Source organism: Amborella trichopoda, chromosome 12 (assembly GCF_054954075.1).
Source record: "Amborella trichopoda isolate Santa Cruz 75 chromosome 12, AtrichopodaSantaCruz75HAP2 v2.0, whole genome shotgun sequence".
Lineage (NCBI taxonomy): Eukaryota > Viridiplantae > Streptophyta > Magnoliopsida > Amborellales > Amborellaceae > Amborella > Amborella trichopoda.
In genome coordinates this window covers 42,201,631-42,345,809 of record NC_142347.1, presented here as the reverse complement: position 1 = coordinate 42,345,809, position 144,179 = coordinate 42,201,631, and the positions used below count along the sequence as shown (strand labels likewise).

The window sequence follows — 144,179 nt, the reverse complement described above, 5'->3', positions numbered from 1 at the left end:
AAATCTAAGATTTAGGGTTTACCCAATCGATTAAGGCTTTAGGATGCAATCTTTTCTTCTTGGATAAAATTTGCACAGTTATTATTCGGTTTTTCATAAGTTTATATTAAGGGAGGGCCTTCTATGGGACATCACCCACATATATGCTACATGTTGGCATGGTCTCAGCCATCAGATCTGAATAGATGGTTGTGATGGCTTGAGTCACAATATCACAAGCTAGTACTTAACCGTCAAAAACTCATAATTTTTTATTTTTTATTTTTATTTTATATATTATTTGAAGTAGGATTTGGGGGATCCATAGATCTAACAAGGGGTACACATGATAAAAATATTAAAAAAATATTTTTGGTGATAAAAAATTACAGAAATACCCCTGAAAATTGTAGGGGTAGTTTAGTCATTTATTTTAACATAAAAATTTTTTATATTTTTTTTAGGTTCGACCTAATGTTCTGATGGGAGGCCCAAAATTTTATCAAAAACATGATGTGAAAAAGAATTAAAAACACAATAGTGTTTGATGTGACATTGTGGTATTAATAGTCATAACCGTTCAATTTGATCGAACGGCCGAGAAGTGGGGTCGCATACTTATATGTTGTTGAGGTCACATAGAATCATTTTCCTTATGTTAATACTACAAAGTGAGAGAGGGCGCTTAAATATTTTCTACCAAAAAATAAGAACCCAATTTTTCTTTTGATGTAAATTTATGAAATCTACATAAACAATTTTCGGAAACTCATGGAAAAATCCTATATAAATATCAAAATTCTATAAAAAATTGATTTAAAGGTAGGCAGCATCCTAAGACTTTAGAGGATCCAAGAATCACTTAATTCTAAAATACAATTTGAAAGTTATGGTCAAAACATTTTTTTTTTTTTGACAATTTTTGCTTTAATCCCTTCTGCTGTACAAACCACGTCATGCAATATTGTTTAGGGATTGTATACAATGAGATCATTTACCTTTAGTACAAGGTAGTCACAATTATTTATAACCATTCGATGTGAAATTTGATAGCTTAGGTGTTTCACAAAATTCGAGAAAAATTCTTCTGATGTTTGAGTTTGGTGAATGGAATAAAGGTAACCACCCAATTTCACATCCAATGATCAATATTAATTGTCACCACCTTGTACTAAAAGTAAATGGTCTCATTCTATACTTTTCCTATTGTTTGTGCATTGTGGATTGCATCACAAGCCCAAAAGCACCATGAAATGCCCTCGAGACATCCACAATTAAGTGCGAGACGAAATCCCCCACCCCCTAAAATTAAAACAAAAAATTAAGGCAAGGTTGAGTTATCTCAAGTTGTATGTACATAGAAAAATTTAAAAATCTAAAAATTGTACAAAGTATGAGTGTGTTCTATAGTGTTGTATAGATTATTTGTATATGATTTGGATGTTTTTGGCACATATTGGTGAGTGTTTTTTTGCCCTAACTCCCAGTTTTAAATTATCATTTTTAAGATTTTTTATAACATGTTCCTATCTATAAATCTGGTTTTTAATCCATTTTTCATCCCGTTTTGAAATATATTTTGACTTTTTCATGTTAGTTTTATTTTTTTTTTAATCTAAAATACTATTTTATTTCTATATAATTTTTTAATTTTTCTAATACATTTTGGCTCAGTACAAGACTCAGTCGAGTTCTCAACCGAGTAACTTACTTCGTCCAAGGGCTGGGTCCCCTCACCTTGGTGATCTTCTGGCACTGATACAGGCTAACAACCTTTAAATGCAGGATGCCTTACATGAGGTTAGAAATAATAAATGAAAAACTTTTATATGGGTTCGGAACTCCCATACTCATATAAATAACCTCTTGTGTCTGGGGAACAATAGTTGCTTAATATCAGATGGTTGGGAGCCAAGAGGAAATTAACCCAAAGTAATACACCTTAACCAATAATGATCCTTGTTCTAGAACTTGACTCGGGCCCCCGACTGAACTTGTGGCCAGAGCAGAGTTACTCGGCTGAGTCCACTCGGACTCGGCTTGCAACTCCAAAATTGGCCAAAATTTGAAAAATAATTACAAAATATTATTTAAAAATTAAAATGAGCAAAAATATAAAATAAATAATACAAATTAGAGCGTAATACTTATTACATTTTTAAATAATCTTAATAATTAATTTTTCCTTTACCTCAAAAAAAGGAAACCAAATTCCTTTGTTTAATATGAATTTTTAGAATTTTAAATCTGAAAGTACAAATTTTATGCTTTAAAAATATTTTATAACTAATTTCTAAAATTAAATGTCTGAATTTTGTATCATTCTTGACTCATTTTACTGTTATTTTTAATAGGCTTTGAAATATAAAGAAAAAATGAAATTTACCATGAAATTTTCATGATTAAAGTTTATTGACAACTCAATTTCCTAATTTTAAAGAACATTTAAATATAAATGGTAATATTTTTATTTATAAAAAATTAAATCATTTAAAATACCTTATGACCGGTTATCAAATTTAAAGCTGCGCCTTTAAAGATGGGCTTTAAGGAGGACGGGACGCTACCGATATTCAAAATCTCTAACAAATAAATAAATATCTCTTTAGAAAAAAATCTCCAATAAATAAATAAATAATAGATCTCCATGCGTTAAGGCCCTAAAAGCGAAAAACAATTTGTATAGAGTTGAGGTTCAGATAAAGAAAATGTGGCAAGGACTATTAACGCCTTGAACAAGTTGCGATATAATAGTATAGATAGTTATATATTTATAGATTATCATTTATATTTGCTACCACCCTCAAGTAGGAAGGCAGTTTTTATAAGACTAAATACCCTCATGTATAAATTTTGAAATTTGAGATATTTTTATTTTTAAAAATTAAAAAATTAAGATAGTCTCTCTCTCTAAAAATTTTGAGATGGTTCCTATGTTTAAAATTGTTGAAATAGTTTCCCTATAGGACTTAAAATTTGATTTAGTTCTCTCTCTAAATTTTTTTAATAATTTTTCTCTCTAAAGATTATTTTCTCTATAAATAATTCAATTATTTTCTGATTGTTTCTCTATTTGAAATTTTTGAGAAACCTCTATCTAAAAGTTGAAGTTTGATATAGTTTCTTTCTCTAAAAGTTCTGAGATAGCTTCTCGCTCTAAAAATTATGAGATAATTCTCTATATAAAACTTGAAATTTTATACAATTTTATACAATTTCTCTCTTGAAAATCATCCAAATTTAACATGCACCAACAAAAACATGAATTAATTGAGAAGCCACGAATTACAATTTAACTAAACCCAATTAATCTGAGACTTTAGATGCGGATATTTGTTTTTTATTTTGAAAAAGATTTGTACAACTTTTATTCCTTGTTTAAACTTCATATTGATACTTCAAAGTTTAAAGAGCACGAGAGAGTAAGTATTGCCCATATAAAAATAAATAAATAAAGGAATCGAAATTTTCTTTTGATTGGAAATGTACAGGCTAATGAAAACTTTAAAATCTACTTAAATTTTTCTCTTTTGAAATTTATGGAATAATCTTTTATGAATATCAAATTCATAAAATATTTTTTTGTTTTTTTATTTTCCATTAGAAAATACGGAAAAATATAAAAATAAAAGAAAGGAAGCAACACAAAATAAAACTAAAATTAACTTTAAAAGGTCTAAATATGCTTAAAGGGCTAAAAAAAAAAAAAGATCTAAAATTAACTTTTTCTCCAGTGGTGGATAAGTGCCTTTTGCGGAAAAATCAATAAAAAATAAGGTGACGTGGTAACGAGATGAGAATCAAATTTCACACATTCTCAACAAAGAGACATGGCATCGTATAGTTCAATAGGATTTGAAAAATATACAATCTTGATTTTCTTGAGTCCAATATCTATTAGGATATAACTAATCTTGTATAAAAGCTTGATTTTCTTGATGCCCAGCTGTCATAAGATTTCCGCCTTCTCTCTTTTAACTTAATCTTGTATAAAATATCTTTATTGTACGTCTTTTTCTTGATTTTGCAACCTTCCTTCTCTCCTTTTTTTGCTTACTCATCTTTCTTTTTCTCTTTCTCTTTCTCGAGTCTTTATTTCTCTCTCCACAGTCTTCATAACCTTCAGGAGAAAAGATCGTCTTCAATGGATGGTCCTTTCAACATAACAAGATTTTCGAGTTCGAGGAGGCCCTAACAGTCTCTTTCCTGATGATCGCAAAAAAAATAGCCCAAAAAATGGCTGGAAAAAGTCCGATGGATGTTTATATGCATTATGAGGCTCTTCTGAAAGATTTAAAAGAAATAGATTCCGGCAAAGTGGAGCTTCTCTCGTATAGGGATGAGACTGAAAGTTCGCCTGAAAAAGTTTTCGGTGGTTCATGTGAAATATCGTTTGGGTCGAGAGTCGAGTCGAGACCAGTTCTGGTCAGGTGTGAGACGGAGAGGAAAAAAGGGTCTTCTCGAGCAAAGGTAAGTTTTACTCTACTCTCCTATTATTAAAAAAGTTTAGATTTACATCTTTTTTTTTTCTTTTCAAAGACATACTTCTTGTTAGATCTCCTCCTGTAAACTAGAGTTCTTGATTTTTCTAATTTTCCATAATTTTCTTTGTTTTACCTCTTTTTATCTAATTTTCTTGATATTTTTTTCAATTTTGTTTTACCACTTTTTATCTAATTTTGTTTATGTTTTTGTCAATTTTTTTATTTAGTATACCCCTTTGATCGGTAAACTGATCTGCTTCAACCAATCCAATTAGACCAATGTCCTCATTGGTTCGGTCACTTGTTCTACCCTAATAACACTAGTTCAAAAAAACTCATCTCGGCCAAGTTATTTGGCCGTTGGCCAAGGCGAGTAACTTGGCGAGTCTGAGTAGACTAAGTCACGTCACTTACAACCAAAAATAGGTTAAAAAAATATATATATCTCTTTATTCTCTATTTTTAATTTCTATATCTTATGAAATCCAAAAATTGAAAATATTACTTGTAAGCAAAAGGTCTATACAACCCTCTAAACCCCTTTGACCATAAATATTTTACCCAAACAAACACTAAAATGACACCCTATTGAAACTCCATCTCTCCATCTCTCTAAAACTCCATCTCTCTCTTCGTTTCTCGATGAGTTTACCAGCCAAGGGGTTTAGCTTGAGCTCGAACACGAGCATCCCTTCATATAGTAACATATTTTCATATCTGTACAGATTTGTTGTAATCACATTACATGAGTACATAACTATTACAAATAAAACACACATCCCTCTCTATAGGTGTGGATAATTTTACACAAATATCGTTCTTTAAATTTCTTCACTCATGTTACACAATCCCCTTGTTTTTTTCCCCTTCTTCTATTCAAGTTTTTAACTTGCTTTTGTGGCAGGCTATTTCTAATAGGTCTGCAAAAATGTGGCAAGGGGAATTGGAAGCGTCTCTTGGCTCATTGTCAAGAGTTGAACCCCGGATCAAGTAGCAAGCCACGCTCAAAAGTATTTTAGACGATAAAAGGCGCTGGTGTATAAGAAAGATAAGAAGTACGTAAGCATCCACGACGTGAGCGTAGATGATCTTGATACAAGCTACAGAGGAATTGAGTTAGTCTCTGATATGATACACAAGACTCCGAGACCATAAGTGGGGTCTATACAATGCTATGGGCCCAACCACTCACCTATGGGATGCCAACTCCCAAAGTTAGAGCAGCCATTGAAAGTTATACCTTGTACCCAATTTCATCCAGAACTAGGAAGACTGAGGCTGCCTATGCTCACATGTCAAGTAAGGCATCCTGGGTATAACATGGAAGGGACCATTTTGATATAAGCCCCAAGAATTGTCTTGGGGCATTTTTGGTAGGATTAGCCCATAATTTTTTGTTTTTGTTTTTTGGGGTTGTTTATCCATAGGAATCTAATAATAATGTTAATGTCAATTGTCCATTGCTCAGGTTCAAAGCCCAATTTTTATCTATAATAGGAGTCGAGTTCTAAGAGATTTACAAATGTATGCCAAGTCTGTTGTGTTAGGGATATTTTGTACGACCCTATTTATTCATGGAAAATAATTTGCATATTATGAAGATTATGCAATCTCCATAATGTGCAGATTATTTTCCTTGGATAAATAGGGCCGTACAATGGACAGTCGACATTAACATTATTATTGGATTCATATTGCTAAACAACTCAAAAAACCAAAACAAAAAATTATAGGTTAATCTTACCAAAATGCACCTAGACAATTTTTTCAGCTTATATTTAAATTGGCCCTCCCATGTTATGGCCACGATGCTTTGCTTGATATGTAGGCATAGCCAACCTTAGTATTCCTAGCTCTGGATGAAATTGGGTGAAAGTATAACATTTAATGTTGGCTCTTGCATTGGGAGTTGACTGACTCTGTTGAGCTCAATTCCTCAGTGGCTTGTGTATCAAGATCATCCACACTCATGTCTTGGATGCTTGCGTGCTTTTTCTCTTCCTTCTGCGCCAACGTATTTTGTCATATATAATACGTTTGAGCATAGCTCGCTGCCTGAGCCAGGGTTTGGGTCTTGACAACGAGCCTGGAGATGCTTTTCCAATTCCCCTTGCCATATTTTGTAAACCTATTAGAAATAGCCTGCCACAAAAGCAAGTTACAAACTTACAAACTTGAATAGAAGAAGGGTGAAAACCAGGGGATTGTGTACTATGAGTGAAGAAATTTGAAAAACGATATTTGTGTAAAATTGTCCACACTTATAGAGAAGTATGTAGGTTTTATTTATAATAGTTATTTATTCATCCTTGATTGACTCAATCAAGGATGTGATTACAACAAATCTGTACAGATACGGAAAAATGTTACTATATGAAGGGATTACAATATATCATGTTAATCTTTATCAAGTTAAATCTTTAACATGAACGGATCTTTCTAGAACAAGATAGTTATCATTCTTATCATGATAGCGATCATTCTAATTACTCCCCCACAAACTATTGTCAATATAAAATATGGACAACTTGTTTGTTATCGAACGATGCTGTGAAGTAGGAAGACCTTTTGTAAAGATATGGAATGAGGTTACTATATGAAGGGATTACAACAAATCTATATAGATATGGAAAGAGGTTACTAGTTGAAGGGATTACAATATATCATATTAATTCTTATCATGATCATTTCTTTTTAGATCATGAAAGTTATCACTCTTATTACTCCCACTCAAATTATTGTCAATGTGAAACATTGACAAATTGTTTGCTATCGAACGATGTTGTGATGTAGGAAGACCTTTTGTGAAAATATCAGCAAGTTGTTATGTGCTTAAAACATAATCAAGGGTAATCTCTCCACTTTCAACCTTCTCTCAAATGAAATGATAATCTAGTTCAATATATTTGGTCTGTGCATGAAGAACTTGATTAAATGTAAGCGTTATTACAATCTTATTATCGCAACGAAGATTTGCTTATTGAATTCTTATAACCAATTCTGATATAATGTGGCGGTACCAAGTGATTCAGCAGTTGTTGAAGACATTGTTCGTTATTATGCTTATGAACTTGAGCGTGAGACAGTCATTTGCTTTTTACTACAAAATACTATAGATCTTGCCAAGAAAATACAAAATTCTGACACTAACCTTCTTGTATCGAGATCTCATGCTCAGTCTGCATCAGAATAGGCGGTAAGGTTAACCTGTCTTCCACCAATGGCAAGAAAAGACCATCACCCGATGTACCTTTACATGTCAGCGAATCGTTTTAGCTGCTATGAGGTGCATCTTATGAGGAACATGCATAAATTGACAAACTTGATTGACAGCATAAGTGATATCTAGTCAAGTGAATGTAAGGTACTGTAGACCACCAACAAGACTTCTATATTTTTTTGAATCTTGAACATGATCAGCATCTTTAGCAGATAAGTTTTTTGGTGTAACCATTAGCGTTAGTGATGGTTTACAGTTACTCATTCCAAATTTTTCTAGCAGATCTAATGCATACTTGTGTTGTGTCAATTTCATACTTTGTCCTGTACGCTCAACTTCCACACCTAGGAAATACTTTAGATTTCCAAGATCTTTCATAGCAAATCGTACACCGAGCATTATCTTTAGTTGCTTGATTTCATCATCATTCCTTGTTACAATGATATCATCAACATAGAGAAGCAACATCACTAGCTTTTGCCTCTCTCTTTTTGAGAAATAAAGAGTTATCTGCAACACTTCAAGAATAACCCATTGTAAAAAGAGTTTTGCGTATAAGAATTGTGAAAGGTAGACTAGATATCTTTTGCGGTGGCAATATCAAGAACTTGTGTCAGAATATCAGGAGATAATGTAGAGTTGATCCATGCTATACTGAATTGATCACGGGCATACCATTGTCCATATTCTGGATTAAGAGCATCTTTATCAAAGAGGAGGAGGATAAACTTAGGGGGCTCTGGGTAGAATCATCGAGATGTCCCATGATTCCTTGGCCACTAGCAATATGAATAATTTGACCATTTTACAGTAGAAAATTGTCATTAGAGAGCTTGATTATCACAAGTTAAATAAGAAGGTTCGGAAATTGGATAGATGAAAAAAAAGTTAGTGAGAAAGAAAGGTATGAAGGGCTTTGAAATTTTTATTGAAATTAGAGAGAGAGACTTCCTTGCAAGTCGATCCCAAGAAATTAATCCAGATTTGTAGAGAGAGAGACTTCTTTGCAGCAAAGAGAAATACCCTTACGTACAGCTTGAGAGAGAGAGAGAGATCGATATGATTATCTTGTGGTGGAAGGGAGTTGGAGTAGTACGGGACTTTAGAGATAGAAAAGTTTGGGACTTCCTTAGCGTTTAGCCAACAGTGGTCCTGATGGGAGCAGAGAGTCTAGAGCGAAAGATACATGATATTCTTTTTATTATAAGCAAAGCATATACAGAGGCGTGGGTGAGCAAAGCATATGAGGATTTTTTTATTATGAGCAAAGCATATGAAAGGGAGGCGTGAGTGAGCATAACTATAGGATAGTTTTTGAGACAGAGGAATGGAAAAAAAAAAGATACGTTGAAGACAAAGGCGTTGGTGAGCAAGAGCCGATGACTTTTTTTTTTTTTTTGAGAGAGAGAATGAAAATGATATACTCGAAGGAATAACCAGCTCTGTTACCATGAAAAAATTTAAAAAATGATAGTTGTGTAAAATTCTTCATACCTATTGAGAAGGATGTTGGTTCTATTTATTATAGTTATGTACTCATTTTTTATTGACTCAATCAAGGATGTGATTACAACAAATCTGTACAAATTAATGTTCGAACCGGAACTGTTATCCAAACATGGACCCGAAAGTGGTTTAACTGGCCCAACCGGTAAATTAGCCAATTCAAATCGTTCTAACCGGACAAGTCCTAGGCGGTAAAAAAAGTGTTAAAAAATAAAAAAGATGCAAAAAAAGAAAATCTACTAAAATATGAAAATCATATAAAGAATGATTAAAACAAAACACATTCAAATAGAGTTAAAAATTAATAATAAAAAATAGATTTTAACGAATCGATTTTTGAAGTAAAGGGAGTATTAATGACAAAAACAATTTTTAATCTTTATCATAATGTAAAGAATATTAAAAAAATACATTACAAACCAAATTTCATATATATATATATATATATATATATATATATATGAGATTAGCCCACTAGCTCATATCAACTTATGAGCCCAACAGCCCAGATTGAATCTGGACCGATCTGACAGTCACGATCTCATTTTGTATTTAAATTTGAATTTTTTTTCTACAAACCCAAATAACTTGAAATTTTAGGCGTTTGTTCTTCTCATCAATGAGCACCTAACAAAAATATTTTAAAAATAATTCGCAAAAAATAAATTGATCAAAATACTCCCGAAATGTTTCAAGAGTATTTTGGTCAATTTATTTCTTGCAAATTATTTTTTTGATATTTTTATTAGATTATTCTATTTTTTAAGAATACACATCTAAAATTTTAAATTATTTGGATTCATAAATAAATTAAAATTAAAATATGAAATGAGGTTGTGACTGTTAGATCAGCCCAGATTCAATTTGGGCCGTTGGGCTCATATGAATACATATGTTCATATGAGCTAGTGGGCTAATCCCAACATTTTCCATCTTTATATATATATATAATAAGAAAAGTTTATATAAGGTCGCAACCTTCAAATGTAGAATCACATATGCCCCTCAAAAATCTATCAAAAATGTTGTTTTAATGTTGAGAAAACCCTCGAATCGATCATCTCGACATCGAGATCCGTGAATATGAAAAAAAAAAAATTTGAGTCCCAAAGATAATGCATCTTGCAACACATTATCTAAACCGTCTATTTTCAAGATTTTCATATATTTATAGATCTACTTGATTTTAACCATTTTTGGAATTTAAAATTTTCTAATTTGGTATGAAAATAGATTTTAAGATAATACTAAGTATTTTTTACAATAAAATTACATGTTATAATAAAATTTTAAGGAGCACCTTAATTGGATTGTTTAAGGTTGTAACCTTATAGAAACCACACCCATATATAATTCACAATATAATCTATAATTCACATCCTTTTAAATTACAAAGGTTAATGATAGAATGAGTTGTGAATGATGGATTTACTAATTGTGTACTTTATATTTTAAAAAAAATAGTTTTTTTTATATTTTACTCATCAAGTAAGGGTGTTTTTGTAAATATCATTAAAAAGACAACTTTACTCTACAAATAAAGTTCAGGAAAAATAACTTCTAAAATACCATTGTACTTTTGTAAAATTTCATATTTGTCTTTACTTAATGATTAAATTACTATTAAAATAAATTTTTAAGCAAAGTAATATTTTTTTATAGGTGTGGTTTCTATAAGGTTGCAACCTTAAACTATCTAATTAAGTCACACCTCCAAATTTTATCATAACATGTAATTTTGGGGAAAACAATTCTTAGGATTATCTCAAAATCTATTTTTATATCTAATTATACAATTTTAAACTCCAAAAATGGATAAAATCAAGTAGATCTATAAACATTTGGAAATCTTTAAAATGGACGGTTTAGATAATGTATTGCAAGATGCACTATTTCTAGAACTCAAAATCTTTTTCTTTTTTTTTTTTCATATTCATACATCTCATTATCTCGATGTCGAGATAATTAAAGGTTTTTTCAACGTCAAAACAACATTTTTCGATGGATTTTTGAGGTGCATCTGTAATTCTACATTTTAAGGTTAAAACCTTATATAAAACCCTTTCCTTTTTTATAAATACACCGATCACAACCCCTTCAAATATTAACTTTTGTATTTTGAGGGGTTCTTAATTCTAAACAGACTTTCAAAAACTATGTTAATGTCATTTGTTTTATCCAAAATTTTCAATTTGCACTCTTTTTATTCTATTAAACAATCACATAAAAATAAAATTTGAAAATGCACCTTGGAAAGTGTTATTTTAGCCCAATAAATAGAAGTCGTCCATTTTGTTAAGGTGCTCATATTTAGGCCTTAGAAGGATTTTTCTATTTTCAAAACTTTTAGATAGCTTTATTATCATTAGATGAACAATGTTGAAGAATAAAAAAAATGGTTTTGAGTTCGTAAAGACCTAGATCTTGAAAATTGACTATTGGGATGAAGAGGGGTTATGTGCAATTTTTGGGTGATACAAATGCTACATACATAGTTTTCTAAAAGTGTGGCTGCATTATATTACCAGACAATTATTGCTTGAAATCATTCACCCTCTATCTATATATATATATATATATATATATATATATATATATATATATTAGTCTAAGGTATTAACATTATAATTATTTTATCATGGTTTGATGGGATCTTTCATGTAGGGAATCAGCCTTCCGATTTTTTTGACATGGTCATGGCTAAAAGGTTGTGCAATGGTATTTTTAAGGCCCAATAACCGTTATAAATTTGTATGTGTGGGGGTGTGTCATTAACCATATCCCTAGTTGCCAAATTTTACATCCAGCAGCTAACCCGTCTTATCATATGTAATATCTTTTTCACTTGGTACAATGGGTTGAGAATGGAGCCCTTGAAAATTCTAAATGTTAAGATCTAAGAAAAAGAGCAAAGAGAACAACATGTTAGTTTTGTTTTGTTTATTTTTTTCTATTAATTTGAGGCATGAGGTGCAACTTAGAGAAACATAACTTTTCATTTTCCAAGGAAAATTATTTTTTCAAGTAGATCAATGGGTATTACAGGCCCCTACTTGTTGTAGAAATAGCCAATGGTTTTTTAATGTTTCAATGGGAATGAAAGCCTGGGTCGAGATTATTACGATACTAACTGAGTTTGTGTTTAGCCTTGAGGGCTTCAAGCATAACCCCTTTCCACAGAAGATAGTTTTCTCCAATGAGTTGTTGGGAAACCAACGTCATCTTTGGATTATCCGAGTGATGAAGATAGAAAGGAGAGGAAGAGGAGATCGTATCTTCATGGCTTCCTTTAGAACTGGTTTTGTATTAACTTTCCATCGATGTGATTTTGATATAATATGGTCCCTATGGACTAAACTTTCCACCGACATGATTTTGATATAATATGGTCCCTATGGACTATCTCTTTTCCTTGTTGCAAAAATACCCTTTTTGGGAGGCTTCGTGTTTTAGGCTCTCTCTCTATGGGGCCCGCTCTTACACACGCTCTACCTCTGCTGAGGGTCATTCGCAGTCATGGCTCTCGTGCTTGATCTCGCTTGAAAAAAATTGCAGAGGTGATCGAAAAATTGAAGATCTGAAGGCCCCCAGCTTTTACAACCTGCCGGAAAAGCAGGTCGTGTCGTCGGAAGATCGTTTGGTCTCTTTCTTAATCAAAGAGAGAAACTATGAAACCTCGCTCTAATACCATGTGAAATCTTGTTGAAGCTTTTAACTATTCATTCATACCCCATGAACAAATACACGTAGAGTATATATAGATTCACATAAGAGTCAATGGTCGAGTTAGTCGATCCTAGTAAAAAGGAAAAAATTGTTACAACGTAATGAAGATTCATTCAAAATACAATAGAATAAAAACTCACTCAAAATACAATAGAACGAAGAATGAGTCATAATAGAGTTTCATGTGGTTGACCGCGACCCAGATCCCGACCCCACTCGCGCTAGGACGTTGGCCGGTCAATTTGACTTCTTTATTGTTTTTTGAGTCACAGTAGTCATTGAAAGTGAAAGTGAAGTGCAAATGTTGCTGAATACGCAATGGACACGGTTTCTAGGAGTCCACGGACTCGGACTCGCATGTATGCTCTTTAATAATTTATTTTTGAAATAGAATTTGGTCATAATTTTTAAGAAATATATGATAAAATTTAAAAACTAAAAATAGCATTTTTTGAAAAAAATATTTGAAGTGTTGATTTTATTTTATTTTTTTTAGAGGATTATTATTTATGGGACCTAGTTTTGGTAGGTGGTGTAGATCTCCAAGCCCGCATAGTAACAATTGCGGGCTTGGACGCACCAAACACTTTCCCCATAAAAAAAAAGGCGAGTGTGAGTGTAGTGGGAAATGGGCATTTCGCAGATCCAACGTGGATAGCACCACCACTATGTCACTTTAAAGATCGATTGCGACAAATTAACGACACGCGTGCGAATCTAGTAGCAGAGGCCACAAAGTGAAAACTCGGCCTATGACGGAAAACATCCGTTTCTTTCCCATATTGACAATCGTATCCCAAGTCTTTTCAACATAAACTTTTCTGTTTTCAAATCGGGTGCGGTTTGTATAGAGCCGAGGCTCTAAACAATCAAATTTGAGCCCACCTCTTAATAGTGTCGACGACAAATATGAATTTAATATTGAAAAGTTTTGTGATAGCCTTAAATTATATTTTCATCGTCATTTATAAAATTTAAAGTTTCAAAAGTAATGTCGATCGAGCAGATATATGAAAACTTGAAAATCTTGACTATTGACGGTCAAAAATGTGTTATAGGATGCAATATTTCCAAAAATATTGAAAAGTTTTGTGATAGCCTTAAATTATATTTTTGTATTTATTTATAAAATTTAAAGCTTCAAAAATAGTGTCGATCGAGCAGATATATGAAAACTTGAAAATCTTGACAATTGACGGTCAAAAAATACGTTACAGGATACAATATTTCCAAAACTTGAAATCCATTTTTTTTTCTCATGTTTATGCATCTTGATATTGAGATGATCAATTTGATGATATTTGGGAATCAAAACAACCTCTTCATGAAAGTTCTGAGGTAGGTTCTAATTTGATTGTTTAGATCTTAGGCTCTATAAAAACTTTTCCCTTGTCAAATAGCCAAACCATTTCTTGTCGCGACATTCTCAACGCCCTTTATGGGTTCACATGAATTTGGTCCCCTTTTCTTTTTTTTTTCCAAGTCAGAGGTTCTACGTATACATAGTATGGAAAATTACTCGGTGAGCTCACCCACCCATGTGTCTGCTCTTATTTTGAGGGGTTTGGGACTCAAACCATATAAGAAGTCCAAGAAAATCCATTTTCGACTTAGATCGAACCTTAAGAATAAAATAAATATCAAAGTTATCATGATTTGACTGGCAATTGTATCGATGAGGGGTCTCATCTAGTTAAAATTAATTTAAGTGTCACTTGAACTAAATTGACTATATTTTAAAATATTAAAAAATAATATAATTAGTTATTTAAAAATGAGTAATGATCATATAGGACCCTCCCCCACCTATGTATGTAGGACCCCAGATGATCACCATTAAAGTTAGCATGGATCTCTAGAAAAGTTATTACATAGATGCGGGACGTGACTTGTCTATAAATCTGTGCCAAATTTAATGGTGATCCTTTAGGGTCTTACAAACATGGGTGGAAAAAGATCCTATAGGATCATTTCTCTTTAAAAATATATAATATATGAGTAATGATCCTATGAGACCCTCCCACACCCATGTGTGTAGGACCTTAAAGGATAACTATTAAATGTAGCACAGATCTCTATAAAAGTTAAGTCTCACACCAATGTGATAATTTTTCTAGAGATCTGTATCATATTTAATGGTGATCTTTTGAGGTTCTATACACATGGGTGTGGGAGGGTCTCATAAGATCATTACTCATAATATATTATTAGAAAAGTTGTCCACTTTCTTTGACTAGCCGATTAAACTGGCCTAAGCGATCCAACATTAGTTTTGATTATTTTTTATCAAATCCAATTTTTACTCTCAAGATAGGATAAAAAATCTGATAACGGACTACCAACCCAGTCAGATCTTGATAACTGTTGTAAATATAACGGTACTTGGAGAATTATAATGAACGATCCATATACAGTATGGGTTCCTGAAGTTTTGACTTGCGGTAAGTACCTCTTAGAGCACACCTAAACCTTGTTGGATTTAGTGAAGAAATTAAGGTTATTTGATTGTAGATTTTTTGGGCGGCAAGGTGGAGCTTTTTATATAACGCTTTTTATGCAGGGATTACATACAACGAGGCCATTTACCTTTGATACAAAGTTACAATCATTCTTATATATTAAATTTCAAAAAGAAAATTGTTTCATGCGAGCTTGGCGGCATGACTACTATGCGGTCCAAAAAGTGTAAAGCATCCATCTTAAAGATGGATGCAAATGGGTGTTCCATCTAAAAACAATAGAAACTAATGGTCCAAATGTTTTCTTAGTAGAATTATTATTTCTAGTTTTTAACATTTATTTATTTTTTCATATTCGTGATATCTATGTTAGAGATTACATATCTTTAAAAATTAAGTCCAAAATCCATTTTAAAAAAAAATTTATTAATAAACCCGCATTTCTATATATGCGGGCTTGGCCGGCCATATGAAACCGAATCTATTTCAAAGTGGATGGTTGTAAGAATGTCATTAAAGAAACACAAATATCTAAAAAAAATAAATTTTTTTTTTGAAAAGCTATCTAATTTGGCATCTGATGGGGTGGGACTGATTATGATCTCCAAAAGATCTTTGGAGACATTCCATTAAAATATATAGGAGCGTTTTGTCATTCTTATAAAGATAACAGTGACATGGTTATTTTGATAAAAGAATGGGGTATTCTAGTCATCTTCTCCATATACAAAATACCTCAAATTCAATTGTTCAACAGTGTCAGTTACTTTCATACGGGGAAGAGTGGTTCCCGCTTTTGCGCGCTCTTAACTTCAGTGAGTGGGAAGAGAGAGAGAGAGAGATGGGTTTCCTCTATTTCATATGTCCGCAGTCGCCAGAGGTAAGCTTCGAATGCTATGTTTTTAGTTTCTTTTCTCTTCGCTCTGTAATTCTTTGCTATTTTTGGAAGTTCACATATGCTTTCATGGATAATGGTTCAATATTGCTCTTTAAAGCATTAGTTTTTTATTAGTTTTTTTTTTTTGGGTGTGTATCCATAAGAATTCACTCGCTTTTGTACGTGACTATGTATGAATAAATGAGGGCATTTCATTTTCAGACTTCCAGTATGTACATAGAAATGATGTACGCACATGAAGAAATTCTTATGCATTATGGAGAGGTTAAAAATCGTAGGTCTCTCTTCTGTACTGTTGGTATTTCTCATTTTCAGTGGGCACATGTGTTTTTATTGAGAACGGTTCATTTTATCGCGAATGCAATATTTTTCTTTTTCTGCAACTCCTGCAACCTGTGTGTATATGTATGTATGTATATGTATACGGATGTATGCATGTATGCGTATATTTATGGATCAATGTATGTGTCTATGTATAAGAATATAGGGTTCTTTGTATGTTTGTATGCACAAGGAGTATGTTTCATTTTCACATTTTTCACCTTGTTTTCTTGTTCCTTTTCTAGATTAGTGTGTTAATTATGCATATTTTCATTGGTAATTTCTCATTGTAGATCTGTTTTTTAACAGATATGGGATGATCTTGGTTACTCAGAATGCTTCAAGAACATATATCCTTTGCGACAACATATAATTCTTCGTTGTAAACTCTTGTATTTTTTTTTCAATGCCAACAAATTTTGAAATTTTTTCCTTGACATTGATCACGATATTTGGATTTGGAGCAAATATGTGGACCATAATGTTGATTGCTTTTCTGGGATTGACACAAGAAAATTCAAGAATTTGTGTGAGTGCCATTTCCTTTTCTTTCAATTTTACCCCTTAATTTATCATGATACGCATCTAGCCTGCTTTTTAGAATATACCATCCATTATCAAACAAAGTGATTGTCAAGTATTGTGTATGCATTAGCTATTATGCACATGTTTCTGTTGTGAAAATAATTTAGCCGCATGCTTGTCTTACTTAAATAGTTGATTTATATATGATGTTTATCATGTTATATATGTATTCTAACATTGTCGGATTCCAGTATTAACAATTTCCATCTTGGAGAAAACCTATTTTACTCATTTTCTCATCAATGTGCTACATTACAAACAATTTCTTGAAATATATAGAAAGTCATTTGCATTGGCTCTTGAATTTTTTATCTCAATCCTCAACAAAAATTCTAGAAAGATAGATGTGGTGTAAAAGAATTTTGTGCTGAGGCAAAGTATAAGATAAGAGACATTTTCTCATGTGCAATTCTTTTAATAGAAAGCTAGGAATATAAAGTAGATATTGCAATTTATCAAATTACACCAGTTATTATACTTACATATTACATTTGTAACAATATTCTTTTAGAAATATAATTAATAAAAAATATTATACAAGCTTTTCAATATATAATAAAACAAGATATGTAATATCAATATACAATAAAACAAGATATATAATATCAATGAACTGAGTCTTATATCGCAATATAAAACTTGAATTGCGAACCCCCAAGTCTGGGCAACTCAAAACTTGGTGATCAACATAACTTTATTTAACTATGATGCTTTGAATAAATTCTACATAGCAGTTTAGGGAAAAGTATAAACAGGCATTGAGGATTTGTATCTACAAAGCAACCAAACAGTTTCTATTAGTAAGTGTAGAAAGTTAATCAACTAAGGGACTAAGACATATATTTTAAGCTTATTTCCTTTTACTACTAGTGAATGCTGCATTTGATCATTATGAACATGCTATCAAATATGTGAGGGGATCAACATTTATGTATTCTGAATTTCTGATGGATTTGTGATTATTCAAAACCAAGTGGTAGAGCTCTTTGGTGCAAACTTTCTGAACCAAATTGAACCAGAGGACAACTGATGTTGTTTAATTGGGGAGATCATTTGGCTAAAAGCTACATTCATATATAAAAGCACGCATTTGGATCTCAACTTGGTGAATGGTAAGCAATAGTTTTTTGGTCATATCCTAGCTATGAGTTCAGCCATGATATAGCACAATCCAAGCACTAATATGAATGCCTTGCAGTTCATTAGTCATCATTTAGAAGCCCATGGAACACATATTAAATATGTTGAATTTCCTAATGTTATTCTTAGCATTAGTTTATGATGTACTTTCTCCCTTACTACTCCCTCTTCTTCCGTTGTTACTAACCATTGGGAAGTAGCACTTTCGTAGACGTATATCACTACAATTTGGAATTTTTCAAGTATCACATTTCCTCTTTTTTTTTCGTGCACCAAACATAATTCATGCATATGGTTTCCTGCTAATTGCCTTTATGCATTTAATGAGGGTTCTGATATATGCTCATATAAACCATAAGTAATCCAAAGTCTATGTAGTTCTTATTGTTGTAGAAATAAAATTTATTGCTTATGGCATTCGTATCTCTTTTTTCAGGTGCAACAGATGTCAATTTGGAGAACAGGCCTAACACTGCTGCACATAGTACCTGCTTTTGAAATATGCATATCATTATGGGATATATGTAGCCTTTTAAACAAAGATTTTCATGGAAAAACTTCATCACATCATGAATGGATTTTCAGATGTTCTCAGTTTGTGGCATGGGTAAGTTCTCCAAAAATTATTGTGGCCTTCATCAACTTCAATTTCACAATCACATGCCTCTCTGAACTTATTAGCATGTTATGTTGTCGTTATCTTTGATTTGCAGATGGCCATAATGCTGATTTTGAATTGTAAAAGTTGGTGGTATCTTTCTTGCAACTGGTTTCTTTCCGTTTGGTGGATTATTTGGCCTCTAATGGAAGTACCTCATCTGCAAAGAGTATTTTCATTATCAGAGGTACTACAGAGAGTACTTGCATTATGACTTGTAATGAGTTTAAATATTGTACTATCAATTTTTTGATAAATTCATAATTGTTGATACTTTTGTAGCTTAGCCCTGTAAAAGTGAATTATTTAAATTGTTTTGACAGGTTGCACAATGTTTGAAGGAGAGTTGCTATTTTCTAGGGGGGATCATGTTTGGCCTTATCATCAACATTGTTAAAATGAAACTATCATCTACCTCAGAAGGCACATGGTGATGGCAACTTTCCATGTTCTTGAATTAATTTGTTTTGGATAACGCACCTATTTGCTGAGAAACCAACTAGCTCTTCTTTTAGACTTAAATGAGGTGGCCATTTTATGGAACAAAAGCGCTTCATACTTGATTTACTGAAAATATTGTAATCTTCTGATGAAGTGTTGGATCCTGATAGTTTAGATGATACTTGGTATATCTTCTTCAGTTCTCTGTATGCAAATCTTCCTCATGTTTCCAATTTACTAAAGCTTAGGCATACTGCTTTGCACATGGATGTTTCGTTTTTAACAAGACTCCCAATTTTACTCAAGCTCCAAGTTTGTTAGAGAGCTATCACCAAAAAAAATAATAATCCAGAAGAACTTAATCTCTGCTAATCAAGTAACAGAAGCATGCCAACGCTTTAAGACATGCCCCGTAGTGCTTTTATATAGCTTAGACAGGTTTTAGATGTTCTAAGCTATGTGTTGTGTACAGGTTAGTTTGACACTTCTTGTATGGCTATGTTCAATTTAGGGGACCTGTTGACCTTTTGGTCTTTTGGGTATAAGACTTTGAGACTTTCTTATGTTTGAGATGTGCCAAAAGATTGTATGTTATTCCCTTTAACATTGTCCCTCATAGGGTTAAATGTCTTCATGGTGCTGTAGTTGGCTTCCCCTTCTCTAGGGTGCTTCTGTAATTAATGCGTTCTGATGTTTGTCTTGGTGTTCTAATATCCTATGGGAGAAGGATTGTCACTTTGGCTTGGGTGACGGGGGAGGGCAAACCCGGGGTTTACTTTACAAAGCATCTGCTAAACTACCATCCAAATTTAGGGTGTTTACAGCCCTCTTAGCCAGCTCCGCACTAGAATCAGATGAGTAGAGCATCAAAACCAAGGAAGCTGTGGATTAGGGCAGAAACTGTCTACAATTTGAGATTATTTTGTTTTCACATGGGATTTTCTTCTGTGTAATGTCCATAAATAACTTTGTTTTTTTGTTCTTTGTTCTTTTATTGTGTTTCTTAGGTTTGCTGCATTGTCTTTTTCATACGTGGGAACCATATGTATATCAAATCAATTGTTTTTAGAATTTTCACATGGCATTGGAACGTGAAATTTTATTTAGTTTCAGATGTCAGGATCGCTCACTGTCTCTCTCAATTTCATAAGCTCTTTTCATTTTTCTTGTCCTTTGTAAGTCCAGCTTGTTTTGCCAAGTTACTTTGAAGCCAATATTTAGATGTTTTTTGGTGGCCAGCTTGATCTTAGACATGGGTATTGCTTAGCTTTATTAAGTCGTGCATTTTCTGTTGATGAAAATTAAGGGGAGATGATGTTAATTTTGATGAAACACTATTTTTGGACAACATTGTCATTCTCTTATACGAAAACGATGATTTGTATTATCTTATAAATGCATGGAGTATAGGATGAAAGAACCTATTACTTGAGGGTAAGTGCTTGAGTAGCTTCAAGGCTTCATATTCCAATCATTCTTTGGGAGTGATGCAAATACATGGTCCTAGGATCCTCTTCATGTTGACACTACTGCTTATGTAAAGAATTCTATGCTTTTTATGATTTTAACAATCTAAGAATATCACTTGTGCAATGAGCTTTACATTCGTCCATGTTTCTTCTCCAAGTTCTCTGGCATACAATGTATAATTTCTTTATACTTGTGCACCACATTACATTTATTTATTCATACTTACCAAAATTCTGTATATCGTTGTTTACTTGTTCTATTTTGCAGCAATCATTCGTTAGAAGAAGCACTCATCTCATCTGAAGTTGATTTGGAGGGAAATTGCAAGAATGGCCCGGTATATCTCTTGCAGTAAATTTATTAACCCCTTAATTGGCTGCAACATAATCCTGAATGTTTACTCTATACAAATGGTTGGGTTACTATATGAATGAAGGATCCAGGTGCTTCAGAGGCTATGTCTTGAGTCTTTGTTTGTGTAGATGAAGGAACCCCGCCTTTTCTATAAGTGAGGGGTATATATAATTGCATCAGATATGAGGCTAAACACACACTACAGCATTACTATATTACAATGGCAATAATAGATGGCATAATATTAAGTGAATGTTTATGTTTGAATATCTTTAGTAATAAAAGTTAACGATGGGAAGTTATTGAGAGAGCTTTTTTTTTTACAGCCTCTTTTATTAATTTCATTGCACTTCCCTGAAGAGGCTGAATGATTTGATTTGTTCCCAAAGCAACGCTAAAGAAGTTTACTTTTGACAAAATGGCCTGCTTTAGCCTTCCTTAGGTAGAGTGAGAATGTAATTGAAGAATTTTATGGGCATTGATACTTCATTCTACACTTTTAAACAAAACATGTGCAGTAAGAAACCATTAACCTTACCTTTCTTGTTTTCTTTGCTGTTAGTCTTTTTTAAGAGATGCTCAGTTTCAAAGTCTCTTTTGTTTCCTTGTTTTTTAGTCTTCTCCCTCTAAACCTAGTGACCCTGCATGATCATGTGTTAAAGTGGTGTTCAAGGTTCAAATGGTATAGAGAACTTTAGCAAAGGGAGTGATGAACTGATGATAGCCTCGTGAAACTAGAGGGTGTTGATGGTACTGAGTGGTTTGAAGAGACCTCAAAGTGGAAGACCTAACATTTCAGGAGGGGAGCAGGCATAAGAGTAGGATGGCTATGAGTTGGCATCTCAATGTGGTGGTGAGTTTGAGGGTGCCAATGATGAACAACAAGACCCAATGGATGATGTTGATAAAATACGAAATTAGGGAAGGGCAATGTTTTTTGTTTTTAGCTCTTCTTTTGCAGTTATTTCTCATTTCACATATGCTAATGGAAATGCAGAGTCATCCTTTTCTGGCCAAATAACCTATAATGTATGATCATCAATGTTGTATGCATTTAAATTTTCTATGTTTTGATGATCATGAATATGGATAATTTAGCTATTCAACCTTTGGTCCAATATTTTCCTAACATCCTCAATATTTCTTTAGTAATTTTTATGCATTTTTAAATTATAAATTAAAGTATCAAATTCATCTCCTGAATCATCCAAGTGACTGAAGCACTTCTCTTTCCTTGGTCAAATTGAAGAGGTTAATGAAGCATACAGCACAGGCGCACATTAGTGCTTACAATAGTCATTTTCTACAGGCTTCTTAAGCCTCATTAGAGGCAGACTGTTGGTTTTTGAAGAAATCACTTGTGTGATCTTTGTCAGATTAGTGCCAATGTGGTTGAAACCTTAGTAGTTGTCTAGCATTATTGGATATCCCAATGGGACAAGACTCCGTAAGAAATATGATAAAGTTATCAGGTTTTGGTAATGTTTCATTGATCTGCAAGCAGAGAACAGATTGTGATCCCTATTGAAGAATATATGAAACCACTGAGTAGCTTAGAAAACTGTATGACGAGAGGTAAGATTGAGCCAAAGAATAGTCTCGTAGTCATTTTGTCTCATTTTCAGATAATGGTGCGAAGGGGAATCCCAAGTCAGCCCCATCGTATGGAACACAGTGCACAAAGCTATTGGTTGACATTTCAGTCTCCATGTCCATTTCCTTTACGCTGGAGTGGTAGAAAGTAGTTTGAAGGCTTCTCAACTGTGAACTAGCATGTTCTATGATGGTGCATAAAGAGCATAGAGATTCCGAACAATTACGCAAGGGAACTAGGAAAAGCTATGCAAGATATGAAAACCAGAATTTATAAGCTCAGAAGAGTTCAATACGATGAGTTAAGTTGGAAGGCATTTTCCTGGAGGCTTTCGTGTCTTGCCCTTCAATGTTTGTTATGGCTGAGATGTGTAGTTTGTAAATAGCAATGCAAACATTTTCTCTTTTCTGTTGATTATATATGAACAATGAACATGTATTGAAGAAGACGACTGCAATGAATATATAAATATAGCCACACTTCTTTGCAACTTTGTCCCACTATTTCTTTGCTTCAGCTTCAATTTGTCTGCTTTTTTAGTAATTACTATTTACCTTACATAGAGACTTCTTTTGTCATTCCTAATGTAGGATGTGAACGGCATCAAATTTTGGCGACTTATAACCTTCAGCTTTGTTAATCCAATTATGAAACAAGGTGCAATTAAGCAACTTGACTTTGAGGATTTGATGCATTTGCCCAATGAGTTGGATCCTTTATTGTGCCATACTATGCTGCGGAAATGCTGGTCTTTGGAACAAAGAAAACATCTCAATCAGGCATCACTTTTCAGAGCTATTTGTTATGCATATGGTTGGCCATACTTGCTGCTGGGCCTCCTGAAGGTGAGGAATATGAATGCTAATTTTCTCATGATTCTGTTGCATGTCTTTGATGTCGTTTAAGTGATCTGTATTAGTCTAAGACTCATGATTTATCTCTTTTGCTTTGCAGTGAAACAAGACTAGGAATGTCTTTTATGTTATAACAAAAAAAACACCTCTTCTAGTTATGAATTCCAGCATTTAATGATAAGATGTTTTCTTTTGCAGGTTGTAAATGATTGTCTTGGTTTTGCCGGACCATTGCTACTTAATAAACTTATAGGGTTTCTTCAGAAAGGTGTAAATTTTGACATTAACTCTTTATTTATTGGGATGTGCAAAGAAAGATTGAAATTCCAGCTGCACGTGTTTCATGTCTGACTAGTTGAAAACAAATAATAAACCCTGGTTCTTCTATCTTTCACTGAACAAATTTTTTCATTTATGGATGCATGTTGGAATTTGAAAACAAGGTATCACTTGCATCTATGAGCTTTAGTAGTTTGCAGCTGTTCTTCAGCTCTTGGAAAATTATACCTGCTAGAATGTGAGGTGTATGTGTTGACTAATTGTATTGTGATCTTATATATGTTCTATTGGTATGATGATCTTACCTTTTTTACTTGTATTTATTTGTTATTTAATTGTTAATTTCAGGTTCTGAGCAATGGGATGGTTACTCCCTTTCTCTTTGTTTGGGTTTGACATCCATCCTCAAGTAATAACTTCTTAATTCAAATTGGATATCATTTATATTAAACTACTACTTCTTGATGCATTGGTGGAGAGAAAATAGTGGGGCTGTATGAAACTAGAGTTAGCAGCATCACTAGACCTTAGATTCCTTAGAAATGTAACCTAGCAAATAAAGGCAGTTTTGCTTTGATATCTAACAGGAAACACTGTTTACGTAATAGTGAATGAGGGTAAGTGTGCTTCTGGGGCATAACATATTGGTATAGGGATGATAGTGGTTGAGAAATGGCAATATTAGATAAAAGTGCTAGCGAGGAAATTGCATTATGGGAAGTTAACTGCCAAGAGAAAATATTTCTAAATTTGAAAGCTCCAGTTGAAATATGGCAGGATTACATTGTCTATATTGTATCATGAAATATTGACCTACTATTTTTATTTTGGGCCTTAGGAATGTTGAAAACATGCATCTCTGTATGAGGATCAAATATAGTTCCTGCTATATGTCATTATAACTTTAAGCTACTGTTACGTTTTGCCTATTCCTCCCAAAAAAAGAAAAAAAAAAAATTAGTTACTGTTACTATATTTTATCGAACGATGATTGGTCATTGGTGTCAACATTCTTGTTGCTTAGGTCATTTCTTGATACACAATATACCTATCATCTTTCAAAGCTGAAGTTGAAACTGCGTGCCAGTATAATGACTCTTGTTTATCAGAAGGTAATTGGGTTTCTTCTGCAGGTTTTATGGATTTTGTTCAAAATTATTGTATAGTTGTATATTCCACTCTCCTGAATAGACGTTTTATTTGAATTATTCTCAGGAAATTTTGTTCCACCAACATTTCATTTTTATCTTTTACTTCTTTCAGTGCTACAACAGGAATAATCTATTTGAGACTTCTTTCAGTGCTACAACAGGAATAATCTATTTGAGAATCATTACATAACCTGAATGGCTTGCTTAATTTCCATTCAGTGTTTGTTAAGTAGCTGATCATCTCTCCAGGTGAACAATAGGCCTTTGGATTGTTCAAAATCCCATTAAACAAGATTTTTTTTTTTTTTTGGTGGCTTTTCTTTCTGCACTTGTAAATGGTTTAGTAAATGGACTTGTTGTTAAGAAAATGGTCTGTCCAAACAGGCGCTAAAGTATTTTTTCTCTGTTTGGACTGCCCTTACATAAAATGATTGTTTAAAATGAAATTATTCCTCTATATGCACCTTTGTTCATCTATGATGTTTGGCTTCTGAACCTCTTTTGACATGTCCTACATCTGTGCTTCCAGCAACATGTAGCATATATTTTTACTGTCACTTGGCAGAGGGTTCTGCTCTACAAAGCTTGCAATATGCGACACTTAGCACAATTAATACTATAAAATGGATTATCTCCTAGTCAAATTATGTGTAGCAAGTGCAAGAATGAAGTACATCCCTTACAAAATTGCCATAAAAGATGATAATAACATGAGACCGCAGAATCTCTGTTCTATTTTAATGTACAACTTCTAAGATTTCTTCCTCAACCTTAATGCTCTTTGCACTGTGACATCAGCTATGACCGCTGCAATCAGTGCCTGAGTGTACTTCTCACGAGTAAGATGTATTAGATAGTGTTGGCTTTGTAAGTCTTTCCCTTCAGGTACATCTTCTTTTTTTCTTTTCACTCTTACGAGATGATTGAAGGTGGGTTCTTTTACTATTGTCACAAAAATGAAACTGGATTGGTCATCTGGCATGGTATTATCTACTCAACATTTTGGATACTTAATTCCATCAACCTTCAAATGCAAATTAATTATGATTAGGGACTCTTGTCATTGATCAATGCATAGTTGCCAGGATCTTCTAACCAAGTGATCAACTGTGCTCTGGAATCTCGCTTTTGTGCTCTAGGGAAGGGAATTTACCTCCACAAATTTTAAACTTTGAAATCTCCATCCTTCTTATTAGGAATCACAATTATGAGTTACATGGGATCCAGATTCCCTAGTATTGTAGTATAGTGTAGTGGTTTGGCATAGTTGAGTAGCAAAGAATGGCAATGTAGTATCGTTAGCCAATGTGGCATAGTATAGTTAATATATAGTTGCAAATAATAATTTAAAATATAGTAGTATATTATATAATATAGTAGGAGTATACAGTATAGCTTCATACTATTGTAAAGTACGTAGTGGAAAAAAAATATTATTGCATAAAAGCGTGGTATATACAACTTGATGCAGCTGAAAATCGCCGACAACCAACAACCGGCAAGAGATAATAAAGAGAAGCTCCTCTTGCTTTTAAAGGTTCTCTTTCGATATTAAACCTCCTTTGATTTTCCTAAAGGATAATCTGCCTTTCTAAAAGATATCTCAATTTCCTATCCACGGCTTAAAGATAAGCCTCCTATTCATCTTCCTTCCTCTCCTAACTTTCTAAAAAGATAACCAAATATTGGCTAAAAAACCAAAACAGTAAACTCTCGAGTTTTGAAATGAGCTAGGATGAATCCTTCCTTAAACCTATGATTTTTTTCCACCTTGAAGGCCTCGTCACGATCCTCATAACAATATCTAAACTTTTCGATCTCTAGAGATCAGTGATTTAAAAAACGGATTGGTGACCCGGATCAAGCACCCCAAAAGCTGGTATGGATCAGTGAATCAGTGGTCTGGATAGCTGTTTTACTGTAGAGAATTTCCATTTTACCATGCGGAACCGCCGGTTCCCTTCTAGACTCAGCAGTTTTACGCTATATATGTAGAACTGGAATGGGTGGACTGATTCCCGAGTCAGATTGGACGATTCCATGCCGACCCGACATTTTCTAAATCATTGCTAAATACACAACCACTCGATAGGATATGTGTTCATCATCAATCTTTTTATCAGTGAAATAAGATGAATCTTTAGCATCAACCTCCCTACATTACTTGTGAATAGTATTCATGAAGTAAATAAAAAATATAAAAACCCTAGAATCCCTAAAAAACAAAAAAACCCAAGAAATAAACCCTAAAGCAAAAACTATAATATACATCCTTTGAAATTGAGTAAAAATTAAAAATAAGAATAATTTTGCCCTTCATCACAAGTATACGAGTGCTCTCAAGGACCTCGATCGTTAATCAGATGGAACTTGATCATGTATAACTTATAATTTGATCTCCATTAAGTTTGGATTGAGCTTTGGGATGGAGATCCATAGATTTTCAAAGTGTACAAAAATGATTGCTACCATAGGGAGCTTCTTGCTTTTCACAATTCCACAGTCCTGATTCCAATCCCGGATCTGATTCGATCCCAATCCTGATAACTATGGATCAATGTTATAACATCAGATTGTTGGTAAAGGATAACAACATATTTTTGTTATAGGCAAAGCCCCATGTGGGTGGAGTACAAATTGATTATAGGCTTGCGCAGACTGTGAGAAGGCGAAACCTTTGTGTATGATCATGGCCACTAGAAAAATGATGAGTCACATGAGTGGGGATTCTCATTTTTCTACCTGCATTTTCATCTTAATCCGTTTCACAAGAGCCATAGTCTTTGACACTTTTTGAAGATGCAACTTTTCATGTCAAAAGTTCCATAAGCACAATATTGAATCTTGAAAATTTTTACAATTGTTTTCAACTTGACTTATAATTACTTAGCCAGTTTTCTAGCAAATCCCGCAAGAATAATTTTGATAGTTCATGTTTTATGGATGTATTTCTGATTAGAGTGTATAAAAAGTGGATGCCAAGAAAGCTAGAACTATGGTACCTTAAAAATCAGTGGTGGTGTTTCCTGAGGTTAATTACCTTAAAAATCTAGCTAAGGATGCACTGTCAAAAGAATTAATGGATATCATTTCTTGTATTGTGCTAGATCATATCATTCAACTAATTCCCTAGCGAATCTGCTATTAATCTGATTCTGCTAAGTTGGCTACTCTTTTAGTCATAAGTCCTTCATGTACATGAAATTCTGGAGGATGATCGATGATCAATATTTTCCTATAGCAGTGCAAATGGTACACTCTCTGTTGTGACATTGGAATATCAGCGTCCAGAGGAGCCTTGTTTATATTATGAATTTCAGAAATCTGATGTTGCATTTATTCACCCATTGAGTTCAATGGTTGTTTTATCTGGCCCTATTAGTAAAACTGGGATTGCTGTACCTATTTGTACCTTTCCCCAGAACCATGAGATTCTTTGGCATCATGTGGCTTTGATTCCTAGTTTTTTTTTCTAGATTTCATTTACCAAATTAATGAAAGTGTATACTGACAATTTTACAATGAAATGACCAGAGTAATGTCATTTCTAGATAACATTTCAACATTATGGATTAGATAATTTACAATCTTATCTGTCAGGATTCTATGTTCCCTGGAAGGCATATATTTGGTTTGTTATATGAAAACTAGGAAATTCTTCTTATATGTATGGAATTTTGAACTTTGACTGTATCTTGTTCTATGTGGAATTCTAACCATATTCTCTATGTTCATGTTCGTGGTAGTGCCTTCTTACCAGCCTAGCAGAGCGATCCATTTTCTCGGTGGGGGAAATTCAGACTTTTATGTCTATTGACACAGATCGAACGGTAAATTTATGCAACAGTTTCCATGACATGTGGAGGTAAGCAATCACTCAATAGAGTCAGTGATTATGATTTTATGAAAAAAAATAATCTGATGTTTGTGCTTAGGGAATATTCTGAGATGAGAGTTATTTCATGAGGATTGAAATATGAGCAACTTTCGACTAGGATGTATTCTTAATATGTGAAATCAACGGTGAATTTGCACAATAGGGGTTTCTATGATCATTCAAATTCCTTCATTTATTTGGTTGTCAATTTCATTAAGTCTGCTGGGCGTTCTCCCACCAAAATAAACTGCTTATAGCTTAAATATGTTTAGTTCTATAGGCTGAAGATGTCCTTTTTACTTTTGGGAACTCTCTCTCGAGGTCTTCATGTTCTCGGTTTTAAGCTCGACTTACTAGTGTTCATGCGGAGCACAACTAGAAATCTTTCAGAATCAGGATTATGTAGGTCATTAGCAGATACTTTTCTTTGCAAGTCATCAATTCAAGGACAAGTTTTTACATTCGAATCAAACATTTCCACTGTTGCTGATCAAGGTTTGATACCTAATGGGGTTTGTGCCTTTATTTGTTTTTGACTTTTGGTGACGAAATTTCTCAAGTATTTGAAATTCTACCAGTGGCTCTCTCATGACTTTCACGTTCATGTGCACTTGACATATTGTGAAGTTTGGGTACAGGGAGTAGATTAAGCAGAATTTAATTTTTCCTTCATTCAAATGTAATTGTTCTCCCAAGGCTCCTAAGTCTCCATCTCTGCCTTCGGTCTGCACAAGATTTCGTAAAAAATAGAAGAAAATAGGGGGAAGTTATTAAGCTTTCTCCTACAGGAGAAATAGTTGATTTGCATGACACATGACATGGAAGTAGTACAACCACCACCTTTACTGCCATACTTATGCAATTTGGATGTGGGCCATATAAAATGAGAACTAGTTAGATTAATAGTTTAATTTATTTATATTTCCTTGTAGTGTGATGCAGAAAAGGAGTTGGTGCATTTCTTTCCTTGTGATGAATGAAACTAACGTGACCCTTGGTATGCTATGTTCATAATAAATATTCTCATGGTTAGTAATAGCTTTTTGTATAACCTAAATATCCTTGAGTTTGCATTATCATGCTTTTTAAGTCCCAAAAACACATTTGTTCAGAAACGGGTTATCATCATGTCTAACATTTTCTTGAAAACCTTTGCTTATGGTTAGATCTCATGAGTGTTTTCTAACATGCTTTTGTCTGATGACATTCTTTTATATTCTGTAGTCTACCTATGCAAATTGGAGTGGCATTATATCTCTTGTACACGCAAGTCAAGTTTGCTTTTGCCTCAGGGATTGCTATAACCATTTTGCTAATTCCAGGTAGAGATATGAAGTCACCTGGGCTGAGCAAGTATGTTTGTGTGTGTGTGTGTGTGTGAATGCATGTGGCTTCATATTTTTTGTAAAAGTGTATTGGGGTTCTATGGCATACCTCCATCAAATATATCCTAGCATGAAAGCGTTAATTTCCCATTCTCCACTTGGGATGACCAATTTACATTTGTGAAGTTGTTTTCCTCAAATTTCCATTGACCTGTAACTGAAATTTCTTTCTGCAGTGAATAGGTGGATTTCTGGATTGATTGCTGCGGCAACAGAGCTCATGATGAAACACAAGGATGAAAGGTCTACTTGTTTCTTTTAACTTTAAAATTTTACTTCCATGTTGCATTATGCATAAAATCTTTAAGGACTACAGTGCTACTACCCTTTTCTTTTAGATAGAACAATCTGGAATTTAAAGAGATCCATAGCAATGACGATGCAGTAGTCGACTTTGCTGTTAAGTTTCTCTTTCCTTCTAAAAAAAATTCGGTTTCATTGTGCTTTGCGACTTTCTAGAATGAAAATTTTATCTCCTCTTGGGATATGATTGTACATGTGTTCCATGTCTACAAGAGCCACTTTCAATTGTCATTTTTTATCCAAAAAGCTTCAGATCTTGCTTGTAAAATCTCCATGTTTCATGCATAATATTTTTGGAGAAATATCATGGATATGGAAAATTATGATGTCATTTTGATTATTAGAAAAGCCAAGATATAGGAGAGTGCGATTCATTTATATTCAATATTCAACACCAGCAAGCAAAGGATGTCTTATTGGTGCAATGAAATATTTGTATAATCAAGTGGAATGGGCGATTCCTAGTTTGCTTCTTGTATCATGATTTCCACTTGATGATGTTATTCCTCAAGAAGGATGCACAGCTGATTTTTTGAAGGTGTTAAGTGTATTGGTAAGTAAAAGTAAGAGATACAAGAGAGAGGTTGTAGATTGGGCACCCAGCATGTGGGTGCCTTGTCCAAAAATCCGAGAGGTCCAAAAAATTGTGTTAATCCGTAGGGGATTTCAGAAAACTATACATCTAAAGCAAGAACCATAAGTGTACAAAATGTTGGGGGTTCAAAAAGTTGCTCAAAAGGTCCCCCTAAGAGTCTTCCATCTGAGAGGGTCCCTCCCTAGTGAGAGTGTCGGCTGAGGCTTTGGCTTCCCTCCAAGTATGCCTCCATGGGATGTGAATATCCCTGCAAATTTGAAAGATTTCAGCAAAGATGTTATCCTGTATCCAAGGGCAAGGTGAGGCTTTAAAGGCCCATGACTGAACATTTTGTTAGTACCCCTCAATGATCAAGGAAGGGGAGTTGAAACATCTGAGGCCTTCGAGGAGAGATAAGGCCTCGGCCATATTTGAATCCGCAAAACCAATAAACTGCGAATAGGAAAATAGGATGCACGGCTGATTTATAGACATATTTTGAATGATGTTGATGATTGGTGACTTCTCAAAACCTCCTACTGAAATGATCTCCTTGGTTGGAAACTGTTGATTCTTAGCCACTTCCTAGGAGGTTCCTAGTTGAAAATTTCCCTATCCATTTCTTCATAGGTTGCGTCAGATGCTTCTGTCAATCAAAGCTTCACTGTGAATAGAGTTCATCAATAACAGCTGCACTTCTAGGAATGCTAACAACCGGGAATTCTTGTAGTCATAAATATTCTGCAACAAAAACGCATTGTGGAATGCTAATTATTTATTTCATGAGTTTTTATTCAGCAATATTGATGGAAAATATTCAGAATATACACATTATGTTACGTCATTTTTTAATCTGCTCGTGTTTATGCTTGTATGGACAATCAATTTTCACATGATCTGACCAAAATGGGTTGTTTATTTTTATGAACATTAATGTTGTGGTAGTTTTTCAGTTGATATAGCCTGCTCAATGCACAGGTCAATGCTTTTATTTTCATTTGGAAACTGAGATTAACATACAATGCCTCTGCCACTCTATAATGAAGAGCTTGCTTATGGACAGAATCAGAAAGTCAGGAGAACTGTTAATGCATATCAGAACTCTTAAGATGTACAGCTGGGAGCTTCTTTTCTCTAACAGGCTGATGGAAACTAGAGAAATGGAAGTGAAACACCTATCGGTATGTTATGGTGCAATCATTATCAAAAGTCCTAAATTCATATTCAAGCTGTATTTTAATAGGCAAAATGTTTGGGTGTATGTGTGCATGTAAGATTCGTCCTTGAAGTATTTTTTATGTCGTCCATTGTGTTTTTTATTTTTTATTTACTTTTTATTTATTGATAGATCTATTTTGTTTATACCTGCCTGTATTCTGTCTTCCTTAATCAGACTCGGAAATACTTGGATGCATGGTGTGTATTTTTTTGGGCCACAACACCAACCCTGTTTTCTTTGTTTACATTTGGCCTCTTCGCGTTACTGGGGAATCAACTCACTGCAGCAACGGTAAAACATTCAAATTGAAGTAAATAGCAGTGCATCTTATACATTTATCTAGTTATGCTACTTGTGTAAAATGCATCACCAGCTTCATATATTGAAATGCTTTACGTTTTACTTTTCAGGTGTTCACATGTGTTGCTTTATTTAATACTTTGATATCTCCATTAAATTCATTTCCTTGGGTGATCAATGGGTTGATTGATGTAAGTTGTCCAAAATTTCTTTCATGATAGAATATATCATTTTAGGGGACTTCTTTTAGTTGCTGTGTTTATATGATACATTTCAGGCCATGATATCTACGAGGCGGTTGAGCAAATTTCTCTCCTGTCCTGATATTAATTCTGAAAAGATAGAACCATCCACAGAGCAGTTGACAGCATGCTCATCAATTTGCATCCCAACAGACTCTGCTGATGATAACTTTGAAGATGTAGCAATTGTATTCCAAGATGCAAACTGTGTTTGGTCTAGCAGCAAAATGGAGGAGCAGGGGAAAAACTTGAAACTCACCTCTTTTGAGATTCCTAGAGGTTTCTTTGTTGTTGTAATTGGAGAGGCAAGTTCCCTACCTTTATGAACTTCTCTCTCTCTCTCTCTCTCTCTCTCTCTCTCTCTCTCTCTCTCTCTCTCTCTCTCTCTCTCTCTCTCTCTCTCTCTCTCTCTCATAGACACACATGCACACACACACACACGCACACACCCCTGCACCCACCCACTCACACTCACTCACACACACACACAACCTGAAGGTTGTGACACAAAGTACCTTTCATTTGAACCATGTGACCTGAATCCATGCCCAATATGTTTTTCATGTCATGTCCAGTTCTTCACAAGCTTTCATATTCTTAATTTGATTAGCTTTTTATATTAGGTTGGTTCGGGAAAGTCATCTTTGTTGAATGCCATTCTTGGAGAGACAAGGTTCACTCGTGGTGCAGTACGTTCATGTGGTTCCATAGCATATGCCCCTCAGGTCCACATATCCTTCCTCTGAAATGGTGGATCTTTCCTTTTTTTCTCTTATGGGAAAGTACCATTACAAACCTGGTTTCAATTTGATTTACCAAAGTACCTTTTTTTCAGAAAACTTAAAAAATATCATTGAATTATAAAAGTACATTAGTGTTGAGCCTAAACCAATGTTTGGAAAATCGGAATAGCAGCCTAAATTGAGGACCACTACTCATATCACCCGATCCACATCAGCCATTCCTGATTCAGAGCAGCATACAAACTCCATGGGAAAGAAAAGGAGCCGGGGGGAAGAGGGCGATCCCTTGGTTCCTGAGAACCGGATTGAACCGGTGGAACAGGGGGACTACTTCTTGTCTGCTATTCTTTGTGTGTGTGTGTGTGTGTGTGTGTGTGTGAGTGTGTGTGTGTGTGTGTGAGTGTGTGTGTGTGTGTGTGTGTGTGTGTGTGTGTGTGAGAGAGAGAGAGAGAGAGAGAGAGAGAGAGCAGGGTTGGCATTTAGTTACCGCTTTGTTTGGGTGGCAGGTGAAATGAGACACTAGTGGGATGGGATTAGCATTTCAAAGAATAGATGTAAATTTTCCATTTTAAAATAGCTTTCTTGAATGATATGATATTCTCTTAAGTTCTTTGCCAAAGTGGTATTTTAGTGAAAAGGCCAGAATTTTTTTATTTATGTGGACATTAGTTCATTTGAGTGCAATTTCCTTTCATCATAGGTTCCATGGATACTATCTGGCACCGTACGAGATAATATCTTGTTTGGGAAGGGCCATGAGGCAAAAAGGTTTGGAACCAACTTACCATGATCTACAATTTTCTTAGTAAACTTCCGCCCTGATCTTTTCTTATTTAATTTGGCTTTCTAAAATAGATACAATGAAGTTGTTACGGCTTGTGCCATGGATGTTGATATTGGGCTAATGCCTGGAGGTGACCAAGCATTTATTGGAGAGAGAGGACTCAACTTATCAGGTGGACAGAGAGCTCGTCTCATGCTAGCAAGGTAATGTGCCAATTAAGATATTTATTGGAGACTCTGTTGTAAGCACTACCATTGAGGACAATTCTGTTTGATTCATGTAAGAATCTATGGATGTACAGAGCTATATATCACGGCTCGGATATCTACTTGCTTGATGATGTACTTAGTGCAGTTGATGCACACGTGGCAAGCTGGATTTTAAAGAATGCTATCCTTGGTCCATTGATGGAACAAAAGACACGAATTATGTGCACCCATAATATTCAGGTGAATTTTTTTCTTTTTTTTCTGAGTGATTTCAGGTGACTATTTTCTGAAGCATTTGCAAATTGTTCTCATTATAGTTCCTTCTATTATTATGGTTCCTTCTATTAGACAATAAATCTGTCTACAGTAACTCTATACTATTTCTTTAAACTACGAGAGTGTTTATTGTCTATTGCCAAGACAAATTAGATTGTACCAATCTTTAGTTTATTTCTTCCTCTTAACACTTCTCCCTTTCCTTCCCTTCATTATTGTTCAAAATGGATTTGAAAATAAATAATGTGTCCTTAATATTTTTTAATAGTATGTTTCCTAAATATTACTGAAAACAATTGTGTCCTTAAACTATATCCTCATCTCCATCACCCTCAAACTCCCAGACTATAATAAGGGTGTGAACTTTAACTTAAATAATAGGGATGTGGATGGAAATAATTTGACTACTTTCTCCTATCCCTCCCTCCTTTGTCTCCTCACTCTCTTCTCACCCTATCCTTAACTTTTCTTCCCATGCATCTCACAGGTCACAGACTGGTACATGCTTGAAATGAAAAAAGTAGCAAGCAAAGATCATGTGATCTATGTTTTAACTCTCTGCAGGCAATTTCTTCTGCTGATGTGATTATAGTTATGGAAAATGGGCAAATGAAGTGGATGGGACGCTATGCTGATTTCCTAGTATCACCGTGCAATGAATTTCAGACTCTGAAAGACATGGGCTCATTACCTTCTAGTGTTCCTGTTGAAGGAAGCAATATAAGCAATAAAAAGGGAATCAAGGCTACTTTCATAACTCAGAGCGACTGTAATATTGATTCTTTGAATGAACCACCTCAAATAACTGAAGTAGAACAAAGGAAAGAGGGTAGAGTTGAATACAGCATCTACAAGTGAGTCTAACTCCAACCCACATGGACTTGAAATCAGCTGTTGAAACCTAGTAGATATTTATATTTCCAGATGCCTCTAAAGTAGATGGATACTATCAATCAAAAAAAGGAAAAATGATACCCGTGAAGAAGCCTGTCATTTGACAAGGATATCATGCTTACTTCACAACCTAACATGCAGTTGATCTTACCCATTTGTAATGGATTTTTCATGTTGTGTTCTTGAGCTTATCCATTTTGTCATGGACAATTTTTCATGTTGTGTTCTGAAACCATTGGGAGCCAGCATTTCAATATTTTTAGAATATCCAAAATGCGTTGAAGCTTTGTGAGCTGTTTTTTCATTAGAAATAAAATGAGCTGTTTTTTCATTAGGTTTGTATATTTCTTTTCTTTTTTCTTATATATTTCATAGATATTCAGATCTGTATAATTTTTAACAACTGTACCTTCCCTATCCTTTCCAAAACTGGGCAACATGAGAACTAATTTTCCTTGTACACTTTTGGAATCCCTTTGGTTTTTATTTTACTGCATCAGCTCACTGTTTCATGTATCTTGCAGAAACTATGCAGTATTTGCCAGCTGGTGGCTTGTTGCGATAATATGTTTATCTGCATTCTTAATGCAATCCACCCGCAATGGAAATGATTTCTGGCTGTCGCACTGGGTTGATACGTCTTCCAAGAGCCCAAATCTAAATACTTCAGTGCACTACTACCTGGTATGATTCTCACATGAGCTGTGTTCTTTACAAGTGAAAAGAGATAGTCTCCATGTTATTTATGAGTTATACTGTTTGGATCACATTTGCTTTGTTCAGAACAATCTCTAGAGATATTTATCTAAGGTAACATAATGACAAATACCAAATCTCGTTCTTCTGCTAATCATATGAAATGTATTCTTGTATAGGCTGTTTTATGCATATTTGCTGTAATGAACTCCCTTCTCACCTTAATCAGAGCATTTTCATTTGCTTATGGGGGTTTACGGGCAGCACTTCAGGTGCATAACAACCTTCTGAGTAAACTGTTAACTGCTCCTGTTTATTTCTTTGACCAAAATCCAAGCGGAAGAATTCTTAACAGGTAAGAATATGAACTCACAGCTATATTAGATGACATGCTAGAATATGTCAATCTTAATGTTACTCTCCAGCAGGTTCTCATCTGATCAATATACCATTGATGATTCTCTTCCATTTATTCTCAACATTCTCCTGGCAAACTTCTTCAGTCTTGTGGGAATTGCAACAGTTTTGTCCTTTGTGCAGGTAAGGCCAGACAATATATTGGCAGGCATGCCATAAACTTTCCAGGTTAGCTTAGAATCACATGTTTAACCTGTTACAAATGCTATAACTCCTTGATGATTTTGTGCAGATTTATTTCCTTTTACTGCTGGTGCCACTTTGGTATATCTACAAGAAATTGCAGGTATCACACTCATAGATCTCTAATTAGCTTCCTCTAGCATCTCCAAAATCAGGGTTCAATTTTCAGAACGTGTAAATAATATAACCTATGTGTAATCTCTTGGCTGAAACTTTGAGGAACAATGTCTCGATCGAGATGATTTGACATCCATGTAATTTGTTAAAAGTATTTTCTTTTCTTTCCTTTATCTTTTAGATAAAATGTTGATGTGTGGTACAGTGAGAGAAATCAGGATCACTCTGACAGCTGCTTGGATGTGTGTTTTCTCAACTTGTTGGCATGCTTTGTATGTTTGTTTTGCTCTTTTGTCCCAAATTGTCAGAAATTCAATTTTTTTTATTATAAATTTAGGAGAGAAGTATAGCTTAGCTACCATATAATATCGTGGAGAAAATGCTATTGATGTTCGTTGTGATACAGTAGCGGTTACAATGTTGCCTTCATTAATTTTTTCATGTGTAAACAGTAGTTCTAGTCAAGATGTAGCCTCAGCTGTTTTGATGTGTAGGGCGACTGTGGTTTCACTTTAAAATAAAATTTGCTACAGTTTTACTATAGATGCACATCCCGTGAATTGAGAAGGCTGGATAGTGTTTCTCGCTCTCCTATCTATACATCATTCAATGAAGCATTAGATGGATCTTCCAGTATAAGAGCTTTCAAGGCAGAGGTAATAATCAGGAGACCTTTATTGGAGTATGCCGTCATGAGTTGGTTACCAATTTCCAATTTATTTCTTTGACAACTCTACTGGGTAAGTATTCTCTTCTTAGACTTTGATGTTTGAAGATTTCAATTGGGAGCATTATTATCACTAATAGACATTCATTTAATGCTATCAATCTCCCTAGGCTGAGAAATTCAAGTCAACCACTCTTGTGACATGAATAAATTTTTTGTTCTTTTTATTATACTTAGACTTTTTTTTTTCCCTCTCATACACATCTTAGTTGTCTTTAAATCATGATTAGTGAGACAGCTAGTAAGTTTTTTATTGTGTGGATATTATTCATTGAAATGGCAAACTGAATTCTCCCAGGTTATGTCATTGAGCATTTAATCTTCTCATTGACATTAAAGCAGTCCTGCAGTGTTAAATGTTTAACCGGTCTAACTGTATGCAGCACTTGGTTGTGCTGTATTTTTCATAGTATGTATAGATTTCAATTTCCAATAGAGGATGATGCTGATATCATTTGGTAAAGAACGCTTTTCTGTTGAAAACCAATTTCCTGATGAGCTATTGTAGTGCCTTATGTGCATGTATTTCTTTCAAATGGCCCTTAGTTATATGAGAACAGCATATATAAACCTACAGTAAATGAACTGATTTGTCCTTTCTGAAGCTCTCCCAGTAAAAAGGTTTGTGATGGAGAAGGATGCAGCATATGTAGGAATCGTTGCACTATGAGTTTATGACAGCCAAGAGGATTCATTCATATACCCCAAATTGTACTTGAGTTAGTTCTGATTGGGCCTGTGAAGAGGATGTTCATGACTACATTCACTAAGCATGTCATGCTAAATCATCAAACTTTGGCCTGTGCAGAAAATGTTCATGGCTACATTCACTAAGCATGTAATGCTAAATCAACGCACTTCTTACTCAGAGCTATCAGCTAGTTGCTGGCTCTCTTTGCGTCTCCAAGTAAGTCTTAACCTTCTATTTCTCATTTATTCCTGTCCCATATCCATTTCCCAGGCCAGTGCTTGATTGAAATGGAGTAACTTTTTATGTAGTAAAAAATTTATGTTCCTCGACTTCTTTTAAGATGAACAGTAACTTTTCCTGTAGAAATTTTTGCATTATAATTAACTTTCGATGCTCCAGGTTTGTCTAATAAACTTGAACTGTTTAGTTGCTTGCAGCATGTGTTGTTTCTTTCATTGCCATCATTGCTGTCCTTGGCAAAGGAGGAGGTCTTCCTGTCAGTTTTGGCACACCTGGATTGGTATGCTTTTCACACTTCGTCAAAAGTCTCTTTGATATCTTCACTGCCATTAATATTTATTTTACTTAATAGTCTAACATAGTGGCTTCACAATGGAGTTTATATGCATTTTGTCTTTGAATGATAAATCCCCAATACTTTCCACCTGATAATTTATTTATTATTGCAGGTTGGCCTAGCTCTCTCCTATGCAGCACCACTTGTATCTTTGTTAAGTAATTTCCTGACAAGCTTTACGGAAACAGAGAAAGAAATGGTTTCTGTTGAAAGAGTACTTGAGGTATTGGCAAGACTTGTAGCATTTATTTACACAATTATATATTTCATATATGCTAAAAAACTTTTCTAGTACATGGATATTGCTCCAGAAGACCTTCAGGGATGCCAATCTGTAAATTCAGATTGGCCCTCACAAGGAGAAGTTGAATTTCATCATGTCAGCCTGAGATATATGCCATCATTGCCACTGGCGCTTCAAGATGTTTCATTTTGTATTTCAGCCGGTACACAGGTCAGTAGCGATGGAGAGGCAATTACAGATTTAAACCTGCTAATTCATTCTTTTTTAGACAAAGGTAGGTCAGCTATATTTGGTTTTTTTTGGGACAAACTTTAAGGATTTGAACACCTGGACCTCCCGCACTCAAACTGATATGTCTACCACTAAGCCAAAGCTTCCCAATTCATAATTACAAAATAGTGCTCTTTTGTTCCATATTCTTGTAAAGTATAGCATAGTATAACTCAGCAAATGATTGGAAAAACTATAGTTCCATTGGGTCATGACTGTCCATTGAAATGACTGTGATGGAGGGAGTAGGACCAACGCAATATGACATCGACCCAAACGTGGGTCCCTCTCTCTCTCTATTACCATCCATCATTTCGATGGATGGTGATGACTCAATGAACTCTGGCTTTTTTGTAGCTCTTTGGATTACACTATACTTTCCATCAGTTTAAAGTATGTTTGATGATGACGTTGCAGGTTGGAGTTGTTGGAAGGACGGGTGCTGGAAAATCCAGCGTGTTAAATGCCCTATTTCGTTTGACACCAATTTGTGAAGGGCATATTTTAATTGACAGAATAAATGTAGCCAATGTTGGAGTTAGAGAACTTCGCGCACGTCTAGCAGTTGTTCCACAAAACCCATTCTTATTTGAAGGAACATTGAGGTATCTATTAGGTCTTAGCTAGATTTACATTCCATGTTCTATTCATGTTAAGAAACCAAAAACTAGAGCTCAAATCTAGATTCACAATTTGACTTGTCAATTTAATTTTCATTGTTATAACATGTGAGTGAGAAAATCAGTTGTGATATCTATATTCAGATTGGATTTCATTGATCTTTTCCTTGTGTCTCCATGTCAAGAGCTTGAAATACATGATAATGCAATTTGTCGAAAATGACTATGTCCTGTTAGGGATAATCTGGACCCCTTTAAGGTGGCAAATGATTCAAGTATCTGGGAGGTTCTTCAGAAATGTCATATCAGAGAAGAAGTACAGGCAGCTGGTGGGCTAGGCATTCATGTGAAGGAAGCTGGTGTATCATTCTCTGTTGGACAACGACAGCTTTTATGCCTCGCTCGTGCACTACTTAAGTCTTCTAAGGTACATATTTTATGACATATTACCTCTTTCTTTTACTTCAGCGAATATTACAAAGAAAAACTTAGCAAGCAATACTACATGTTAACATCTAGAGTCCAAAAAATGCAATTTATCATCGTAGATTCTGAGTTGTACTTAAGAGTTGCACGCACTATCATTAGTGCTGAAACAGGTAGCAAAGAAGTGAAGAACAAAGCACAATCTGAAAATTATTGCACATGGGGACAGGCCTGCCATTGTCCTTATTGGCCACCAAATTTTCATGATGCATATTTTGCATGGAGGCAGTGACTGTCAAAACTCCAACTAGTATTTTTTTTAGTGCGTGTAGATAATACTATTGCTTAGTAATACATTTTTGTTCATCCTAAGCAATGAAAGAAGATTCGGCTGCCTTGTTGCCTAGGGGCCCATTTGACAAAACTGCCTATGTGTGGAGTAGGCGGTATGCTCCAAACGGGTGCATCAAGACGCCTGCCTAGGAGGCATAGAAGGCGGGCACCTCCTCGAACATTCGAGACTGAGGGCAGAAAATGCCCGTCAAGCATTGGGGAATCTCGTCATTTTCCCTCCTAAAAAGGGGAGTAAAAGAGTTTTGGGGGCTATTCTTGCCCCTCAAAATGTTTTTAGTGAGGTTTAGAGTGAGAAAAAGCTTGAAAAAAGCAAGATTTGAAGATTTGTAGAGAGATTGAAAATTTTTTCGACCTCCTAGAACGCTCACAAAATTGAAGGATATTCATTCTCAATCTTTTTGAGGCTTCTAGTGGTTGTAAAAGATGAGATTTGGGAACCAAAACTTTTTGATTTGGGCAGGTATCAATTCCATTTCAAGAAGGTTGATATATTCAATATTTTTTATCCGGTTTTTTTTTTTTAACAGTGTCTTTTGATGCCTTTGCTTTTTGTATTTCTATTTTGATACTTTATGATATATATTTGATATGTTATCAACTATTTGCAATTTGGGATTATTTTCCCATTTTGATATTTAGTTTGGGTCTTTGGGAAAGCAATTCAATGGAAAACGTCCATTGCCCCCAAAACCAAATGAATCTTTTTTAAAAAAATATTTATGCATGAGTTTACTTGTATAATTCATAAACCATAACTTTTATCCCCATAAATTTTTTTTAATAGATAATTTAACAATTGCGTATTAAGTAATTACATGAGTAATATGTGTTTTTCGATTTTATGTGTTATATCATAGCAATTTTGATTCGTAGGTTTTACCTAGATTTTCTTTTCTTTTTTTTTCTTTTTTTTTTTTTGCGTCGATCATGCTTGCTTTACTTCATCCTTGGATTGTTAAGAACTCAAGATAGTAAAAAGTCAATATACTAATTCTTTCTGTCATTTCTTAAAGATGGTTCTCAAACAAAATCAGCATCTCGGAAGAAATTTTCTTAACACTATCTAATAAAGGTTTTTAGTACCAATACAAGTTCCTTTTTTTAGAATTATTCGCACTATATTGTACATCTTTTTGATGGACTCTTTTATCCGCATCTCATACTAAAATAAAGGCAAACTGCTTCTTGCAGGTATTGTGTTTGGATGAGTGTACTGCCAATATTGACGCTCAAACTGGATCAATAATACATGAAACTATTTCTAGTGAATGCAATGGAACCACAGTGATAACCATAGCTCATCGCATTCCCATAGTTTTGAACATGGATAACGTTCTCGTTCTCGACCATGGAATCCTGGTAATGTTCAAATTTTTTCAGAGTTATTATATGAGACTGCTGTCTACTGTTTTATCTTCAATGACTTTCTCAAATGTCATTTGGGATTATTATTTCTTTTTTGGAAAAATTGCAGTCTTTTTTCATCTTTTGGTAAATTCTAGTATGATTTATTTTGGAATAGTTCTTCAATTGCTTGGATTCCATTTTGTCTCCAACGGTTTCAAAATGAAATGTGTACCTTAGAAAGTCAACTCATATATGTGCAAAATATATAGCTATTCATTTATAATGGGATAAAATTAGCATTACACTGATTTAGTAATTTATGTACTTTATATTGCCATGACGTTCATCAATCAATGTCTTTATAATCTCATCGTACCAGGAACTCGCCACTGAGGTGAGTTACTTGGGTGAGTCTGAGTGGACTCAGTTAAAGTAATGTAAGCTACGGAAAAAGGTTAAAAAATAAAAAGAAGGTAAAACATTGTAAAAATAGTTGAAAACAAAAAATAAATAAAAGAAGTAATAGAAATAATTTAAAAACTATAGAAGATAAAAAACAATTGTAGAAGATGGAACATTGAAATTTTTGGTTTATACCATGAATATTTCAGAAAAATATATAAAAAAGGAAAAACTAAAAAATTAGATCATGTGATAAGAAAAGTTCCCAAATAATCTTAAAAACCTTCAAAATCATCTATAACGTATTTCTAAATATTTGATGAATTTTTAACCTTTTTTCTTATCTATTTTATTGGTGCCTAGCGAGTTGGGCATGCGAACTTTTTTTTTGAGAAAGGCGATATTCATTAAGATATTGAAAGAGTACAACAGAAAGAAAAAAGCACAAAAAAGAAGAAACAAAAGAAGGGAAGGAAAAGAAGAAGGCCATGAGCAGGCGGCCACCAACACGGGCCAGAGTCAAGCAATAGCCTCTTTTGCCAAACAGTTGGCATCAGAATTGGCACTTCTATAGACATGAGCGAAGAGACGTTCCTGCCCTAGTGTCAATAGAATTTCATCCGTGATCACACTCAGTCTCCAAGGAATCCGGCAAAGTTGGGAGCACCATAAAATAACATTGACCTAGTCGCCTTCAATTATGACCTTCCTGTGAGACTTGGCAAGACGAGAGACCCCAATTTTATCTGCTCAAAGCTCAGCTTCATTGATCTCAAAGGTATAATGGGAGCTCGAGGAAGACCAGATTAAAGATCCATTATGATATCAAAGAAGGCCACCAAAGCCAGACCGAGCCCCCCTAACGCTCCCATCAAAGTTCAATTTAAACCAGCCTATGGGAGGTTTAGTCCAAACACGTCGGATAGACGGTCGACGATATTTAAGAAAGAGTAAGTCTTTGAAGGAGGAGAAAAAGAAGGAGATTAGGAACAGCCGTAAGAGGAAGTGAAGCATAAGCCCGCATGATGACCAAGCGCTGAATATCTGAGAGTAAGGGGATAATATCTCTCGATCGACCCTTGAAGGTCAGCAAGTTTCTCTCTTTCCACAGATTCCAAAGAGAGGCAGCAATCGTAATTCTCCACAGGTTACGATCCAGCGAGGCAAAGGAGGGGTTCCAGACTTGTTGAAGAAAAATATTGGCATCTTAAGACCATGGGTTGTGCAGCCAGCCAAGCTGTCAACCCACTCCCAAATGGCAGCAGCATACTTGTATCTATGAAAGACGTGGGCGATGGTTTCCTCATCCTCCTTACAAGGTAAACAGACATTGGTAAAAATCATTCCTCTTCTACGAAGTTGATCAACAGTGAGCAATCTTTTGTAAGCAAAAAGCTACAGGAATGATCTAGCTCTAAGAGGCACCTTGTACTTCCAGAATTTGGCTAGATGTTTTTTTCCCCAATGTACCTATCCTTCCAAATTTCTTTATATAGAGATTAACAGAGAAGAATCCTTAACGCCCAGGACTCCAGATCAATGTATCTCTCTTCCATGGGTTAAAACAAAAGAATACAAGGCATCCATTAGTGTCAAGAATTGGGCTTCAACCTAATGGTTCACCTTTCTGATGGAGAGTGTAACATTCCAAACAGGTTTGCTATGTACAAGGGAAACCATGTCTGCAACCATAGCTCTTTTCTGATTGGACTTATTGTAAAGATCTGGAAACAAAAGTTTAAGAGGATAATCTCCCAGCCACTTAGCGTACCAGAATCTAGTGTTTCGACCATATCCAACCAGCCACCTGGAGTAAAACAGAAAGAGGGTTTTGACGCCTTGGATGCCTTTCCAGATTCTAGAAGGATTACCAGATCTCGGCCTTCTTCTCGCATAGGGGCCATCAGGATCTAGTTGGGCATCTGTACTTGCCCCAACTCGCCTCACCCATTAGGTGAGGCCGGGTAACTGTGCTGTATTATGCAGAGTCTTAGGACGCTGATCACAACTATAAGTTGATTCTTTCTATTCAGAACTCACATCCATTTTTTTCGATTCTATTTATTTATTTTCCTTTGTTGGGTCAGTATGCTGGGGATTCAAATTGGCAACCAATTAGCTATAGCTCCCAAGCATGAGCCTAACCGAAACCACAGATTGAAATTCAACAATATCCTATAGACAATAGTGAATTAGGGCAACCTAGTTTTCACATTTATTGTTGCATTTAGCATGTAAAGTTGGGTGCAACTAAGTTGTCAAATAACCTAACTGAGAACAATTTTGTCTATTCGTGGACCCCCTAGTCATGATTTCTTGTGGAAATTTGCAGTGATTTTATCATATGATAATGAGATGCACGTAGTGTTTAACATGTGTTTTATGCATAGTCAAATACTATTGATTGTATAAGGAATTTCTGAAGGTTCAAAAGATACTGAGTGTGATTTAATTTTCACAGGTTGAACAAGGAGACCCACAGGTTCTTCTACGAAATGGCAGCTCTAGATTGGCAGGCTTTGCAAGAGCTTCCATTTAAGCGGTATTATATGTGTGATAATGAATATGCATGCATGTTTAAGTGCATTAAGCCATTGTCAAATATCATATAAATTGTTCATGTATGAGTTATGTAAATGTTATATTTAAGGGATGCATGGGAATGGAATAGACCGAGAACTTGCCTTATCAGATTTTTTTTGGGATAAGTGCTTGCCCTATCAGATTGGCGAAAGCTTACTGCAAATTGGATAAAATTTTGCAGAATACAAATGACCATATGATTAATTTTTTTTAAATTAATTATTATGAATTTCATTCACCCATGAACGATTACAAAGAGGTTCAAGAAGAAAAAAGTATAACCACCAATGAATGTTGGTGTACACCACCCTTTGCTAAAGCATCAGCTTCTATATTATGACCATATACTTAATTATCTTTCAAACCAAAAAGCTCATATGAATACTGCCTCGGAACACGTTCCTGTGCGTGTTATGAACCGGTGGGGTATCATTTTAGGTGACACTGTGGTTCGGTGACTCCTTTGGATGCCATTTAGTCCCCGTTCTAATTCTGCAATATAAAAACTGATAATACCCGTTTTCATTACAAATGCAATGACGTCTAACGTTTGGAGGGGAAAAGGCAAAAAAAAAAGGTGTTTTATTTTGTTGGATTCTAACCACTTCTTTTCCTGCAATCTGCGGTTTAGTAATCTCGTGGTTTGACTCTTGACATGCAGCAGTTTTGCTGTCTAAATAAAATTTTCTTTTAAAATGTCACACACTAAGTGGTATTTTAAAAATGTCATCAGAGCATTTTCCCAACTATTTGAGGCCGACTGCGTTTAAAAAATTGTGTGCACATGTAAAATTGGCAAAATATGGTACTGACAGTTATTTCAGCATGTAAAATGTTGCACCAAAAGTGCTTATGCCATGGTATATAAACCAAAACACTTGTTGCAGCCACACCTGCTATAACTTTTCAATGTGCTGGTAGTGTGAAACATAAGAGGAATGAAGTCATGGGTGGCCATGAATCTTTGAAACATTGCATGCTTTGGTGGTCTGACGATCTTTAATCTCTTTAGGACAAAACTCTCTCTCTCTCGGGTTGATTTTCTTATTTTGACTAGGACTAAATACAATGGAGAGAAAACAGGCATTTCTAATAATGAACTGATTTGAGCGCTTATTTGTGGCAGTTTTCAAACAAGAGGGGTTTTTTTTTAGGCAAGTCAGTAGGAGAACAAGAGGGGTTAAAACGTGAACAATGACAAACATGATTTGGAGCGACTCCCAACTTAGCATGTTCCACAAAAGAGAGTTAAACGAAGTTACCTTTTGCAAAAAGAGGTCAGGTCATCATCATCAGCAGCTCTTTTTCAATTATTTGGGGTTGGCTCTATGCAATAAAAGATGCATATAATAAAACCCAACATTTAAGTAGATCTTTCTCCTTGGTTGCAGTAGGACAGCTACTTCTTCTCTAAGGACTTGACTACATAAGGACACAGATAATGCAACCAACTGAAGCAGTCAAGGGACAACACATGCATCATGGGTTCCAAGACTCAGTTGCATATTCAAAGCATCAATACAGGAAAGAATCAGGCCTCAGATTTCTAGTATATACCTAAATTGATTCTCAATTTCCGGTCATCCTTCGAATTGAGATTGCTTAGGGTGTAACCAGTTTGATGCATTGTTCGGTCTTGCACACCTGCGTTCTTAACCAACATGAACACTCGTAATAATTAAGAAAAACGCAATAAAACCCGAGCACAAGCAACATAAATTATATACATAATATTAACGACATTCCCATGCCCAAATGAAGGATGCATATACAATATCTTTCGGAAAATTTGCCAACTTTGCAACAATTTAACAATTTTCCCACTTTCTGCTGTTGGTTTTTTTTGGGTAAATAAAACAGAGCAATGAGGAAAACAGTTCCCACGAATGGCCCATGCAAGTATCGAACCTACGATCTATGAATACAACGGTAAATAGTTGAAATTAAATCAAAAGATACAAATCAAATACTAAATAGTTGAACTATCTTATTTAACCGAAAATCTTTGAATTAACAAAGATCTTACATATCCAAACTTAGAGAATTGCATCATCAATAGGCCCAACGACCAGATAAAATTGTAATATCAGCTGGCCAAAGCTCAGAAATAAATGGCTGATTCAAAATAAAATCTACCCAAAATCCTCATAGTTCTCAACAGTGGAGAAAACAATCGTGGAGGCCCTTTCTTCAGCCTACGATGACCCAAATAAAAGAAATACAAATACAAAGTTGCAACCCAAGATTAGAGAGATTCATGCCCAGATCGGAGAGGCTCAACACTTGATGAAATATTAAATTCAATTGAAATATCGCCTTCCCTATACATGCATAGAGACATGAATGACTGCATATTGTGCATGTAAGCCTACAAACAGCGAAATACATAACACACGCCATGCATACATATGTCATTGCACATGCATGTGCACAGAGACGCACACACTCATATATGCAAGTAAATCCATGTCCGACGAATTCATGCAATTTGAGCAAATATAAGGACAATTCATCGTAAGCAATTCACTGCACCTCTTCATCAATCCAATAAAGAAATTCGAACGGAAAAAAACACAAAAGAAAAAGAGAGAAAGAAAAGGTACAATTACTACAAAATCATTGAGGTCTAAACAATTGCTGCTAACCGAATCGAAGAGCCCTAACCAAACCCAAAACCGAACCCAAAAATGCTCGGTTAACTTTACCTTCTTAGCTAAGCCACTCTCTCCACTAAAGCACAAATACACACTCATCAGTCTATCTTCACTGATGAGTATATGAGTCTGGTGAACCAGAAGCATGCATAGAACCCAATCGTGCCAGTAAGCACAAAGAAAGCATATGAGACTATGAGCATGTATCCAAAGTAGAGCAACCCAGACACTGGCTTCGTGATTTCAAGCTTCGTAAAGAAGTAGAAAGCAGCATAGAGGAAGAGATAGAGAGCTGAAGAACCCGATGTCAAGTAAGACCTCCACCACCATAGATAGTCCTCACTGCAGAGCTGGAAATAGCATAGCACGATGGTTATCTCAGCACAAGTGACGAGGAGTATTAGGAAGACCACGAAGAGGAAGCCAAAGATATAGTAGAATTGGTGGAGCCAAATAGAGGTCAAGATAAAGAAGAGCTCGATAAAGACTGCCCCAAAAGGAAGGATCCCTCCTATAAGGATCGAGAAGGCAGGGTTCATGTACCAAGCTTGTTCAGGTATTTGTCGAGGTATCTTATTGGTCTTAACAGGGTCTTCAATTGCAGGTTTCTTGAAACCAATGTAGCTTCCAACGAAAACTAGTGGAACCGAGATGCCAAACCAAAGAAAAACTAGGGCAAACATGGTGCCAAAAGGGACAGCGCCAGAGGACTTCTCACCCCAAATGAGGGCATTCAAAACAAAGAATATGGCGAAGACAATACCAGGAAAAGTGAAGGCAGTCTTTAGGGTTATCTGTCTCCATTCAGTGCCTTTGAACATTTTGTAGAGGCGTGCTGAGGCGTATCCAGCAAAGAGCCCCATGAAGACCCAAAGGAGAAGCATAGCAGTCATTAGGCCACCTCGGTTTGATGGAGAGAGAAAACCCAACATCGCAAAGATCATGGTTACAAGGATCATGCCAAAGAATTGGACCCCTGTGCCTGCATAGACACAGAGGATGTCGGAATTGCTTGGGGGTCTAAACACATCGCCATGGACCAGTTTCCAGCCAGTTTCTTCTTGAGCTTCTTCTTGGGTCTCGAGTTGGTTGTATTTTGAAATATCTCGATAGAGGGTTCGCATCATGATCATGGCCACCATGCCTGAGAGGAAGAGGACAATCATGAGGGAGTTCACAATGGAGAACCAATGGATTTGATCATCAGTCATAAGAAGGTATGTGTCCCATCGAGATGCCCACTTCACCTCACTTGACTGCATAATAACAAAAACTGGCATCATTCATCTACCAGAAAGAAGCAAGGAATCAAATGTGAAGTAACGCGCTGAGATTTTTTTTTTTAATGGATAAAAACGCCATACTCCAATGGACTATGGGAAAAACCATAGTCCATTTGGGATCATATCAGATTTGAAAGCAATCAAATGAACAGGAAGGGCAGGTAATGATTTTAATCTGGGGATAATTATTGCCCATGGGGGTTGTTGCTGTACAATAGGTTTTCTTGAGTCTATTGGACTACAGCATATCTTCCCCATTTGTATATGTTTATCAAAGATATAGGAAACGGTGGAGGATGAGAACTCGGCTCTTAACTATCCATTCCATAAATATTTTACTCCAATTGGACAGGCTTAAAAGTCAGCTTTTCATCTAATCAGTATTTTCAAATAGAATTGCATTGAGATGATTTGACCAATTCAGTTCAGAAACATATCAACATCAGATTTAATGCATTCGTTTTCTAAAGGGTGCTGTTTGTATAGAGCCTAGACTCTAAACAATCAAATTAGAGCCTACCTTCAAATAGTGTCGAGAAATGTGGTTTCAATATTGGAAATCTTTGTGATAGCCTTAAAGTATATTTTCATATTTATTTATAAAGTTTAAAGCTTCAAAAATAGTGTAGATCGACATATCTATGAAAAGTTGAAAATCTTGAAAATTGACGGTCCAAAAATGCGTTACAAAATGCACTATTTCCAAAATTTGCAATCCATTTTTTTCTCATGTCCATGCATCTTGATGTTGAGATGATCAATTTGAAGATATTTGGGTATCAAAACAACCTCTTCTTGGGAGATTTTTGAGGTAGGCTCAAATTTGATTGTTTAGAGCCCCGGCTCTATATAAACTTTTCCCTTTTCTAAATGGAACAACCCAAAACATTGATGGCTTTGACTGATCTCAACTGGTTATGTCCAATTTTAAGCCACATCATAGAAAAACATCGCCATGCGTTTTTCTACGCTGTGGGTTAAAACTTGACAAAATCAGTTGAAATGCCAAAAACATTTAGTCACCCCAAAAGAAAAAGAAATACGTTTCCAATTTGGACATGTATGAGTCAAGTTTTGCTAATATCTGTTTAGAAGATAGCCGATCTGTCTGATACACCAAATGATAACATAATTGACAGCATTCTATTCTGACTTTTTGAAAGGTAAACTTGACAGAGTGATGGGCAAGCCTTAAAATCTTTGAACCCCAACACCAAAAGTGATTTTCAAAACCCTGGATCCAAAAATTATAGGCAGAATAATGAAAGCCTAAAAGGTAGCCCACATCAAACCCTACCTCAAAAGCGACATCATACGTAAATAGCATTTCCTTGTTCTCCTCAACTTCTTGAGGAGCATCGGACCCGGTAACCGTATGTTTAGCATGTGGGTCACAAGTCGACAAACGGGTCTTCTCAGACCATTCACCTTCATAATCATGCTTGACACTGAAACAGAAAAATAAAAAAAAATAAGAAAAGCAAGTATGTGAAGCAAAATGAAGTCCAAAGCAAGACATTGTTAAAAAAAAAAGGAATGGGAAAATTAGTATGCTTATCAGCTGAAACAAAACCTGTATGGCTTGACCTCAAATCCAACAATTCTAGCAGTGCTTGCCTCAAGATCACTGTGATACTTGACAACAAACGATAGATGGTTGTGGATAAAGTACCGCTCTTCTGTACTCTACGACACATGACACAATTTTTAAGTCATTACAGAGTACTTCATAATTGACATACATTTTGTTAATTATTGGAAAATAAAGCTATAAATTTTTCAAGGTATATCTCCTTTTTATCTCACCCCAGCATATCGGCCTTTGAAGCCAACATGGAAACCATGTTGGTAAATTGTTGTGTCCAGTTCAGATCGTTTAACAGGAACAACCAGAGGAAGATTATCAAGGATCCTGCAACACACAATGTTGATTGCCAAATTGGTCCTTTTTTCCGAAAATATGCAGAATCATCAAGAATAATTTAAACTGAAATATCTTCACCAAATGGCCTGGACTCGAGAAGAAGCTCCTTGGAAACAGAGAAGCAAAACATCAAAGCTTACATGTTCACCCGGTACTCCTCATCTATTTTCTCAATGAAATCCTTTGCAGCCTTTGCATCAAGAGTTATCTTACAAACCGCATTGCACATCTGTGGAATCCTCATTTGAAACTGCAGAACTACCACCCCATCAGAAACCATAAACCCAAACTATGTGAAATAAATCTTGAGAACCCATTTTCCGAAAATTATACAAAGCTTACCACATATGGGGAGTTTTCAATGCGATCACCGCGGAGAACTTCCCCAAGATTCTCAGCACTATCGGTGATCTTCTCAGGATGACAGTAAGGCAGAGAATAATATGAATATGGAAGCTGCGTCTTTGTTGAGGTCAGCTTGTTCACTTTCACATTCAGAAAGCTACCCTGCAGTCACAATAAAGTGTTAGCAAAAGAGTCAATAGTTGCCGAAAAAGGAACCAAATTTAAATTCCTCCAGAAATGTAACAGGAAACACATAATCAATCTAATCTTAACAAGCAAATTACAAATCTGGTTTTCTAATTAGCAGTTTTTATATCTAATTTCAATCATGTACGAGCAAACGATGACTGATTTCTGTAACCATTATCAAGAATATAGAAATAAATGGAGCGTTGTAATGTTTACCATGCCCAAAAACTATGATTACATAAGCATCATATCACCATAATATATTCAAACTTCAACATAGAGCTCTGAAGGAGGATTCACAACCTTCATGTCAAGAAATTCAACTCATGGTCAATATTTGTTGACTATGGGCACCTCCACAATATAGGAGAGCACCCTTAGCAAATATCTAAGTTCACAAAGTCGATGATGGAGCCGAATTTAAACTTAATTAATGACACAAATATCTCACACATTGACGTATTCATATAACAACCAATGAATACAATGCCAGTATGGAATATCTTAAAGCACCCCATGAGTCTGTTTATATTCTAGAGGGCTGCATGGCGAAGTCTCCCGAATCAAGCTACACAAGCTTGTTCGAAGTCATATTTATTGTTGAATTAATTGTAATTACAATAATATTTTTTATTACGTTACTTAATTTTCTTTATCAAAATTCTAAGTGTGAATATATAGCAATATTTATTTATTTCACTATATTATTTGTCATACTATTTTTATCAATGTTACTTTATATGTATATAACCTTTCAATGAAACCTGTGAAGCCGATGTATCTTACTCGTTCAGTTTAACAGAAAAAGAAGTTGTGCCTTTCTCCCTCCCACTACAGCCATCCTCATCTAGCATGGCATCCTGACTAGACTGATGAGTGAAAACTTCAGACCAAAACTTTCTTTCATGTTCCAGCAGAAACATTAGGGTCTCTCAACTTCCATGGGCTCTAGGAGAGTCATATTCATCAAACATCCTCCATTTCCAGCAGTTTCTTGTCCAAGATAGTAGGCCTTTCACCTACATCTTTTCAAGTTGACCTCAAACATTCCTCCAGATACATTTTTCTCTTTGATGGGTAGATTAATCATGACTTTGTTGTTGGGTAGGTTATCTCCTAGGCCTAACCACAAAACTGAGAGCCCAAATTCCATAGCAACTAACCAACTACTCCACAGTTCCAATCTTTGTCCCTAGTTTTCTCCTAATAATCATTTCCTCCAATTTCCAACCCAAATCGCTCTGAGCCATTGCACCAAGAACAATGCCCTCCTGTCAATAGCATACAATGGACATATCTCCTCTCAATAACTTCTCATTAGGATAGGTGGTTTCCCAAGCAAATTCTGTAATGTAGATGGTCTTTTCAGCAACAATAATTCCCCATCCATTGGCTCATGCAAAATCATAACTGTAAACTGCTATAGATTCTTCCAAAAAACTAAATCTTCCCTTCTTATGATATGGATGTGTTCTGTCACCTCAATATAAACAATTCCAAAGATACCTGTTTTGTTGGACAGATGGGATCATACATAATAAGAAAAGTACTATCATTTCGTTCCAAGCACGTTTTGAGAAGAAACCTAAAGTCCTAACACCTGTATTTACCAGATTAAAAATAAATCATACAAGCCCATGTGTGCAAATAACAATCATCAAGTAACATGTCCCAGTATGTTCACAACTTCACCCATGAGTAAGGAACCAAAATCCGCAGATGATGGAATAGAATAAATAAAGATAACAAAACGAAACAACTCACACCAAACTTTAATGCCAATTTACACAATCATATATGCAGTACCGATTATAAATCCTTCAAAAATATATATAAAAAAATAATCTACTCAATAAAAGCTAAAAGCAACAATATAGTATGAAGAAAGAAAGAACAGAAATGTAGGGTTCTAGGGCACGATGAAAACCTGAAATGTTTAAGAAAACAAACTTGTAACACCTAAAGCTTTAAAAGGCTGATACCCAGTAATTTTAAATCCAAAAAAAAAGTGACACTTTCACAATGCAGACAATGGTAAACATGTGCTCACTGGGTAAAATCTAAATGCAACTGGAACGAGAAAACAAACTTGTAACACCTAAAGCTTTAAAACGCTGATACCCAGTGATATTAAATCCAAAAAAAAGTGACACTTTCACAATCCAGACAATGGTAAACATGTGCTCACTGCAAAAATCTAAATGCAACTGGATATTATTGTAACCATTACAATTCATGGGAATCTAAATGTCCGATGAAACAAGAATTGAGTTTGAGCAACAATATAAGATGGATCTAATTACAATTAAACCCCTAGAAAGGCATTAGTAAACAAACAGGAATCCTAATGTATAAAGCTGCAAAAATATATTCGACTTTTAGCTCTAATCCTTTAAAATGTTGATCTTTTTTAGGCTTTTTAGCATTAGAAAGCATGTAGGAATCTAGTTATAGTAAGTTGGAGAAAAAAATAATCGATTTGTAGCTTTAACTCTTCAAAGTGTTGATCTTTTCCTGATGTCACATTCAGTAAGAAAGGAGTTTTTCTGGTACGATTTTGAACAAAAACAAAATAAGATGGCCACGATTTACCATGCATTGCTCATATTCTAAAAGTAAATGTTATTTCTCAAATAAACGATAATACAACACCATACTTAGCCTTAGAACTCGATCAACAAAAAACACAACCAATTATTATGATTATTTATATGTGTGTAAAATGCCATCAGCAGTAACAAAAAGTCATAAATGCATAGATAAACTCATAAGAACCTTCCTTTCAAATAACTGTTAATAGTTGAAATAAAGGTAAAGGTAAGATGAAATCCTTGTCTGTAAGAAAAGAAAAATGTTGGAAGATCACAAATCAATTGATTACACAAAGCCTAATGACCAAATAATACAAACTAGAATGAAAAACATTACTTGAAATAAAACATCTCTCAGAAAAACAGATTATTTGATATAGAAGAAAATGGTTAAATGTGTAATGCGCATCTCCATCTATTCGATCTAGACCTCACATCCACGAAAGAAGAAAAGCAACAAGCAATTTGAAACATTTTTGCAGATCAAAACCCAAACAAAGCGAACTTGATGCCCTGGAATATAACATACCAAGATCCCGCAAGGAAAACACAGATCAACAAAAATCTAGCAAAACAAACACAGATCCAGGCTCCAAATTCACCAAAAATGCCATCATTTCTCCTTCATAAACAAAGCAAAAAACACAGGCAAATCCCTAACCTTTTCAAAGTCCTCAGGCGCAACACCAGGTAGATAGAAGCAGTTTCCATTAAAGAACAAAAGCACGAAGAAAAAGAGCCACATTTGTGGCACCAAAGGGCGGCCAGCTTCCATTAGGGTTTCTTCAAGCTCACTAAGCCGGAAAAGGCAAGGGATCTGACAAATTTAGCCGCGTTTAAGGCAAAACGAGAGAGAAATGTGGCAAAGATCCAGCTTATCTTTAGCGACTAAGCTTTACTGGAAGAGATCCAGATCCAAACCAGAAGAGAAGAGCCATGGCTTTACTTATAGACAGAGGAGAGTGTTTTAGAGAGGGAGGGAGAAGAGAGAGGCACGAAACCGCAAGCTCGAGATTGCGATTAAAAATGGGTCATTATAATACTAAATAATAATACAAATATATTTACCAGATGGACCTTCACTTATGTTAATTACAGTTCTTGAACAAAGTGAAAATCCTAGACTCTAAATTAATACAAACTCAGTGCTAAGTCGACTTAGATAAACAAAACATTAACCTTGTATTGGGATCAACTTTAGGTAAGTTAAATTTCAAGCATTTGGTGGTGGGGTTAAAAAATGATAAATATTTGGGAATTAGTGTTGGGGAAATTGCTATAAAATCACAGTTTGGTGACAGCTGCTAGGGTTTGCGTGCGAAATAAGGTTTATTTTTTTATTTTTTATTAAGTAATTTTTGTTACTTAGTTTGATTGAGTTAGGCTACTGATATTTTGGCTACGCAAGAAATAAAGTAGAGAGGCACTTACACTACGCTCCCTCGCGAGCATACATTTCTTCTACTCCCTCCTTCAATAACCTATTTTGGAGGATTTTTTTCAATATAAAATTTTGTTGATCAACTTAAAATCACTGAATGATTATTATCAAAAAAAAAAAAATGAAATTTCAATCTTCCAACGCCTAGATCTTACTCTCTAAAAAATTCTGACAATTTCTATTCAATCTTGAGATATTAATTTTTGGGTACGGTTTCTTTGAATCCATATAGAAATGAGTCAACTTTTAAAAATCTATTTTTGAGATGGATTTTCCGACCGAATTTTTAAGAACATGTAATCTCTAATATGGACTATAAATAAATAAATAAATTTTAAGAAACACAAATAAGGATTTTATGAAGAAAATATTTGGACTGTGAGTTTCAATTGTTTTTAGATGGACCACCTATTGGCATCCATCTTTAAAATGGATGTTTTATACCTTGGGACCGTATATTTTAGAAATGTGGTCCAGGCTACACGAAACAATTTTCCTTATTTTCTTCAGATGCTTAGAGCATACAATTAGAACTTTATTTTTTATGGGTATGGTTTTGCAACTTTGCATAAGGCTAAGGCCTTAAAGTAACACCCCTTTAAATAGAATCGAAAGATGTCATTTTAGTACCAAAAATATTTATAATGGCCTAAAAATTTATTTTTATATCTAACTAAAATATTTAAAGCTTCAAAAAAATGTAAATCGTATACACTTGAAAATCTAAAAAATTAACGATCTAGGTAACGTATTACAAGATGCACTATTTTCAATACTTAAAATCTTTTTTTTATTATGTTCATGTATCTCAAGGTCGAGATGATTGGATTTGAGGGTTTTAGGACATCAAAAAAAAAAAAAAAATCTTAGTTAATTTTTGAAGTGTGCCTTAGTTTCATTGTTTAGGGCTTCGACCTTATATAAACATTTTCCTTTCATTATTGAGGTTAATCCTGGTATTGAAGAGTTTGTATCAAAATTTGGGGTCTTAGAGCTAATTTTAGGTCGGTTTTACCCGAGATTAAATGAACAAGCATACTCTCGAAACCTATGTATGTTACAATTATTGTCTTTACTTTTGGCTAGTCTCCATCGTTGTCGTGAGAAACAGATGGTAGATGAATTCGGGGTGTACCATATATCATACACAAGTGGTGTTTGGTTACAAAGGGCATATTTTACATGAAGCTACAAACTTTAGAACATGTAATTTTCCAGGACTTGAACCAGACTCGAACGTTGTAAGCTCAAATTTACCAGGGAAAAGAATGGAAGTGAGTATTTGATTGATTGAAGTATGTTAGGTTTTGTATATTTTAGTCAAGGTAGTACTATTCCTCTCTCTTATGCTCAATTTTAGATAGTGTTGGTTTTAAATTTTTAATCATTTTTTTGATGTCAAATGTTTCAATAAGCATATAGTGGGCAATGAAGTTGATGAGACAAAGTAATCCAAAGCTCATATATTTTGTCATCATTATTATTTAAGTTCTTTTTTTAACTATTTAAAGTTGGTAACATTCTTTATCAAGAGCCATACCATCATCAGTGTGTCCATAAGTCATCACACTTTTTTTTCCGACTACTTCCAACCATATCTTTTTTAACATACCAACGTTATTTGATATGACATTTTTAGAGTCATTTTCGGAGTAGGTATGTTATTTGCAAAATAGTCTGTAGTACAAGTGAATAATCATCCTCTTCATAGGTGTTGTTGGGCTTCAATGGGACTAATGTTAATGGTTGTTCTTATTTATTTTTATGAAGAAGTATGTTAGTAAAATTATTGGATATATTTTGGGGCATGCATTGTATGATGGAGAGTTTATATTAGGAAAGTTATGGTTTTAGTTGGGTCGCAGCTTTATTTTATTTAATCAATCAAAACCCCACTAGAAATTACAGTTCTGGTGTTGGAAAACATTGTGTGGCCTTTGAATTTATTTATTCTCCTTACTCATGGAATTTGAAAATGCAAGGATGATGAAAAAAACTGGCAAATTTCATGAATACTTGAGTGGACTTTTAGGGTTCTAAAATTCATTTTTGGTTTTTCGGATCCGCTATTGTCGAGATCAATATGACTAATTTGCAAATTATCTAGTGGAAAAACTACATTTTTTGGTAAGGTTTGAGGTGGAGATTTATAAAGTCAGCCAGCTCCCCGCAAAGTATCTTCCCGTCAATGGATACAGTTTCTACAAAGCCTAGGATTTATGAAAGCAAACTAAAGCCTCACTTCGAATCCTCATCCGGAAAGCATTTTGGGCATCGGAAATCTCCCTAACTCTAAAATCAATTTTCAATACCAATTATGAAATTTGAAATTAAAAAAATGATACAGATCTTGCAAATCCATAAACACTTATTTTGAGGGCGAAATAAACAGCCTAGATAATTTGTTACAACATACATCATTTTTAGGGCTTAGAATACTAGTTTGTTTTCACAACCACAATGGTCAAGGCCGAGATGACCGTTGGAAGTTTTTTCGATGCCAAAATTAGAAAGTGAGGTTTGAAGTGATGTTTTACTTAGTTTTATAGGGTTGGCATAACCAGAGATCTTATATCCCAAATTATAACATTTACCATTGGGTATATGAGAAATGATAAAGGTAAGGGCCCTGCTATTCCATGCCGTACATCCTTGGAGGGAGAATCTTGTATTGAGATGTGTGGAGTTAAAGCCGGGTCCGGGTCCTGGTCCGGGTCCGGGTCTGGGTCATATGAAGGACGTCCTGGTTGAAAAATTGATCATGTTATGGACTTTTCCAAGTTAAGGTAAAGCCAAGTCTCAATATCACTTCGACTTTTCTACCACTCGGGGCTTTTTTACATCCAAATTACGTAACGACATGACACGTTAATTTTCAAGTAGGGCATCTTGGGTCATGCTTTGAGTCACAAGGACAAGAGATGCTTTAAAATCCAGTGTTTCCTGTTTGAATTGCCCAATTGGTGGGGACCGAACCACTTTCGAGATGTTTTGGATCCCGGTCTAGTTCCTCCTAAAACCCCATTCTATATTTTTTTTTCTTTTTCTTTTTTTAAGCTTTTTAATGTTTTTTTTTAGGTCCTCCCCAATCCCCACCTTATGAACCTTTATTTTAATTTGTAATTTATTTTAATACATTTTTAGATTAACGATTAGGAATGATCCAGATCTAGTTCACCGATTCAACAATTAGACACGAATCTATAGGTGAACAATTGCCCTACCGATCCATATTTAAAAAAAATGATTCCAAGTAAATTCCAAAGATGAAGATATCGGTTTTTCTCTTCTTTTTTTTTTTGGTAATTCAGTAGGTCACGACCAATTTTTTCAAATAGATTAGAAGTTAGTTTTTCTGAAAATATTCGTGGGTTAGTGCTAGTGGTGAGATTAAAAACCACAATATGGTAACTAAGGTGTAACACGATTCAGAAAAAACATTCATCTTATAGAAAAAGTTTTCTAATCGTGTGCGTGTTTGGAGGAGTGTTAGCTCCATAAGCCAAATGTTCCTTATTCCTATACCACACGGATTGCTACAGTATAAATAACTTCCACCTACCATTTTTGGCCTCAAATCAGTGACGTTTGGCCTCCATTGAAACCCACATAAGCGAAACGTTGTGGAGGTTTCACCGTGCATATAAAAAGAAAAAGAAAAGCATTTATATAAGTGCGAGGCTTGAAACAATTATAGTTAAGTGCATCTCAAAAATTTAACTAAACGATGTTATTTTGATGCTCAAACATCTTCAAATTGATCATCTTAACATCAAGATGTATGGATATGAAAAAAAAAAAAAAAAATTTCAAGTTTTAAAAATAATCTATATAATGTATTTTTGGACGGTCAATTTTCAAGATTTTCATAAATAATATCAATCTACACTATTTTTTAAGCTTTAAGTTTTATAATTAAGTAAGAAAATATATTTTAAAGGTGTTAAGAAGATTTTCAATATTGAAGCCGCATCTCTCGGCACTACAGTTTCATTGTTTAGAGCTTTGGCTCTATACAAACCGCACACAGAGAAAAAACACCCCCATGAAGCCCCACTGTTGCCCTAGCCACCTCAAGCTCTTCCACCTCTCCTTCTCTAACCCCCAATTGCACATAGGGTTTAGCCTTTAGGGTTCTCTCTCTTTGCCCCTCCTTCCCTTCCTATGTGTCTCTTGCCCCTCTCCCTCTCATTTTCCCCCTCTCTCCACAATATCCCTCTCGTACTGTCCCTCTCTCCCTTAATTCTCTCTCGGTCCCTATCTCATTCTCTTTCCCAAATTCTCCCTAATCTCTCTCAAACAATTGTAGCTTTTACTTGTGTAATATCTGATTTTGTGTATTTGTAGTTTGTAGTTTTTTGTCCAATGCATTTTAATGGAAGAATTTTAAGTTATTTTTTATTTTTTCATATTATCAAGCTATCCCAGTTCTTAGTTGCCATTTTTTGTTGTAATAAAAATAGTTTGGAGTGGTCATCTAGGGATCATATAGAATGAAATTTTTTATCATTATTACAAGGGGGTCATAAAGACTCTTAGCGATAAGATGTCAAATTCGATGGTTTGGGGTAAGTTATAAAGTTTGATAATCTTTTTTAAACTTTCAGTCTCGTTAATAACACACTTACAACCACCCGGTTTAAAGTTTGATGGGCGGTTGCGATCTTCTTGAGCTAAAAGTAAATGGTCTCTTTTTATACTTTTCCGATTATTTACTTGTTGCTTGTATGATAATACAGTTGATGTTTAATAAGGATAGTTTGGATTTTTATTGCCAAAATTTATTATTGCTTGTATGATAAAACTAAGCTGATTGATACATTGATTGCTACTTTGATTGCTTGATTAATCTCTTGATTAGTGCATTGTTATATTGATCACTTGGAAATTTGAGCATTTCTTTGCCTTTGATGGGGTCTGTAAGGTCATTCTAAATATTCAATTTGTTCTATCGATATGATATTCAATTTATTAGCAGGAATGGTGTGGGGCACCGGTTGTTAGGAGGCGTCAGTATAACATCCCCCATTGTATCAAGAAAAAAAAAAAAAAAGGATTTCAATTATTGGCATCACAATTAGTGAGATAGTTTTTCTCATTTTCCCATATATCGGTTTGGCTTGATTTCAAAGGAGGCTAAAATTTGGTGAGCACTAAATTATGCTCACAAATTTGTGGGGTTTCTGAGGCTTTTGGGGATTGTTGTGTGCTAAGAATGTTCAGATTGCAGTTTCTCGGCTGATGTAAAAATGTAATGTCCAGGAATTCAAGACATAATGTAATGTAACTTAAATTTCCCAGTTCAAAAAATATCGTGTTTTTGTATGCTAAAAAAGTAATGTAACTTAAATTTCTCTGTTTGAAATTATCATGTGTTTTCCATCATCTTTTTCCATCTTATTTTAAATTAGGAGTTGCTAATGTGATGTCTCACTTGTCGTCCATAACTACACATGCAAACATGGGAAATAGAGCAAATAAAGCAGAAAGTGGTAGAAGAATTCCCTAATTGAGGAGGAATTCTTCATTAATCTCATGGTAAAAGTGGTCAAGAGAGGTTCATGCTTCAAAAAGAATGCATTGCAATGGATGACTGAGACCATGAGAACTAAATTTGGAGAATTGAATGATTCTGACAGGCTAAATAGCAAGCACAAATTCTTTAGGACCTTGTACAGTAATGTCAAAAACCTCAAATGTCTTATCTTTAATCATAATTATGAAGGGTTATTTGGTATGGGATTGTTAATGGAGTCATGAAATATTTGTAATAGCTACTTGAGTAATGCAGTTTTCATATGAGATCATTCTGGTTAAATGTTATTGAAGCAGATTGAGAGAGAGAGAAAGCATAACCGGCTCTTTATATACTTAATTTGAACCACGCATTTTGTTAGACTTGCTGAGAATGACGAGTGTCTTAAAAATCTCCTTCGTTGAAGACATATCAGCCTTGCATTAGTAGAAAAATGAAAAAACAGTTATAACTGGCAAAGATCTCTAGATTTCCAGAGTTCTGTGCTCAATCAAACACAGATTCTTAGGATTCCTTAATATTCTAGACATGCTAATTAACATAGTAATTGACAGGACTTCCAGTTTCTAGTTAACTTCCACCTTCCAATTACGAAAAAGGTCCTAAGTTTATTAAATTCATTGCTTGGTGTCTGTGATTATAAACCATTTTAAAATTAATTTGGTATTTCAACCAACTTTAATAGAGCTTTGCCGAGATTTTTAAGTATCTGGTGCAAGATGATTATTTGGATCAATTGTTTTGTTTATCGATATGTTAGGACAAGTTTGAATTGCTTAAAATTTAAATTTTGTTCCTAAAGTTTACTTTGAACAGTTGAACAGACTAAAATGTCCTTGGTGGCTTTCCACCACAATTATGACGAGAGGTATATAACATTTTCCTGCGATAATAGCTACTTAACCCACCCGTTGTATACTTTCAACTTATTTGAATTGTAACAAATATTGTCCTTTCTAAATTAATGGGTGATTTTGATCCCTAAAAATAACCGATTTTCAAATTAGAAGTTCTATGCAATATTGATTACTAAAAGCAAAGCTTTGCTCTAGTGAGTATATGTTGATGCCTAAACTGAATTTTCTAAGTGTATTTTCAATTAGAATGCGTTCTCTATGTTCCACAATCTAGAATCTATTTGTTTACTCTAAAGGAAGATTGATCTCAGGCTTTATAGTTCCAAAAGGCTCTCAAGAGAATGCAACTATAAGAGTTCTTCGATGGGTGTTGAACTCAGACCAGTTATATCATGGCTCGTACTTTACTGCATCAAACCGAGCTTGTGTTGAGAGCATCTAATACTTTGAAGACAATGGGAATATCTCATGACTCTGTGTCCATTTTAGCACAACCAAAATGGATTCAAATTGGAGCTTTTTCTACTTTGAATTTTCTATTTTGCAGAACAAAGATCCACATGAGACTCCGACTATCGTTGGCTGAATGACTTTTATTATGAGTGATAATCACCTCCGAGTGGTTTCCACTTCTGGGTTAAGTATCTACCAAGGCTCAAAAACTTTGTTCTGACCTCGTTTATAACTTGAACCTCAGACATTAGGCTGCAAACTGGTTTTCCAGTCTGCCCAAAGGTTCTAGATCATCACTTTAGAGGATTGGTAGCAAATTGATGATTTCTCGAAGCTCAGATGCCAAAGGTGATCATCTGATGTGGTCAACTGAGTCCACTCACTCGAGGCCGCAGTTTTTTGGGGTTAATACTCGCATGGCACTTGAATAGGCAAGGATCTCAGCCCTAGTCCATATAGAGAGTATTCTACAATTGAACTCGGAATCTGTGTAAGATGAGTTCTTGTTGTGGCTAAATCACTGAAGATGATCATTTGGCAAGTTAAGCGGTTAAGAAGCCAAAATTCACTGCATGTTTAAGAATAATCTGCCTCATTAAGGTTATGATATGAAGATTACCTTTGTAATCTTGGTTTTAAGGCATTGAAAGACCCTAAGGCCTACAAGTGCCAGGGTTTTGGGTTCTTTTGTTTTTGTTGGTCTCACAAGTGATCAATATTGCATGGTTCTTCTTTTATGTTGTAAATGTATCATTCTTATTCTCAAAAAATCCTCCTTTCTCCAATTTTCCTATCATCTCCACTTATCAAAAAAACCCCAATGCTTTTCATCAAATTAAAAGCGTGATTTTAAACAACTATTGATACATACAGGCCAACTAATAATAATTGAGATTGTCTATGGAGACCATTTATCTTTTATACATAGAGGTCACAATTGTTCTTGTCCCTTAAATTTCAAAATGAGTGGGAAGTTACAATTGTTCTTGTCATTTAAATTTCAAAATGAGTGGCTGTAAGAGTGTTATTGAATAGACACGTAGACACAAAGTTCAAAAAAAAAGTTGTCAGACTTATTCGCCCAAAGCCATCCGATTGAATGATTGTAGCCTTCATTTATAAAGTCTCTTTATAGACAATCCCATAATAATTGGCAAATCTTCGCCTAATTCTTTGTTTTACCATAACAGTTGGCCACTATTCATAACTAAGATTTTCAAATCAGCCTTCCTGCTCCTCTTTGCTTTTCGTCCTCAATAAATAACAATGGGACTCCAATAAAATGGATAATCTCACGTAGTGTTTGCAAATTTGACCGGTCCAACTCGAAACCAGCCAGTCAAACCGGAACTAGGCACTGGCCGATCTGGTTTTGGTGGTCCCACCAGATTTGTTTATATATATATATATATACAATCCCAAAAAGTAAGGGATTTGTTTGTAATGTGTTTTTGAATGTTTTTTTATCAAATTGACAAAGATTGGAAAGTGTTTTGGCCATGAATATTTATTTTTATATTTTTTCATTTTTTTTGAAAAATTTCAAAATACTCACTCGACACAATGATTATTTAAAATTTATTTTTTACTACTTTTCAACTTCATTTGAATATGTTTTGTTTAATCATACTTTAAATATACCTTTTATATATTTTTTAGTTTTTAAATACTTTTCAGACCGGCTGTGACCTACCCCTAAGACCTGCCCGATTAAACAGTTTACCGGTTACATAGGCTTAGCGCTTGCCCGATTTCCAAGGCCGGTTTGATTTTTTGAATACTGATCTCATTGTTACTCCAACTTTCCATGATGTAGGGCCTAATTCTTTCATATACATGCACAGACCCAAATGACCCAAGTTTCCTTAATCTTGAAGCGAAGTGGCACGTGCTTAGGGTGGAGCACCTAACTTAGTGCTTGATGCACCAAAAATACCATTTTTGAAGTGTGAGGGACAGCAAAAATAAATTTAAGCTTCCTAAAATTCAGTCTCATCTAAGATAGCTTATTGAACATTGAACATTGAAATCGGGTGTTTGGAGGTGTGTTTTCAATTGGATACATAATCTAAAATAAAATTTTTGGAACTATATGACATACTTCAATCCAACGGCTAAGGGTGATTGTCAACTTCTTATATCAAAAGTAAATTATCTTACTATAGACAATCCCCTACAAATATCTAATTTTTTTCTGTGTGTGAATGACTTGAAAATGTTTTTAATTTCCTCACTATCCTCAAAAGTACTTGTTTGCATGCATTAAAATTGATATTTTGAGCACACGCTTTAATTTTCCACTTATATAATCTTTATTGTATTCCTGAATTGATTTGGAAAAAAAATAAAATAAATATGCAACAAATGTGATTGAACTTATTTCGTATACATATCTCTTTGTACGGAAAAAATTTATATTAGGATGAAACCTTATAATGTAGAACTACGGATGCATCTCAAAAATCCATCGGAAAAGGTAGTTTTAATGTTGAAAATCCTATGATCAATCATCTCGACATCGAGATGTATGACCATGAAAAATAAAAATATTTTAAGTCTCAGAAATAGTACATTTTACAACATATTATCTACACCGTCCATTTTCAAGATTTTCATATGTTTATAGATCTACTTGATTTTAACCATTTTTGAAATTTAAAGTTTTATAATTAGATATAAAAATAGATTTTGAGATAATCCTAAGAACATTTTACATCAAAATTATGTACCGATGCTCTAAACAATCAAAATTAAGGTGCACTGCCAAATAGTGTCAAAAGATGTTGTTTCAATACTGAAAAACTTTGTGATGGCCTGAAAATTTATTTTATCTTTAATTATAAAATTTAAAACTTCAAAAGTAGTGTAGACCAAGCAGACCTATAAACACCTGAAAATCTTGAAAATTGACGCTCCAAAGTGCATTACAAGATGCATTATTTCTAATACTTGAAATCCATTTCTTATCATGTACATACATTTTGAGATCGAGATGATCAATTTGAGGATTTTTGGGCTTCAAAACAACCTCTTTTAATGAAGGTGCATCCTAAATTGATTGTTTAGAGCCTTGCTCTTATATAACCTTTTTCTTTTATATATTGTCCTTTCTCCGTTATAAATTAAGACCTTTGGCGCAAAAAAGGTCTTACAAATGGCTCGGATTTATTCATCCACCATTATGAGCAACAGATGTCCTAGCTTGGTCCACCCTTATTCATGGGGGAGACTGTCTTTCAAGGAAATGCCCATATAAAATCATGTTTTTCTTCAGTACTCACAAAAAAAAGAAAAAAGAAAACACATTTTATTAAGATTTACTGTAAATATAAGTAGTGCTATGTCTTTGTTACGATATTAGTGTAACAGGGCGTGGGTGTATCTAAACCTGAACCTTTCTGTATTTTTCTTTTTGACAATATTTGATCATTTATCAATCAAATTTATTCAGCATCGTAAAAAAGAGTTCCAATCACCTGAAATGGCTCAACTAGTCAACGAAGCACTGCTCTTTCCAAGTCCATCAGTCATGCCATTTATTTTTATTAGTTTTTTTTTATAAATGTGTTGAATATTCAACCAACACGATCTCAAACCCCAATTGTGATCTCTGCTCTTTATTACATTATTTAACAACATTCAATGAATCACCTTCAACTATAAGATATCCAGCTACTTTCTTTTCTTTAAAAAATTTCAGTGCATGTAGAAAACAAGCTAACTCGGCATGGTTAGCCGTGGTAAATCGCTGGGCCCAACATAACAAAAAATAACATCACCTGTCCAATCTCTAAGCACCCCTCCTGTACCCATAAATCCCGGGTTTCCAAACGAGCTTCCATTAAAATTGAGTCCATGACAGCATTCTAAAAGGGGATCCCACCTTCTTTTTGGTCGGTATTTACTAGTCCCTTTTCCCAAGTTCAACATTACATCAACCTCCGAAAAACCACAACCTTCTTTAAGAACTAAAAGCCAATATTCTAAAGCTCCAGTTCCAAATCTCGGATGTAAAGTTACAATGTAGAAATACGTGATCCCCGATTTCCCCATTTTCGTTACACATTAAGCAAATATTAGGCAAAATCTTCTCTCTTTTTTAAATTGTCAACGGTTAAAACCTTACCTTACATAGCCAACCATAAAAAAAACTTGAACTTTATGGGGAACATACCACTTCCAAATTTGACTAAATGCTCGCTATGTCCATCTCATCCAATAATAAAAAGTAACCAGCCTGATCATGAATTGGCCATCGCTCTCTACTTCCCATATAGCTTCATGTTCTGCACTTTGGAAGCTAATATGGTAATGTATTGTGACAATATGTTGAATTACTTTTCTGTTATGTTTTCTTTGTTCTCCATGAGAGAGTTGCATGCATGATGCACTTCTTAGTTATGCAACTTAACCAATCCACATAACATGTTTGTTGATACTTTGTTGAGCTGAGTGAAAAAACTTTATTTGTGGTCTAAGATAATGACATGGACCATACCAAAGATGTGCATATTGCAATGTTGATGCATAGAGGTTCTTGTTTTCATTGGAAAAATATGAAAATGGAAATAAGAATGTCACTTTCTAGTTAACTGGCATTGATATGTGAATGCTACTGATTATGTAGGATTACACAGCTCATTCATTTTAGGAAAATGATTTGATAGGGCTTCAGCCCTATCAAAACAAGTAAAGCCTAACCTAATAACTCATCGAAAATTGTAATTCAAGCATTGGAAAACCTTTATGTCAATCATCTCGACTTGAACATTATGGTTATAAAAAAAAAAAAAGGATTTCAAATGCTTAAAAATAGTTTATATTTTAACAATTTATCTAGACCGTTCATTTCACCCTAAAAATAAGAGTTTACATATCCGCAAGATTTGAATGATTTTTTGAGTTTCAAAATTTACTGTAGTAATAAAAATTGATTTTGGAGTCATCATGGAGATATCTGTTGCCGAAAGTACTATCCAAACGAAGATTTGAGGTGAGTTTTCCTAAAGCCTAGGCCTTACAGAAACATCATCCTTCAGTTTTTGTATGTGATGCTTCAAGCTCATTTATTTTATACTCATTCTTAAATATTGATAATTGTTAGGTATTCTTATTTAAACTTGTTCATTGGAATGATTTGTATGCTTCCTTGTGGTTGGAAGATCAACTAAAACCTGGTATGTGGTAGTTGATTATTTATCTTTCATCTCAACAGTGTCAAAAAGTGGGCAAATGCTCATTCATTGGTTAATTTATAGTTGAAATAAAGCATGGGACGAATTGGTGATGCCTATCTATTAAGATGAGATTCATTCCTCGTGATTTCAAGTGTATCATCATTTGTCTACAATATTCAACTGGAGAGATGAGGGCTTTTTCTTATGCGAGGGGGCTGCTAGAGAGAGAAATTAGAAATGAGAGGGTGATGTTAGAGAGAGAGAGGGGTAGGTTACAGAGAATTTGGGGCAAAAAAATGAGTAAATTATATATAATTATATATATATATATATTTAAAAAAAAAAAAATTGGGCCGATCTGAATCGGATCCACCTATACCCAGATTCAATTCAAATTAGTATTTGGATCTAAATTTGGATCGGGATCCAAATTTCGGATCCATATACAAATCTGAAATTGGGATTTTAGATCCAAATCGGGTAAATTCTGAACACTAATACACAGAAGGTGCAAGAGGATACAATCCACTTATTGTGGTAGGGTTGCAACGTTATCAAAGCATTTCATTATCGAAAAAGAATTTTCTATTTAATCCATGAGAAAAAAATGTCCCATACCCCAGTGTACTTTCTATGGATTTAAGAAAACTTGAGACATAAGGGTTTACAAAATCATCAAATGTTCAAATAATTCCATTCAAAAACAAAATATGTTAGTTTTAAGCTTTTTTTCAATCGGGTGCTACCTAGAATAAATTTTTGAAAAAGACTAAAAAAAGTGACCATATTCAAGATTGGAAACCTGAATAATTGGCAGCAAAATGTTTGGTAATTTAACCTAAATAATGGCATTCACAGTATTAAATGAAACCATTCGACCCCCTCAATAATTTTGTAAGGGGCTTAAACTCTTTAATTAATTTTTTCCAAAAGTAAATAGATTCATATCACAATTTCTTGGATAAGTGCTCTTGTTCATGGAGATCTAGGGCCAAAATTTAGGTGGTTATGGGGTATTCGAGTGTAGATCTATGGATTGCTTGAGTTTTATCCACAATCTTGTTTGGAATTTCAGGTACTAGATTCAATCGTCAACAAATATTATTATTCCGAATATTTTTTCATTGATTTTGATTATTGTTTTTCTTCATTTTTACATTTTTTGTTACACTGGAGTTTTTTTTAAAAAACATATTTTTGTAATTATTATGTTAAATTTTGTCAAGTTTTTTGTTCTAGACATTGTTAGGCATGAATTTGAACATTCATTTGATGATTTCTTTCTGATTTCTTTATGTTCAGATTTTTCCATGTTAAATTTATATTTTTAAAAACAACTATTTAATACAATTTTCCTTTCTATCTTTCTTGTATTTCGTGAGAGAATCTCGAATATGGTTGTATTTAGAGTAATTTAATGCTAAATCTGGGTATTATAATAAATATGTATTTTACTTTTTAGTAAGAGAATTGAAGAAAATTTTATTTTTTGATTTTGGTATGGTTGTTTAATTTATTGTTTATTTGATCAATATTAATTTTTCTTGGAATTCTCAAATATTTGATTATTTAAAGATTATTTACTCTATCTTTAGTGCTTTTTCAATTTCTTCACCATGTGAGATTTTTGTGTCATCACCATTCTCCTTTTTTATTAACTACTTTTCATAATTTTTTATTAAACTAAAGTAATTATTTAGTGAATTTCAATATACAAAAAATTTCTCAATGTTTTTATAATTGGGATTGTATACAATAAGACCATTTACTTTTGGAATATGGAGGTCACAATTACTTATTACAACCATCTGATAGTTTGGGTGTATCACAAAGTTTAAAAAAAATTATTTTGAACTTTGAACTTGGTCAACGAAATAATTGTAGCTCCCCAATTTCACATCTAATGGTCAATATTTATTGTGACAACTTTGTATCAAAGGTAAATGTCCTCATCATATACTTTTCCTTTATAAGTTATTTTAATTTTTAAATTTGGGATAATATCAATAAAATGGTCAACTTATGTTAAAAAAACCATTAAAGGTGTCAAATCATTATATTTATTGTAGTTGCTTTTTAAGTTTCGCTCAACTTAATTACCACTTAAAATAGTATCGTTTCACTCAATTACTACTTAAAATAATATAATAAAATGATCAAATTACCCCTGGTTGGGATGATTATGAGGCACTACATGGTTTTTTTTTGGTACTTGATGGTACCCTTCAACTTATTGACTTGTATTATTGAGATTTGATTTACCCTACTAATATTACAATTGTGATTTACTTCACTTTATTATTGTGAAATGATTGATAGGTCTGTATATCTTTGTTTGTATTTATGCATTTAATTTAAGATAAAGGAAAGTATAGAATGAGACCTTTTACTGAGTGGCTACAATCATTCCATTGACCACGCTCAAACTTCAAAAGAAATTTTTTTGAAATTTTGTGATACATCCAAGCTAACAAATTTCACATTAAATGGTTGTTAGGAATTGTGACCTCCTTGTATAAAAAATAAATAGTCTCATTGTATACAATATCTTAAGATAATTTCATAAAAAAAAATATATAAGACATTTATCAACATTTTTTTCACAAATCACATACTTTAATTATAATTTTTTTTTCAAATTTTGATGGTCTGTATAGCCAAATGGCCTAATTTAGTTCGGCTCACTGGGCCCTCTAAAACAAATGAGAGACCCTGTTCATCCCAACAGTCCACTTTTTTGAACACTTGTTTGAACAACAACAAATAAATGAATCAATATAGTAGCATTGAACAACAACAAATAAATGAATCAATATAGTAGCATTAAGGAATGACAACTTAGAGAGGTGGCATAAAATATAATCTACAAATAATTATGAAAAGTAAATGATTTCATAAACTATAATCTCATAAATAAAAAAAATATAAATAAGAATATGTTAGTGAATATTTGAAAAAAGATAAGTTAACTGCTTTTAAGATTTGAAATTCTTCTTTCTTATGATAAAGTTCTTGATTGAAAGTAACCTCTAATGAGTTTTGAGGTATAGGTTTACTTTCATCAGGCCTAGGCCTGTAGCCAACCTTAATGCACGGATTTTTATACTCTTTTTCTTGTGATCCTCCTAAATACTTTTCTTTATCAACCTTTCTCGTGAAGCAATTATACAACTGGCATGTAATAACATGGACAAAAGGGTAAAAAGAAAGAAATAAAAAAGGTCAAAGTACCAAAACAGAATAAATATCTGTTCACACACCGAAGTGAATAATAATGGCATGAAACAAAGAGAGTGGAAATATTATTGTTTTGTGGCAGTATACTGTACTCACAAGACTTATTTAAAACATTTTTTTCAATTAAAAATTTTAAGAACCACTCAATAATCACTAGATTGAGTTCTCTTAGCACTTATATCTCACCTTTTAAAAAATTAGATGACCTCTGTTCAATCTTTACAAGTGCATAGAGAGTGCAATTTGGAAAAAAAAAAAATTAATCGAGTTAATCCATGGGTTGAATAGTTTATATTCCAAAAAAAATTCTGTCTTGAATTTAATCCTAGATTAGATTTCATCCTAGGAAATAAATGGACAGCATACTCTTATAGGAGCAAAACGTTTTAGTCATAAGAAAATACACTGCATAAAGTTTTAGTCATAAGAAAATGCAGTAACCATAACGGATATTTGCTCTTCGTTATAAAAAGGGAAATGTTTTAATAGGACTGCAAACCTATCAAAATAAGTAAAACCTCACCTCAAAACTACCGAAAATTATATTTTTGGCTTCGAAAAACTTTTAAATTGATCATCTCGATTTTAACTATTATAGTTGTGAAAAAACATAGGATTACAATCTCTAAAAAGAATGTATATTTGTACCACATTATCTAGACCGTTCATGTAACCCTAAAAATAAGTAATCATGGATCTATGAGATATGTACCCATTTTTTATTTACAAATTTCAAAATCATTGGAGGAAATTGATTTTAGGGCCATCATAAAGATTTCCATACCTAAAGTATTTCCAGGCCAAAGCTTTACTCTTTTTTTCATAAAGTTAGGCCTTATAGAAACTCCATCCCAAAGAAGAAGATAGAAAGAATATTAAGGCACATTTAGTATGGGTAAAAATATTTTCATAAAAGTATTTTCACATTAAATAATTCTCCCATTTGATTAGGTGTAGGAGTTTTTTCACACCAATTGATCCCATAACCTTTTTTTTCACACAAATTGGTAGCCAATTAGAATGAAAAAACTCTGATATCTAATCACATAAGGATACTCTTTCATGAGAAAACACCTAAAAAGCCCCTTTTTCTCCACGTTTTGCTCTGGAAATAACACCCCTCCCCCTCTCTCTCCAACCCCAACCTAAAATCAAATAAAACCTTACCTCAAATCTTCATGGAAAGCACTTTTGGCAACCGAAATCTCCATAGTGGTTCTAAAATCAATTTTCAACACCGACAATAACATTTAAAAATAAAAACGTGTACAGATCTTATGAATCTTTGAATACTTGTTTTTAAGAAGAATGAACAGTCTAGATAATTTGTTAAAAATATACACTTTTTTTTATTTTGAAATCCTAATTTTTTTATACAACTATAACGTTCAAGTCTAGATGATCATAAAAAGCTTTTCTAATACTTGAATTATAATTTTTGATGAATTATTAGGTGAAGCTTACTTATTTTGATAGGGCCGCAGTCCTGTCGAACCATTTTCCATGAATAAATAAAAAAACTATGCATGAAAGGGCCTTAAAACCCTTTCTCTCTCGCTCTCTCCAAATGTTCTTCTTGCACATAACAATGATGCGAATATTGGATAGGGGGCCTACACTCCAAAAGCAAAACACAGAGAGAAAATGAAACATAAAATAACAGTTGAGGGGTCTTCTCATATTATGAGAAGGCTCATGCATGCATCCGCCTATCATTGTGCATCATTGTTATGAGAGGCATGCGTAGCATAAAGTAAACCCCCATCACATGATGCAATCCTGACCTAATGCCTACGCTTCACAGTTACCATTTTTGCCCGTACTAAGAAGAGAGAGAAAACATCTCAACCTAAAAAAAATAGTAGAGAGAGAGAAAAAAAAATGGTAGAGAAAAAAGCAATAGAAATTATCGGTCTAAATTTTTTTTTTTAGAATTATTATTTTTAATTTTTAAAATTTATTTATTTATTCATATTCATGATTTTCATATGTTAGATATTACATATCTTTAAAACTTAAGTCTTAAAATGTATCTCAAAAATATATTTATTAAAAAACCTGTATTTCTATTAAAAAGCTTGTATTTCTATATATGCGGGCTTGACCGCATAGAAACCGGGTCCACGTGTAAATATCTCTCTTTCTGAAAGCTTCAAGATTCAATGAGAAAAAGAGAGAAATCAATTATTGCAGTATCTAAATAGGTGGGAGGACTTTGGGGTTTTAAAGGTAGGGAGTGGAGTACACAAAATGTGCTCTTATTACAATGAAGAAAAAGGGACCAATGATTAAAAACCGTAAATATCATATTGCCTTTCGATCGTGGTTGTCTCTGTGCTCCTAAATTAACCAAGGCAGGTAGAGAGGAGTATATTCTCATGAGCAGAGGCCAAACAGAAGGGCCAAATATGTGGCAATAAATTTCATGGACCATATGGTAACAACAAGGCCATGCTTTTGCACTACACTGTAGAGAGAGACAGGGAATCACAAGAGAAGATACCAAGATCTCCCTTGCTGGAAAGCAATGAAACATTGGGATTTAAATATGGGAAAAGTTAATATAGAGTCGAGGCTCTAAATAATCAAATTTGACCATATTTCAAAAATTTCACTAGAAGAGGTTGTTTTGATGTTATAATATCTTCAAGTTGATCATCTCGACATCAAGAACCATGGACATGAGAAAAAAATAGATTTCAAGTTTTGAAAATAGTGTATTTTGTAACACATTTTTGGACCGTCAATTTTCAATATTTGCAAGTTTTCAAAGATCTAAACTATTTGTTAAGCTTTTAAACTTTATAAATAAATATAAAAAGATACTTTAAGGCTATCACAAAGATTACCAATATTAAAACCACATTTCTCGATATCATTTGAAGGTGGGCTCTAATTTGATTGTTTAGAGCCTAAGCTCTATACAAACCGCACCTTTTAAATATAAGGGGGAAGAGATTTGTCGGGAAAGTTATGGGAAAAGAAGATATACCCTCCTTGAGATAGGGAGAAAAGAAAGAGATTCCAATCTATTTATATGAGACAGCACCATTGTCTATGCGTGAAAGACTGAGAGTGTCCCATTGTATGAATTAGTGTTCGACTAATCAGGCGACTTTGTTCCAACTCGACCGAGAAACTCGGACCAGCCACCTTGGATTAGGTGTCCAATTTGGGGATTTGAAAGTTAAAAAAAAAAAAAGAAATTCAAAGAAACCATAAAAATTTTTAAAAATAAGAAATATGTTTGTAACATAAAAAATTTATGTGTTCTATCGTGTTGGCAAAAATTGGAGAGTATTTTGATCATAAATGCTTATCTTTATAATTTTGCTTCTTTTTGGATTATTTCGATACTACCCCTAATCAGAAGTTGATTTTCAATATCTGTTTTTATACAACTTTTTTAATCTCATTTAAAAATATGTTTAGCTTGATCTTATTTTAAACATAGATTTTTTATTTTTTTATTTTCTTAACACTTCTTTTCTTTTGCCTAGCTGTTGTTATCCGAACCTGGCTATGGGCAAGGTTCGGCGGCCGGTTCATGCAATCGAAACCTTGGTGGGAATATCTCGTAACATGAGCACCAACTAGGGGTATTTGGGATCTTTCGTGTTGACGTTAAGATGTTATTGTTCTGAATCCATATGTTCAAAAAAGTTAAGATTCTTTCCCTATTATTGCCCCACGATAATTGGTGTTTTATTGCTGAATTTTAAAAAAATGATATTTCTCATGGATTGAGGATTTGAAGCATAGTAGGGCAAAATCCAGAATAATTAAAAGGAACATGATACAATGAGAATATTGATCATTGGTACAAGGTGATCACAATTAATCTTTGATCATTGGATGTAAAATTAGATAGTTGTATTTATTCAATTGACTAAGCTCAAACTTCAAAAAGAATTTTCTCAAATTTTGTGATACACCCGAGCTATCAGATTTCACATCGGATGGTTCCCTGTACCATATGTAGTATCATTGTATGCCATCCCTAATTAAAATACAATGTTGATAACCTCTCAAAAGTAGTATTTCTATTCAGAGTAAATAAATAAATAATAATTATAAGAATTTTATTAACATATGAAATCAATTTTTAGATATTTTATATGTTATTTGTTATGTTGTTGCGATGATGAAATCAATTTTTAGATATTATAACAATATTTTTTTTATGTAAGTATAATATTTCTATATTTTATCTCTTTTAGATTTTTTTGAAATATGTCTAGCTATAAATCAATTTTTTATGAATCCATGTTATATGTTTTCTTCCAACCTTAGTTGGGTTGTCTATGTGGCTTTTAATTTATTTTAATTTCACTATTTTTAAAATTTTTACCCCTTTTTTTTTGTACTTTTCAGGGTTTTTTTTGGCCTTATACACTTCTCATGGGAGTCCACTCAAACTCACCGAGTCGCTCTGCTCAGACGGCCTAAGCTGAGTTTGTGAACCTTACTCGGGTTTATTTTTTGCTTTAGATCCATGATTTTGTAGTTTAAGGAAATGGATTTGATTTTGCTTTTAATTCTTCGTTGTTCGTTGTTTTGATGAGCAACAAAGAATTAAAAGAATGATGATGAACGATTCAAGGATAAAGTTCACACTAAAAATTTATCATGATCAAGGTGGTTGAGATTATCGATTTATAAAATCTAGGTTAAAATTCCATCTCTAGAATGAAACTTTGAAGGACATTGTTTTTGGGTAATTCAATGGGGATGACAACCCCTACCTGTTTCTTTTCAAATAGTTTAGGAGTTAGTTTTTCAAATATGTTAGTGAGGACCACAACGTGGTGACTAGGATGTGGGGTGCTACCATCACAACCCCAACGCTTTTCTTTGGTGGTTCCAAGTTAATAATCACTACCTTTCTTTCTCATTCCCATCAATTATCAGTATCTTCTTTTTCATTCCCATCAATTTCTTGCCCAATGTTCACCAGCCAAAATTTAAAGCATTGTTTTAAAAACCGGTGGTTGGAAGCGGGAACTGTTGATCTAGACTCGGAATCAGTATAGACCGGCTCGGTTCCAACAAGGAAGTAGGAATCAGTCTGCTTGCATTGGACTTCCCAAACTTTATCAAGGCATTGGGCAATTTTGTCAGTGAAATAGGCGATCCAAACCGGGTTGTATTGCCCGGTTTTCACATATTATATTTTTTTATTTTATTTTGTTTTTAAAGTTTGTATTTTTATAGAGTGATTCTTAAAGAATGGGCCTGATGGCGGTTTATTGACACTAATTAGATTTCCGAAAGGCCAATTCACCGATCCAATTCAGTTTTAAAGTATCGTCATCTCTCTCTCACTCAGCGGGCCAAAATTTAAAGTATCGCCATCTCGCTGTCTCTTTGCGTGTGAGAGACCTACATGCATAGTAAATGCATGCAGCCTTATTAACTTCCCCAGTTGTGGCCTCAGCTGATTCTCCATCCTTTGTAATAAATGGCCAACACTCTCTTTTGTCCCTCACATTTCCCTAATGTGACTTTTCCCTTGTCCTCTATCTTCCCTTTCTTCTCTTCATTTGCTTTTCTAACATATCTAACTCTAATGCCGAGACCCTCTCTCTCTCTCTCTCTCTTTCTCTCTCTCTCTCTCAGGGGTTGCAACGGGTCAGGTCGGGACTGGCCACAGACCCGATTAGACCCAGATCAAAAAAATATAGTGTTGGATCCAAATCTGGATTTGGATTTGGATCCAAAATTATAGTATGGGACCCGAATCCAAACCCGACCAAACTCAGACTCGAATAATTTTCAAGTCCAAAATTTAGACCTAAATCTAACCCGTCGAGTTCAATTTTGTAACTCATACCTGAACCCAAATCAGGTCTACCCCTCAAATCCGGCGCCAAGTCCATTGCCACATGGACTCTCTGGTAACCCACGTGTCAACAACTCATTTTCCATGACTCGGTCCTTACTTGCGGATCACAAGTTGGGTTGTCTCTTAGAGGAGAAAGCGATGGGAGTGGAGCTGAAGTAGCTTTTATTTTTTTGGGGGAGAGATGGCCAACCCTCCATTTAAAACCAGTACACACACAACTTTGGAGAATTCTTAAAAAGGCTTAAAAAAACCGGAGGAATGTTTGTTTGGTAGTTGGAAAGTCCATTGAGTTTGTGTATGTTTAATGCAAACGAGTAATAATATTAGGAGAGGTCCCTTTGAATAGAGAGTGGTCCCCTTTTTGGGGGCACATCAATCACATTTCATCATTAGATGGTTCATAGCTCATGTAAATAAAAGCATAGAGATCAAGGGACCATCTTTTTCAATTGGGAAATTTTCGTGACTGCCCTTGCCCCCTTTTCGGTATTACAAACTTCAGGCACTTTTGTCTTCCCAAAATTATACTAGAGTAATTTATTAAGGACACAAAAAAAAAGGGGCAAAAATTACGTAGAAGGTCTATGTCCAAGGATGGCCCCGTTTTTTATTTTTCAGTTTTTTTGTTAGTAGGGCAGTGCCCTAGTGTGAGGGGCAATGCCCAGTCCAGAAGGCAGTCCGAGGTTGGCAACCTCGAACCGCCCTGAAGAGTACCAAAGAAGGTGGTCCGAGAATGGGCAGCTCATACCACTTCCGAATGCTTAGCAAAGTCAGTCTTTGCGGTCCAAGGATGCCAACCTATGACCACTTTGAACAGCACCACATAAAGTAGTCCGATGAAGCTAACATCAGACCGACCCGGCACTACCCCAACCATTAAGGCACAACCTTATTATCGAAAAAACTCAAAAAGAAATAAAATAAAATACGGCTCGAAGACGATAATTTTGACAAACATAAAAAACCTCAAATTGATCGACCTTCTGCGTAATTTTAACAAAAAACTGACTCATTTTCTACTTTAGTTTTTTTTTTTTGTCCTTACGTAATTCACTCGTTATACTATCCTACTTTTTCTTCTTTTTCTTTTTCCTTTTTATATTAGATAAATTTAAATCCTATTTTTTATTAGAATATAAAAACAATATATATTGGGCGCGGTTTGTGTAAAGTCAAGGCTCTAAACAATCAAAGTAAGGCGCACCTTCAAATAGAGTCGAGAAATGTGGTTTCAATATTGAAAATTGTTGTGATAGTCTTAAAATATATGTCCATCTTTAATTATAAAATTTAAAGCTTTAAAAATAGTGTAGATCGAGTACATCTATGAAAACTTGAAATCTCAAAAATTGACAATCCAAAAATGTATTACAAGATACACTCTTTATAAAACTTGAAATCCATTTTTTTTCATGACTTTTCCAAAAGATCTTTCTAGTTATGGAACTTCTTTTAGAAAAGGAAAACACTTAGGTAAGGTCGCAACCTTAAAATGTAGAATTAAAGATGCACTTTAAAAATCTATCAGAAAATGTTGTTTTAATGTTGAAAAACCCTCTAATTAATTATCTTAGCATCGAGATGTATGAATATGAAAAAAGAAAAAGATTTTGAGTCCCAAAAATAGTGCATCTTGTAATATGTTATTTAGGCTGTCAATTTTTAAGGTTTTCATATATTTATAGATCTACTTGATTTTAACTATTTTTGAAGTTTAAAAATTTATAGTTAGATATGAAAATAGATTTTCAGATAATTTTAAAAAACATTTACACCAAAATTCCATAGTTATGATAAAATTTGAAGGTGTGCCTTAATTGATCAAAGTGCCATATCAAAGGTACGATATTTTATTGTTACGAGGTCAGCTGAGTTGGAGCGTTCAACCTCAAATTGCAACATTGAAAGCCTTCCCATATTATAGTTGGGTTTGAATGGTATTTTCAATTAGATTATCTATTTATCTACATATTGGTTTCATCCGATATTTTAAAATTAGGAATCATTCATCCATAAAATCCATGTCGGGTCGTTAAATCAGTGATCCGAAGCAGATTTGGATTGTTCTGATTTAGTGATTTGGAAAATATTAGTAAATAAAATAAAAATCAGGGTTTATGAGATGGAGATTCAAGAGGACCTAAGAAAATATTATACCAGCTTAAAAAAAAAAGAAAACAAATAATATGACATAATTTAGGGGGAACTAGGTCAGGATCCACACTATTCTAGAATTAGTTCGGTCCAAATCATTGTTAGAAAAACCGAGCCATCTAATCGGTAACCGCCCGGTTAGATTGGAACTAGCCACGTGCCTGTTTTGGTTTCGGGCAGTTTTGGTGATCGCCTGTTATTTTAAAAATAAAAATACAAAAATATATATAAAAAATCTCAAAAATAAGGAATTTGATTTTAATACATTTTTTAATATTTTTTACATTATGATAAATATTAAAAATTATTTTGGTCATTAATACTCACTTTTAAAATCCATTTAATTTTCAACTTCATTTGAATGCGTTTTGTTTTAATCATTATTTAAATACCTTTCATATTTTAGTAGATTTTATTTTTGTATTTTTTTATTTTTTTCAACAATTTTTTACCCGTACGAGACTTGCTTGGTTAGGTTCGTTAAACCGCTTTCGGTCCCATGTCCGGTTAACCGTTCTGGTTCGATTTGCGAACACTGATCCAAATTGATTCCCATCCAAATCAATGAGAAATTGCATGACCCTAAAACATTGGTTTCATCAATACGTGGCTGTGTTTTTCTTATGGGTTTAGATACAATGAGACTATTTATCGTTATTACAATTAGGTCATAATCATTCATACTCATTGGATGTCAAAATGGATGGCTTGAGCTAATCATGAATTTGAAATTTTTTTTTTTTTAACTTTAGGCATTTTCAATGACATTCTTACAACAACCTAGTTTGAAATCCAAAAGACAAGAGTGATTATGACCTCCTTATACAAAAAACAGACAGTATCTTTATATACTTTTTTTTTAAGTCCGTTTAGAAATGAGTCACCTTTTAAAAATATATTTTTGAGATGGATTTTTGGACGTAATTTTTAAAGACATGTAATCTCTAACATAGAGATTATGAATATGAAAAAACAAATAAATTAAAAAAATTAGAAATAATATTTCTATTAAAAAAATATTTGGGCGGTTAGTTTCAATTGTTTTTAGATGGACCACCTGTTTGCATCCACATTTAAGATGAACGCTTTATACCTTGGGACCACGTATTTTAAATATGCGGTGTAGCCCACGTGAAACCATTTTTTTTATAAACCTAATTGTACTAGATTATTATCACTTAAAACTTTTTTTCAAATTAATTGGGGTAAGACTACAAGAATCTCAATCTGTTTCTATTAAGAACATTACTCACATTGATGCCAACTTAGCTGCACTAAATAAGCTTTTTTTCAAGAACTTACTCAAAATACCAAAGCAAAGCAAGGACAAAGTTTTTCACAAAAATATCTTAATAAAAATTTATATTTTCTCATGATATTTTTCCAAAAAAAAGAAAAAGAAAATGGCATATTCATTCCCTTTTCCTGTTAAAGAGTTGAAACATCCGCAATTTGTGAAATATCGACGAAATTTCGTGCGAAATAGGCTATAATAACTTAGGCCGCAAGGCCATTTATTCATGGTCCCTCGGTCAGAAGGTCATTTAATACCGCTTTAATATAAACTCGTTTGCAAGTAAGGTTACTCTCGATATTAATGATTAGTGCGAGGGTCAAAATGGGCACATGAAGGACTGGCGTGGCTAACGGAATAAAAAGAAAAGACAGAGGACTGCCCTACGCAGTCGGGTCCCCCACCCCACACTCCTCAGACCACCTCTGCAAACCCTGGATCTTGCCTCTCTCTCTCTAGAAACATTCTCTCTCTAGAAATTTGCTCTCTCTCTCTCTCTATAAATTCTCTCTCTATCTCTATCTCTATTTCTCTTTCACAGTTTCTCTCTCTTGAAATTGCTCCCATGAATTATTTCACTGGAATCCATTAATAGCTTTCTGCAATTTCTCTCTCTAAAAATAGTAGCCCATAAGGAAACGAAGATTTGCAGGTGCTCTTCTCCATAAATATTCATTTATTTTGCTGCACTCTCACTCTTATCTCCACTCGTTCTAAACAATTGAGGTGCAGTCTCTCTCTCCATTTGGTTCTCTTTCTCTCTCTAAACGGTTGAAGGGGAGTAAGTACTGTGGGAGCAGTAATCTCTGATGGAATTTAAGGCGCCTCTTCCTTACTAGTCATGGATCCCGATGCCCTAGAAATAGACGGGAATGGAGGCTTCGGACATGGGTTTTAGGGGAAGGTTCAGAGCTCTATGAACCTAGTTTTTGATTCTCGAAGGAGCGCTGGTTCTTGAAAACCGCTTTTGGTTTGATAAGCTGTTTTTGGGAGTTGTGTTTTTTTGTTTTAGAGTGGTATTTGGTAGCTTTTGGTGGTTTTGAAGACTGAAACTGCGGTTTTGACGAGGGTGAAGACAAGGTTTTGGAGATGAAGTTCATGAAACTGGGCTCAAAGCCTGATTGTTTTCGGGGAGATGGCAATAACACAAGGTACGCTTTTTTTTTTTTAGCTTTGTTCTATGAATTTTCACCTGCTTTGTGATTTTTTCTAAGATTCTTCACTTTTTTTCTTCTTAATTTTATACTGGGATTTGTAGTTTTTGAGCTTATTCGAATGCTTATTTATTGTCTTGAATGTTGAAATTGCACGGTTTTGTATGATTGTTGGAGTTTTTTTTTTTTATATATATATTTATTTTATATAATGGGATGGATGGTTCCTGTGCTTACTGCCTGTGTCTCGAAAGGTTGTGTTTCAAACTTGTTTTTGTAAACCCTTCTATTTGCCCTCGAAGTGTTGATTTAATGACTTGAGTGCTTTCAGTTGCCCCCATTTCTTTGAATTTTTTCCTTAACTTTCAAAATATAATATATCTTTTGTTGTGCTTGTCATTCACGAACTGCACACTCTGCATTTGGTTTGGGAATGTGTGTGTGTGTGTGTGAGAGAGAGAGAGAGAGAGAGAGAGAGAGAGAGAGAGAGAGAGAGAGAGAGAGAGAGAGAGAGAGAGAGAGAGAGAGAGAGAGAGAGAGAGATTTTGTGCACGGCCCATTATAAGAAAAAAATTAAAGAAATAATGGAGACATTTTAAATTGCTGTAAACAACAGAAGCAGCTAAAAGATGGCAAAAGCATGCAAAAAAACAAGAAGCAGACAGGTAAGAGGAATCTGGAAGCAATGAAAAGAGAAAACATTCACTAAAAAGCTGCATTTGTTTGTGGGGGTGTACATGCTTGTTCTTCTGTTAATGTAGGAAACTAATAAAGAGACATTTGATAAGGAAAATCATACACAAATGGAAGAAAGCGAAAAAAAAACAAAAAAAAAAAAAAAAAAGGAAAAGTGATAAAGTGGCCTTTAATAGAAGGGTGCAGTTTGTATAGAGCTGAGGCTCTAAACAATCAAATTAGAGCCCACCTTCAAATAGTGTAGAGAAATGTAATTTCAATAATGGAATGTTTTGTGATAGCCTTAAATTATAGTTTATGAAAACGTGAAAATTTTGAAAATTGACCGTCTAAAAATGCGGTACAAGATGCACTATTTCTACAACTTGAAATCCATTTTTTTCTCATCTCCAAAGATCTTGGTGTCAAGATGATCAATTTGATGATATTTGGGCATGAAAACAACCTCTTCTTGTGAAAGTTTTGAGGTAGCCTCTAATTTGATTGTTTAGAGCCTAGGCTCTATATAAACTTTACTGTTAATGGAATAGGCAGAAAGATAAAGGAACCAGTCTATTAAGAAAATAGAAATGATTTTATGTGATAAAGAGAGTTTTTAGTAGTAGGAAAATTGGGTGATTTTAGGAGCAGCAATAAAGGAAGTAAAAATGAAAGAAAGAGATGGAAAAAAGTAGACCGAGCTTAGCCTTAACATCTATCATTTTCCTTAAAAACAAAAGAGAGACCAAGAAAAGCAAGGAAAAGAAATGTGTCTTTTACTTTTTCTTTTTTGGTTGTCAGAGAGAAAAATAATGTCGATAAAAAATTACGGAAAAAAATAAAAAAAATTATTCATCTGAAATTGTTTGCTCATTTCTCGCATTCTTCTATTTCTTGCACATTTGCTTCTTTTTGTTGCTGTTTTCCTTTCTGTTAACATTCTTGTACATTTGTTGGTTTGTTTTGTTTTTTACATTCTCTTTATCCCCCTGGTTTATAGTTTCTCATTGCCCTTTCCTGTTTCTTCCAAGTATGCTTTATTTTTGTAAATTTTTCTTCGTTCGGTTCGTTGTTTTTTTTTTCTTTTGACAAAGGTGTGTTTTTTGACAAAACTCTTGCTGTGTCATGGTAATCCAAGTCATTAACCTGCCGCATTATGCTACCAACTGGGAGTCAATGTGACCTTGTTGATTCAAATTTTCTATTTTGTTCTAATGCATCAAACTCTTTGTTCATTGTATTGTTCCTAAAGTATCTTGATTGTAGGACGTGGGTTCGCTAATGGAGGCAAGGTTTGTCTATGTTCGACTGTTGTGTAGTTGTGAAAAGAGAAAAACATTATTAACTTGGGAAACCAGAAATGAGAATGTGATACATGCGAACTTGAATGTATAATTCCATATTGAGGGTTGTAACTGCTTTAAAGGGCTTCAATGACGAACAATTCATCACAACTCTAGTTTTGCGAGTAAACGTATACGAGGAAGTGTTTTGTCAACTTGCTGCTTCAATAGTCATCTACAAAAAATGGTCTTCTTGTCTTCTTTTTTGAGGCTTGGAAAGAGATTTCGTCTCCAGTCAAGGGACTTTTCATATAATGTCAAATAGCTCTTTTAGATTTTCTAGTGATAATTTGTGATCTTCTAGTGTGATGCTTTTGTGCTAAGAAAATTGTTATTTTTTTATGCAGGTATGTGGCGTCAGAATTGGCAACAGACATTACCATATTCGTTGAGGAAGTCAAGTTCTATCTGCATAAGGTAAGTTATCCATCAATTCGAGTTATCAAAAAAGAAGAAAAGAAATTTCTCTACCAATTGATACTTCCCATAGTGGAATATGAACTACAGAAAGCTTTCCAATCCTCCCTCGATTTACCATATTGACATGTGATGAAACTTTTCCTCTCTTAAAACCCTTAGCCCTTTCTGTCATCCATGCAGTTCCCCCTTCTATCCAAGAGTGGGCTCCTGCAAAAGCTGGTCTCAAAAGCCAACAAAGAAAACATTGATGAAGTTCGCCTATTCGATTTCCCTGGTGGCCCAAAAGCCTTTGAAATATGTGCCAAATTCTGTTATGGCATGATAGTAACCCTAAATGCCTACAATGTTGTGGCTGCTAGATGTGCTGCTGATCACCTTGAAATGACTGAAACCATCGAGCGAGGAAACCTAAATTATAAGATCGAAGTCTTCTTAAGCTCGAGCATTTTTCGAAGCTGGAAAGACTCCATACTAGTCTTGCAAACAACGAAGTCTCTCCTGCCTTGGTCTGAGGATTTGAAAATAATTGGAAGGTGTATAGACTCAATTGCATCGAAAACCTCAGTTGACCCATCAAAGGTTGATTGGTCATACACCTGTAAATGGAGGAATTCAGAAAATCCGGTTGAAAATGTTGCTGGTTTTCGGCAAGGTGTCAAATCTGCTCCTAAAGATTGGTGGGTCGAGGACATATGTGAATTGGATGTTGAGCTATATAAGAGAGTAATGGTGGCTGTGAAATCAAAGGGGAGAATGTCAGGTGACCTTATTGGAGAAGCATTGAGGGCTTATGTTCTTAGATGGATGCCTGATGCTGTAAAGCTCGCCCCCCCGAATTCTAATGATTTTGAAGGATTTTCAAGCAAAAATAGGGCTTTGATAGAGACCATTGTTTGGTTATTACCCACTGATAAGATGAAGGGTTGTTCTTGTAGTTTCTTGCTCAAGTTATTGAAAGTTGCAATCATGGTTGAAACCAGTGAGGACTCGAGGCAGGAGCTCGTGAAGAGGATTGGTCTGAGATTGAATGAGGCATCAGTGAATGACTTGCTCATCCCCTGGGTTGGGTCAGAAGGCAAGATCGTGTATGATGTAGATCTTGTGCAGAGCCTTGTGGATCGGTTTAGTGTGAGAGAACAGGGTTCACAGGGTAGTGACTCTAGTGAGACAAAGAAGAGTGGGCTGATTGTGGATCGAGGCCATGGGTCATGGATAGAAGTGGGAAAGGTGATTGATGGGTATCTGGCAGAAATAGCTCGGGACCCTAATCTTCCTCTTTTTAAGTTTGTCAATCTCTCAACGGCTGTACCAGCTGATGCAAGGCCAGTTCATGATGGGTTATACAGGGCTATTGACATTTATCTGAAGGTAAGCTCTTTAGCGCTTTACTCAATTTTTGTTCTCCATTTGTTTGAACTGAAGCCTTATATATTGGGAGAGTATACTACTAGGGCTTTTTTGAATTTTTGTTCTCCATTTGTTTACTGAAGCCTTATATATTGGGAGAGTATACTACTAGGGCTTGTTTGATGTACTTGTTGTCACTGATAATTCACTATTTCAATGGAGTTAATCTTGATAATGAATTATCTGTTGTTTGACAATATCCATCATAAAGTCATATGAGATAAACTCAGAGGCAGTTTTATATAGAAAGTTTATCTTTTTGAAAAGTAGTTTTTACTTTAATTCATTGTGATTCTTGGAAATCCAATTTTTTGGCCAGAGCAGCTGGTAATCACTTAAAATGTTAAACAATTAAATCATGTTATACAGTAAACAAAATATGTACTAAATAATTAACAAGATAATATTGTCCTGAGTATTTTAGTTTTAGATAAGTTAGTGTATTTCAGATAAAATTAATTGTCTTTCAAACAGGCCCGTAATATATGGGTTATGGAAAACCATGGTTCATTGGAGTCATACCTTAAATTAAGGTTGGTGATGGAGAGAGAATGGAACCTTTCAAAAAGAGGGATGACCTCGATGTTAATTCCCACTCCTCACCATTACTTAATGGTGGCACTTGGTATTCACATGGTCCAATGAGGTAGTGGTTAGAGCTAGGAGCAATGTGTTTTCTGTCTTCAAAAAACGTTCTGAGGTTATTTACTATTAGTGGAGTAAACAATATGATAAGGAATGTTTTTAGTGGAGTAGTGGTAACTTACTGCAATTTGTGGGTAGTCATCAATCATCATCTTGGTGGGCACTCAAACAATTTTAGGTTTATGGATTATGATTAAGCTAGAAAAGGATGTTTCTGCCCTGTTATGCCACACCCAGTTTCTTTATATTTTATTTATAACTAATTATGCTGTTGGATTTGTAATCAGCATATTATGACATTTGTAACTCAGAGTTGTCAACTTGATCGCCTCTCTCTCTCTCTCTCTCTCTCTCTCTCTCTAACACGCACACAATCACCAGCATCTGATGCTCCTGACGTTGGCACCGTCTCTTCTCAGTTACTCTAGGCCATCTGTTTATCACCTAAATGAGTCTCTCCCTATCTTGTTGAAAACACCTCTGAGTGATGATTCTCTTGTGAGAATTCAGGAGCATCCTGGGCTGACCAAGGGAGAGAAGAAGAAGATTTGCAGTCTAATGGACGTCAAAAAGCTATCCATGGAGGCGTGTGTCCATGCTGCACAAAACGAGCGTCTCCCTCTTCGCGTGGTAGTTCAGGTCCTCTTCTTTGAGCAAGTCAGGGTCTCCAACGCAGGCCTAACCACATTAGTGGAGAACCCAAATGAGTGTGGCTCACATGAGAGCTCCCAGTCAGCTACAAACACAGACGAAGAGTGGGATCACACTATAAATGAGCTCAAACCGCCAAAGCAAGACTTAGGTTTTGCAGCTAAAATTGGGTCAGGAAAGAAGAAAAGTAAGGTTAAAGTTGGCGCATTATTGCCTTCTAGATCGAGAAGGATTTTTGATAGGATTTGGCCGAGCAAAGGGGAGACCAGGAGTTCAGAGACCTCAGGGAGCTCACAAAGCCCAACTTCAGTGAACCCAATTGAGGTGAAATCCACCACTGGTTCAAGGAATAGGAGACATTCTGTTTCATAGTTGGTATTTGGTTTAGGTGGAGGGTTGGCGTTTTGCTGTAAAGGGCACAAAGGGCTTTTTGTTATGGTTTTGAAATGATTCTAGTGTTTGTTAGGCTTCTTTTCCCTTCTTTTTTTTTTCAGCAGGCCAAGGGGAATGGAATGGTGGGTAAGGTGGACTAACTGGTTTTGGGGTCTCTATTATGCTCTGGCTCTGCTGATGTATCATTATCTTTCTAACCACGTCTAAATCCTAAGTGTAAGATTTTGTGTGTGGATCTCTCTCTCTCTCTCTCTCTTTCTCTCTCTCTCTCTCTGGTTTGGTAAGGTGGGGCTTGATCTCATTATCACAGTTCAAAATGCAAAGACCTGTTTCCTAATTCCTTTTTAACCCAAAAGAAAATTTGAGGTGTTACTATGGGAATGGCCATCTTTTATCAAATTGACTAATCTTGATATGTAACTTGAACTTATATGACAATTTTGTATTATTGTGCACGCCAATCTTGGATCCAGTTAGGGCTACCAGCGGGCTGGACCGGCCCAAAATTCCAAGTGAGGCCCGGCCCGGACTGAAGACCGTTAATGGTATGTTAAAAGACTTTATTGGTCTGGTCCCGGCCAGCCCATTGAGAAACCTCTTTTTTTCTAAAAAAGAAATATTATTGGTTTTTATTTTTTATTTTATCCCACTATTCAAACTTTTCTTAGTAGTAAGCCAAAATAATGCTAAAATATTTGTTATAGAGAGAGATTGGGTTATAAAGAGACATTCGGTATTTAGAGAGAGAAAGAGAGATTGGCTCTTTAGAGAGAGAGGCTGGTTTTTTTTTAGAGAATGGAATATTGGGTTTTTTTTGAGAGAATGAGATATTGGGTTTTTAGAAAGAGATTGAATTTTTAGGAAGAATGGGTTTTAGAGAAAAAGAAATTGGGTTTCTAGAAAGAGATCGAATTTTTAGAGAGAAAATGAAAATTTCTTCATAGTGATAACTAAAATGTTTCCAAATATCCCCCTCTGATTTATTAAATGAATCTTACTAATTTGCAAAGTAGCTTTGATTTGAGAGAGGATCCTGGAGACTTCCTATCAGAGAGAGTATGAAGCCCCAAATTTGCATACCGTTCAAGAACTTCCGCATAACGAGCCTTTGCATCAGACTGCATATTAAGCTTCACCAGTTGAGAATCCCCATGGCTAGACACCTTGATTTTGATGAAAGCCAATGATGATAATATTAAGAATCTTTGGTTGTTCTTAAAGCTCCACGAGCTTATTTCAGGACCTCGAATTAACATGGACAAGTAAAAAATCATTGGAATCAACTCTCTCTTCAGAAAAGTCAGCATGGGCGTCGTGGTTGGAATGTGATATTGAAACATTCTTCAGTAAGTACCTATGTCTGTTGCTGTTTAATGGATCATATCCTAGATCCCTGTGGGATCATCTCATACAAAGAGCTTTATTCAAGTTAGACGGGTGGAAAGTAAGATTCATGTCCTTTGCGAGTAGATCTGCCCTCATTAAAGCCACTCTGCCTAACCTACCCATTTATTATCTTTCTCTATTCCAGGCTCCTACTTCTATAATCCGCAAGGTAGAGTTTTTTATCAGAAACTTTCTTCGGACTTGTTCCCAATCGAACAAAAAATTTCATTTGGTAAGTTGGGCATTCTCCCTAAAAAGGAAAGGGGCCTAAGCATATGGAGATTAAAAGCAGTCAATGAATCGATGATAACCAAATGGTGGTGAAGGCTTGCCAATAATAGGGATTAACTTTGACATCCTTGGCAAGTACGGAAGGGATTCTGATGGCTTTACTGCAAAGAGATACCCAAAACTGTTTCAACTCTCACCAGTTTGGAGGGGGATTCAAGGAGTTAGACTTCTCTTTCTGGTCTATTCAAGAATTTTAGTGGGTGATGGAGCCCAAGCACGCTTCTGCTATGTACTAAATGGATGGGTGATGATCCATTTAAACTCCTTTATCCTGATCTCTACAATAGATTGATGCAAAAACAGGCGATGCTTGCTAATATGATATCCCTCTCTGGGGACCAACCGATTTGGAATGTTAGGATCAATACTCAAAGGGTTAATGCTTCTATTGCTGAACAGATCCAGATCTTGTTGGAGTTATTGTACGCCTTCTGCTTATTTCCTGGGAAAACAGATAGGATCATTTGGTCCTTGGATCTGGGTGGTGTGTTCTCGGCCTCTTCTCTGTACCATGAGATTAATAGGGACGCTACATCGAGAATAGGCCTTCAGTGGCTAAGTTCTGGAGTTGCAAAGTTCCTCACCGAGTCAAAACCTTCTTATGGCAGCTAGGCTTAAAGAGACTCCTCACCATTGATCATCTGAGTAGAATGGGGTTGATCATTACCAATGTTTGTTTGTGATGCAAAAGTGACGAAGAATCAATTGACCATCTTTTCATCCACTATACTTTTGTCTCAGCTTTGTGGGACTAGCTGTTGGGCTCAGCCAATTGGATTGGCCCGAGATATACCGAGACACATGCCTTGATGAAACAATTGTAGACCCCTCCTTTCTTTATCCTGGGAGTTAAGCTTTGGAGGATTTCTACTGTAGCAGTCTTATGGAACTTGTGGAGGGAGCGAAACTTGAGAACATTTGAAGGCTGCAACAAAGACTTGCCTTCTTTCTTTGAAGTTGTTTAGTGTTTCATTGCTACTTGACCTATTCCTTTCCCCCCCTTAAAGCTGTTCCCAGGGGCATACTATTCACTCCCTACCTCCAGGTGCTGCTATTCAAACCTAACCGTCCTACTAAGCGTTTTGTTTGGAAAGTGCCTCTGGTTGGATGTGTAAAACTTATCTTCAATGGCAGTGTGAAGGGTCATATTGTTGGTTATGGGGGCTTCCTTCGAGATCATTTGGGCTCAGTTATCTGGACGTACTCAAGGACGCTACACTGGTGTGAGGCTAATGAAGCTAAACTTTGGACCTTGAGACAAGGAATTTTTCTTTTATACCCTACAGTCATAGGGTGATCATCGAGGGAGACTCGGCTATTGTCATTTCCTAGTGTACTCGCCCGGACTCTACCCCTTGGAGGCTGAGTGGTCTCACAGATGAAATTCTTCTTTCGTGTAGATTTTTTGAGATCACCTTCTCTCGCATTGTTCTTGGATTTAACTTAGCAGCAGATTTTTTGGCAAATGAGGCTACCACTTGACTGATCGCGGTTTTTTGTTCCTTCTCTTATTCTCTCCTTTGTCTCTCTTGTCCTATTTCCCTTTTTTTGGTTCTTTTTATTTTTGCTTTTGTTCCCCGTGTAACCTTTCATTATCTTAATCTCATTTTCTCAAAAAAAGAGAGTCCCCATGTCTGGAGTCAACATATACAAAAGCATTGTAAAGATATGATATTGTGGAGGCAACAAATTTCTCGCCCAAATGCTCTAATTTGAGCCCAATACCCCTTTTTTTTTTTCAATGTATGATAACAAACAAATGCAGCAGTCCAGCATGATCACTAAGCAAATACTGGGAATCATTAGTGTCAACTCTCCCATGGGCTCTTGTAATAGATGGTCCGCACCTTTCTTTATTGAGAGAGAGATAATAGGAATCGATAAAAAAAAGGGATAAATGCATTGACACCTTTCTTTATTGAGAGAGAGATAATAGAAGTTGATATATAAAGAGATAAATACATTGATGCATTTCTTTACTAAGAGAGCGAGAGAGAATAAAAGTTGTTATAGAAAGAAAAAAGTGTCAAACACATAAAGAGGTAAAGGAAAAACTTGTATGTATTAACTATTATCAACATGTATATATAATACAACTAGATAGAGACAACTTGTACAACAAGATAAACTACAATAGGTAATATTCCTATGAAATATACACTTTTTATATATAACGAAATAAATCTCTTCAATGGTCTCCACATTGCTTCTCAAACTGAGGTTGGTTGAACAACATCAGTTTGTCAATGAGATAGTCATGACGAATACGAGTCAATGTCTTGGTAAAAATATCCGCAAGTTGTTGCTGTGAGCCAATATGTGGGAGTGTAACTTCTCCGGCCATGAATTTTTTGGAATAAAATGACAATCAATTTCTAAATGCTTTGTGTGGCTATGTAACACTTGATTAGAAGCAATGCGCACGACGCTCATATTATCAGTATGCAATGGCTTAGGAGGTTAACGAAGAATATTGAGGTAATGTAAAAGACTTCTCAACCAAGTAATTTCATTGCAAGCTGAGGACATTGCTCGGTATTCGGCTTCTACAGAAGATTTCGACACAGTTTGTTGTTTCTTACATTTCCATGATATGATAGAGTCTCCAATAAATATATACCATCTAGTGGTCGAATGTCGAGTATCTGAGCAATCTGCCCAATCCGCATCAACATAGGCTTGTAATTAGAGAGAAGAGTTAGATGAGCAGAATATGCTTCTATGGCATGTACTTGACAGATAACGAATGATATGGTGGATAGTTGAGAGGTGGATGCGACGGGGATCTGCAACAAATTGGCTGACAACTTGTACTGCATGATATATTAGGACGAGTCATAGTAAGATAAAGGAGAATGCTAACCAGTTGTCTATAAAAGTTGGCATCTGGAAGTCTATCCCCGTCATCCTTTTTATATTTTACGTTCACCTCCATTGGTGTATCCACCCATTTATCATCAGATAAGTTGACAAGTTTGATCAAATATTTAGTATACTTTCGGTTAATTATATATCCATTAAGGAAATAATGAATCTCTAGGCCAAAAAAATAAGTTAACGGACCCAAATCTTTCATTTTGTATGAGTAATTGAGAAGCTCTTTCAAGTGTTGAATACTGTCAACGTTGTCTCATGTGATGAGAATATCATTAACATATAATAGAAGAATTATTATACCTGAAGAACAATGGGTGGGTAAATAACGAATAATCATGAGCACTTTGTTTCAACCCATCATTCAGAATGACCTGTTGAAACCGTTCAAAACAAGCTCTTGGAGCTTGTTTTAAACCATACAATGACTTTTTTAAATGACAAATCATAGACTTGTCATGGCAATACTCAGGAAGGTCTCATATATACTTTCTCTTTCAAATGTCCATGAAAAATTGCATTTTTCACATCCATCTGAGAGATAGTCCACTGACAAATAGCTGATAGGGCAATTACTGTACGTACAGTGGTCATTTTAGCAACTAGAGCAAATATTTCGTCATAGTCTATACCATACTCCTGTTTGTAACTTTGAGTAACTAGTTGTGCTTTATATGGTACAATCTCTCCATCAGATTAAGCTTCATAGGAAAAACTCATTTACTTCCAATAATAGAGGTGTTAGGAGGGCATAGTACAAGATCCCAAGTGTCCACTGATTTCTGCATCCATGACCTATTTCCAACATGATGTTGTTAAGGCTTGCTGGTAAGTAGATGACATATCAACTAAATCTAAGGGGCCAAACATTGATTTAAGAAGTACACAAAGATCCAAGTGTTTGGAAGGAATCTCAACAGTATCAAGAGAAGTAAACAAAACTCTGGGTTGTAATGAAAAGTCAAAAGCATTAAGAGAAAAGCCATATCGGTTAGGTGGGTGAGTTATATGAGAAGAACGCCGTAACTAGATATAATTATCAAAAGAAATAAGATTAAGAGAAAAGGACAAGGGAAGAGAATCACTCATAGGTGGGGTGGAGGTCTAACCTTGCTCTGATTGGTGAGATGGAGTAGGCATGGATTGGTGTTGTTTGCTTAGTTGTTCATACACCAAAAGCTATAGTGATTTATTAGTAGTGTTGGCATATGAGAAATTTGGTAAGAAAGGAGCAGAGCAATGGAAGAGTAATAAAATAGGCTTTCCAAAAAGACGACATTGTGAGAAACACGTATACGACGAGAAGTTGGATCATAACATAGAAATCCTTTCTGGTCGGGACAGTAACCCCAAAAAAACACATGGTTGCTTGAATAGAAAATTTTGTTCTTTCATGTGCAGAAAGATGAACCAAATAGACACATCAAAAAACATGCAAGAAAGAATAATCAGGGTGAACATGAAATAATGAATAACATGTAGATTCTTTATGCAAAACTGAGGAGATGAGTCGATTTACGAGATAAACAACTATTGATGCATCTTCAATCCAAATACTATGAGGAATACGAGAGTCATGCATAAAGGTCTTAACAACTTTCAGGATGTGGCGGTTTTTCCTTTTAGCTATGTCATTCTGTTGTAGAGTATAGGGACATGCTTTTTGTGATTGAATATATTCAGTTTTCAAATGAAAATCATGTGATAAATATTCCCCTCCAGAGTTTGACCGTAAGATTTTACTTTTGTACCAAACTAGGTGGCAACCATGGATAAGAAGGTTTTAAAATGGGAGAACACTTCAGATTTATGACGCATAAAATATATCCAAGTATAACATGTATAATCATCATTGAACAAAACAAAATACTTCTATCCCATTCTTGATAAAATTGGAGCAAGACCCCATGCATCACTATGAATAGGATGAAAATGTATAGTTGCTTTATCTACTTGAGTAGGAAAAGACAAACTTGTGATTTTATTTAAGGAACAACTAATGCAATATTTATTGACAGAATTTAAAGCAAGTGCTTTATTAGTCAATGAACTACAATGGAATAAATTATCTAATTTATTTGTATTTGGATGACCAAGTCTTTGATGCTACACATGCCATTGTTTATTAGAATAGAAAAATCAGAATCCGATGGAGAAAATAAAGAAGTGTCATGATTTGGTTTCTCAAATTCCAAGACAAACAGACGACCAATTCTACGCCTCTTCCCTTTCACTGTCCCAATGCATAGGTCTTGTATTACACAACTATTATGAGAAAAATGGACATTGTAACCATCAACAAGTTGGCCCACAGATATTAAATTTATAGTTAATTTAATAACCAAGAGAACATTAGGTAAACCTAAAGATGCATAAGGGGAGACACAGAGTGAGAGATTATCGGTACTAGTAATATTCAGTTTCTCCTAATTAGTTGTGAGAATTTGACTATTGCTTTGCTATGGTTTAGTGGATGATGGGCATGCATGCACCACATTCATATAATTAGAGGCACCTGAGTCAATAAACCAAAATGGGTTCACACTAGAGGATAAGTGAGAGTTCATACCAAATAAACCTATAGCAGAAAAAGCTGAAGAGATAGCCGTAGACGCAGTGTTTTGTACTAATTGTCGAATTTCATCTGACATAGTAGCTGTTTGGGACCTGCCATATTTGGAGCATGAATAGTATTTGTTGGAGTGGCCTCGGACTTCATATATATCATTAGTTCTTCTAATGCATCATTAGCAGGTTGGTATGCCCTGTAAAGTGGTTTCCTTGTATCTGATACCCTGTTACCTCGATGAGGATGATTCGGCACTATGCGATAATATGGCCAAGATGTTTGCAATAACTACAAAAAAATTTCTTCTTACAGTGCGAAGTTATATGACCATATTCTTTATAGCTATAACATTGCAGCAAAGATGGATTCTTTTGTGGTAGCTTTCTTCTGGTTTGTTGAGTCACAAAGATAGACTTTATTTTTTTTATATTCCCTTAAGGTGCCTATGTTGCAATTCTGGTCTCCTCATGAAGTAACTCACTCAAAATGACATCCATATTGGGTAATGTTTTGCGATTCAAAAGATTGGCTCGAATGATCACATATTTTGAGCACAACTTCAGTGGAAACTGCATCACCTTCCTGTCATCATTTATCGCCTTTAAACTTGTAATGCCACAAGTACAGGTGATAGCCGTCATACTTATAGATTCATATTTTGTCCACAAGTTCATAAAACCAGCATAATATTATAGGATGTTTTTCTCCCTTTAATATATCATACTCAAACCGGAATCAGCATGTAAGATTTGATTACTAATAAACCTTTTCTAGACATGTCCACATTTCTTTCGCAGTGAGGAAGCCTTTTATTAGCCTTCCAATGTCCATATCCACGTAGCCAAAGATCCATGAAACAATTTTTGTATTGTGGATTTTCTATTGCCGGGTTTCTTTAGTATTGGATGGATCAAGTTGGGGTTCAGTTCCCTCAATAAACCCCCACAAACTTTTTCCTTCAACGAAAACCGAAAATGAAACCACCAATCAAGATAGTTTTTCTTATCAAGTTTTATGGCCAAGACATCTCATTTTTCAGAAGCCATGTTCAAATTGTATGAGCACTCTCAAACGTGATCAAGAACTTGGATCTGAGATCACAATTCAGATGCAAATTGTTTTTTTGGAAGTCAAGACAAAATCAAGGAGCAAATGAAGTTAGAGAGAGAATTAATTAACAAAAGGAAGCAACAAATAAAAAAATAGGATTTGAATCAAAGAACCAAATGAACCAAAAAAGGAAAGGCAACATAATACCAAATCCTTCAATGAAAGAGTGATAAACCAAGAAATCGAAATTTGCAAAGGGATGTGATCAAAGAACCAAAATGACGAAATTTGCGAAGGGACGGAATTTGCAAAAGGGACGTGATCAAGGAACTAATGGTACGGAAGTTTGCGGTTCGTGTGTCCTGAGATACAAATACAGTGGAGAGTGTGTTCATGATTGACCTTTTATATAATTTTGTCTTTCCGTTTTGGAAAGTTAGGCTCTGGTGGCTTACTGTGAATTTAACTTTCACAGCTGTTGTGATTGCTGAGTTTTTCTATACTCCTCAAACTTAGTATATATTCATCATTGTATGATCTATCCATGTTAATGGATTCAGTGAACATACAAAAAGATAAACTTCATATTAATTGGGAGTCATTATCAATTTAGCAATGAAAAGCGCTCTGGAAATTCATTTCAAGGCTGTGGTTTTTGGAACATTAGTAGAAGTGAAAGTAATGGGGAGAGATAAAACGACAATTGAGATAAAAAACAAAAGAAGGGAGAGAAGCAATGGTAGAGAGAGATTATTATAATAAAAACAAAGACTGATTTATGAGAAAAAGAACCTGATTGGCTAGAGGAACATCTAATACACTAAAAAAAAAAAAAAAGCTGCGTTAAGCAAAGAATGAAATCTAATTTACCGAAGAAAGTAGTGAGCAAGAACATAATAAAAAGAAAGAACTCCAATCCTCCACAAGATCAAGAACTGTGATGGAGGAACTAATAAAAAAATAATCAATCTTAGATAAAACAAACCCAAGCAATGGACGGAACCGATTTGTGATCGCTCTTATACCATATCAAACACACAAAGAGGCAGAGGATAAACTTGTATGTATTGATAATTATCAACGCGTATATATAAAACAATCAGAGAGATACCTTACACAACAAGATAAACTACAATAGGTAATATTCCTATGAAATATACACTTCTTATATATAACAAAATAAAGATCTTCAATTGTCTCAACAATAAGTGCACTGCCGCCTTTTCTTATTAAGAGAGAGATAATAGGAGTCGATAAAGAAAGAAATAAGTGCATTGACGTTTTTCTTTATTTAGAAAGAGATAATAGAAGTCAATAAAAAAAGGGATAAGAGCAATGTCGCCAAATCAGGAGTATTTGACTTTCAGAATAAAAGAAATTTGTTTCAGTTAGACCATTAATGTTAGGGGTTTATGAAGGCTCCCATTTTGGGAAAAAACGGTTGCACAACCCCATTATCCTTTCCTTTCTCTCTCTAACCCCATTATCCTCTCTCTCTTGATTCAGTTACGTGATTAATGTTGGGGGTCTTATGAAGACTTCCATTTTTTAAAACCAGTTTTTTAGAGAGAGAGAATAGATTTTCAGAGACAAAAAGAGAGAATGGGTTTTTAGATAGAGAAACAGAATAGGTTTTAGAGAGAGAAAGATTGGGTTTCTAAAGAGAGAACATGTTTTTAGAGATAAAAAGATGATAGGGTTTTCAGAAAGAGAAAGAGATATTGGTTTCTAAAAAGAGAGAGATTGGGTTTTTTGAGAGAGAAAAAGATATTGGGTTATTAGAGAGAGATAGTGAATTTTAGAAAGAGAGATTGAATTTCTAGAGAGAGAGAGGGTTTTAAGTTTTCTAAAACATATTTTAGTATGTATTGAGAAAAGTTTGTAGAGTGAAGACTTAAAAAAAAAAAAAAAAATGCTAAATGAGCCTGTCTGGGTCTTATTGGGCCTGGTCAAGCCTTATTGGCCAAGCCCGAGGCATTTTCGGGCTGTTGGGCCAATTATGCCTGCTGTGCAAAATTTTCGGTCCGGCCTGTTAAAGGCCCATACCAGCTTGATAAGAAGCACTGTCCACAATGTCCTGCCCGTTAGAAGCCCGGCCTGGAAGCCCCAGGCCCAGCCCGATTTGTTAGCAGCCCTATATCCAATACATCAAAAACTAGTTACATGAGCAATTGATCTTATAAGGTATGGAACTTGGTATGTGAATTTTTTTGGGGATTGTCTACAAATAGACAATTTATCTTTATTACAAGGACGTCACAACCATTTTCACTTATTAAATGTTAAATTGGATGGCTTGGAATGAAGCAAAAAATCTGAAAAAAAAATTTGGAACTTGATGTCTATTCAATGATACTCTTACAAACCACCCATTTTTAAATTTAAGGAACAAAAATATTTATGACCTCCTTGTACACAAGGTCTTTTCTCTTGCAAGTTTATTTATGGTGTTCATTTTTTTAGTGGCTCATGTCAAATGCATATTGAACTTTGTCATACAAAATTCTTACTGAAGTGTATGCTACATTTTAAGTTCGATTACTACTATTGAATTACCTAAAATATAAAAAAAGTTCTTACTAAAGCATAACAAAGAGACACTTGTGATTAAAGCATAACATAATGCCATTTGTTTTTGGTGTAGAGAAATTACAATCATACTTTAGCAAGTCTCCAGTACTTCAGCAAGTCTCCAGATAAAACACACGAAACATCTCTTATTTTTTGAAATCTATTAAGAACTCTGAATTTTTTAAAAGATTTTCAAAAAATTGTCTTTTCGTAGAATCGATATAAATCTGAATGTTATTTCTAACATAACTTTTCAAAAAAACTTCTTCCCAATTCCAAATAACGGTATCTCTTCATTTATTTAATATATGTAAAGTTGGTTAAGAGATAAGGACATTAAAAGTTGGAGTAAATACGAATCTCGATTTAACAAAAAAAATTTGCCAATATGTTCCCTAAAAAAAAGTACGATAAATGCCGTAAAAAATAATCTATCAAGTCAACCATATATCCGAAAATAATAGTTAGAGTTAGAGGAGGAGTAACTCAACAAAAAAATCTTTTTTCTCTAAACGCATAGCTTCATTATAAAACGCAACAAAGAGAGTCTGTGATAACTAAGGATTTTGGTAGCTAGGAGTTAAGAATAAACTTATTTGGGATTTGCTTAAGCATTTATGGTTTTCTTTATGCACACAGTAGTTTAGTTGATTTCATCTTTGTTTGTTATTTCATTGGTGCATACAATATAGCATTACAGATCGACCACAATTTCAATTTATTGAGTTTTTGTGTTTTAGTTAGCTGCAATCTTATACTGAGGGTCTTTTTTATTTTTTCTCTTCAAAGAATAATCCCATACCTTGGGTTACCGTTCTTGTTATTGTTAATGTAGTTCTTGTATTTAGTATTGTTATTATTGTATACTTCCAACAAATGTAAGTTTTGTGTTGTGACAACATAGTAAACATTGTTGTATTTATTGAAATCTTAGACAAAAAAATAGTCTGAGTATGACTCTAATGATACTAGCTAAGGAGATAAGATTATTGTCTAATGGTTCTAATTTATTTATATAATAACTACAACTCATAATCTTATGTTGTCTTATCTTTACATATCCGATTTTTCACTCATTTACGATCTATATTTTTTACCCGAATTTTGTCTCCAACTTTTTGAAACAAAACCGGTTTATTACCAATGTTTTGGTTTGCCAATATATTGTTATTCCCCAATTTGTTAATTATGGTTACATTTACCACTAACTGTTGGATTGTACTGCCATTTACAAATTTTATTTTTGTATTTCTTGTCAAAATAGTGGCAGCATATTAGTATCTTCTTGCCTTATGGAAGAAGTGGCATGCAGAACGGTTTGTCGAAGATGGGGAAATGGAATTCCCCAACGTACCAAAGAGCCATAAGTGAGAAATTAAGCAATAAATGAGAAATTAAACGATACATAGATTGGGTCAAGATCACAAATATGTGCTTAAGGATTTTAAAGGATAATCAGAAAGATCCATCTTAGGTACATTGTTTGTTCCACCAATAAAATTGGAAAAAAATTTATTTAGAGCTAAGGCTCTATGATCAAATTAGAGCCCACCTCAAAGATTTTACTAAAAAAGGTTGTTTTGATGTCCAAATATTCTCAAATTGTTAATCTCGACTTCAAGATGCATGGACCTGAAAAAAAAAATTGGATTTTTAAGTTTGGAAATAGTTCATCTTGTAACTCATTTTTGAACCGTCAACTTTTAAGATTTTTAAATTTTTATAAATCTACTCAATCTACACTATTTTTAAAGATTTAAATTTTATAATTAAATATTAAAAATATTGTACCGCATCATAAAAATTTTCAATATTAAAACCACATTTTTATATACTATTTGAAGGTGCATTACTTTGATTGTTTAGGGCCCATACAAACCACACCCTTGTATATATACATATTTTTTCAAACCAAAAACCTCATCGAAATTTGGCGTGTCTGTATCATCTGTCTTACGCCTCCAAAAGGTCAACTGCTTTTTGTAAAATTTTACCGCTTTTCTTATGCTTGCTTTTGTAAAATTTTTCTTATCTAGGCTCCAGTGCTGTCTCACTCTCCAAAGAGGCAAAAACAAACCCTAATTGAGTAACTGTTTTTTTTTGGTCATTTCACAGTCATGGAAACAGGAATAAATCTCATTTCCATTGCATTGATACTCCCATTCCCCTTTTACTATCTCCTGTGGACCTACCCACAATCATGGGTGGATCTATGTGGCAACAAAAGAGACCCATCTCACATAATGGCTCAAGTCTCTCACCTCATTAAGTTCCTTCAGTTTCTTGCTTTGCTATCAGTTGCCCACTTCTCTTGGCCTCCATGGTATTCTTGGGTTCTTTTCATCTCTGGCCAGTACCTCAATTTCAAGTAAGTTTATTCCTCTCTCTCTGTCTTTCTCTCTCTCTTTCTCTCTCTCTCTCTCTCTCTCTCTGTTGTTTGTTCACTTGGAATTTGAAACCTAGTGACTGTAAACTGTAAATGATGGAGTTGGTTCTTTTATTTTATTGGTGTCAGATCTACTAGATGTGAATCCTGATTTTTAGCTGCAAATTTGAATTGGGTTCCTTTTCCTCCATGGGTGTTCATTTCAATAACAGTAGTTCCTGATTTGGGTTATCTATCCTAGTTGATCTTTATTGATTTTGTTTAGTTTTGGCAAGAAGTGGGAGGATTATTTGATCTTATTTTATAAATTCACGGGTGTGATATTGAAATTTCATTGGAAATCCGTGAAATGCATGTTGGATTGTATAACATTTGAATGGTTATGCTGTTATATTGTCGCCTACGCAAAAGGAAACGCTGCAACAACGCTCCCCATGATCTTCTCTCTCATTGCTTTGCATCTCATTGTCTATACTTGTAAGTTCAACTTGATATGGATCACCCTCACTTGATTAATAGATGAATGGCTACTTTCAAAAGAAGCAAAAAGGGAACCGTGGGCCTTCTGATCACTGAAAATGTGGAATTCCGATCTCTTGTCATTGTCTAGGTAATACCTGCAATTTCTAAACACTGATTAATTGTTGAAGTTATCAGCCTTACTATGTCACTCAATAACTTTTGATTTAAAATCAAATACCATTTTATGTCAGCCCTATGCTATGTTTCATGATTTTCCAGACAATCGTTTGTATTATTTCCATCTTTGTTAACTGTATCTAAACTCTGTGTATTTTATATCTTTCTGTCAATACCTAAGATTTTGACAACTCCTTTATAGTCCTTTCATTTAGAAGTCAGGTATGCTTGACATAATGTTATTATGGATATTACTTATCTTCTACCTTTGGCTTGATTGTTTCTCCAGCCTCATGCCTGGGCTCCTACTATATAGCATCATTGACATAAATCTTAGGTTTTTTGCCATGAAAATTGAATTTTGTGGGTTGTTGGAAAATATACTTTGCTCTCTTACTCATGAAAAAGGTTTGGCACAGAAAATCAGTAGATGAGTGAGGCTTAGAGCAAACTGGTCTATGTAAGCTACAATGCCTTACTAATGGCTCAGGTCCTTGGATTTTAGTTATGCCATGTGCTAAAGTACGAGGAGAATTTAGATTTGAGGTCCAACCATAGTTAGCCAGTCTGATAATAGCAATATATTGGGAAACTAAAATACCTGTAATAAGTCAGTTTTGTCCCAAACAGTCTGATACAAAAAAAAGCTTAAAAATGTGGATCACCAAAAATTAGGTTAAGTTAAAGCCATGAGTATAACGGACTTGGCTAAAAGAAAATGGATTGAAATAACCAGACGTATAAAGATAGCATAAGATAAAGTTATGATTTTGCAGTGCAAGGATGCATTGAAGTCATTGATCAATAACTTTATGTCCTTGCCTAGTATCATTCAGAATAATATGTGACAAATTTTTCTCTAAATTTTCATTAAAAACAACAACAATGCTTACTCTGTCATGATACAAAATAAACGATGATGTTAATGGAAGCATACAATGAAACAACAACAGCAATACTAAACACAATAATTGCATTAACACATAACAAGAGCTGTAACCCAAGATATGGGATTATTGTTAGGATGAAAAAAAAAAAGGACCCTCAACTTAGGATTGTAGTTAACAAAAACCGAAAGTTATTCTAATATATATCCTAGGATTGTAGTTAACAAAACACAAAAACCCAAAGTTATTCTAACATATATCCTGTACCTTGGGTATTGAGTGTAGGATTGCAGCTCTTAGATGTTTATTCATTATTGTGCATCACTGTCTTTGGATATAGGAAATGGGAATGAATAATTGTTGACAAGTTAAAAAAAAAAAAACGGGAATGAAGAACTCATTTTTATACTTTCATTAGACAAAGTTGTATATCTGGCTGATTCGAACTTGAGGAATTTACTGTTTATGGGTATATATGTTGACTGAGGAAGTCCATCTTTGACTCAGCCCAGCATAAAAGATTGGTGAGACTAGAGTTACTCTCATGTGGCATCTGCATTGAGGAATGCTTATGAGTGTTACTTATTCTACAGGCATTCTTCCTTAGGTTCTATCATCCTACTAGTGTATGTAGTTGATGTTATCACTGGATAAACAACTATAAAATGAAAAGAAGTTATCAACGGAGACAATGTTGAGGTCATTGAATCTTTTTAGTCTGCATATTGAAATGAAGTTATATAAGTGACGTTAAATGGCATTGAAATGATGTTAACTGATTGTAGGTTGTAACTCCGTTAAGTTTGTGATCCTTCTCCATCTATGTGACGTAGTGGTCAGTTCAGGTGATATATTTTGTGCAAGCAATACATTATGCTTGCTTCTTGGCTTGAGGGGCTTCTGTAGAGCCAAGGCATACATGACTATAGGTAAGATCGATGCCTATTCTATAATTCAATAACTTCTTGTCTGACATATTTGACCTTGTTAGGTGGATTTCATCATGTATGCACATGCACTCTCACGATCTGATACTCGTGCTTGAATTAAGATTTTTTATACAATTGAGTTTATTAAATAAGCAAAAACCATTGAAAAAGGGCTATCACCGTTTAAATCAGCGGGGCTGCATCTCCATTTGACATTGAGATTGCTAGGTCCCTCTGTGTTCCTGTTGGCTTATTTTTGTTTTCAATTTTCATAAAGCTGGAATAGCCATTAGCTATTTATAAAGAGGTTAAATATTCATGTGTATTTTATGACAAAATGTTACCAATCAACTTTATATCCCTTATGATGGAATTTTGAGTGGTCTGGTTAGCACATGAAGTCACTTCCTTTGTGAGTGGCATTAGTGTTGGGATTCGTGTTTTCTTCTTTCTTTCTTTGCCTTTCATCAGTTGTTGCATTTTGGGGTCATGAATAAAGCTTGCTCATAAGCTAACCGAGGAAGGTGCGCTTAGTGCGAGGCTTACATTGGAGAGCACCAATATGCAGTCTTGACAGGACCACCCTCTCTATTGTTGTAGTTTATCTTATTTCTCTCCCTTACCTGACAAATATCCTTTAGAATAAAACACGGTATCTGACACTAACCCTTTTGAATCATTTTATGCCCCTCTGAAATATAATAGAAGTTAACCATTTGGTGTAACCTTAAAATGGTTTAACCTTGAGATCACAGTTATGAATATCCAGAATACGAAAAGTGAAAACCCATTCCCACGAGATGCCAAGCCTTCAGATCCAGCTATTAAATATCTAAAATCTGCTGAGTCACACTGGACTTTAGTGAAGGTAGATGGATGATAAAACCCAAGAGGAACCCAAGAGATCTGCATGAATAGAGCAATGACCAATTCCTGTCTGAGTCCTTAAAATACCAAATTTTAGCTATACTAATTCAAATTCTACTTCAACCTTCTATCAATCTGCTGTTCTGGTGCAAGTTTTTTCTTCCAACATTCTAGTGGCTTTTTTCCCTTTCTCTGTTCTTTTTATTTTTTTTAGTCGGCCTTGGATTCTATGTTTGAATAGAAAATTTGAATTCAATGGCCAGAAAATTAGCCTTTAACTGCTTATTTACCTTCTGCAAGATTATATACTTCCTAACTTAAGATATTAAAAGTGTGCTATTAATTCCAGGGTTTATCAATTGCTTGGTGAATCCGGTACATATTATGGGGTACGCTTTGGAAAGAAGATAGCTTGGGTGACTGAGTTTCCTTTTGGATACATAAGGGATCCACAGTATGTTGGTAGCATACTGAGCCTTGTCGCTCTTTTATGTTGGATTCCCTCCCAATATGTGCTTCTATGGATACTTGGTTACTTCTTTATGATGTGCATAGAGTCAAAGGAGGAACCTTCTACTCGTGCTAAGCCACGTTCTTAGTTTTGCGTTCCAATTGTACCAGTTTTGCAGAAATAATAATTCGTTTGTTGGGGAAGAGATCAGTTTCATTTGTACCAGTATTGATCTTTATAATTATGATTAGCGGTGAATTATTTGAGCAGGGCTCATATGGATGACAAGATATGTTTTCTTCGACTTTTATTGTATGGATTGTGTACAATGAAACTATTGTCTTTCGTACACAGATCACAAGCACCGTCACATGCAACATCAGATGCCTGAACTATTATTGGTCTGCATAAAATTTGAGGAACTTTTTTTCGGAGTTCTAATGTTGGCGAATGCACACACCCCCAATTGCCCGATTTCACATGGGGCTGAGGATAATTGTGACATGGGATTTAATAGAAATAAAATCTAGCACCCCTAGTTTTTGGAAAGACTACATGGTGGTTTAAGTATTGATATTTCCTTTTTAAGCAATCATATACGACACATCCAAAGAAATTGTGAGAGAATGTAACACGTTAGAAATAGTGTGTAAAGTATAGTACGACTATAATGTATAGGAAAGTGTATAAATGGTTTGACAATGTAAATTTTATTTTTGTACTCTCTAACCCACGATTATATACAGGAATTGTATACAAGGAGATCATTGACCTTTGATACACAATGAGGTCACAATACCTTACGACCATTTCATGTGAATTTGATAGCTTGGATGTGTCTCAATGTTTGAGAAAATTTATTTTGAAGTTTGAACTTGATCAATGGAATAATTGCAGTCCAATTTCACATCCAATAGTCAAGATTAATGTGACCACTTTGTATCAAAAGTAAATGGTCTTATTCTATACTTTCCTTTATATGTATTATGGAAAAAGTTTATATAACGTTGCAACCTTACCTCTACAGCTACAGATGCACCTCAAAAATCCATCAGAAAAGATAGTTTTAATGTTGAAAAATATTTTGATTGATCATCTTGACATCGGGATGTATGACCATGAAAAATAAAAAGATTTTAAGTCTCAGAAATAGTAAATTTTACAACTTATTATCTGTACCGTACATTTTCAAGATTTTCATTTGTTTATAGATCTATGGGATTTTAACCATATTTGAAATTTAAAATTTTATAATTAGATATAAAAATAGATTTTGAGATAATCCTAAGAATATTTTACATCAAGGTTTACCTTACCTCTAGAGCTATGGATGCATCTGTATCTGTATGCTAACTGCACCCATGTATTATAATATATGCAGTAATGAAATAGCTACCATTAAAGTACTGCACCCATGTATTATATATGCAGTAATGAAATAGCTACCATTAGAGTGGGGCACGCTTACTTTTTTTTATAAGTTCCTCTCTCTTTCGCTCTCTATAGTTTTTTATAGCATTGAGCTACTGAAATGTATACCATTCGAACCTATGGCTTGAATGTGGGGAAGGTCCCTAAGAAACTAGGATTTAGGCCATGAAACTGATCTTTTATTAGGCTTGAATGACTAAGATGATCATGGGTTATAGGAAAACTAGGTTAGGGTTTAATAAGGGTTTTTCAAGAAGAAACTACAAGATTCCTTTTGTAAGAGTGAGTTTTTAATTTTTGAAATTCCTCTTCCACGAGCATACAAAGAGGGGCAATTGACCGTTTTGCTTCTCCGTGGGAAAAGGAATTAAAGTCTCTGTCACCTATTTCTTCTTCTTTTTTTTTTTTTTTGGTCCCCCCCTCTTTCTCTCTACCCATTCATAATATGGACATGATTTTTATGAGTCCAAGTAGAAATGAGTCACCTCTTAAAAATCTATTTTTGAGATGTATTTTTTAACTTAATTTTTAAGGACATAATCCCTAACATATAGATCATGAATATGGAAAAGATAAGTAAATTAAGAAATAATAATTTTATTAAGAAAACATTTGAACTGTTAGTTTCAATTATTTTTAGATGGACCACCTATTTGCATCTATGGATGCTTTATGCCTCAGAGACCACAAATGTAAATATGCAGTCCCCGCAGCATCAAACATTTTTTTTTCATATCTATATATATATATATATATATATATACGCCATTTTCTAATTGTATTTGTTTTTAATCCGTTTCAAACCAATTACATCTTTTTCCGCTTAACGATTTTTGGGGCAAAATATAAACTAGTATTGACATTGACATATTGTCCCAACACAGTTATTAACTATGGATAATCTTATAATTATTTATTTCTTGCCATTTTTTGGGGAAGTTTTGAGTCCCTATTTCTTTTTTAGTTAGTGATTTCTGAATGTAAGTGAGAATACAAACCACAACGGACAACTAATGTATGGGGTATGCTACTACCTCGACTTCAACTCCATTTCCAACAGATTGATACCAAGAAGAATCAGAAGTACTAAGCTAATTAACTATTTTTGTCTTTTTCTTTGAAATGTCAACATAAAAGATGTTCCCTACTTCAAAGCGGCTAAACCCTTCATTGCTGTTGAATGAACTTAATACACAGTTCTGGCATATTCGTGGACTTAAAGAGATAGAGGTATTAGGACACCTTACTAAATTAGGGGAAAGGCATGGTTAACTTCTCTTTTTAAGATTTCAACACCTAGAGTCCCACATGAAAATTGTGAAAAAGAGTCAAAATGCATATCCCGAAGAGTAAAAAGCATCAATCTCTTCTCCATAATAATTGTGTAGCTTGGACAAAAATGTCTTACTTGGTTTACCCTTTGAAGATTTGAGACGTTTTCAATAAATTGAGGATAATGGAAACTTTAAGACCTAAAATTTCTAAATAGAGGTAATGTTGGAAAGAAACTTGAAGAATAAGTCTTCCATCATAGTCAGTCAACAATATTGAAGATTGGAATGAAAGTGAGAAGTTTATTGCTAAATAACAAAATAAATGACGGAAGAATTTTTTTTTTTTTTTTAAAAAAAAAAAAAAAAAAAAAGAAAAAAAAAGAAGAAGAAGAAGAAGAAGAAGGCAGTAATGAGTTTATGGGATACATACTTTCTGGGTGCTCTATTCAAAAGAGCATACATCCCTAACCCAAGGACAAGTTATAGTAGAAACCAGTTCTAAGAGAAGCCCCGTCCCCAGGATAGGAGCATCCAAGTATAGAACTTTTAAAAGTTTTGGTACATGGAGTATATATATATAAAGTATCCATTTTTTTTAGATTATTCAATTAGAGTTTCAAAAGTCTTATTCATACCCCGTTTCACCACTGTTTGTGTTTTGTAACGAAAATACCCCATTAGGTCCATGGAGGCATCACGGTTAAACCATTACTGTGATGGTTATAACACGTTCTAAGTGACTTTGTATTGGATTTAATGTGAGAACCATGTTTGAAGCATTATGATATTTAAAGTACCATGATGGGTTGTTTAACTATTATGGTTTTAATTGAACTGTGATAGTATCACGGTGGTGCAAGATCCGTGATAGTCAAGGTGATCATCATGGTTATTTAAGCACCATGATGGTTCTAATGCTACCCCATCATCATTCGTCATGGTCCTAATAAAATCTTGATGACTTAAGCCCCCACGCCAATAACGTTTGAACCCTCCATGACCATCATGGTTCTGGGCTAACTATGATGCCTTCACGGACCTAACACTTTTTATGAAATGGTATTTTAGTTAAAAAAAAAAAAGAAAAAAAAAAAGCAAAAAATGGTGAAAGGAGGTATGGATGAGGTTTTAAAAAACATGGTTTTGGTGAGTAAGACGATTTACCTATTACCATTCAGTCCCTTGTCTATCTAATTTCTATATCTAAGATGGATGTAACAAATGGATTATGAAAATAACATTTATATATTTTGAAACAGAAAAATTCTAAGTTTATATCATTGTCATGGTTGATATTATTTAAAAAAAGACCTATGTAATCTTTTGCCGGGGAAATACAATTAATTTTTTTTTAATAATAATCGCCCCTTATAATTTTAGCAACAAGATCACTCACAGATGGTCTTATTACAAAGAATAAAAATTTCAAAAATAAATAACACATCAATAAAATAAATCTCAACTACTTGATGTCATTCATACAAATAATATTGTACTTGACAATATAAAATAAAAGAACAAACAAATAAAAAAAAAGATGCCGGAGATTACCTCAACCGGGCTTTTTACACCCCACACCGAGTCACCACATCTGATAGCGCGGGATCAGTGGTCTAGCTTCACTCTCGAACCGGGAAAGTAAATTTTGGTCAAACTAGGTAACCATCATTAAATCTCTACAAAACCTTAACTCCAAAATAATTAGGCTCAAACCTTAATTTTCTCAACCCTTAGATTAGATCATGAGAGAGAGAGTCTCTATCTTGGGGCGTACCCTTTAGGGTCTTTTTAGGAGAGAGAGAGTAGAGAGAGAAAATCAGAGAGTGGAGAGAGAGGGGCATGACCCCTAGGAAAGAGAGAGAGTTTCTGGGGGAGAGAGAGGTTATGGGAGAGAGAGAAGTATGTAGAGATGGGGGAAGAGCACCCCTATTCATAGTGAAATTTAGGTCTAGGGTTTCTTTAGGGTTTTCCATAATTTGCCTCTTTCTTGAGATTGAATATAGACCGTTGATCAAGGTGACTTGTGGGGTGAGAGATCTGAGCCATCCATTCCATAGAATCATGGAAAGTGCATGAATCATTATCCCCATTTCCTTAAACCATTTTTCCCATTAATATATTTAAATAAGTTAAATCTATTAAAATATTATGCATTCCCTAACATTGCATAATCCATCTCATATGTTCCATAAGAATATTTCAATAATGTCAAGTCAAGATATTCTTTTAATAATCAAGATAAAATATGGTCAATATTTCTCGAACAATATTTGACCATATGCTTATAAGATGGACTTTCCAAAAATTACAAAACTTGATATCAATGTAATGGCAAAGGGAGCAGTGGGATATGTGGGCCCCCACCCATTTGCCACATGGTGGGCCCATGTGCACTATGGGCCCCATGAAAATTTTATAAATATTTTAAAATTTTATTTAAATTTTATTTAAATATTATTTAATTTTTATTTAAATTTTATATAATTTGTAAAATCAATAACTTCCTATTTATAATTCCAAAAATTATAAATAAAATATTGAAAGATTCATAAAAATTTAAATAATAAATTTAAAATAATTTTCATAATAAAATGAACACAATTAAATTAATATGATGGGAAGTGGATCCATATGGTTCAGGAATTCTATCAACGATCACGGGGTACTCCACCTTTAATTGTGGACTACAGACCACACTTGCTTTATCGAACCGATCCAGTGTTTTCCATGACCCACAGTCCAAGTAGGAGCTCATTAGCGAGTCACTAAAGTCTGGTCGATGAGCCAAGGAGTCGCAATCCCAGTCTGTGGATTACAGATCCTCCTCTAGAGACAAGTCAAGGTCACCATGACCTGATGCGACCACAGCTCTATGACGCATAATGGTATCTCTCGCACATGCATATGCTTCACCCAAAGGTGGATATCAACGATCTATCTATATGCATGCCGTGTGATGGAACATGGATAAGGTTTTGGCCCCCATCTCTGTAGGCCTAACATCACACACAAGGGTCACACAGTCCCTCGACTCACTCATCTAGGCATACGCTCCAACCTCATTAAGGCTAACCCAAAAACCCTTCTCGGTATATTTTTTATGCCCAAGTATCTTGGGTTTTCTAACCGACTGGCCTAGATCGTCAAGCACAGTCCGGTATCAGCAACATCATTTGCTTAGTATGGTCATCGAGGGACTACACTCCCACTGAGTTTATGTTCTACAATAATAAATGTTTTCATTACATACTCATAAGGCCTTTAAAGGCCACATAAACACCAACAATTATTGAATTCTAAAATTTTGGATCGAAAATATATTTTAGAAATGTATTTTGTAGGGAGACCACACAAGAAGACTGTGAGTCAGCCGACTCACCAAACACTGTTCCTTTTAAAATTTTGAAGTTTATTTGTAATAACGTAATAAAAAAGGGCATTTTTTATAAGGGTGTGGTTTCTACAAGGATTTTTTTTGGCAATTCAATGGAGATGACGAGTCCCTGCCCATTTTTTAAATCGTTAGTAGTTTTTTAATGCATTGGGTGAGAATGAAAGCCTAGACCTTAGTTGGGGTACAAATGATACTACTGCCAAGGCAAAAGTGGTAAGTCAGTGTGGATTTGGGCCCTTGCTCTTTGATGATAATGGAGTCAAAGCCCCTAGGTCATTCTCAAATGTGGTAAGTCAATGGGGATTTGGGCCCTTACCTTTTGGTGAGAATGTAGTCAATGACCTCAACATAAGGCTCGACAATACTACCATTAAGGCCCTATGGGATGCTCCAAATGGAGTAAGTCAGTGGGGATTTAGGCCCCAACCATTTCGTGAGAATGGAGTCAGAGACCTCAACATAGGGCTCGGTAATACTACCGCCAAGGCCCCAATCCTTTCGTGAGAATGGAGTTAGAGACCTGAACATGGGGCTCGGTAATACTACCGCCAAAGCAAAAGTGGTACCTTTTGGTGAAAATGGAAATGACTTCAACATGGGGCTCGACAATACTATCACCAAGGCCCCATGCCATTCTTGAAATGTGATAAGTGTAATAGCGACAATACTATTGCTAAGGCCCGATGCCATTCTCCAAATGTGGTAAAGTCCCTGAGGATTTGGGCTCTTATCTTTTGGTGAGAATGGAGTCAAAGACCTCAACATGGGGCTTGGCAATACTACCGCCAAGGCCCATCTCATTCTCATGGTTTCTATAAAGTTGCAATTGCAACCTTAAATAATGCAATTAAGGTGCATCCCCCTAAATTTAATTATAACAAGTAATTTTGGTATAAAATTTTTTTAGGATTATCTGAAAATCTACTTTCATATCTAATTATAAAATTTTAAATTCTAAAAATAGTTAAAATCAAGTAAATGTATAAGCATATGAAAATCTTGAAAATGAACTCTTTTTATAATGTATCGCAAGTGCATTATTTCGAAGGCTCGAAATATTTTTCTTTTTCATATTTGTACATCTCGACCGCGATGATCAATTAGAAGATTTTTTACCATTAAAATAATATTTTTCGATGGATTTTTCAGAAGCAACCTTAATTCTACATTTTAAGGTTGAGGGAACCTTTTATATTTCCCTTTTGGTAATTTCCCTAAAAAATAAAAACAAATCCCTCGATTCCCCGGGTGCCCTATTGGCAAAATCAATACCCTAGGGTTCTTGTATAATTTGACTCACTCCTGAAAATGGAAGCCCTCTGCTTTCTCATTTGGCGTAAACTCTAGCTCTCCATAAATCTGCCACTGCGGCTCTTCTTCGGTTATCCATTCAAACCAGGTAAAACATTTGTCTTAACTCAATTCCCATTTCTCGTTTACACTGGATCTCCTTTTCGAAATTAGGGTTTAGAGCTTTCTCATCAGTTCTTGATTTAAATTAGCAAAGGTGGGTGTTTTGCTCTGTGTCTGGGACTTTTACAAGTTGCAATGCAAAATATTATTTTTCCTCCATTTGCATTGTTATTTGAAGTATCAATCTAATTCTAATGTGAGATTCAATTGGAAGTCATCGTAAAGGCAAATTTCATAACATTGTGCCCAATGAAATTTGGCCCCGGCTCCGCTCGTGCTTGCCCGTTCTCTACACGATATCTTGGTGCAGTTTGGTAAATGTGACAAAAATATATATCTAATTTGGTTTAATTTACATGTTTGCATGTCAGGTTTCTTGTGGCGGTTAAAGGGTATACCTTGACTTGGATATCCAATGAGGCTAGAGAAGTGTTGGTTCTGTTCCAGTACGATTTATCCCGGTCATGGGATTCAGTTTGTTCGCAATGACTGCACGGTATGTTCTTGTTTTGTTGAATTGCTTGCATTCTTTATTTGTTTTTTGTATTTATTTTTTGATAAAAGTACAGTATGGTTTATGAATCAGTCAACTTTGTGAAGTATTCTGTTTGTCGTTTGCAATGAGATGAGTAAATATGAAAGGTTACGTTTGATGCTATCCATCGGATGACTAAGATTTTAAATCAGTTCAGCCAGTTTATAATGACCTATTTCCTTTCTATCTTAATTTTTCTAAATAGATGATCTTTTGTTGCTGATAACCATTAATATTGACTGTAGTATATTAGCTGTCATATTTCTTTGCGTGTTCTATGGATTAGTTTTTTGTTATTAGCTGATTTTCTTGTTCTGCCTAATACAGTTGAGACAAAATGCTGTAGCACAATATCATTCTGATCATATCATATCAAAGTTGTCTATCCTCAATTGTACTGTTATATTTGGAATCTTGTTGCTCATAAATATATATAGATTGGGTAATATCAGAAAGTTCCATCGGATGGTTGGACTCTGAGCAGTCGTGTTCTTTGTGAAAGGGTTGTTTCTGGGTTCAGTGTTTATCTCTGTGGCAATCAGATTAGTAGGATTCACTTCCTTTGATATCTACTCCTTTATTCTTTTTTCTCTTAAGTGTGGACAGAGATGTGATAGAATTATTAGGGATGTTAGTGTGTAGTTGGTTGTGTGGTGGTTGAGTGCATTAATTGCAAAGTATGTTGTTTTAGCATGTAAATGGAATTACTGGACATTGGACCTACATTTTCACTGCACTATCCCCTAACTGATAACCACTAATATTCTGAAATTGCAGTACAGACAAATTCAAGAAGACGCATGATATTACCATTTCAAAAATGCAGATGCTTGATATTTTGAAACCAAATTACAGAAAGGGATTCTTCCTACTAGACTTACAAACCTATCCTGCTAAAGGTATTTTTGCAGAAACCAATAAAAAAGAACCAATTGATATCAAATCATGTGCTACCCACGCTCTAAAGATTGAGCTGACAAGGTTTGTAATTTAACTCAACCTCATTACATGTGTGTACTATAAAGGAATCCTCTGAATAAAGATGGAATGAGGTGTACTGCTTGCGAGGGGTGTAAGGCTGTCTGTCACACGATGGTGCTCTACTTGGAGAACATTGAGTATGCAATTTGCTAGTTCTTTAACTGAAGAAAGTTCACTCTATGGTTCTTTATCTTCTTTCCCAATCATTTCTTTACTAAGGAACAAAGTTCCATAAATGCCACTTTGCTTTTGTTCAGTTTTTACCTGGATTGAAAAGAGCCTTTCTGTGACCTATGGGGAGCCCCGAAAGGTACTATCCACCCAATCACGAGATCTTGATGATCAAATATGTTAGAAGTGATTTTCATATTGGATCCAAGGAGGTTTGCAATGCCAGCTCTTGTAGAGGATATCTAAGAGATTCCCAGATCGCTGGAGATTCCTTGCAGCTTATGCAGAGTTGCTTTGGCCATGTATCTGGATATAGATGCATGTTTGAATGTGTAGGATGAGTCTTCATTAATTGGGATAAAGTTAATAGTAAAAAATTAGGGTTCGCTATCCTAATTCCAAAATTAAAAGCTGAACTGCTTCATTTACAAGATTATCTCTTATGGTATTAACGGTTGGATTAGTTTATTTTGTTGAGGGATTTGAAATTTTGAATGTTGCAGTTGTGATACATGAGGTGGGGGAAAAGACTTCATTGTATGCAAAATAAAAGCAAACTAGAATGAATATCTGAGAACATGAACTTATTTGTGGAGCCATATTTATGCTGAACTATTGCTACTATTTTATTTGTACATTTGCCTTTTTCATGACGTAACATTCGGCATAAATTATTTGTGAGGCTTCAATTGTGGTGCTAATTTCATAGCAATTCTCTTTAATATTGCACAGGTTTTCAAGTTTTGCAGATCCAAATGCCACAAGAACTTCAAGATGAAAAGGAATCCTCGTAAAGTGAGATGGACGAAGAAATATAGAGAACTGCATAACAAGGATCTTGCAAGGGTATTTGCTATTTCTGTTGGACAGTTCTTTCCACTATCCTTGTGTACAAGTTACTAATTTGTTTACATTTTAATTTTACTCTCAGGATACTGTCTTTGAATTTGAAAGAAAGCGGCAGAGACCAGAGAGATATGACAGAAATCTTGTGGAGAACACTCTGAAAGCTATGAAGAAGATTGATGATATTAGAGTAAGCAGGAGAGAGAGATTCTGGCTAAACAGGTATTTCTCCTTGTTCTCAAAATTCTCCAGATCAATCAATACTTCTTAATATGAATTTGTTAAAAAAAAATTACACTCTTTAAGAAAAATGACCAATCATCATCATCATCATCAGAGCCTTATCCCAACTATTTGGGGTCGGCTACACAAATCCTATAAGAATGACCAATTATATATGGATCAAATTATTTGTACCTTCCCTTTTAATGAGAATTCCCCTTAATTTCTTTGAATATCTTAGTACCTTTCGGACTTCTCTAATTCACAAAGCAGTTCGCAAAGCAGGTTCTAACAGTCCACATCACCATGAGTTCAGAAATATGATCTTAATCTCCAATACGTTTTACTTTGTCATATTATCAGTATTGGTCATTCTTGGTGAGCAAATCAAAATTGGATCTAATGTGATGTTACAATTTCTAGTGCTGGGGTGGATTCAATCTTGCTTTTCGCTCATTTTAATTGCCATCCGCCAGGCATATTTGTGGTTGCAGAACATCCCTGTTTCTTATATTGATTCTTTTTCGTTTTTAGGGGTAAGTAGCCATCATTAGATCCTCTTAAGTAAAATATAGATGTGCAAGTTGAATTTCTTACTGGTCTAAAGTTCCCTTTAGTTAAAAATGGAGAGTTAAAACTCTCCCAAGTAAGTGACTTCTTTCTGGTACTGTATGGTTTATTTGGAGTTCAAGGAGAGGTCATTGAGGAGCATCAGCTAGTTAATGATTAAAAAATAAATAAATAAAATGATTATTTGCAGGGTGATGGGGTAGTACGGACAATTGGATATTTTACAAAATTTGAGTTTTTTTTTTTAAGTATTATTTTGAGAAAATTACGTAAATGTCCGTTATGCTTTGCGGTATTATGGATTTACCAAATAGTTTGTCCATTTTTTACCTTTTATAATGCAATTTTTTAAAAAATATGACTTTACCCTTTTTCGGATGTTGAACAACCGAATTGGAGGGTTTTTCGGATGTTCAACATCCGAAAATAGGTCGAAAGTTTAACGTTCATATTCCCATTTTTCGATGTTGAACATCTGAATTGAAGGGTTATGTCGATACATTGTATTCCTTGTGAAAGTGGTTTCGGATGTTGGACGTCCGAAAATATGTCAGTTTTGGATGTTGAACATCCGAAAATATGACATTTTCGGATGTCCAACATCCAAAAATGTCATATTTTCGGATGATCATCATTTGAAAATGACTGTGAAATTCCGGAAACTTTCAGGAAATTCAAAGTCATATTTTCGGATGTTGAACATCCGAAAATATGACATTTTCGGATGTTGAACATCCGAAAATATGACATTTTCGGATATCCAACATCCAAAACAATTTTCGGATGTTGAACATCCGAAAAACCCTTCAATTCGGATGTTCAAAACCCGAAAATGGGAATGTAAACGTTAAACTTTCGGCCTATTTTCAGATGTTGAACATCCGAAAAACCATCCAATTTGGTTATTCAACTTCCGAAAAAAGGTAAAGTCGTCTTTTTAAAAAAATTACGTTAGAAAAGGTAAAAAACAGACATACATGTAATAATAGAAACTATTTGGTATATTCGTAATTTATTTTTATTGGAGCAGAACTTCCTTTCCAGGAGGTAGCAATAGAGCGGACTGTTGCTAAATGATGCAGTGTGATATTATTTTAGGCTGTTATTGTTGGCTTTGATGGTTTGTTATTCGATGCTTCTAATACTATTTTTATAAATGCGATGTCCAAATGAATCACATGCTCACGGGCTTGGATATGCGTCCATTTTGAGTAGCATATGTGATGTATACGTTTTCTTTTGTTTCTTTGGTAATTAAATTGGAATAGAGATCAAACCATTTTATCCAATATGAGAAAAAGACATTACTTTTGGGACTTACAATTTTTTCCGTGGGAAACTTTATTTGCAGAATGAAAGTAAAGAAAATAAAGGAGAGAAAGGAAGACCTAAAGGAGCTGGAGCAGGGAATAGACTTGGTGAAGGCCCCTCTTGCGTTCCAAGAGGATTCTACCTTAACTATTCCAAACGCCAAGAAGATGAAAGTGGTGATCACCAAACCAGACGAAGAGAGCCATCAAATGGAAGAGTGAGAAGATATTCTTCCCTTTCAGAAATGACACATGTTCTCTCGTTATACTTTGCTTGTTTTTTTTTTTTTAGTTTTGGTGGGTTCTTGAAACTATCTGGCAGTGCAAGAATTTAAATGTATGAGTGAAAGTTATATTAATTTCTTTTCTTATTTCCTTTTTTATGGTTATTGGATTTTTATTTTTTTGGTTAATCCATCCGATTTGAATTGGAGACTTGGTTTATAGTCTGAGCTGAGGTTATTGTATGAATCCTTTCTGCCCCTGTTATTCATTCCACTGCATTTTTTAGTTTCTGCTCACACTCTTCGAATACATTAGACTGTTGCATGTCAGACTGTTTCGGTCTCTCTCTCTCTGGCTTAGGCTTGGTCATATGACATCTGATTGGAAGAGGGAGGTCAGGGATTCAACCCGGAAGGTCGTCACAAGAACAAACTACAGTGGTCTATTTTAGCTGTACAATTAAACCTCATTTGAATGTCTATGTTGCTATGGTCTTATCTCACTCTGGCGCTGTAGGCAACCATTAAAACTTGGCGGCCATCATTGGATATATGCATCGTTTACAATATTAGCTCTATGCAAGCCCTTCCCTATGGCGGCATTTTTCCAATAAGCGGGGTCTTACTCCACTAAGTTGTGCTGAATGGTGGCAGGCTACATTTTCCATCACACGAGTTTTATCCCTAAATTTGGACATCAAAGCGGGTTCTAGGTTACCCTTGGGCTGGTTAATGAGTTATAGTAACTTGGTATGTCGCCATTCAACAGGGAGCTAACTTGTTGAAGTCCAGCTTCTTGTCTAGATGCTGCAGCAATTTTCTATCGCAAGAAGAAAATCCTTTCTTTTTTCTTTTTAACATGATTATGACTGCTTAGGAATTCCTTTTTCAGAATTGCACGGCGTACTGAATGATATACTTGAAGTTCGAAACAGAGCTTAGTTTCTGATAAAAGCATGAGATCCTTCGCGTCATGGCAATACAAATTTAAAAGTGCTTTCCTCAGGAACGATTCAGGTCATGACACTTTACAGTTCCCATGAATTCGGGTTTGTAAACTCAGAGACTAGCAACCATCTTTCTCCTTTTGCTATGATTCTTTGCTATTGGCCTATTGCTAAGCATTCCTGCCCTTGGACATGTCCTTATTGGCATAAGAATATTTGCTGTTATGTTTTCATGTTCATGTTTGCTGCAATTTGAGGCTTTCTTTATATATCCCAAGAGTTGGGTCCATTAGAGAACAGAGGCCCTTTATGAGTTTATCAGGCAGTGGTTTCCCCTCCCTTTGGTGATGTAGAGACTTCAAATTGTAGGATTCTGTTGGCAGCTTTATTTTGGCATATACAGAAGGAGAAGAGCAACATAACTTTTGAGAGCAAGGTGTCCACAATGCAAGCAATTAAGGAACGCATTTTGTTGACTGTGATTGAGTGTGCTAAACCAGTTAATTGGTGCTCAGGTATATTGTTGTCAGACATTTCTGGGAACCTAGATGAAATTCTCATGCTTAAAAGGAAAAAAAGCGATGAGAGTTGTGGCTTGGTCAGCTCCAGATAATGCGATTAAGTTGAATTTTCACGATTGTTCGTTGGGCAACCCCGGGCCATCGGGGATTGGGGTCATCATTACAGATCACGATGGTGCAATGCTCCATCTTTCTCAGGCCCTTGTGGAGTTGCAACTGTTAATGATGCTGAGGTAAAGGGCCCTCCTACGAGGGATTAAACTACTACCTAACAGAAGGAGATTCTCTAAACACAATTAGATGGTGCTCCAATCCAAACAGTACCCCTTGGAAATTATGCCCTTTTTTGTGGGAAATCAAATATCTTTCCACAAGATTGGATGTTGAATTCAGCCATTTTTTTGGGGAAGCAAATGAAGAGGCCTACAGGCTTGCAAAAATGGAATATCTAACTTAGAGCTGTCAGCAGTTAGTGTGAGAGGAGGTAGGGGACAGCTTGCTTTCTTTGTTAGCCTTTTGTATACATAACCCTTCTTGTAGTTTTTCTTGCGCCATTTTGTTGGGTTCATGCAATCTTTTAAAGGGTGAGGTTTATATAAGGTGCCAACCGTATACTATTGAAGTAAGTTGCACCTCAAAGTTAAGCTGAAAATGCAGTTTCAGTGCCACAAGCCTTGCGATGCTATGAAAATCTATTGTTGCCCCTAACTATGAAATTTAAAGTTTCAGAAATGGTGACGGTCAAGCAGATCTATTGGGAAATCTTGAAAATGGACCGTCTAGATAATGTTTTAAAAGATGAACTATGTTTAGGATTAGAAATCCTTTTTTTTCATATCTATGAGTCTCGATGTTGAGATGACCGATTTGAGGGTTTTTCAGCATAAGAACAACCTTCGCTAATAGGTTTTTTAGGTGCACTTAATCGTACAGCATAAGATTGACACCTTATATAAACTTTTTTCTTTTTTTTCCTTTTTTATATTATAATACATTAAATAGAAACATATAAGTTAACATTAAAAAAGAAATAAAAAAAAAAGAGGCCCTTTTGAATGTAACAGCAAATTTTTTAACCTTAAACAGAGGAGCACAGAGCACCTAACCCATTTCTTTTTGGCCTGCACATACACAGAATTCGACATATGCTAGGTTTGCCTATTTTTGGAAGAACTTCAATTATCACAAAAGGGGCATAAATTGTACGCCATCACAATGTTTTGTGGTGTCGGATTGGTTTTTCTAGCAGGGTTTTGAGGTGAGGCCTAACACATTGCCACATTTAGAATTTTTTCCAAAACTAAGGGTTCATTTGGTTCATGTGAAACTGTTTCCAAGAAAAATATTACATATGCAAATAGTCTACAAAGAATGAATCTCTCGTGCTTGTTTTTCCTCATATTTGGTAAACACAGTCAGAAACCCTGTGTAATCGATTTTGTATGTTTGGTAAGATGAATGGTATTCGGGAAACTTGTTTTTCCTCATGTTTGGTAAACAGAGTCAGAAACCCTGAAACCCTGTGCAATCAATTTTGTATGTCTGGTAACTTATTTAAATGAATGGTATTCCGGAAACTGCTATTATGTGATATAATTGAAATTGAAGAATCTGATAACGTGGGCCAAATTGTTTAGGAAAATTGTTTCATGAGGCGGGGACCTTATTTCTACCTTTGCGGTCCTCGAGGTATAAAGCATCCATCTTAAAAGATGGATGCAAATAAAAGATTGATGCAAATAGGTGGCTAAAAACAATTGAAATTGACATTCTAAATGTTTTTTTAATATAATTATTATTTTAAATTTTGAAAATTTATTTATTTATTCATATTCATGATCTCAATGTTAACGATTACATGTCCCTAAAAATTAAATACAAAAATCCGTCTAAAAAAAAGATTTTTAAGAGGTGACTCATTTCTACATGGACTTGTAGAAACTATGTCCAATTGTTTATCCATATCTCACAAACCAAGATAATAGGTTAATCCTATAATGAATTGATTGAAACATGCATTAGTTCAATTGCGATTCATGTTTGTCAGTGCTTTTGCTATTTGCTCTTGAACGATGTGCCTCTGGGAGATCAAAATATAAGAAACAAACAGAAAAAAACACAACATGAAAAGCCCATAACCACGTTTTTCATGGCGCAAATGATGATTCTATACCCAACAAAAACTAAAAGAGAAAACAAGCAAAAATTAAAATAAAAAACCAAGGAAAAATACAACCAAACAATCCATACCATGTTTTCTATTACATGGGAAAATAAAAAAATCAGCACAAAGTAAAAAGACAAAGAAAAGGAAAATATAACCAAAAAAACCAAAGCTCATGCCTTGAAATCCTATTTCTTTTTCACAACCATAGTGAACAAGACTGATATGATCGATTTTGAAAGTTTTTTTACTCCAAAAATGCAATTTTCAGTGAGTTTTACAGTGCGGCTTTACTTATTTTGATAGAACTGCAGCTCCATCAAAACATTTTCCTTAAAATTATTGATTAGAGGAAAAAGATTTGGGGTCATTTGGTATTATTTGAAGATGACCTTGTCTAAAAATCTTTTTCTGTAAACTCGCTGTAGGTCCATTCCCCTAAGATTGGCACTGTCGGATTTGGTGTTTTAAGAGCTCACATATTTTTCTTTTGATATTGATTAGCGAAGATGATATGAAGAATTTCACTGTCATGAACTCATGATATTACCCTTAACAAGGAGTCTTACGACCAATTCTTTTGTTTTTTGGGTAAGTGGTAAGTCCGTGGGAATTTGGGCCCCTATCCTTTGGTGAAAATGGAGTCAAAAGCTTCACCATGAAGCTTGATAATACTACTGCCAAAGACCTCAAGCCATTCTTACTTACGACCAAATTCCAGATTACTAAATAAATGTTAAATTCTACGAGTTACATGTAATGCACTTTGGAGCAGTGGCCTTCGATGGAAAGATTATAGGGGTGGTGGTTGGGACCCATGGTCCCGCGACCCAACGGGTAGACCTGACCGAGGTCCGGGTATGGGTCCAAGGGTTGGACTTGTCGGGTTCAATAGCCTGGACCAGATTCAGGTCCGGGCCTGCATCCAGGTAGTCCCTCCGGGTCAGGATCAAGGTCTAGGCAGTCCCTCTCTTTGTTTTTAGAGTTAAATATACTTTTTTTTTTTGAGTTTAATATACATTTTCTTTTTCTATTTTAACGTGAAAATTGATTTTTAAGTAGGGTCCGGGTCCCTCCATAATCAATTCGGGTTCAGGGAATTTGGACCCAGTTAGCTCCGGGTCTAAGTCTGGCCCGCCTGGACCCCAGAGCCGAGCCGAGCCGACCTGACCCTACCCAACCCGTTGCCACCCCTAATAGATAATATAGAATGGGTAGTTGCAATGATTACCATTCTATAAAGCTTTCTAATGTTCTCCTTCCTATAAAGCTGTTTATGAGAAACGTTGGCACACTGTGATTTTTAACCCATTTGTCTCGTCCATCTTTCATAGTTGTCTACACATCTGGGGGTTCAGAAAGCGGTTTCTAACCAGATTTAAGGCAAAACTAAATATTTGTGCGATATGAGAAGCTCTTTAAAGCTCCTAAAAATAAAAGAACGCAATTTATAAGGATCGACTGTCACATAGAAAAGAAACTCAAAGAATATTCTTATATGTTGGCTTTGCTCGAGGGGGCAAATGTACATTTTGCTCTTACCAAAGCATAAAATAGTTAGTTCCTTTTTTTGCTCACTTCCTATTTCAACATAATAGATATTTTTTAAAATCAAGATTTGGTTAAGATAAAAAAGAGAATGGTTTTAAATGAGAGATGTAATGGCAAACTCATTAGATAAGCATGCAAATACATTTTCTAGAAGATTTTAGCTTCGAGAGTTAGAGAAATGAGAGAGGAAAAAGTTTTCAGAAAATTTGGAGGGAAAATTAAAAGTGGTAGAGAAATTTAGAAGTCAAAGAAATTATTATTTTTCCTCATATATATACATTTAGGGGGTATTTTGATTAATAGTTCTTGTGAATTATGCATATATTTTTAGGAGCTTCTAACATAGAACAGTGTGCGCACAAATTTTTTAGTGAATTGAATTTGTGAAAAAGTAAAATAAAATCCAAACACTAGCATGCATTCATGATCATCAGATCATTGTAGATTTAAAATTGGCTTTCGGGCTTACACTATTCCGCATACAAGCTTATTGACAAAATCTCAAGTGTAGTACCGCAATTGTTTGTAACCATTGCAACTGTTTGGATAGACCACTAAACAGGTTTCATACTTTTATTCTCCTCTGCTTGTGCTGGTGTAGTACCGCAATTGTTTGTAACCATTGCTTTTTGGAACCACTTGCATTCATACACAGCTGAAAAGTGACTATTCAATAATGGACAGAAGAAAAAAGACTATCTTTCCCTTGGTCTATAACAGTAGAGAGAAGAATATCATAGGGGGTGCACAACCAAATTGCCCTAAATGCTTGTTACTCAAATCACTATCTCTACTATTGGTTACTTTATTTCTATCGCAGGTTCTCATGTGAACTGTCCATTTGCCAACACTGTTCACATGAACAGTTCCATTGCCAAAGCAATCGCTTTGTATTGACTGTTAGTTTTTTAGTCAAGTTCTTGTTTACTGTTTGTAAACTGGGATGGATCACGATATGCCTTTCCTTTACATTTTCAGTAATTAATGGCAGATTATTGCAAGGAACCAATATCATTTTCGTGGGACGGAATCTGATTCACAGGGCATGTAGTTCTACATTCAACTGATAATTCTTGTTAAAGCTGTCTGGTCCCTTATGAAACCCTGTTTACTTTAATGTGAATTAGGCATTGGATCCACATATTTCTACTTTTATATAGATCGTTTTCATTTGGGATATTGCAGAAACTTGAAATGGTCTTTTATGAGGTAAAAATTAAATATGATATCACACATTCAAAACGGGATTTCGGAATGTGAGAAATCAATGAGACCTAGGGCATATTTTGGTAATTTTCCAGAAAGTGAAAGCCTTATGAGCATGTACTCAATTATCAGAAAACCATGATAGATGGCTTGGCTTGCATGGAGTTCTATATAATATTTCACTTGGTTTTCAACTTTATATTGGACTTCTTGCTTCTATATCAACATGAGATAAGTAGGACGACGATTTCTTCTTCAAAATAATAATTGTTGGGTTTCATTGTCGCTTGATTCAACAGTTCTTCTCTTGCCACTTGCCAGTCCTGTTCTGGTTCAAGTATAGGGGTTGATCTACAGTTCCTTGATGGCCCATGTTGAGAGAGAAAGAGAGCAAGACGAATAACATAAAAGAATGATAGTTAAAACAGTTAATAAGATTTAAATATATCCACTAATACTTGAATTTAAGGCCTGGAGTCGACAGTTTTGGCCCAATTACACATCCAGCAAGTATCATCCATAATGGAGTACGTCCATTTTGACTTTGCCATACAAATCAATGTATGCGAATTGCATGGGCAAGTTCGGGCTGGTTCCAACTTGTATGCACTTTCTTTTAGTCCAGACTAGAAATCGTCAAAAGGGTCCACAATTGGCTACTTCATTGTCAAAAAGGAAATAGATAGAACTAGCCCAACCAGCTGGTTTGAACTGAGTGACCTCATGCATTTCTCCTTATAGAGAGCATACAGAAAGAAAACATGCAACTTTTAATGGATAAAAAAGCTTCTTAATTCTGCCCTAACACTTTACAGTTAAAAAAACCAGGTAATTGACATGCCTTATAGATAGATATATTGATCATCAAGAACCTCCTTGTTATCTCTCTAGACCAAAGCCATGGACCCCTCCAAAGCTTGCGCTGCATCTTTCACAGCTCCAAGGTCAATATCTGAAAGCTTCCCGGTTTTTGATGAGACAAGTACACACTTCTTCTCCTTAGCATCTGGAACAAAGAGTCTCCCTTTCTCCTCCGAAGAGAATAATGCAACACTGCAAAAAAGCAGATACGTGAAACATGTGACAATGAGTTTTTTTTTAGAATGCCATAAACAATCTAAAGAAAATCGCATCAATTTACTGTAACAAATACTTTCATATGTTGCATATACAGGAAAGGCATTTACCCAAAATATATAGGAAAGGTGAGAAGAGAGAGAGGCATTTACCCAAAATGTACATGAAAGGAGAGAGAGAGAGATCATAACTAAATAAGAATTTTGATGTGAAAGACTCAGGGAGAGAAAAGAGAGAGGGCATTACAACTAGATTAAGAGTTTTGACTTTTCGATGAAAGATAATGACGAGGTTCACCTAGGTTTATCACGGGCATGAGCAAGTTGAATGGCAGCTGTGTTCGTTGCTACTACTCCCACGGAGTCATTTATAAGAGCGGCAAGCTGGCATTAATCCAAACATGTTTTATCAATGTTAGTATCGAATTTGAAGATCAGAAGCTCCAAATTCACAGCTACTTAATACATAGCAAAATCCAGATTGCGAATTTAGAGGGCTATTGAGTTCTAAAAAGTAAATTCCCTCAAGAGAACAGTAATGTAACCTGGAGTTTCTAGACAGCAAATCTGATCTTCTGTAACTTATCTCACTTTATATTTATTTTTTAACAAAAAGAAAGAGACTAGAAGAACAGTTTTTATTTTTTGAGAACATAAATTAAGCGCTTGAGGAAGTAATCACCAATAAATAAAAAACCTGTGAGGAAGATATGGACCTGGCCAGGTGTGGTAATGAAAACAATATTAGCATCAGCCCCGACAGCTTCTTCAACCTCTTCCCTCTCCTTCTCATGTGGGATTACAAAGAGAGGATTAGCACCCCTGTGCCAAAATTACCAATTTTATAGCGAACCTTTGACAAATGTTGATGGATAAAAATTGCAAATGGAACAAAGGTCCCAAGAAGTCTAGACGTACAAGTACCAAATCCCTGAAGGCAGGCACCATAATCACGTGATGATTTCTCAAAAATGGCGCAAAAGCTAAAAAGTCTTGGGGTTTAATAATTGCAGAGAATTGAGAAAATAATCCACAAAAGGATTTTGTCAAGAACAACAAACCTAGTAGGGTCAAATATCTCATAGAGGATAAGTATGTTTCAAAATAAAAGTTGCAAGTTCTCAGCTATTTCTTGTTTAAGAAAAATACCACTAAAACTCCCTGTACCTAATTGACTTTGCTATTTCAGCCCACATATGGATAGATAGTAAGCTATCAGCATCCCCCTTCGACTGCATTGAAGCTGCAGAATCAGATTCTATGCCATGAATGACCACAAATTTCCCTTTCTCAACACCAGACTTCTTGTATTTAGCCTCAACAAACTCCTTCAATTTCCTCGATAAAGAAACCCTGAGTGGAGGTATAGTTTGTCTTGGCACATTTCGAGCTGGTCTCGCCAGCCAGTCGAGCATTTCATGATACCTTCATCAAGGGACATGAACATTTACATCATAGTCTGCATTACTTTGCCATGTGTGATATCAATATCATCAACAGAAAGAAACTACCAATAAATGCATGCATAGGGAAAGCCCCAAGATAATTTTAAGTAGACACAAGTAAATACAGTAGACGTGAGTAAATAATAGGTCATTACTGTAAATAACCTCACATGTGATATCCACCTTCAGAGAGATTCAAAGTTTCTGGCGTAAATGTTTCAGTTAATAGTAACCCCGCACCTGCTGCATTTACATTTGGATAGACATAGCTCGCTGTAGAACGAGCCGATGTCATGGAGAGAAATGCTGCATGCCCAAGGCCAGCTAATGTGGTTGATAAAACCAAATCATAATACCTACCCTGGTAGCAAATACCAATGATAAAAATATGAGGAGCCTTTACAGTAACTTACTGTAAGGGAAAAAACTGGAGTAAGAAGAAACCGGAAAGTATGTTATGATCCAAATGGACCATAAGAAGGTAATGGCCATGGATGCCCTTGCCATCCAATCAAAACATGGACAGTAACATAGAGAGAGTGGGAAGTGAAATGACCCAACTGGTAGGCTCTACTCCCCCTCTAGTGTTATTCATCCATACCTTGGATGGTGATGACCAGTATGACCATTCTCTCTCTTTGGGTCATAAGGATAATAGCATACCATACCAGAATGAAGAAAATAAAGGATTCAAAATGTTCATAATTCTGAAGACTAGATTCACAAAGAAGTCAGCAGCAGCAGTTGTAATCAAGATTGTCAGAACATTATTTGTACAACAAGAAGAAAACATTGGTATAAAAGAAGTACCCCTGCGCTCTATTTCAGAATTTGCAACTTTGCATATAGCAAAGCGGTTTCATAAAGTCAAGGATTATTGATACATCACTTAACACATATGTTGGTATCCATAAATGCATTTCTTTGTATACGTGAATACATATGGCTTTAACCCAAACATAAGGATTGGATAAGGCCACAAAACCAATAAGGGGTTAGGTCTAGTCAAAACCAGTCCGATTACTATTGGATGATATTAAAAATAAAATAAAAATAGAAATATGGGTTTAAAGTTTGAAATATATGTAAAAAATTGCCCAACTTTATTTAGACGGCATCAAAACCAGTTGGTCTAACCACTCAAATATTAGTTTTAGGCGGTTTTTGCTTTGGACCAGACTAGCCAAAGCATTGGTCAGCAATCCGACCAGTCTAAGAAGGCATTCGAGTCTGGTCTTGATAAGTATGCTTTAAACTAGACCCACAACTAGACATCACACAGTGTCATCTAGGATAACAAAAGAAGGCTGGGGACGATATCATCCTAAATAGCTACCTACCCAATTTTGTACTTGGGATGTACTTTCTTTACTCCAGGAAAAATAAATTTAACCAACGAATGCATCACCCATAAAGAAACAAATCATAATTTCGAAGAAACCCAACCTAAGAAACATCACGCAGAGCAAGCAAAGGCATAATCTAGCAGAAAAACCGCCTACATATAACAAGAAGGCCCGGCTTAAAATTTTAGTGACAATTTCATTTTCCTCACAAGAGTCGAAACAATTTCAGCAGACTTTGGTTAGCAGAAAAGAAAAGAAAAAAAAAGGCAATAGAATTTGTTGATATTATGTATTTTTGACGAGATGGAACACGTTTCAGTCACGTTCAAAAAAAATATAGAGACGTACCATATCTCAGTCCAGAAAATGGATCAGTTTCAGGGAATTCAGCTCAAAATTTCCCAATCTTCTCAAATTCCCTTTGACTTGAAGTCACAAAGCAGAGGGGTCACGATTTAGGGCTATTTTGGGAGTTAAACTCCATTTCCGTAAAATTTCACCCAAGTTCAATAAATATGAAAAGCAAAGAATAAACAGGAGAGAGAGAGAGCAAAAGAACTGCATCTCACAGAAACAAGCCTTACCTCGAGCATTGATGGAAAAATACACAAAACAAAGAAAACAGAACACCCAATTCACCGAAACAGACCCCATATCAAGAATCAGCACATAACATCAAGATAAACCAAAAATCAAAGCAGCGTAAACAAGCATATCCGACCTTAAGAATCAACACAACACACTAAGAGAAATCAAATGTAGAATAACCCAAATTCACAGTCAGGAGCTAGGAGCTCACCTTAAGAAGACCAATCATATCTGTGTACTCAGCAGGAATAGGAAAGGGATCATCAGTATCATATACATCAGCAAACCTCACATTCTTATTTATCTCATAACACTGCTTTCCTCTCGCATTCGCCAAAACATCGATCTCGACACCAGGATACCTATCCTTCAAAAGCTGAATTGCTGGAAAGAACAGTAAATTCTCATAAACACCACCTGAAATTACACAACAGCACCTTCTAACATCACCTCTGAGCATCAGTCCAAGAGATGCGATCTCAACATTGTAACCCTTTGGAAATTTGAGAAACCCATATGGGTTTCCAGGGTTATCAGGTGGTCTTGGGTCTTCCTCTTGCTTTCCTTCTGAAAAAAGAGAGCCACCCTCCATTTCAGGGTCATCACCATAGTCGAACGGATCGAGCCATGGATTCTTCTTCTTGGCATTGGTGGTGCACAATTCAGTTTTTGGGGTTCTAAACAGAGGGGTTCTAATGGAAGAGGAGGAGGTTGCAGAGAGGTGGGGTCTGGAGAAAAGGGGGGAGGAAGAGAGAGAAAGTGCAGAGGATGAAGAGAGAGAAGGAAGAGTGGTCATGGTGGTGTGAAATTCGCGGGCTCTCAAGCCTGGATAACTAGCCGTTGGTTTGTGGGGGTATTTTTGAAGTTGTGGAGATCCGGTGGATAAGCCTGTCTATCTTATGCTTTTGTCCGATGAGCGTGTCTATGCTCCTGAAAGAGCATACTGTATCTCAGTCAAAAGACCTACCTAGGAGGACCTTCTAAGTTTAAAATTTTGAAAACGACTAAGAATCATCTGTAAATTATATTCAAAAGAAAATGCTTAACTTTTTGAGTATTCTTTATACTTAGATATCGTGCTTCAAAAATTAAACGATCTATATTCAATCTCGATACATTGTTTTTTCCCTAATACATAGAGAGTTCAATTGGGAAAGTTTTATTTTATTTTTATTTTTATTTTTTTTACTAGGGCTAGTCTATGGGTTGAAGAGGATTTTGGGATCTTAAAATTACTCCTATATTGGATTTTACTCAGTGGAGTAAATTGATAGTATTCTCCCACACGAGTATAAACTGTTGATCCCAAGTTTGGGTAATCTAATTAAAGGAGAAAAAAAAAAAAAAAATTGAAGCCTTAAAGATCGCAAATTGCAAATATTATCTAGACCTCAATTCTAGAATTCATGAACTTACAAATCATTTTTGTTGCTATTTATCTAGTAATTCTAAGGTGGATCTTAAGAATTTAAGATCCAAAAAAAATACTCCTAGTGGTATAACACTTGATCAAAAGAGTAAAAGATTAAATACGAATTTTGTTGTCGCAGGTTCATAGTGCATGCGGATATCCCTCTTGTGTATTACACAAGGTAGAAAAGAGAAAATTATATACATGAATTTTAGTTCTTGAACACCTACAGTTGTCAATAGGTGTTTAATCATAGAGCCGAATTTTTTTCTTGCACTTTTAGAATTTCTGTCCAAATTTTTATGTTGGTCACTAAGTTGACTCATCAGTATTGTTTTTCTCGGAGGAGTAAATGCTTGAAGGATTCACCGACATCATCGTCAAAGCCTTTTGCCAACTAATTGAGTTCGGCTATATGCCTAAAAGAGTAAATACACAATTTGTTCTAGTGATAGCCAACCTCAATTAGTTGAGCTATGATTTTGATTGAACGGTTGAAATTGGCTAATCCATATTTCGCTTATCATAGCTCATTCATGAAAACTTTAATGAACGATAGAAATTGGCTAATTTTCATATGCCCTAATTTGAAATTTTCAACTTAAACCAAACCTAGTTTTCAAAATCCCCATAATTCCAAACTAGTTAACCAAACACAATATTTTCCATTATCAAGTACTTAATTTTCTGCTTCTTCAGATTTTAGAATTGGAAATCTCCAATTCGGGTTCTCGGTTCCTGTTGCCAAACAATCTCTAATATAACTTTAAATTCATTTTTTTCTACTTTTTCGAGAAGCGCTATTTTACTATTATACATCTTTTTTGTTTGAAAACTTGTTTCATGCAGGTTGGACTGCATTTCTACATATGCGGTCTAGAAAGTGTAAAGCATCCATCTTAAAGATGGATGTAAGCACGTGTTATATCTAAAACCAATGAAAACTAAGGGTCCATATGTTTTCTTACTAGAATTATTATTTCTAGTTTTTATTTATTATTTATTATTTATTTTTTCATATTTATGATATCCATATTAGAGATTACATGTCCTTAAAAATTAAGTCTTAAAATCCATCTCAAAAATATATTTATTAAGAAGCCCGCATTTTTACATATGTGAGCTCGGCCATATAGAAATCAAGTCCTTTTTGCTTTGTTTTTTGAAGCTCTTGTCGAAATAAAATATTTAAAACATGGGATTAACCATTTATGCTAGGTACAAGAAGGTCTCACATGTAGCCTTAGATAAAAAATTTGAAGACTTAGGTTGTCTCACAAAAATTGAGTAATTAGATTTTAAAATATTGCATCCAGCTAAAAAACACACAATCAATTGTTCAGTTTCATATCAAATGATTAATGATGACATTAACATGTTCCAAAAATAAATAATTTTAGGGATTGTATACAAAGAAACCATTTACCTTTGGTACAAGGCAGTCACAATTACTTACACCCATCCGATGTGAAATCTGATTACTTGGGTGTGTCACACAATTCAAGAAAATTTATTTTGAAGTTTGAGCTTGGTCAATAGAAAAAATTCAACCATCTAATCTCACATCCAATGATCAAGATTAATTATAACCACCTTGTACTAAAGATAAAATGATCTCATTATATACTTTCTCATAATTTTGTTATAACCTTCCTTAGAAACACGTCTTAGAGCCTTGATTATCCGTAAGTCAGCAGGTGCAAGAGCTGTTGATCACTAGTCGTCCATCTCTAAAATGGATGTGGTGAAAAACCCACTAAAATGAATTTAGATGGTGAAAGAATATTCTTTAAAAAAATTATATTTTAAATATTAAAAAATTTATTATTTTTCATGTTCATGATCATCTTAACGTAGATCATGAATCTCTAAAGTCTTAGATTAAAAATCTATTTTCAAGGTAGGTTTAAGTGGGGGCTGCATATGTGCACTAGGCTGACTCATAAAAAGCCCATCCTTAAAATTGTGAGTTCTGACTGGTTAAGGTCGAGCTTTCAAATTGGAGCCGCATTTTGGAGCACATTCACATAAGAGTCAACTTGCTTGGAGCCGCATTCATGTTCACAATTAAAACTCATGCGATGCTGTTTCCAAAAGGCCTATGCTTATGAAAAAGAGCAAGGGAAATGGTTTGATAGGTGTAGCCCTGTCAAAATAAGTAAATACTCACTTCATAACTTATCAAAAATTGTAAGTTAAGCATCGGAAAATCTTTACATTGATCATCTCGATTCGAACATAATAATCGTAAAAAAATAAAAATGAATTTCAAACTCTAAAAATAATTTCCATTGATCATCTCGACTCAAACATAATGGTTGTAAAAAAAAAAATTGAATTTCAAATTCTAAAAATAATGTGTATTGTAGCAATTTATGTAGACCATCCATTTTGCTTTAAAAATAAGTGTTCACAATCCACTATACTATTTTTTTAGTTTCAAATTTTACTGTTCGTATTGAAAATTGATTTTAGAGCCACCGTAGATATTTATGTTGCCAAAAGTATTTTCCAGACGAGGATTTGAAGTGAGGCTTCAATTTGCTTTCATAACATTATCTGACGAGGATTTGAAGTGAGGCTTCAATTTGCTTTCATAAGGCTTCAATTTGCTTTCATAACATTATCTGACGAGGATTTGAAGTGAGGCTTCAATTTGCTTTCATAACATTATCTAGAAAATTTAGGCGTGAGAAATTTCTATGATGGCTATAAAATCTTTTATGAAACCTGTTACAATATACACGACTATTAGAGCTCAGAATTCTAACTTTTTTTCTTCACAATCATAACGGAAAAGATCAAATAGATGGGATGTAGTGGGGGAGCATTGAGATTGCCCCAGTCAAGGGCTAAGTTTACGCCGGTCAAGATATAAGCTTCCATTCTCATCCTAGAGAGAGAGAGAGAGGATCGGAGGATGAACTTCCTTATGTTTTTGGTCCCATGCGGGACCACGGAATCCCAAGGGCGTGGGCGTATTTTGAGATCATTCCCAGGATTTGGGGTTCAGTCTCGCGGAATTCATTATATGGAGGAGCGACCAGAAAGATTGATGCACGAGTCTGAGAGAGAGAAGGAGACATGTGCCGCCGGCGTGGAGTCTCTGTCTTCCTCTTAATAGTCGCCATTGTTGTTTCACCAGCTCTTTCTCTCTCATCACACTCCCCGACTTGCAAAGCATGGATTGTACAGTCCATCCCTACCGATATGCCCCACCTCCCACCAGTACCCGGCGTTCTTTCAACAGGTTTCTCTCTCTAAAACCACTTCTAGTTTTTTTGGTAAACAAAACCACTTCCTCTCTCTCTCTCTCTCTCTCTCTCTCTCTCTCTCTCTCTAATGCGTGCCTTAATGTTGCAGAGGAGGTGTTGCGATGGCTTGCTGGTAATTCGACGAGCAAACTGCAGATAATAGCACAGTATTGGCAGCTACTTGCGCAACCCAATGACCCTCGCTCTGGTGACTATGGCTTCTCCCTCTCTGATTTGAGAAGATTTGGGGCTTCATCAGGTCTCTCTGTATACAAAGCCATTGAAGCTGCAGCTGATCGAAATGTTAATGTCAAGTAATTAATTTTCCATTTCCTTTTATGATAATGTTTCTCTCTCTAAAAATGTATTTCTCCATAAAAAAAAGATTAGCTTTACAATTGTGGTCTCTAGACGTTGTTGAGGAACTTACAGATTGAAAAAAAATTGGATTTTTCAGAATGAGTTTTTTCATTATTGATATAAAACGCTGTTATGTGAGAAGTAATAATAAGAGATACCTATAGTGCCATGATCTATTTTTACTTTTATCTGAGACATTAATTAATTAATGTCACTTGGTTTTCATTGTTTACTTGGATTGCGTCATAAATTATTTAATATTTCTAGGCTATCATAATAAATTTTAAGTTTTTGGCCCTGTATTGTGACTGAACTGCAAGTTCATTAACTCATTAACAAATAATATTACTTACATGAGCTTTTGTGCTTTTTTGTTTCCATCCAATTGAAATAAGATGGTACTCAATTAGATTAAACCATTGAAGAAATCTCTCTCTCTCTCTCTCTCTCTCTCTCTCTCTCTCTGCTAATTATGAGACGGCTATTGATACTGAATGGCTTAAAAGATATTCAGTCTGATGGTGTCCATAATAAATAGTTAATAAGATTCTCCATTAAATATAGAATAAGAGAAGAAAAGAGAAGTGAAAAACTGGTGAATGATGATGCACACTTCACATCTAACGAGTGTCTTTATGTTATAGGATTGTTCAGCACTCTGGTGTATATCCAGATTATGAGCAAGAATCAGCCCATCTTGCTTCAGGGAGACCCAATGTAGAGAATGTAACCTTATTGCTCGGCGATTGGTGGGGTTCTGGTATAGTCCATGCAAAAGTTTGGATATCTGATAACAAAGATGTCTATATTGGATCTGCAAACAATGACTGGAAGTCCCTTACTCAGGTACTTTGTGCACGAATACCTTCTTGTATAACTCATTTGTTATTTCCTTGTTTGGCATTGAACTAGTTAGAAGATTGTTTGATTTGAAAACTGGTGATCTTTGGATGATTTGAAAATGTATTGGAAGATTGTTATAAAAATAAGGTTACCCCTCCAAAATAATCATGTAATCTCAGTATTGAATTGCTTTCTAGGTTAAAGAGGTTGGAATATATCTTGTGGATTGCCCTAATGTAGCTTCAAAGGTGGATACATACGTCAACAACTTGTTGAAACTTGCTTCTCTGAATTCTTCACTATACACTAGAACAGTTTGGGATAGTGAGTGGCAATCTCGTAGAAAAGTTCCTTGCTGGTCTCATTTCGTTGCTCTGAAGGAGAGATGCAGGTATGTGATTTATGGCTCATGTTTTCAAGATGTATGTTGATGTATGTTTCTCGTATGTGTCAGCAAGATGTGTTGAATATTTGATGATTAGTTTATTATTTTTTAATTTTGTTTTTTTCGGTTGGGGGTGCCCAGCATACCGCTGGAGGGGGGGGGAGGGTACGAGTACAATGGGGAAGGGGCCAATGGAACTTAAGATGTCATGCTGTGGAGCCCCACCACCCGGAGTACCTAGCCTTGAGCCCATTCCTGTACTACACTACTCTTGATTGATCTTTAGAACCTTGTTATACATTTTGTGTGCTACATAGACATGGTTGTTGTGTCTTATAGTAGTGATTTTTCAGGATATATATCACTGCTGGTATCAAATTTAGTGGGTATGTATAGGTACTAGACATTCTGGTTAAATTTTTCTTCAAAAGTTCTGAAATATCCTGCTAAGTGTGCTTCTATTATATACGCCAAGAAGATGTTGGAGATTACTTCAGAAAAATGCATTTGTTTTATTAAAAATTACTTCCCATGGCTAATTATTTGTTTTTACTTTGAAGCTGAGGTGAGGTGAATGTGAATGAGCAGTAGATTATCTTCAACTAGATGATGATTAAAACTATCAGGAACTTCATTTTGAAAATTGAAACTGTACCTTCAAACTTGATCTGATCTTGTAGCAATTTTCATAGCATATAAAGGTGAGCGTATCTGCATATGTAAAGAATTGAAAAGCATTCATTGACCAAAATTTTCACCCATGGTCAGAGCCTCTATTTAAATGAATAAGGAAATATGTGATGACCTTTTCTTTTCTCTCAGGTTATTTGTGAATCATGTGAATCATGATCTTTCGTTTCTAGCGAAATTCAGTTTCGTGATGAAAAAAGAGTAGCAAGTTTTGATTATTTGAGGATAACACCCTATGACTACGATGTGGATCCTTTTGTTCCAAAAGAAGTGCACGACTAATTTATAATTGTGAATCCAATCGGACACCAAATCTATGTTATCCTAACAAGTTTTTGTCAACTGTGACAAATGAGTATTGTTTCAGTCTGTCTTATTCTTTTAATCACCGATATTATTGACCCCATGTCAATGCTTACTTGATCTCCTTTGGCATTTGTTTGGCAGTACTTTTATCTCTTACATCATTGTTAAAAGCAAAAATTCATGATTTTGTCATTCTAACACTAGTCCTGTAACTCACGGTCTATTTAGGTTAAAGATCCATGCATCCAATTCATTCCAAGTTATACAACTATGCATGATCTTATGGCTTCTGCAACAGTTATATTTGAGTTTCAGAAGCACAAAATTATTTGGCTTTCGCCAACACTATATGTGGCAGTAGTAATAGGTGGTAAAACATTCCTCTATTCCTACGCACATCCACTATTGTGTTCATTTCCACTATTTATATAGGTTTAGTGCGATTCTCTTTCCAATAGTTCACTTCTTTTATGATGAACCAATATCTTCGGGATTCCTAGTTAAATCATCAAGTTCCATCTGTTCTGTGGTTCCTTTTCTCTGTTCCATGGTTCCTTTTCTCTGCTAAAAGAATTTTCTGTCCTCAGCAATAATGCTGGAATATTTTCTTCTTCAGTGATAAATGCTAGGTTTGAAGGATTTGACACATATATGTATCTTCGGTACTCTATGATATTCTTTATTTTATTTTATTTTTTCTGTTTTTTTGGTCAACAGTTCTATTTCTTTGAGATTGTTTGTACTTAATGTCAAATGCAGGTCCCCTCTTCCTACATATATTGAGACTCCTAATGTGATGGGTTACCCTGTAATATCAGACCCTTTTATGTTCAAAATACGTATTGATACACCAGGGCACAATAAAAGCACATCAAAGGAGAGCCTCAGCTATCTTTCTTTTTCTCCTCCCGAGGTATGCATGAGATTCTTTTTTTCTTTTCTTTTATAAAAAACTATAACTAGCTTAGTCACTAATATCATTGTTCTACATGACATCTAGTTGGCTGGTCTTTTTTTTATTCTATTTGGTTTTGTTACGGGTGTTTATGTATGAGTTTATTATTCAACTGTATTTTTTTAATATCGTATGGAAATGCAATTTCACACATTTACTCACTTGATCCATGACTTTATGGTTTACGCTGCAGCTCTCATTTGGCAAGTTTCAGACAGATGAACAAGCATGGATAGATACAATCAAGTCCGTTAATTTTGGAGGAACCGTTAGGATGAATACCATGGATTGGCTCAGCCAGTCTCAATATGTAGATCAAACTATCTATTGGTCTTCACTCTCATCTGCAATATCAGAGGTAACCATATCATTTCATCATTCTACATTATCACCATGAAATCTCAAACTCACTTCTAATGTCCGCAAAACCAGGAGAAAACTCCTCTGAAGTTCACTTACTAATGTTCCCAAAACCAGGTGGTTTTCTCCAAGCAAGCAACCGTGAAGATTCTAGTGGCATATTGGGGACACTTCATAGAAAACACAGATCAATATCTCAAGTCCCTCCTTTATTCCAACATACTCTGTTCATCTTCGAAATATAACAAATGTGGTGGCAAGGTTGAGATCAAATATTACAAGGTACCTGGTTTCAATTCGACTGGACCAGCCATTAGAGAGGGCAATAGAACAGGGAATATTTACCCTGGTTATACCAGGGTTAACCATGGCAAATATGCAGTGAGTGATGTGCGGGCCCATATTGGAACAAACAACCTTGTATGGGATTACTTTTATACGACAGCCGGTGTGAGCTTTGGGACATATAATGAAGCCATTGTTTCACAACTGCAAGAAATCTTTGATGCAGATTGGGATTCTCCTTACGCTGTCTCAGTTGAGCCATTGCAGGGAGCTTGATGGTCACCAACCTCAAGGAAATTGTATGCTCTTCAAGAGATTTTGATTGTTTTTTTGGAGTATGAATCATTGCACATTTAAACACGTAGCTTTGTGGGCAGCTGGTTTCATGGATCCAAAGCCTCTCTCTCTCTCTCTCTGCTTGTGTATGCGCACATGCACATACACACCCTTCTAAGGAATGTTTGCAGTAGAAACCAGTTGTACAATCCTTAAATTCTAAACATGGGAAACTTCTTTATCAGAATAAGATGTCAGCAACAATGATAATAACTAGTAACTACATGCATCAGACCTGAATGATGTATGCTATCATCAACTTTAAATAGAAAAAACATAGCAATGATGTTCTTACTGTGTTTGTGATTCAAGTTGGGTTCAACTCTTAAAATCATAATGAAGTCATTTCAACTTGAAAATGAGTCTAGCAATATAAAGCATTTTCATGGAAGAAAGGAGTCTAGCAAGTGCTCAATCTCTGGTTTCGTCCACCAAAAAGGATCAGGAACCATGTTCCAAAAGATTAATTTAAAAAAGATACAACATCAATACAACAAAAAAATCTCAGTTCGATGAAAAACAGCATTAGAAATACAAACTCCCAGTAGGTATGGATCATCATTTACACGGATTCTTCGATCAGTCTCACCGTACGGGGTAGCATGAACTCTGCAAATAGAGGATAGTGAGAAGATGGATAAAGTCCATCAATGTTGTCATTTATGACTTCACAAGATGCAGGACACAAAGAACGGCCTCTATAAAGGATCCAATCAATATGCAAATCCTGGGTTTGGCGATCCCAGCAAAGACAAAGGGCCCGAAGTATCAACTTTATTAGTTCGAGAGCTCCCTGTTTATCACCTGGAGTCAAATATCTCCAAAACCAGAGTTATGTCCAGATTGTTAAGCCTCTCTCTCTCTCTTTCTCTCTCTCTCTTTGAGGAGGAGAGAGCTGAACCCAAATTGGCAATTTTAGAACTAAAGGGTGAAATGTACCTTTAAAACCATGATAGGTGCGTATAAGTGATACGTTTTTCCTTGTTCGAGCGCTGGGCCAAGCATCCCTCATGTCACCTACAACTCCATGCTCTCTGTGAGAATTGCCACAAGCGAAGAGAACCACACAACAATGTCAAACACCATAACAATGAATTCTAGACGTGATTAACAAATAAAATAAGATAAAACTAAAGACATGAAAAAAAAATCCTAGACATGATACATATCCACTATTTCCTAAAAAGAACTCTGAGACTCTTTTAACTTTTCCTCAACAAATGATGGTTGATGAGATGAAATTGCTTAACAGGTGTTAATGTTATCATCGCCATCATCGCCTTTTTTTTAAGAATTGTTGACTGTAAAGTATGATATCATCATCATTCTGATTACATCAATAAAAGTAAAAAAAGAGGGGAAATTCTAGGCCTACACCATATAATAAGCACAATACCATTAGTGGGTATTATGATTATAAGATAATGATACTCCTCGGTGCAGTCATTATGATTTTTTTTATTATTATTATTATTATTATAACAAAATTATGATTTCTTACTATTTCTCTGTTAACCAGAAAGGACGGGGAGTTGAAACAATATCAGAAGTAGCTAAACTTACCCAGAAGAAAGAGAACAAATTAGTTAAGGTGAAGCAAAATGCATAACATCTGGATATTTAGATTTTTCTATCATCTTTTGTCCCACCCCACAAACTCCATTATTACTACGGTACTACCCAAACCTCAATTCCCATTCTACTTTAGGATACAGACCTCCTCCCATCTCGTCAAGCGAATACGAAACCTATTCTCACACACGTGCTACAGTTCATACATGCTATACAGTATTCGCAATTTTAAACCTCTAAGGAGTTTTAACAAAATTTATCATCTACAGGTTGTAATTTTCATGAATGATCTTGATGTCAACATTGCATTATATGCATCAGGTAGGTACAATAACAACACACAAGCTTTAAAAGTATCAGGCAAATGATAGTCAAATTAGGAAAAAATCAATCCCTGCATCTACAAAAAGAGAGAAACAAATCTCCATGTGTACATGTGTTTTGAGACCTATTAAGACTAGCATTTTAAGCATACCTTGACCTTCCAAGGAGAAATCGGCCTGTTGTTGATTCCTTTTGAGTGTTGAATACTCCACAATACACGACTGGCAAGTTAGGTGGAAGGGATGCTATATGCTGCCACGTAAGCAAAGCACTTCGCCTACGAGCACGAGCACTGAATTCATCCATGTTCGAGTTCACAATCTGAAAGCTGAACCCAGGTGGCTCAACTCTCTTGAGTTGAAACGTGTAAAAATTATGTCAAGAAAAGCAGCTATACATACTGTATTTTCCATACAAAATCACATATCGAGTACGATACAATCTCATCTTTTTTATTTTTTTGTCTGATTGGCACATGATATAACCTTATATTTGATCCTTACACATCAAATATGATATAATCTCAAAGGCCATAACTTAAGTACTGGTCAGAGCATCAGACCCAAATGAAGATATTGGAGTTTAAAATTCATGCATATAAAAAAATACCAAGCAAAAAGAATTAACAGCAAAGAAGGTAAGCTTCACAAACATATTAAAATGGAAAAGGATATCGCCCATGTCGCAATGCATGGAACTTCAGATCCCCATGACATGCTTCCTGGAACAGAAGGTGACTCAGACAACCAAAAGGTTCCACCTTCTAAAAATTCCACCTTCAATTGGATAAACAAACAACTTAGATGAAGTTCGAAGAAAATATATTTGGTTGATCAAAAACCTGATTAGGTCTTAAACGAAAGGGAAGGTAAAATAATTCAATTGACTATGGGGAATTCACAGTTAGGCCATCACTATCCGTGAAATGATAGACTGTGATGGAGAGAAAGTGAGACCCCAGAACAGAGTATGACCCCAACAGTGCATCCTACTCTCTCCATCACTGCCATCATTTCATTGGACAGTGTGATCCAATGGAGTAAGGTTTTTCCATAGTCCATTCTACTATAGTTTAATTTTCTTTATTTAATGAGGTCCTGAACATAATATCGGGAGGTAAATCGCTAGCACAATACCTTCTCTTTATCATAGAAAATTGAGCAGTGCTCATCTGTAACATCCTGTGAACCTTTTCTAGAGATCCCAAATTGCTCATAACCTGAGATACAATTTAATTTTCAGCAAGAATATGCATGGTTACATATGAACTTGGGTACAGACAGTCAAAGATTATACCAGGAAAGACAGAATGACCAGAAGATAGGAAAATGTTTAACACTTCAACGACAAAATACCCACAAGAGAAAAATCACTTAACATTATAAAACACCACACTCCCAAAGGAAAAAGAATAGAAAAGAAAAGGAAGAATGGTACCTAGCTTGAGTTTCTTCTTCTTCATCTTCTTCTTCTTCTTCTTATTTTATTTTACTTTATTTTATTTCCTTTTTGGGTTTGGTTTTCTAATATAAAGATCAAAAGACAAGAGAATGATTATAAAGCTATTATAAATGAAAAGGAAAAGAGAGAGACCACTGTCAGAATTACTTCACAGCATTCTATCATATTTCATATCATGTTGGCGGTAAACACAGTTGTTTATCTAAAAACGATAGTCAAAGTAGTCATCCATGGCCACCTCACAGAAGGTTTTCAAGATTGAAACATTTTACCATGCATATAGGATCTAGAGGTCATCATTGGCCATCATCCTCTAAGCTTACAGTACATTTACAACATTAAATTGAGGAAGTACCCAGCAACTTTATCGCTTTCCAATTAGAAGGCAAATGCTCCACGAACCAATATATTATTATCTCAAGCACAATGCTATCTCCTTTATCTACAAGTCCAAAGGTTCAATGTAAAACATGGACAAAACTTCCAATGAGAAGCATAACTATTAATGAAAGCCCATCAAGCCAGATAATCCCTTGCTTCTTCTTTGCTTTTTTTTTTTTTTTTTCGTTAGAAACAAGGTCATGCAATTTCTATTTCAGAAAGGTTCTTGTCTCGCACCACCATGGGTCGCATGTTTTATCAGTAAGACAGATTTTTATCAAAGAAATGCAACAGCACAATAATTGCTAATTTGCTATATGTTCTAGGAGAATATTTGGACTCAGGATTGTTTTCAAAGATAACAAACCATTTTCTGCAAAATAGGTGATAATCATATTTTTTGGATCACGATGATACTGCATATCTATGATGCTTACAAATTACTGCAAAGTATGGTGAGATATTAGGAATAGATCATTGGTGGATATCTCTTAGTCTCCAACACCAAATGGTGCAATGTTCTTTAGACATATTTCTCTGCAAACTTTAGAAGCGATAGCCTCCTTAAATGGCATCCCTCCTGCTCACTGAGGGGTGACATATATCACTATAAAGCAACTCATAGTCAACAGCAGTTAGCTTCATATGCCCACTCGTGTTTCCACTCCTACCCCGGCAACTAATGGGGATTATGGGAGCGTGAAGATAGACTTGATTGGTAGAAGACTTTCTAATCAGAGAAGTAGATGATATTTGCCAACTATTTTTAGTCAAATATACTAGTGTCTCAAGCCTTTTCATTTCCAAAATGGTTCTATCAACACAATGCAGCCATTCATTAAGTTTCTAAGTGCTTTAGATGTTCGATCATATCTCAAGGGGATCCTTTTCAAGCCACACATTATTTTGACATGATATGCTCACGGTGTATGATTTAGAACATTTTAGAATAATTAAAATGTACATAATTTTATGGAGATGCATGATCAGATCCTTCTTTTTATTGACAAAGAAGACTTACAATCTCCTGCTTTTGGGGTGATTTTGCATCATCGAGATTCAAGAAGATTAATTAATCCACTAAAGCTGAAAAGAACTCAAGATAAGAATTCTCAAAGTACGATTCTCAGAGTACGTTTGAGCAAAACACAGGGGATACCTATATCTAAGATATGGAAACATAAATATTTGGGCATCAAAACAACCTCTTCTAGTGAAATTTTTTAGTTAGGCTCAAATTTGATTGTTTAGAGCCTCGGCTCTATATAAACTTTTCCCAAGAGACATTCAATCTATTACAGAAAGCAGTTCCCTCAAATTTACAGATCAAGAAAAAGAAAGTTTGATTTATGACTTGTGGGCATGGGTTTTCATGATAAAGTACATTAGTAGCAACCTCATTAACTCAATCCAATTTAAACCCAACATCGTTTCGTCAAAACAGGGTAAAAAGGAAAAGCCTCGGTTGTAAACATGGTTTTCATGACAAATTATAAAGTAACCCAAATAGCTCAAATCCAATTTAAACTCAACACCATCTATTCAAGTCAAATACCTGGCAAACACTGTTGCAGAAACTCCAACTGTGGTTTTAGACCTGAATGCCGCAAAACCCCACACCCATAAACATTTACACATGATATCCAAACAAGAAGAACCAGAGAGAAAGAAGTACCTTGTTGGGTACAAAGGATCATAGGGGAGTAGCTGGTAATAACACTGATACAGATATCCCTGCGATTCTGCCATGAATTGGGGCTGTCTGGCTCCTGGTCGTCAAGGAGATTGAAGGTCATAACAGTGAGAGAAACACTCATTTTCTCAGCAAAACCTCTCTCTCTCTCTCTCTCTCTCTCTCTCTCTCTCTCTCTTTATCTCTATCTATATGGCCTACATAGAAAGAGAAAACCCATATCTGGTATTGGGTCCATATCTGGTATTGGGTTTTGGTTAGGTGAGATCTGATAGTAAATACAGTTGGAAAGTAGAAGTTCCTGAAAAGAAAAGCAGCTTTGGCTGCTATGGTGAAGCAGATGCTATCTGGGGACAGCTCCTGTAAGTAGAGAGAGAGAGACTTTGAGCTTATATTCAAAGTGCCTCTTGTTTAGAGAGAGAGAGGGAAAATTCTTTCATGCGAGCTGGACCGCAGTGCTACACATGCGGTCTAGAAGTGCAAAGCAATCCATCTCAAACATAGATTTTTCGAAAGCGCCGCATTTCTACATGTACGGGCTTGGCTCGCATGCCAACCGCGTCCTAGACAGAGACTTCGATGTGCGTGACCCTCGGAGTAGGAGCGAATTGTGGCAAAGATCATATCACCTTGGCCATTGTGCACGTCTAACATATTCCGTTGGGGGAAAAAGTTTACATGAGTCGCAACTTTCAAATGTAGGACCAAGGACGCACCTCAAAAATCCATCGAAAAAAAAAGCTTTTTTTTTAATGTTGAAAAACTTTTTAATTGATCATCTTCCCATTCGTAATGTATGGATATGAAAAAATAATTGAAATAGTTTATTTTACAACTTATTATCTAAACCGTTTACTTTCAATATTTTTATATGTTTATAGATCTACTTGATTTTAGCCATTTTTTAGTTTAAAATTTTATAATTAGATATGAAAATAGATTTTCAGATAATCCTAAGAATTTTTTCCATCAAAATGGCATGTTATGATACAATTTGAAATTGCGCCTTAATTGGATTGTTTAAGGACCTTATAGAAAGTACACCCTCAGTTGGGAACATATTTTACTTTCAAAGTACTTTGTGAGGATTTTTTCGATTTGAAAATTTGAAAGCCATTTAAGAATTACTAGATTATTTTTTAAAAGAATTAAAATTTAAGTTTTCAAATACGTAGATCTTACCATCCAAAAATTCTTTCGATTTGAAATTTTGAAAGCCGTTTAAGAATCACTAGATTATTTTGAAAAAATTAAAATTTGAGTTTTCAAATACTTAGATCTTACCATCTAAAAATTCGACGGTCTATATTCAATCTAGAGACATTATTTTTTCAAGTGTATAGAAGGTAAAATTAGGAAATTTTTTATTGAGGCTAATCTGACTAAAAAGATTATAATTGGGGTTTTAAAATATGGTGTAGAGAGAGTAAATGGATATTCACTGTTGTGGGGAGTAGAATGTATTTTGGCTTGTATATTTGATCCCTTGTATAAATTGTAAAAGAGCCACTTGAGTGAATTTTTGTCCCTTAAATTTCAAAATTGACAGTTGTAAGAATGTTATTGAATAGATGCAAAGTTCAAAAAAAAAAAAAGTTGGACTACGGGAATCCAATTTGATATCTAATGAGTGAGAATGATTGTAACATTTATGTACAAAAGATAAATAGAATTTTTGTAGGGAAATGATCTAATGCAACGGTTGTATAGTAGTATAATGCAACCACACATCTAGAAAACCATATTTTTGGCATTTGTATGACCCCAAATTTTGCACACACATTCTCTTCATCCTCATAATCAATCTTACGAAGAAAAAAAATGCAATTTGCACTTTAGATATGGTCAAAATTAGTACACATCCAACAATGAATCTCAACAATCCATTTGGTGAATTTCAAGATCTAGGCCCTAACAAATTCAAAATCATTTTTTTCTTTTTTAGCATTATCAATTTAATGATGATAACACTATAAAAAAATTTTGGGAATAAAAAAATCCTTCTGATGCCTATATCTAACCATTTCAATAAGATTGACGGCTTATATTAATTGGGCTAGAATGAAAACTTTCTAGAACATTTTTAAAAAAATTTCTTTTTTTTGTGATTGTTCTTTCATAATGAAAACAATATACATTTAAAAATTTATGTCAAACAAATGTCTCTAACATGGTTTTCTGAAGATGGTTGCATTATACTA

At 34.9% G+C, this 144,179-nt stretch overlaps 8 protein-coding genes across 67 annotated transcripts; 5 read left to right on the top strand and 3 right to left on the bottom strand.

The window, feature by feature from the left end:
* Positions 1-16,125: 16,125 nt before the first annotated feature.
* On the top strand, positions 16,126-45,687 carry ABCC13 (multidrug resistance-associated protein 11). Of its 50 annotated transcripts, none has more exons than XR_016046606.1 (37): positions 16,127-16,254; positions 16,903-16,943; positions 17,041-17,122; positions 18,755-18,925; positions 19,032-19,163; positions 19,300-19,406; positions 21,155-21,224; positions 23,426-23,680; positions 23,888-23,957; positions 24,317-24,377; positions 24,993-25,080; positions 28,866-28,984; positions 30,221-30,318; positions 30,558-30,624; positions 32,322-32,439; positions 32,652-32,768; positions 32,888-32,968; positions 33,055-33,324; positions 33,643-33,744; positions 34,463-34,530; positions 34,618-34,749; positions 34,848-34,995; positions 35,596-35,885; positions 36,450-36,609; positions 36,886-36,976; positions 37,050-37,161; positions 37,271-37,324; positions 37,872-37,994; positions 38,874-38,972; positions 39,184-39,276; positions 39,446-39,556; positions 39,645-39,787; positions 40,265-40,452; positions 40,705-40,894; positions 42,439-42,606; positions 43,360-44,315; positions 45,458-45,687. XR_016046606.1 is itself a non-coding variant. In XM_020675245.2 (37 exons), the coding sequence occupies exons 2-37, from the start codon at positions 16,508-16,510 to the stop codon at positions 45,533-45,535; spliced, it is 4,443 nt and encodes a 1,480-aa protein (XP_020530904.1). In that variant the 5' UTR covers positions 16,128-16,254; positions 16,474-16,507; the 3' UTR covers positions 45,536-45,687. The 50 variants fall into 50 exon arrangements, 8 of the variants coding, with proteins under 8 accessions (XP_020530903.1, XP_020530905.1, XP_088710793.1 ...); XR_016046598.1 differs by having other exon boundaries at positions 36,851-36,976; XR_016046573.1 differs by having other exon boundaries at positions 36,801-36,976.
* A 2,407-nt stretch (positions 45,688-48,094) lies between these two features.
* On the bottom strand, positions 48,095-55,581 carry LOC18447077 (transmembrane 9 superfamily member 9). Its single transcript, XM_006857179.4, has 7 exons — positions 55,227-55,581; positions 51,783-51,947; positions 51,581-51,690; positions 51,323-51,428; positions 51,090-51,202; positions 50,814-50,964; positions 48,095-49,489 (listed from the first exon to the last, which is right to left on the bottom strand). Exons 1-7 carry the CDS (start codon positions 55,338-55,340, stop codon positions 48,332-48,334), a joined length of 1,917 nt encoding a protein of 638 aa, XP_006857241.1. The 5' UTR covers positions 55,341-55,581; the 3' UTR covers positions 48,095-48,331.
* Positions 55,582-80,952: 25,371 nt separating this feature from the next.
* On the top strand, positions 80,953-87,482 carry LOC18447076 (phototropic-responsive NPH3 family protein NPY1). Its single transcript, XM_006857178.4, has 4 exons — positions 80,953-81,710; positions 84,079-84,148; positions 84,332-85,519; positions 86,714-87,482. The coding sequence occupies exons 1-4, from the start codon at positions 81,649-81,651 to the stop codon at positions 87,224-87,226; spliced, it is 1,833 nt and encodes a 610-aa protein (XP_006857240.1). The 5' UTR covers positions 80,953-81,648; the 3' UTR covers positions 87,227-87,482.
* Positions 87,483-99,903: 12,421 nt separating this feature from the next.
* PLMT (phospholipid N-methyltransferase) lies at positions 99,904-104,498 on the top strand. Of its 6 annotated transcripts, none has more exons than XR_016046559.1 (4): positions 100,224-100,356; positions 100,786-100,984; positions 102,734-102,829; positions 104,046-104,185. XR_016046559.1 is itself a non-coding variant. In XM_011629754.3 (3 exons), exons 2-3 carry the CDS (start codon positions 100,106-100,108, stop codon positions 104,293-104,295), a joined length of 501 nt encoding a protein of 166 aa, XP_011628056.1. In that variant the 5' UTR covers positions 99,904-99,956; positions 100,104-100,105; the 3' UTR covers positions 104,296-104,498. The 6 variants fall into 6 exon arrangements, 1 of the variants encoding a protein (XP_011628056.1); XR_016046558.1 differs by having other exon boundaries at positions 102,686-102,829; XR_016046560.1 differs by having other exon boundaries at positions 100,338-100,356; positions 100,894-100,984.
* A 7,059-nt stretch (positions 104,499-111,557) lies between these two features.
* On the top strand, positions 111,558-116,787 carry LOC18447074 (putative ribosome biogenesis protein RLP24). Of its 2 annotated transcripts, none has more exons than XM_011629752.3 (5): positions 111,558-111,645; positions 112,031-112,155; positions 114,096-114,192; positions 114,278-114,414; positions 116,336-116,787. In XM_011629752.3, exons 2-5 carry the CDS (start codon positions 112,124-112,126, stop codon positions 116,514-116,516), a joined length of 447 nt encoding a protein of 148 aa, XP_011628054.1. In that variant the 5' UTR covers positions 111,558-111,645; positions 112,031-112,123; the 3' UTR covers positions 116,517-116,787. The 2 variants fall into 2 exon arrangements, with proteins under 2 accessions (XP_011628054.1, XP_006857238.1); XM_006857176.4 differs by having other exon boundaries at positions 114,079-114,192.
* Positions 116,788-123,339: 6,552 nt separating this feature from the next.
* Positions 123,340-128,233, bottom strand: PNSB1 (NDH-dependent cyclic electron flow 1). Its single transcript, XM_006857175.4, has 6 exons — positions 127,574-128,233; positions 125,599-125,789; positions 125,151-125,408; positions 124,700-124,805; positions 124,282-124,367; positions 123,340-123,960 (listed from the first exon to the last, which is right to left on the bottom strand). The coding sequence occupies exons 1-6, from the start codon at positions 128,156-128,158 to the stop codon at positions 123,795-123,797; spliced, it is 1,392 nt and encodes a 463-aa protein (XP_006857237.1). The 5' UTR covers positions 128,159-128,233; the 3' UTR covers positions 123,340-123,794.
* Positions 128,234-131,764: 3,531 nt separating this feature from the next.
* Positions 131,765-136,601, top strand: LOC18447072 (uncharacterized). Its single transcript, XM_006857174.4, has 7 exons — positions 131,765-132,023; positions 132,137-132,341; positions 133,032-133,233; positions 133,428-133,621; positions 135,371-135,524; positions 135,760-135,924; positions 136,044-136,601. Exons 1-7 carry the CDS (start codon positions 131,858-131,860, stop codon positions 136,485-136,487), a joined length of 1,530 nt encoding a protein of 509 aa, XP_006857236.1. The 5' UTR covers positions 131,765-131,857; the 3' UTR covers positions 136,488-136,601.
* Positions 136,602-136,892: 291 nt separating this feature from the next.
* On the bottom strand, positions 136,893-142,630 carry LOC18447071 (DNAse I-like superfamily protein). 5 transcript variants are annotated; one of them, XM_088854660.1, is made up of 8 exons: positions 141,961-142,342; positions 141,841-141,882; positions 139,881-139,966; positions 139,580-139,662; positions 139,118-139,219; positions 138,595-138,809; positions 137,487-137,581; positions 136,893-137,351 (listed from the first exon to the last, which is right to left on the bottom strand). In XM_088854660.1, the coding sequence occupies exons 3-8, from the start codon at positions 139,903-139,905 to the stop codon at positions 137,110-137,112; spliced, it is 762 nt and encodes a 253-aa protein (XP_088710786.1). In that variant the 5' UTR covers positions 139,906-139,966; positions 141,841-141,882; positions 141,961-142,342; the 3' UTR covers positions 136,893-137,109. The 5 variants fall into 5 exon arrangements, with proteins under 5 accessions (XP_088710786.1, XP_088710787.1, XP_020530864.1 ...); XM_088854661.1 differs by having other exon boundaries at positions 136,893-137,340; positions 141,961-142,339; XM_020675205.2 differs by lacking the exon at positions 139,881-139,966 and having other exon boundaries at positions 141,961-142,630.
* Between the last annotated feature and the right edge of the window lie 1,549 nt (positions 142,631-144,179).

Coding starts and splice junctions, on each gene's coding strand:
- ABCC13 (XM_020675244.2), top strand. CDS start 16,216: ATGGGTTTCCTCTATTTCATATGTCCGCAGTCGCCAGAG. Junction 16,255..16,902: donor TATGTCCGCAGTCGCCAGAG/GTAAGCTTCGAA, acceptor GTTTTTTAACAG/ATATGGGATGATCTTGGTTA. Junction 30,319..30,557: donor AACCATTTTGCTAATTCCAG/GTAGAGATATGA, acceptor TTCTTTCTGCAG/TGAATAGGTGGATTTCTGGA.
- LOC18447077 (XM_006857179.4), bottom strand. CDS start 55,340: ATGGAAGCTGGCCGCCCTTTGGTGCCACAAATGTGGCTCTTTTTCTTC. Junction 51,948..55,226: donor CGCCTGAGGACTTTGAAAAG/GTTAGGGATTTG, acceptor TTGTGACTGCAG/GGTAGCTTTCTGAATGTGAA. Junction 51,429..51,580: donor GAGGAGTACCGGGTGAACAT/GTAAGCTTTGAT, acceptor TGTGTGTTGCAG/GATCCTTGATAATCTTCCTC.
- LOC18447076 (XM_006857178.4), top strand. CDS start 81,649: ATGAAGTTCATGAAACTGGGCTCAAAGCCTGATTGTTTTCGGGGAGAT. Junction 81,711..84,078: donor GGAGATGGCAATAACACAAG/GTACGCTTTTTT, acceptor TTTTTTATGCAG/GTATGTGGCGTCAGAATTGG. Junction 85,520..86,713: donor CTATTGACATTTATCTGAAG/GTAAGCTCTTTA, acceptor GTGAGAATTCAG/GAGCATCCTGGGCTGACCAA.
- PLMT (XM_011629754.3), top strand. CDS start 100,106: ATGGAAACAGGAATAAATCTCATTTCCATTGCATTGATACTCCCATTC. Junction 100,357..104,045: donor GGCCAGTACCTCAATTTCAA/GTAAGTTTATTC, acceptor TATTAATTCCAG/GGTTTATCAATTGCTTGGTG.
- LOC18447074 (XM_006857176.4), top strand. CDS start 112,075: ATGAGGCTAGAGAAGTGTTGGTTCTGTTCCAGTACGATTTATCCCGGT. Junction 112,156..114,078: donor TTGTTCGCAATGACTGCACG/GTATGTTCTTGT, acceptor AATATTGCACAG/GTTTTCAAGTTTTGCAGATC. Junction 114,415..116,335: donor GAGAGATTCTGGCTAAACAG/GTATTTCTCCTT, acceptor CTTTATTTGCAG/AATGAAAGTAAAGAAAATAA.
- PNSB1 (XM_006857175.4), bottom strand. CDS start 128,158: ATGACCACTCTTCCTTCTCTCTCTTCATCCTCTGCACTTTCTCTCTCT. Junction 125,790..127,573: donor ATATGATTGGTCTTCTTAAG/GTGAGCTCCTAG, acceptor ATTTGCTACCAG/GGTAGGTATTATGATTTGGT. Junction 123,961..124,281: donor CATGCCCGTGATAAACCTAG/GTGAACCTCGTC, acceptor GCTTTTTTGCAG/TGTTGCATTATTCTCTTCGG.
- LOC18447072 (XM_006857174.4), top strand. CDS start 131,858: ATGTGCCGCCGGCGTGGAGTCTCTGTCTTCCTCTTAATAGTCGCCATT. Junction 135,525..135,759: donor TTTCTTTTTCTCCTCCCGAG/GTATGCATGAGA, acceptor TTTACGCTGCAG/CTCTCATTTGGCAAGTTTCA. Junction 135,925..136,043: donor TCTCATCTGCAATATCAGAG/GTAACCATATCA, acceptor TCCCAAAACCAG/GTGGTTTTCTCCAAGCAAGC.
- LOC18447071 (XM_020675205.2), bottom strand. CDS start 142,102: ATGAGTGTTTCTCTCACTGTTATGACCTTCAATCTCCTTGACGACCAG. Junction 139,220..139,579: donor TTTTCTATGATAAAGAGAAG/GTATTGTGCTAG, acceptor ATCCAATTGAAG/GTGGAATTTTTAGAAGGTGG. Junction 137,352..137,486: donor CACCTATCATGGTTTTAAAG/GTACATTTCACC, acceptor ATTTGACTCCAG/GTGATAAACAGGGAGCTCTC.